Source organism: Vipera ursinii (genome assembly GCF_947247035.1).
Source record: "Vipera ursinii genome assembly, chromosome: 5".
Taxonomy (NCBI): Eukaryota; Metazoa; Chordata; class Lepidosauria; order Squamata; family Viperidae; genus Vipera; species Vipera ursinii.
The window spans coordinates 28,001,019-28,143,344 of NC_139518.1; the positions used below are offsets into that span (position 1 = coordinate 28,001,019).

A 142,326-nucleotide genomic window follows, 5' to 3' on the forward strand; every position below is an offset into this window, starting at 1 on the left:
AACTGCAAATTTACCCAGTATGTTTACATGGACTTTGTACTTCCTGCTCTTTCCCTAGAAGGATCCTAGTAATTCTGAACAGGGCAGATGCAATAAATGCACAGAACTATTCCTGCTTTGAGCTCTTATTACCGTTCTGTAGACTTAAATGTGAACTCCTACAGTGCTTGGTCACTAGTAATTTACAGACATTAACATTCTAAGTGTCTTTTTGCTTCATTTCTCTCAACTATTCAATGAATCAAGGAGCCACTTGGAATTGGTAATTGGGGAAAGACCTTGGAGGAGAAGTTCCATCCACTACATTCGGTTCTAGAGATCATCCAAGTATGAGATGAAACTGCCCAGTCTCAGGATGCCCTCCATCCTAGGGGCTATTTGGAATCCCTGTATATCTAAAAGGTAAAGGTTCCCCCGCACATGCGTGCTAGTCGTTTCCGACTCTAGGGGCCGGTGGTCATCTCCGTTTCAAAGCCGAAGAGCCAGCGCTTGTCCGAGGACGTTTCTGTGGTCATGTGGACAGCATAACTAGACGCCAAAGGCGCACGGAACGCTGTTACCTTCCCACCGTAGTGGTCCCTGTTTTTCTACTTGCATTTTTACGTGCTTTCGAACTGCTAGGTTGGCAGAAGCTGGGACAAGTAACAGGTGCTCACTGTGTTACATGGCACTCGGGATTCGACCTGCCAAACTGCCAACTGTCTGATCAACAAGCTCAGCGTCCTAACCCACTGAGCCACCGAGTCCCTTCCTGTATATCTACTAGAGGCCTATGAAGACCATTCTAAAGATCCCCTTTCACATGAAGGTCCAAAACACCATGATATATCATCTGACCAGGAAGTGATCTGACCATGTTGAAGGACAGATGTCAGTGTTCTCCATTCCAAGGTCATGTCTCATAAGCTATGAATTAAGCTTATGCCTGCCTATCTATGTTATAGCTGCAATTACTTGTGTCAAGAACATGAACCTATAAGATTATGTACCCAAGGAATGATGGTTGGACTAATCCAGGAAAAGAAGCCCTGGGAACTCCAATGCCAGCACTAAGCTAACTTGCAGTTGCTTATCAACTTATCAGCCATCTTCAGGGCAGAGTTACTTGCCACTGTGAGGGTTTTATACAATACCAACAGAAACCCTCCTCCCTGGCTTTGGTGTTGTGGCTGCTGCAAGACCAAAAACTCAGATGACAGGGATATATTTCTGACAGGGCTGATGCCCAGGGCCACCATGAGACCCCCCCCCTCGCTGTATGTCGGGCCCATGGGGCTCGACAATAAGTCTGAGCAATACATGCTTAGTCTTCATGTACATTCATGACAACTTCTTAGATGAATGCAGTCTTGGTGAACAAATACTGAACATGGGGATTATCAGCAGTAGCTGGAAACCAAGGCATCCAACAATTTGAATACCTAGGTCCAGATAGGGGCAACTGACTTAATGCAAGTCCTTTTCCTGCAGTGGCTTATACAATGTTTCTGTGCCATTCCTGATCCTGACCTTGGCCCCATTGCATAATCCCAAACAATAGGTCCTTTTCCTGTAATGAGCCCCACCTACACCCCACCACTGTCTGGCCAAGGCATTCAGCCACACACTCATAGGACCTAAAACTACAGTAATTACCCAATTTATGCTCCAAACCATCCACCTGCTGCATGAGCCTTCCATACTCAATGCTATCTCCGTCTTACACAACAGTAGAGAAGCTCTTTCAGCAATTCTCAACTTTCACACAATTTATTAATTCATAATAATCTATCTGGACTGGAGCTCCCTTACCCACTTAGATCTTCCCAGTTGAGCCCAAAGTCAACTCTGCTGATAGGTCTATCATGAGTATCCACATAGTTTATAACATAGACTTGTAGTATTTCTCTCAGTTCATGCTAGAATCTAGGCAGCTTAGAATCAAGAAAACTAAACTAAAAATTAAAAACTCAGAATAGCCTAATGTCAATTCAACCCAAACAAGTCCCCACTCAGCAACTTCTTACAAACAAGTAGAACCTTTTGCACTCAAAAGTCTGGGAAGAAAATGGTCTCTTTTGAAGAAAAAGAGCTCCTGGCCTCAGAGATTCTGCTATTCCAAAGCAAAGAGGCTATGACTGAAGAGGCTGGCTTTCGTGTTCTCACCCTTTTCATAGTCTGAAAAGGGGGCTTCTGCAACATGTTGTCCCCACCCAAATGTATTGAATGAGTAGATTGTATCTGAGCAGAAAAGCCTGAACATAACAAGGTCTCAAATCACAAATGCAGCTCTCACAGAATAGGTATTATTCAACTAAACCAGTTATTTCTAGTCAGCATGTAGGCCAATGTATTTCATATCGCCTGCTGCTTCAAGGGTACATATATGCATGCTAGGCTATATTAAACAAATAATCTAAGATGATAACAACATGTGTTACTATTGTCAGTGTCCACTACTAAGCCAAGGAAGAATACAACTGGTCCAAGACAAAGGCATTCTTAGTGATGGCTTTCCCCTACTGATCTAGCAGCAACTTTTAGTCTATAAGATTTTTAGATTACATCCTGTGGAGAAAACTCAGGGATAGTTGCATACCATCCAGTCCTTCACAATGTTCAGGCATCAGATCAAGACATCTATCTCCACTAGGGTCCCAGCATGGCAATATAAAGCTGGATATTATTAGGATACATTCTGAACCAACATCTTGACATTCTTAGATACCTGAGTAGTAGACAGGAAATCTATTTGATGTACATTCAATTTCAATTTAGAGTAGAAGAAATTAATTAACATGTATGTACTTTTTCTATGATATAGTAAGTATGAGCGGGGAGTTGAACAAAAGCTAAGCAATATGGAAACATGCTGTAACTTCACAGCACCACCAGAGGGCAGCCTGAGATTATAGTGCAGTTTCCATAAAGACTAAATTAACTGGCAATGAAAATTCAGCCACAATTTGTAAATAAACATCTGAATAAACTTCTTCACAACAACTAAAGAAAACTTGGCTACCCTGAGAATTGTGTGGGACTTTACATCCAAAGTATGTGCAATCTATCAGTACAGGCCTAATATATCTTCAGTACAAGTTATTATAGAAAGGTCAATATAGTAAAATGCAACTTATTGTTCCAATTTCTCCACATTTACATTGGCAGTTGCTTTTGTCTATTAAAAAGGGAGCCAGTTTACAAGAAACCAGGAGACTGATTTCTAGTCTCACGTTAGGCATGAAAATAGCCTGAGTGATCTTGGGCCAGGATATCTCTCTCTCTCACACACACACTCTCTCTCTCTCTCTCCAACTGTGGGGAAAATAGGAAGAGGGTTAAGGTATTAGGTATGCTTGCCGCCTTGAGTTGTATATTTTTAAAAAAGCATAATAAAAAATCCAGATGGAAAACATTGTTTGTAGCCATAAAGCACTTTCTTCACACCTTTTGAAAGGTGAGTTTCCTAAAACAAAGGTAGTCACTGACTTACAATCAGTATGAACAGTAAGCAGGGTGAACTGGAAATTCAGGTAAATGAGGGAAGATATGATATTGTTGGTATGCGGTGGCTCAGTGGGTTAGGATGCTGAGCTTGTCGATCAGAAGGTCGGCAGTTTGGCGGGTCGAATCCCGAGTGCCGTGTAACACAGTGAGTGCCTGTTACTCGTCCCAGCTTCTGCCAACCTAGCAATTCGAAAGCACATAAAAATGCAAGTAGAAAAATAGGGACCACTACGGTGGGAAGGTAACAGCGTTCCGTGCGCCTTTGGCGTCTAGTCATGCTGGCCACATTTATTTATTTATTTATTAATTTAATTTATATACCGCCCTTCTCTCAAGAGACTCAGGGCGGTGAACAGGGCAATACATAAAAATAGGATACAAAAATTAAAATTATTAAAACATAATTAAACAATGCCCATAAATAATACAGATTTAAAATAGAAGTAATGATAAAATCCCACCCCGTCCCATCAGGCCAGGCCCGCTTGTTTAAAAAGATAGGTTTTAAGGTCGCGCCGGAAGGAGCGGAGATCGGGCGCCATCTGGAGCTCTACCGGAAGATGGTTCCATAAATCCGGTGCACCCACAGAGAATGCTCTCCCCCTGGGGGCCACCAGTCGGCATTCTTTGACCGGCGGCACCCTGAGGAGGCCCTCTCTGTGGGATCGTACTGGGCGGAGGGAAGTTGACGCCGGCTGCAGGTGCTCCCCAAGGTATTCTGGACCCATGCCATGGAGAGCTTTGTAGGTCATAACCAACACCTTGAACCTCACCCGGAAGACAACTGGCAACCAATGCAGCTCGCGGAGCAAAGGTATAACACGGGAGTATCGGGAAACCCCCGATACAACTCTCGCGGCTGCATTCTGTACCAGTTGGAGCCTCCGAGTGGTCTTCAAGGGTAGCCCCGTGTAGAGAGCGTTGCAGTAATCAAGACGAGAGGTCACGAGCGCATGAGTGACCGTGCGCAAGGCATCCCGGTCTAGATAGGGCCGCAACTGGCGCACCAGGTGAACCTGGGCGAACGCCCCCCTAGTCACAGCTACAATATGGTCTTCTAAGGAAAGTTGTGCATCCAGGAGGACTCCCAAGTTGCGAGCCCTATCTACAGGAGGTAATGACTCACCCCCCATAATGAGGGGTGGGATATCCTGAATATCACGGGATGCCGGTACGCACAGCCACTCCGTCTTGTCAGGGTTGAGACGAAGCCTGTTCCTCCCCATCCAGACCCGGACCGCCTCCAGGCACCGGGACATCACGTCGAGGGCATCACTGGGGTGGTTTGGGGTCGAAATGAAAAGCTGGGTATCATCAGCATACTGATGATACCCAACTCCAAAACCACGAATGATCTCACCCAGCGGTTTCATGTAGATGTTGAACAGAAGGGGCGAGAGGACCGACCCCTGAGGGACTCCACAAGCGAGAGGCCTCGCGGTCGACCTCTGCCCCCCTGCCAACACCGACTGCGAGCGTCCCAGGAGATAGGAGGAGAACCACTGAAGAACCGTGCCTCCCACTCCCAATCCCCTGAGACGCCGCAGCAAGATACCATGGTCGATGGTATCGAAAGCCGCTGAGAGGTCTAATAGGACTAGAACAGAGGAGTATCCTCTGTCCCGAGCCCTCCAGAGATCATTCACCAGCGCGACCAATGCCGTCTCCGTGCTGTACCCGGGCCTGAAGCCCGATTGGTACGGGTCTAGATAATCCGCTTCATCCAGGACCAGAGGGAGCTGATGCGCCACCACACTCTCAACAACCTTCGCAAGAAAGCGAAGGTTGGAGACCGGACGAAAGTTATTTAAAACAGCCGGGTCCAAGGCAGGCTTCTTGAGGAGGGGTCTCACCACCGCCTCTTTCAGGGCGGCGGGAAAACTACCCTCGCTCAAAGAAGCAGATATAACCGCCTGGAACCAGCCTCGTGTCCCCTCCCGGGCTGCATAAACCAGCCAGGAAGGGCACAGGTCCAATAAACATGTGGTGGAGCTCAGCCTCCCCATGATCCTGTCCACTTCCTCCGGAGTCACAGGATCGAACTCCTCCCAGGTGACATTGACAAGATCGCTCGCGTCCTGATCGTCTGATACTGCCCAGTCGGAGTCCAAACCGGTCCGAATCCGAGCGATTTTGTCCGACAGATGTTGACTAAATTCCTCGGCGCGCCCCTGCAAGGGTTCCCCACTAACCTCCTGATTAAGGAGGGAGCGGGTCACCCTAAACAAGGCGGCCGGGCGATTATCTGCGGACGCGATAAGGGCAGCGAAGTAGTTAGATCTCGCTACCCTCATCGCTGCGAGATAAGACCTAATATGGGTTCTTAGTCGCAATTGGTCGGAATCAGATCGGCTGGACCTCCAAACGCTCTCTAGGCCCCGTCTCCGACGCTTCATCTCCCGGAGCTCCGCGGAGAACCATGGAGCCCATTGGGATCTGCGCCGGGTCAGGGGCCGCAAGGGTACAACTCGGTCAAGTGCCTCCGTGGCCGTCTAGTCATGCTGGCCACATGACCACAGAAACGTCCTCGGACAAGCGCTGGCTCTTCGGCTTTGAAATGGAGATGAGCACAGGCCCCTAGAGTCGGAAACGACTAGCATGCATGTGCGGGGGAACCTTTACCTTTACCTTTTATGATATTGTTGCCATTATGGAAACATGGTGGGATGAAACCCACAAATGGAACACACAGCTAGAGGGATTTAAATTGTTTAAAAGAAACAGACTAAACAAAAGAGGAGGTGGAGTTGCTCTCTATATAAGAAATAACTTTATCTCTACATAAATAGAGCACAACAATGATGGAAACTTTAAACTTGAATGCATTTGGGTCAATATAAAAGGGGGAAAAATGACATTGCCATAGGTGTATACTATAGGCCGGCCAACCAAGCAGAGGAAATAGATGAACTTTTTGCTAGTCAGCTAACTAAGGTATGTAGGAAACACATCACAATAGTAATGGGGGACTTTAATTACCCTGATATCAACTGGGAGACAAACTCTGCACCAAGTGGAAGATCAAACAGATTCATGACAAACCTAGCAGACAACATTCTCTCCCAAAAAGTAGACAAGGGAACTAGGGGATTAGCCATATTGGATTTAATTCTCACTAACAGAGATGAAATGATAGAAAGTGTCGAAGCCACAGGAACCTTGGGGGGACGTGATTATGCAATATTAGAATTCAACATTCTGGAAGCACAAGCAATAGAACACAGCCTAACTAGAATCTTGGATTTTAAAAGAGCTAATTTCAATAAACTTAGAGAGACCTTGGGAAGAATTCCTAAAGGGGAAAACAACTCAAGAAGTTTGGGAAATTTTGAAAAGTGAGATAATAAAGGCCCAGTCTAGCACAATACGAACAAAGAAGAAAAATAACAGCTCTCAAAAGAAACCAGCATGGTTGCATAAAGAACTCTCTGACAAATTGAAAGATAAAAAGGACAAGTATAAGAAGTGGAAAGAGGGGCACATAACTAAGCCCGTGCCTGCAAAGATGAAGTGAGGGAAGCTAAGGCTCAAAATGAACTAAGGCTTGTGACCAAAGTCAAAAATAACAAAAAGCTTCTTTCAACATATAAAAAACAAGAACAAAAATTAAGGAAATGATTGGTCCATTAGTGTGGGAAAGTGGCAAGAAGGTGACAAGCAACAGGGAGAAAGCAGAACTATTTAACTCATTTTTTGCATCTGTCTTTACACAAAGGGAAAAAACAGTCCAACCTACCAGAACCAGTGCTATGAAAAACAGAATAGAAACGCAAGTTAAGATAGGCAAGAAAATGGTAAGTGAGCACCTGTCCAGCCTAGACGAGTTCAAATCACCAGGACCAGATGGATTACACTGCAAGGTTCTCAAGGAACTGGCAGACATGATCTCAGAACCACTGAACTATATTTTTCAAAGATCCTGGAGCACTGGGGAACTACCAGAGGACTGGAAGAGAGCTGATGTAGTTCCCATCTTCAAAAAAGGAAAAAAAATAGACCCAGGAAATGACAGACCTATCAGCCTAACCTCAATACCTGGGAAGATTCTGGGAAAGATAATCAAACAACAAATCAGCGATCACCTTGATGCAAACAAAGTCATCACTAAAAGTCAACATGAGTTTGTCAAAAACAGATCATGCCAGACAAATCTTATTACATTCTTTGACCAAGTGACAAAACTAGTGGACCAGAGGAAACCTGTACGTAGATACAATTTACTTGGACTTCAGTAAGGCATTTGATAAAGTAGATCACAACATACTAATTGATAAGATAGAAAAATGTGGGTTAGATAGCATCACCACCAGATGGATTCATAGGTGGCTGACAGGCTGTACTCAGCCTGTGGTCTTCAATGGAACTGCATCTACATGGAAGGAAGTCTGTAGTGGGGTGCCCCAGAGCTCTGTTCTGGGCCCAGTGTTCTTCAACATCTCCATCAATGATTTGGATGAGGGGATAGATGGGGAATTCATCAAATTGCAGACGACACCAAGCTGGCAGGAATAGCCAATACTCCAGAAGATAGGCTTAAAATACAGGAGGATCTGGACAGACTCGAACACTGGGTGCTATCTAACAAAATGAAATTCAGTGGTGAAAAAAGTAAGGTTCTACATTTAGGCAGAAAAAATCAAATGCACAGGTACAGTATAGGTGATACCTTGCTCAATAGTAGTAACTGTGAGAGGGATCTCGGAGTCCTAGTAGACAATCACTTAAATATGAGCCAGCAGTGTGCTGCAGCTGCCAAAAAAGCCAACACAGTGCTAGGCTGCATTAACAGAGGTATAGAATCAAGATCACGTGAAGTACTAATACCACTTTACAATGCCTTGGTAAGGCCACACCTGGAATACTGCATCCAGTTTTGGTCACCACGATGTAAAAAAGATGTTGAGACTCTAGAAATGGTACAGAGAAGAGCAACAAAGATGATTAGGGGACTAGAGGCTAAAACATATAAAGAACAGTTGCTGGAATTGGGTATGTGTAGTTTAATGAAGAAGAGGACGAGCGGTGACACAATAGCAGTGTTTCAATATCTCAGGGGCTGCCACATAAAAGAGGGAATGAAGCTAACTTTAAAACAATGTAAAACTTAACTTTAAAACAATGTAAAACACAAGCCCTGAGAATAATAATCCTATAGTCAGCTCTGGATTTCACCCTGCCCATCCATTCCATCCATCCCATCCATTCTGATATGCAGCTTGTCTTTAACAAATGAAAAATGAGTCATTGAATCCCAAAGTACATGTTTAAGATTTTGATAGTTATACACTAACTGTAATATCAAAAACAACATTGTCTGTTGATGATTAGGGGACTGGAGGCTAAAACATATAGGGAACGGTTGCTGGAATTGGGTATGTGTAGTTTAACGAAGAGAAGGGTGAGGGGTGACATGATAGCAGTTGTTCCAATATCTCAGGGGCTGCCACAAAGAAGAGGGAGCCAAGCTATTCTCCAAAGCACCTGAAAGCAGGACAAGAAGCAACGGATGGAAACTAGTCAAGGAGAGAAGCAACCTAGAACTAAGGAGAAACTTCCTGACAGTTAGAACAATTAACCAGTGGAACAACCTGCCTCCAGAGGTGGTGAATGCTCCAACACTGGAGCATTTTTAAGAAGAGACTGGACAGCCATTTGCCTGAAATGGTATAGGGTTTCCTGCCTGAGCAGGGGGTTGGACTAGATGACCTCCAAGGTCCCTTCCAACTACTACTTCTTCTTCTTCTTCTTCTTCTTCTTCTTCTTCTTCTTCTTCTTCTTCTTCTTCTTCTTCTTCTTCTTCTTCTTCTTCTTCTTCTTCTTCTTCTTCTTCTTCTTATTATTATTATTATTATTATTATTATTATTATTATTATTATTATTATTATTATTATTTAGCTACCAAGTTGCAAATGCTTTCTCCAAAGCTGGTTTAAAAATCTGACAGATGCTCTACCCCAGCAGTCACATGATCTCATTTTGGGAACTTAGCAACCAGCCTACATTTATGGTCATTTGCAGTTTCTCACAATCGTGTGAGTGCAATTTTTGGCATTTTTTTACTGGAAATTGATGTTTAATTAACAGTTTCTGCCAAAAAGCATCCATTGGCCTAAATGAGTTCATTTAATAATAGCCACATTTGCTGCTACAAAAAACGTCATAAAATTGGGTGCAGCCACATGGTGACTTGCTTAACAATATCCACAACCTGCAAGCTTAATTCCAGGGTCAATTACAATTGTAAACAGAAGACTGCTTATAATTTGCTGGTTCTCAAATTGGATTTTTAACCAAATCTTTTTGTTGGGTTCACTTTATTTTGGTGTTCTACATGTTTGACTCTTTGAAAGAGAATCTTATTTAGCCAGCTCATATCCTAGAGACAGAATACTAGAATAAAGAGTTAGAAATGATGTTGGAGGTCTTGTTCTCCAACCCCCTGCTTAGGCAGGAAACCCTATACCATTTCAGACAAATAGTTGTCCAATCTCTTCTTTAAAGCTTGCTTCTTGTCCTGCCCTCTGGTGCTTTGAAGAATACCGTAGCTTGACTCCCTTTTCTTTGTGGCAACCCCTGAGATTCTTCCCAAAGCCTTATATCAGCAGGGTTTTTTTTTAACAATTTTGATTTTCCATTTTCATAAATGTTTAACTGCCAAAGCTACTGAAGAGGTGGAAAGCCAATAACTAATTGTCTGTTACCAAATTCTCATTTCTATTTTAAGCATCCCGGTCTCTAGTCTAAGTACTGTGTTGGATAGTCAACTAGTCTGCCCATTAAGAGAACAAAGAATAGCCTTGAAAACCGTAGTCTACATAGTCTTGAATTCATTATGCTGAAATCCACTTGTACCCCACAAAAGTTAGGCTATGGTTTTACCTCTAAAGTTTTAAAACTGCTGGGATCAATTCTTCTACTTTAGATAATAATAATAATAATAAAAAACTTTTAAAAGCCCTCAAGGATCTTACTATTTTTTTTTCTTCCTGAAATGCTCAGCATGGTCCTTCCAAATCCCAGATGATGAAAAACCCCAGATGGAGTTATGGATCTGTTTGATTTCATTTCCCTTGATCATCCATCTCTGTGGTTTCATCTTTTGGGCAAATACTATTAATGGCCGGCATGTTCTCCCTGTAGGATGGATTATAGCTTTTAAGGTTCGCTAAAGACCAATTGGAATAGTGAAATGATTCATCAGCATATGGCAAGATGGGAGTTTTGTTGCTTGACAGTTGGGGAAGGTGGAAATCTGGCTTTCATAATGGTTTGGGCTACAAAGTTAATGTAGATTGGGTAACAATATATATCTCCCCTTAATTCCTTTCTGCATAATACCACTTTTAAAGGGATTCCTTGTGGTTTACATCTCAGTATTAGGGAGGTGTTAGCACAGAGTCTTTGGATGAGAAAAAGAAGACCCCTATTGACAGATAAATTTGTGTTATGTTATGCTGTTTATGTAAAAGACTTATATGGCCACTTATCATCTGTGCCACATCTATAGTTCACAAAACAGCACTGAAAATATCAAAATCCTAGAAAACTATAACTAAATATCCCAGCATCCCAAGGGCAAGCTCTCCTCCACACATCGGCATTCAACTGTACTGAAGGATTCCACCCTCATTGTAGTCCAATGACTTAGTGAAAAACCAGTGCTTCAAGGTCACCCAGAAGGTTAGGAGGGTAGGATCTTAGGGGGAGAGATGCTCCACAGGCTAAGGGCCTCTACATAATATTTAATTTAATTTAATTTAATTTATTAATATTTCTATACCGCCCTTCTCCCGAAGGACTCAGGGCAGTGTACAGTGCAAGAATAAAACACAGAATTACAAAAGTTAAAAAGTAATTAAATACATGCCCATTAAAAATACAGTTAATACATAATAAAAACCCCAATAAAATGACAATAAAAACCCCACCAATCCCCCCTCAGGCCAGGCCGGCTTGCTCGAACAAGTATGTTTTTAGATCGCGGCGAAAGGAGCGAAGATCGGGCGCCGTCCAGAGCTCAACCGGTAACTGGTTCCATAGCTCCAGGGCGCCCACAGAGAAGGATCTCCCCCTGGGGGCCACCAGTCGACATTCTCTGACCGGTGGCACCCTGAGGAGGCCCTCTCTGTTGGAACGCACAGGGCGGAGGGAAGTAGAACTTAATATGTTCTTAAGTTCCTAGGTTCCTATGTTTGTTCCATAAAATTGCCTAAAACTGAATGGATTTAAAAGCAAACAAAGTTCAAAAAAGAGCAAGAGGTCATTTAAATTAAAGAGTATATTTTTCTATGAAATGGAATACAACTAAATGGAATACAACTAAAACATCAGATGCTGAATATACCCAGATTCAAAGTTTCTTGTTCATAGCCAAACAATAAGCTTTGCCCATTAATCTAGGTTGATTCCTCAGCAGCCCTGGTGGCTCACTGGTTAGAATGCAGTATTGTAGACAAACTCTGCCTACGGTCTGGAGTTTGATCTTGATGGGGCTGAGATTGATTCAGCCTTCTATCCTTCTGAAGTTGGTAAAATAACAGAACATTCAGAATATATTATTTTATTCAGAATAATATATTATTTCATTCAGAATAAAATGAGGACCCAGATTGTTGGGGGCAATATGATGACATTGTACCCACCCTGAGAGTGCTGTAAAGCACCATGGGGCTTCATATAAGTCTAAGTGCTATTGCTATTTTAATTAAGGTAGTGTTCTGTCCCAGCCTACATGAGTCCTTGTTATGCTCACAAGGAGAAACCCCTCTTCCATGAAACAGGCAGGAGCTGCAAGAAAAAACCAACCAACCCCTTTTATTCTCACAGATGCTGGCGCTCACATATGTGCATGCAGCCTGACTCACACAGTTCACAGAAACTCAGTCCTCAACATGAATGGTTGCCTTCATCAACCAGCACCTCCCACAGCTTCCCTTTTATAATGCAGCCAAGGTGTGGCTTCCTAATGCCTTCTCCTTTACCTTTGGAGCCACCCCATTGCATTCCTCTGTCCTTCTCACTTCTCTTGTCGGCACCTTTGTGCATCCTGGATTTCTCCCAGCTGTGCTTCATCACTGTCCAACTCAGGCTCCCAGCACAGCTGTGTCTTAGCCTGAGCGCAAGTAGAGGGGCCAGGCTCCTCATCCGACTGTGAGTCTTGGAGCTCCTCAGAGCCTTCCTCTGACTCTAATGTCACTCCAGGCCCCTCCTCCTCATCTGATTTCTCAAAATCAGTTGCCAGATCCACTGGCTGGTGAGGAATCACAATAGGTAGGAAGCATTAGCTGAGACTCAATCAGTTTGGTAGTGCTAGCCTTTCAAGGTAGACTAGAAAGGAAATACGACTGATGAGTAATTCTACTTTACAGTAAGTTTACACTAACAGAATCTTGCAAGTCTGAAAGTACATTTATCTCCACAAACTCTTACAGCTCAAGAAACTAGAAAGTCCCTTCTGAACTTCTTGCTCTACCGACATTCCTGCTGTGGGCTCTCTGTCTCTCTCTGTCTCTCTCTCTGTCTCTCTCTCTTTCTCTCTCTGTCTCTCTCTGTCTCTCTCTGTCTCTCTCAGTCTCTCTCTCTCTCTCTCTCTCTCTCTCTCTCTCTGTCTCTGTCTCTCTCTGTCTCTCTGTCTCTCTGTCTCTCTGTCTCTCTGTCTCTCTGTCTCTCTGTCTCTCTGTCTCTCTGTCTCTCTGTCTCTCTGTCTCTCTGTCTCTCTCTCTCTCTCCCACCCCACAGGTCATTCTCACATACCATTGCAGATAGCTTCTGGTATGGTTACTGTGGGACAAAGATCGTTGCCCAATTCTACAGCAGATGGCTTGGGTTACAGAATTTATTCAAGGCTGTGTAGTGTTCCTCCCACCTGTGCACTAGAACATGATTACTTGGGCAGGTTGGCAGTTTACCAAATCTGATATTAATTTGCCAGGAAAAAAAAAGAAGAATCCATCTTCATAATTGCCCAGGATATTTTTATATATTTAATTGCCACCTGTTTTTACCCCTAAGAAGATTCTTATAATGGGTTTTTTTTATAATTCCTGCACAAAAATCAAGTTATGGTAGTTATAAATTTCTTTCTAAACTCCACACAGTCTTTGTCAAAACATGCCTGGCCTTCATTTCTCTGCTAGTGTATATGCCTATTTATTCAATAACAGAAAACGTTTGGAAATAATCAAGACGGCAATTACATGGTCCAATGTATCCAAATGACATCATCTCATTTGTGAAAGTTGATTAGATTTCTCCTATGAGTAACAAATTTAGACATGGTGCAGTGTATTTAGTACATCTGGTGATCCGGAATTAGGAGACAGCATAGGAAGTATAAATTGTGAATATGTGCAGATGGCCCTGCTGTATTTGAGCACTTGTAGAGTCACGGATGCAGGTTCACGAAAGGACAGCAAGGAAAACACCCAATGTCCCAACCCGAGAATGTATGAGATGAAGTGAGGAAAGCTGAGGCTCAGAATGAACTAAGGCTTGCAACAAAAGTCAAAAATAACAAAAAGAGCTTCTTTCAACGTGTAAAAAACAAGAAAAAAGTTAAGGGAATGATTGGTCCATTAGTGGGAGAAAGTGGCAAGAAGGTGACAAGCAACAGGGAGAAAGCAGAATTGCTAAACTCATTTTTTGCATCCATATTTACACAAAGGGGGGGGAAATACTCCAACCTATCAAAAACAGTATAAAAAAACAGATTAGAAACACAGGTTAAGATAGGCAAGAAAATGGCAAGTGAGCACCCTAGATGAGGTCAAATCATCAGGACCAGATGGATTACGCCCCAAGGTTCTGAAGGAACTGGCAGATGTGATCTCAGAACCACTGAACTTTCAAACATCCTGGAGCACTGGGGAACTACCAGAGGACTGGAAAAGAACTGATGTAGTTCCCAACTTCAAAAAAGGAAAAAAAATAGATCAAAGAAACCTCAGACCTATCAGCTTGACCTCAATACCTGGGAAGATCTTGGAAAAGATAATCAAGCAATGAATCAGTGAACACCTAGATGCAAACAAAGTCATTACCAAAAACCAACATGGGTTTGTCAAAAACAGATCATGCCAGACAAATGTTATTGCATTCTTTGACCAGGTGACAAATTAGTGGACCAGAGGAATACTCTGGATATAATTTACTTGGACTTCAGTAAGGTATTTGATAAAGTAGACCACAACCTACTACTTGATAAGATAGAAAATGTGGGTTAGTCAGCATCACCACCAGATGGATTCGTAGCTGGCTAACTGGCCATATTCAGCATGTGGTCCTCAATGGAACTGCATCTACATGGAGGGAAGTGTGTATTGGGGTGCCCCAGGGCTCTGTTCTAGGCCCTGCTCTTCAACATCTTCATCAACGATTTGGATGAGGGGATAGATGGGGAACTCATCAAATTTGCAGATGACACCAAGCTGGCAGGAATAGCCAACACTCCAGAAGAGACGCTTAAGATATAGAAGGATCTGGACAGATTTGAACATTGGGCGCTATCTACCAAAATGAAATTCAATGGTGAAAAAAGTAAGGTTCTATATTTAGGCAAGAAAAACCAAATGCACAGGTATACTATAGGTGGTACCTTGCTCAATAGTAGTTACTGTGACAGGGATTTTGGAGTCCTAGTGGACAATCACTTAAATATGAGCCAGCAGTGTGCTGCAGCTGCCAAAAAAGCCAACACAGTGCTAGGCTGCATTAACAGAGGGATAGAATCAAGATCACGTGAAGTATCAATACCACTTTACAATGCCTTGGTAAGGCCACACCTGGAACACTGCATCCAGTTTTGGTCACCACAATGTAAAAAAGATGTTGAGACTCTAGAAAGGGTACAGAGAAGAGCAACAAAGATGATTGGGGGACTGGAGGCTAAAACATATAAGGAATGGTTGCTGGTATTGGGTATGTCTAGTTTAATGAAGACAAGGATGAGGAGTGACATGATAGCAGTGTTCCAGTATCTCAGGGGCTGTCACAAAGAAGAGGGAGTCAAGCTATTCTCCAAAGCATCTGAAGGCAGGACAAGAAGGAACAGATGGAAACTAACCAAAGAGACAAGAAACATAGAACTAAGGAGAAACTTCCTGACAGTTAGAACAATTAATCAGTGGAACAGCCTGCCTCCAGAAACTGTGAATGCTCCAACACTGTAATTTTTTAAGAAGAGACTGGACAGCCATTTGTCTGAAATGGCATAGGGTTTCCTGACTGAGCAGTGGGTTGGACTAGATGATCTCAAAGGTACCTTCCAACTTTATTATTATTATTATTATTATTATTATTATTATTATTATTATTATTATTATTATTATTATTATTATTATTATTATTATTTGTTGCTCTTCTCTGCACTCTTTCTAGAGTTTCAATACCATTTTTGCATCATGGTGACCAATATTCCAAGTGTGTTGTAGAGTAGAAAGCAGTAATAACACTTCACATGATCTTGATACTCTCCCTCTGTTAATGCAACTTAGGACTTCAACAACAGTCCTACGAATAAATGGATGAATAAAAATGAATGCAAAAAATGTTGGAATAAAAACTGACTAAAATGCGTGGAATTATGCCCCTCTACTCAAGTATTAAAATCCCTTCTGATTATTATCAAAACTACTGTATAAGCTTAATTCCAAAGGGTTATTCTATATTCTTCCAATAAGTATAATATGAAGGTGAATTCTGAAATGAATTCCTCTGCTGTTCTATAGTACTAAACCTGATTTCCCCCTACCATAGTTGAGAAAAAGAATTGCCTGCCTTCATACTGTCATGCCAAAAGAAGAAAGCATATTACTCCTCTTATTCTTTCTCCACACAACAATCCTGTGAGGATTGGGCTAAGTGACAAGGACTGGCCTAAAGCTACCCTAACAATATCCTAAAACATCACCTTAAAATACCTGAAAATCTTGATGCATGTTGTGCATTGCATTTTCTATATGACTCTCAGCCTCTAAAAATATATATTATGGTATTGCTTGGCCTGTGGTAAGCTATGGTTTCTTTAAGTATGCTTGTTGAACAAACCACAGTAGTGTTGTGATTCAGGGTCAGCCTGTGGGTTCGGCAGTTGGGTCGGATGACTCAGAGGAGGAGGAGGAGGGTGTTGAAGAGCTTGCTGATGATGGCCTTGAGGCTCCACAGAGCCCTCAGCCGGGCCCCTCCCACCTGGTCACGACGGAGACCCAGCTGTGTGAGCCTGACAGCGTGGATGAAGATGACCCACAGCTGGCCCTGTTCAAGGATGCCCGATGCAGGAGGCAGTCAATCAGGAGTAAACAGAGGAAGGCAATGGGGCACCTCGGAAGGAGGCAGAGAGAGGCCACGCCCTGAACTGTATTTAAGGGGAATGTGTGGGAGGGCTGGTTTGCTGAAGGCAACCGCTTGGATAGTTCCTGTTTCATAGCTCCTGTTTCATGGTTGGTGTCTTGTCTTGCTCTGTTTTATGTTAATAAATTTGGCAGGCTTTATTCCAGCCTCTTGCCGTTTGTAAAGGGGTTGTCCCTGCTTTTGCTGCAGGGCCGGTAGCAGGCTGGTACAGAACAAGTGGCTAGATTTTGTCAAAATAGTTATGTCAAAATCAAACAAATTATATTGTGGAACACATGTCTTCTTTTAAACTCATGTAAACTGACAAACAGCTGATGGTTCTTGATTCTCAAATCAACAAATTAGAACATTAAAGTGAGAAAAGAGGAAGTTCAGACAATCAACCTTTCAAAATCCTTGGCTGAATGAAAGAGGTCATATTGCAATTCTCTTAACTACAATTTGCAAACTTTCTGAGAACAAAACTGACAGAACTGTTCCAGGAAGAACCTGTAAATATTTCATACCAATTATGCAATACAAGCAAGAAAGAAAAAAATATGACTCAGCCTTCCTAATACATTCTTTTCACATACAGTATTTTTACCTCATGTCTTGACATTTGGCAGGAGAGTTTTAAGAGAAGGAAATTCTCTCCACAGCATTCTCCATGTACAACTGCTAAGCTGCTCCTTATGTTGTTTCACAAAACTGTGTTAAAAGTCTGTCTTTTGAGCTTTGGGGAAATAAAACTGAATTAGAATCATGGAATCACAGGGCTGGTCCAACCTCTTCTAGCCCAACCTCCTGCTCAAGGCAGGAGCCTTACACCCCCCCCCCCAGTCAAATGGTTGTCCAGTTTATTTTTGAAAACCTCCACATTGATGGAGCACCCACAACTTCAGGAGGCAAACTATTCCACTGATTAATGTTCCTTTACACATCTTCTTGCCACTTTACATGGGTTGAGAATTCCTTGGCCAGATGAAACTTAGGAAGGAGATAGGCAGACGTGGAAATGTTAGAAGCATTGATGACAGCCATCATCCTGGGCAGAAAAATTGTAAAGCAGAGGAGTTAGAAGTGAACATCTCCATCCATGCTAATTCACAGAGGCTGCATTCATTCAATACACTGACTTGGTTATTGAATGAATTTATTTTTTTGTTTTCCACAATACAGTGTTAAAAATAAACACAAAGAAATGTGAAGATGCTTAAAACATAACAAAATAATGGTGAAACTCTAATCAAGCTCAGTCACTTGGAGAATGAAGCTACTAGCTTTTAATTGATCTTGTTAAGTCTGTTATGTAAACAAAGCCTTGGTCTTCCATTACTGCTTTGCTAGATCATGGGCTCAGTTTTATTACTGTTGTAACATAGTTATTGCACAATTTAGGAAAAGTGAATAGTTGAAAAACAGGAAGGAAATAGTAGCTATGAACAGAATAAGAATGAAGCAGTTAAGTATGTCACTGTGTCAACATAGTTTTTTTTATTATGCTTAAAATGTTTAGTTGCTTTCAGGCAGCTTCAGTCTGTCTTTTTATCTGAGAGCAAAAATTATCATTCAGACAAAGGCATGCTCATTTCTCATCTTGCCACCTAGAAAGGGGAAGAAAAATGTTTGGGTAATCTCCACTCCACCCAAATCCGATGTTTTCAGAGCATGTTGTATGCATTTGACTGGCCTGTTAAAAAAAAAAGTAGTTTGCATGAAGTGCTGTCAAGATAACATTCTTTCTTTTATAAATTTCACTGAAAGCTGTGATAATGGCATAGCATGCTGTTCTCTCAATAATTACAAGTAGAGTTGTAGACCGCAGTGCAGAACAATTATATCCTGTTGAATGGCTAGAGAAAAAACAGATCATTTGACCTCAAAGTCCTAAGAGAAGAGGTGAATCAGGAACTTGGAACGTTTATATTCACTCTGTTCATCGGTTTCCTGTAAAATTTAGTACACATCAACAGAAGCAGGGTGAAACAAGAGATTATGCAAATACTGCCCAAAGCTATACAAAGTCCCAGCACTACAAATTGCAAAATTTGATATTTGAGTATTGCAGCCAAGCCTTAAGAACAGACTACAAGGAAAGGCTTGGCTTCCTTCACAGTAGGAAGATAATAGGGCAACAGGGCAACATGTAAAAAAACAAGAAAAAAGTAAGGAAACAATTGGTCCATTAGTGGGGGAAAGTGGCATGAAGGTGACAAGCAACAGGGAGAAAGCAGAACTATTTAATTCGTTTTTTGCATCTGTCTTTACACAAAGGGAAAAAACAGTCCAACCTATCAATAACAGTATCATAAAAAACAGATTAGAAACACAAATTAAGATTGGCAAGAAAATGGTAAGTGAGCACCTGTCCAGCCTAGACGAATTCAAATCACCAGGACCAGATGGATTACACCCCAAGGTTCTCAAGGAACTGGCAGATGTGATCTCAGAACCAGTGAACTATATCTTTCAAAGTTTCTGGAGCACTGGGGAACTACCAGAGGACTGGAAAAGAGATGATACAGTTCAAAAAAGGAAAAAAAATAGATCCAGGAAACTACAAACCTATCAGCTTGACCTCAATACCTGGAAAGATTCTGGAAAAGATAATCAAACAACAAATCAGAACACCTGGAGGCAAACAAAGTCATTACTAAAAGCCAACATGGGTTTGTCAAAAACAGATCATGCCAGACAAATCTTATTGCATTCTTGACCAAGTGACAAATAGGTGGACCAGAGGAATGCTGTGGATATAATTTACTTGGACTTCAGTAAGGCATTTGATAAAGTAGATCACAACATACTACTTGATAAGATAAAAAATGTGGGTTAGACAGAATCACCACCAGATGGATTCATAGCTGGCTGACTGGCCATACTCAGCATGAGGTCCTCAATGCAACTGGATCTGGACAGACTCGAACACTGGACACTATCTAACAAAATGAAATTCAATTGTGAAAAAAGTAAGGTTCTACATTTAGGCAGGAAAAATCAAATGCACACGTATAGTATAGGTGGTACCTTGCTCGATAGTAGTAACTGTGAGAGAGATCTCAGAGTCCTAGTGGACAATCACTTAAATATGAGCCAGCAGTGTGCTGCAGCTGCCAAAAAAGCCAACACAGTGCTAGGCTGTATTAACAGAGGGATAGAATCAAGATCACATGAAGTACTAATACCACTTTACAATGCCTTGGTAAGGCCACACCTGGAATACTGCATCCAGTTTTGGCCACCACAATGTAAAAAAGATGTTGAGACTCTAGAAATGGTACAGAGAAGAGCAACAAAGATGATTGGGGGACTGGAGGCTAAAACATATAGGGAACGGTTGCTGGAATTGGGTATGTGTAGTTTAACGAAGAGAAGGGTGAGGGATGACATGATAGCAGTGTTCCAATATCTCAGGGGCTGCCACAAAGAAGAGGGAGCCAAGCTATTCTCCAAAGCACCTGAAAGCAGGACAAGAAGCAACGGATGGAAACTAGTCAAGGAGAGAAGCAACCTAGAACTAAGGAGAAACTTCCTGACAGTTAGAACAACTAACCAGTGGAACAACCTGCCTCCAGAAGTGGTGAATGCTCCAACACTGGACGTTTTTAAGAAGAGACTGGCCAGCCATTTGTCTGAAATGGTATAGGGTTTCCTGCCTTAGCAGGGGGTTGGACTAGATGACCTCCAAGGTCCCTTCCAACTTATTATTATTATTACATGGAAGGAAGTGTGTAGTGGGGTGCTCCAGGGGCCTGTTCTAGGCCCACTGCTCTTCAACATCTTCATCAACGATTTGGCTGAGGGGATAGATGGGGAACTCATCAAATTTGCAGACGACACCAAGCTGGCAGGAATAGCCAACACTCCTGAAGATAGGCTTAAGATACAGGAGGATCTGGACAGACTTGAACACTGGAACTATGAAATTCAATGGTGAAAAAGTACGGTTTTACATTTAGGCAAGAAAAACCAAATGTACAGGTATAGTATAAGTGGTATCTTGCTCAGTAGTAGTAACTGTGAGAGGGATCTTGGAATCCTAGTGGACAATCACTTAAATATGACCCGGTAGTGTGCTGCAGCTGCCAAAAAAGCCAACACAGTGCTAGGCTGCATTAACAGAGGGACAGAATCAAGATCATGTAAACTATTAATACCACTTTACAATGCCTTGGTAAGGCCACACTTGGAATACTGCATCCAGTTTTGGTCACCATGATGTAAAAAAGATGTTGATACTCTAGAAAGAGTACAGAGATGATTAGGGGACTGGAGGCTAAAACATATAAGAAACAGTTGCTGGTATTGGGTATGTCTAATTTAACGAAAAGAAGAACTAGAGGTGACATGATAGCAGTATTTCAATATCTCAGGGGTTGCCACAAAGAAGAGGGAGTCAAGCTATTCTCCAAAGCACCTGAAGGCAGGATAAGAAGCAATGGATAGAAACTAATCATGGAGAGAAGCAACCTAGAACTAAGGAGAAACTTTCTGACAGTTAGAACAATTAATCAGTGGAGCAACCTGCCTCCAGAAGCTGTGAATGCTCCAACACTGGAAGTTTTTAAGAAGAGACTAGGCAGCGATTTGTCTGTAATGATATAGGGCTTGGACTAGATGACCTCCAAGGTACCTTCCAACAACATCATCATCATCATCACCACCACCACCATCATCATCATCATCATCATCATCATCATCATCATCATTATTATTATTATTATTATTATTATTATTATTATTATTATTATTATTATTGCTGGGAATGTCCATATGTCATATGTGCAAGCGGGTTTGATCCATTTTGAGATGTCTAAAAACTGTTCTGCTACTTCAGATTCTTCCAGTCTCAGTTATACTTAAGCCAAATAAAATTTACTAAGTGTATAACTTAGTAGATTCTGTTTATTCAGAGGTATATCATGATTACATGATATGTCAACTATGGTTTATAGCCCAGCATGAATGTGCAAGCTAATATTAATTGTTGGTCTTTCAGTCCAATGAAACTTCTTTCTAGTGTCCATGGGGGGTGGGATTTTATGTCTCCAGCTGGTCCATTCCAGTCTTAGAAAGAATTGTTCATTGGTGAGGGGTAACAGCAGCAGGCAGATGAAAAACTGGATGCAAAATGAACCCAATGGTTGGCATTTAACAAGGATGCTAATTAGGGTGGAGACCTAAATCATGAACGTGAGTTTGTTTACTCTTAAAAATAAATCTTTATTTATTTTAGCATATTTAGTTAGCATATTGTACAGATGCAATGACAGTCTGCTAATATTAGTTAGCATGGAAATTACTCAATTGGATAAGAAGGTACTAGGTATAAAAACCCAGTAAGAAGTATGTATCAAAAGATCTTGAATCAAGAATAAGAGAACAAAATAATTTAATCTTGTGGAAAAGTTTTTAATACATCACTGTAAGCCAGTTTTTCTCAACCATTGCAACTTTAGGAAAGCTGAAACTAAATTTTAAGAGTTAAGGTTTAAAGTTTGTAAACTTATAAACTTGTAAGCCAATATAAACCTGAAGAACAGTTAATTATTTGCAGCCATAGCAATAAATATTAAATCCATCTTTAGGGATAGTTGTTCTGGTTGTCAGAATTATGCAAACAGTTAGGAAGACAGATCAAATCTGTATCTAAGGAGAAATAAGAACAATTTTATCAGTGGAACAGCTTGGTTCCCAAAGTTGTGGGTGCTCCATCACTGGAGGTTTTCAAGAAAAGACTAGACATCAATTTGTCTGGGATAGTGTGTTTCCTCTCTTGGGTATGGGACTGAACCTAAACACCTTCAAGATCCCTTACAGCCCTATGTTTCTATGTCTTCTCAAACTTCCTCTTTCATCATACAAAATATGCTGGCTCCCTGTACTGTTTACTCTTTTTCCAGTTTCTATTTTTTTAAAAAAAACAATAATATAATAATAAAAAACAGGTGATATTATCATCTGGATGGTACTTAGCAGATAATAGCTGCACTGATTGTTGTACAATGTCCGTTGCTCATGCGCTTGTTAAGCAGGAGGAAATTATAGGTATGGTTTTTATTTTTATTGCTTAATTGTAGCAATATCCTTTTCTCTTTTGCATTCTTGATTGCCACTCATGATGATACAAGAAGGATTTTTCTTTATCCTCTTCCTTTTTCAGAGATGTAATAATTTATTTCCCTTTGAAAATATCATTGGAATCAGTTTTACAACACAATCTGATGCATGGGAGGTATAAAGCTCATTGGAAATTATGAGAATTAAAAATGGAGGAAAAACTGGTTGATGATTTTGAACTAGTTCCCAAGTTGTGTTGGTTTAACCCAGTTTATTGAATAAAACCCAATTATCTAGATTTGGGAAATGCTAAGGTGTAAGACAGGATAAAAAATGGGCTACCAGAAACACATTTAAAAGGCAAACACTATGTCCCCAAATTTAATGAGTATACCACATAAAGAGGTTCACCATATACTGCCAGTTGACAGATTTTTGCCTTTGTCAGATTTTGGGAGCAGACCAGATCAGCAAACAAACTTAACAGGATATAATTATAGAACCTCACAAGCCTGATTGTTCTTTATTCCCTCTTACAGTATATTTAATTTAATTTAATAATTTGATTTCTATACCGCCCTTCTCCCGAAGGACTCAGGGCGGTGAACAGGGCAATACACAATAAAAAACGAATACAAAAATTAAAAAACCATTAAACATCATGCCCATAAAATCAATACATATTAAGGTTAAAACTAGTTTTAAAAACCCAACCCCATCCCGTCAGACCAGGCCAGCTTGTTCGAAAAAGAATGTTTTAAGATCGCGCCGGAAGGAGCGAAGGTCGGGGGCCGTCTGGAGCTCAACCGGTAAGCGGTTCCAGAGGTCTGGCGCGCCCACAGAGAACGCTCTCCCCCTGGGGGTCACCAATCGGCATTCTTTGATCAGCGGCACCCTGAGGAGGCCCTCTCTGTGGGAGCGCACTGGATGGAGGGAAGTTGACGCCGGTCGCAGGTGTTGCCGTAGGTAATCTGGACCCATGCCATGAAGGGCTTTGTAAGTCATAACTAACACCTTGAACCTCACCCGGAGAGCAACCGGTAGCCAATGCAGCTCGTGGAGCAAAGGTGTAACATGGGAGTATCGGGAAACTCCCAAGACGACTCGCGCAGCTGCATTCTGCACCAGCTGGAGTCTCCGGGTGGACCTCAAGGGCAGCCCCATGTAGAGAGCATTACAGTAGTCTAGACGAGAGGTCACGAGCTCATGAGTGACTGTGCGCAAGGCATCCCGGTCTAGATAGGGCCGCAACTGATTCCTAATGAATCAGGAAGGAGTCTGAATCTCTTCCAAATATTTCAGTCTTCTTTGCTTATAAAATAGTTCTTGGCTATGGTCTTCAAAGTCGGCTCCCTGTTTCTCTGCACCCCACATGTCAGATGGCATTCAACATGATACTGAGGAAGACCTGAAGATCTTTCAGAGTACTAATGTGGAATTCTTGGTGATTTGCTTCCAGATATTCATTATCCAACTTGGTAAATGAGGATGAGGTTTGTTGCCTTTTGTTTATACAGTAGTTTGCACTGCAAGATTTGGTGAAGGTGTGGTTTCCTCCTTGGTGGTACTATGACTGGACATTGTTTCCTGTTTGATTGTTTACCTGGTGTTTATCCCTGTTTATTTGCATGTTGACCACTGGATGAGGATGTCTTTTTATTTTTATTTTATTTTAGTCTTTTTCTTTCCTCAGGTTTCAATTGTATCTTTTGAATGCTTTGTAAATGTGTTTCATCTCTATCAATGGCTAGATTGGAAGAAAATGGGCACAACTTTAAATTGAAGGAGAAAACACCAATAACCTGCACTACATTGATGATACAACTTAGATGATTGAAAATGCAAATGAACTCTAGAATCAAGGAGCATAGTGGGACTAACTAGGACTAAGATTAAACATCAAGACCACTAAAATGATGGCAACATGTCTTCAGTAATAACCAGCCTCGGAACTGACATTCAATACACTGAAGTAATGAATACATTCTGCTTTTTAGGATTGTCAAACATATGCCACAAACACTTGTTTAAAGTAGCTATGAAGGTTCACATGCCATGCTGTGTCTATACTTACAAAGATCAGAATTATACAGGAAGTGGTTTTCCCTGTGATGCTTTAGGGAAGGACTTTTCAACCAGTGGTAGGGGTACCACCTGTGCTACATTGGCACCTGGCAGGTGGTACCCAACCATCCTAGAAAAGTGGTAGCGGGGGAGGGGAATGAGCTGAACCAGTGGCAGCACCACACAAGCCTGAGCAAGAGATGGCTGGAGCTGCAGGGCTGTCAGGGCTCAGCGGAAGCGCCAGGATCAGTGCTTCTTTGGGGCTGTCAGGGCTCAGCGGAAGCGCCAGGATCAGTGCCTGGCTCCAGCTGGAGCTCGGCACTGATCCTGGCACTTCTGCTGATCCCAGAAGCAGCACCGGTCCACTGGAATGTTGCAGCATCTCCAGGGTCGTATGATTTACATTCAGATTCTTGGCAACTGATTCATATTTATGACGGTGACAGTGTCCCAGGGTCATGTGAAGTGACCAAAACCTGCTGCAACCACCCAGCAGATGGAGGGAATAAAACTCAAACATCCCCCACCCCATCCCCGCTGCCAATCCTCAACAGAAGTGCTCACAACAATGAAAACCTCAACAGGAGAAAGAGCACCACTGGGCAGGTAGGCAGGTCTCTTGCTCGGCTGTGGCTTGGGGGGCACTTTTTTCAGTGCCATTGTAACTTCAAACAGTCACTAAGCAAACTGTTGTAAGTGAAGGACTACCTATACTTCATCACTTTTTTCCTTTTTTTTTTGGTCATCAAGTTTTTGACACCTTGCTAGGCGACTGGTGGTACTTGGATGTTGCCATATACTAAAAGTGGTACAATGGGTGAAAAGGTTGAAAAGCCCTGCTTTAGGGAAGCTAAATTTTGATTTCGAAGAAGCAGATTATGAAGAGTAGTAATGCTTTTGAAGTTTGCTGTTGGAAATGATTCTTGAGCACACTATGGATAGCTAAGAGAACTGATGGATTAGTGAACAAATCAACCTAGAGTTCTCTAAAACTTTTCAATAAAAAAACAAAAAAAAACCTAGAGTTCTCATTCAAGGCACAGTAATTGGGCTCAGATTATTCTACTTTGGACACATTGTGCAACAACATAACTTTCTAGAGCAATCTATAATGTTAAGGAAAGAGAAGAAGATGACCAGCATCAAGATGGATGGAGTTAATTCAGTGACGATCAATACATTGTTGGAAGTTCTAAATGACCCGTAAAATTTTATCCTTGAAAAATTATATCTATCTAGGCCCTAAAAATTGACACTGAGCAGATGGCACTTAGTCAGTCTCTCAAATATAGCTCTCCTTTTCCCCTTTAATTTAAAGAAAATTTGCTGCAGTTCTCAGTAAGAGCCATATCACAAAGTGGATATATGTCTCTTGGTTCTATGTTAACTGAACTGAAATGGCACATTGTAGAAATAAACAGATTTCAACAAAGGAAATAGATTGGTGTGTCCCTATCAATTTTTTCTTGTTGACAGATATAAATAATTACTAAACCAAAGCACACACTATTTGCAGCTAGGTAAACTGAACAGAAGGCATGGCAATCTTTATCAGCAAATTTATATAACTTAATTTCTTCTTTTGCTATGTCATATCCTGCATTCTACCCTCATTTTCTTTCCTTGAATATTGTTTACATTATCTGTGGGACATACACATGAACGGAACAGAACAGAACAGAACAGAACAGAATAGAAGTTAAATAACTTTTAAACATATTTTTAAAATATTTTATCCTGAATATCACACATATTTTAGAGAGGAGTCCCACATTTCAGAAAAATGGTAACTTGGCATCACTTTACCTCAGGTGTTGCACTTAATTTAACTTTTTCAATTTTCTAGGAAAGAGGTAGATAATGCTATGTTCAACTTTATTTAGTCTCTATCAGATTTGCCCCAAACAATCTTTTAATAAAATAAAAATTGTGATGATGAAGCATAGTAAGTTTGCAGGCCCAAATAAAACTAGCAGCTACTACATCATATTTGTTTGCAGCTCTGTCCCATCATTTGGACACTGCAAAGTACAATTTTTAACACATCTTTAGTTTGAGTGTTTTGTAATCCCAGAATGAAAGCTTAACACATGGGAGTCTTAAACCATATGAAACATGGATACAGATCAACCTCAATTTAACAGTTGTCTCGTGTTCTGGGATTTCATCTCCCAGAATACACAAACGCAGAGACCTTCTTACCGAGGGCTCTTTCTTTATCGCAGCTTCACTACTGGATGACACCATATAAATTAGATTTTTGTAGTTCTTTTGCCCCATCCTTTTGCGAAAGTAAATGGACATTATTTTACTTTCAAGAAAGCTACCATAACCAGACAGCAAATACAGATAATCCTTGAGTTACAACCACAATTGAGCCCAAAATTTATGTTGCTAAGCGAAACATTTAAGAGACTTTTGCCTCATTTTTACAACCTTTCTTGCCATAGTTATTAAGGGAATCATTGCAGCTGTTAAGTTAGCCCTACATGGCTTAGGCCCGGGATATTTGCAGGACCGTCTGCTACCGGAGACGACTTCCCATCGCCCAGTGCGCTCACACAGAGAGGGCCTCATCAGGGTGCTGTCGGCCAGACAGTGTCGGCTGGGGACCTCCAGGGGGAGGGCCTTCTCTGTGGGAGCACCAACCCTTTGGAACCAACTCCCCCTTGAGCTTCGGATGGCCCCGGACCTTCGGTCCTTCCGCCGCAACCTCAAAACTTTTTTCTTCCATCAGGCTGACCTGGATTGATGATGGGTTTTTAAATATGTTTTAATTTTTAACTGTGTAGTTAATTTATTTTGGGGCTGTTATTTAATTCTTTTTTAATTTTTGTATTGTTGTTTTTTATTGTTGTTAGCTGCCCTGAGTCCTTCGGGAGATAGGGCGGCATATAAGTCCCAAAAATAAATAAATAAATAAATAGTCACATGGTTAAGTGAATCTGACTTCCCTATTGACTTTTGGCAGGTCAGATTTGGGGTTCCTACGGTCTCCATATTTATTTATTTCAAAATTAATATTGGTTTTAGTGTTTTAAAATGCTCTTAAAAGAATATATATAAATAATATATAACAATACATTAATAGAAGAAACAATACAAATTTTGAAAGAAAAAAGATAAAATAAGGCAATAAGTGAAAATAAGTGAAAAGTTAAAAGAAAGAAAAAGAGAGGGGAAAAAGAAAAGTTACAAAGGAGCAGCTTCTGATCTTATCAGCAGCTACATTTATTTATTTATTTATTTATTTATTTATTTATTTATTTATTTATTTATTTATTTATTTATTATTTATATTTATTTATTTATTTATTTATTTATTTATTTATTTATTTATTTATTTTGTATACCGCCCTTCTCCCGAAGGACTCAGGGTGGTGAACATATTAAAAAACAAGATACAAAAATTAAAAGCGATTAAACAACAATGCCCATGAATAAGTTAGTACACATTAAAAAAGTTAAAACAGATTTATAAAACCCAACCCCATCCCATCAGGCCAGGCCAGCTTGTTCAAAAAGGTAGGTTTTGAGATCGCACCGGAAGGAACGGAGGTCAGGCGCCATCCGGAGCTCGACCGGAAGATGGTTCCATAAATCTGGTGCGCCCACAGAGAAGGCCTTCCCCCTGGGGGCCACCAGTCGACATTCTTTGACCGGTGGCACCCTGAGGAGGCCCTCTCTGTGGGAGCTTACTGGGTGGAGGGAAGTTGACGCCGGCTGCAGGTGCTCCCCAAGGTATTCCAGACCCATGCCATGTAGGGCTTTGTAGGTCATTACCAACACCTTGAATCTCACCCGGAAGACAACTGAAAGCCAATGAAGCTCACGGAGCAGAGGTGTAACATGGGAGTGTCGGGAAACTCCCAACACAACTCTCGCGGCTGCATTCTGTACCAGTTGGAGCCTCCGAGTGGTCTTCAAGGGTAGCCCCATGTAGAGAGCGTTGCTGTAGTCCAGACGAGAAGTCACGAGCGCATGAGTGACCGTACGTAAAGCATCCCGGTCTAGATAGGGCCGCAACTGGCACACCAGGCGGACCTGGGCAAAGGCCCCCTTAGTCACAGCTACTATATGGTATTCTAAGGAAAGCTGTGAATCTAGGAGGACTCCCAAGTTGCGAGCCCTATTAACCCCTTTCTAAGGTTACCACATAATTTGCTTCTTTTCCTTAGTTTTTCTTTTCGAATCAAGTCCCTAAATCACAAGTTCATTTTTTTTCTTGTTTCAGCAAAAAAAGTCCACAAGGAGCTTCTAGTAAGCCCCACTCTTTTGACAATGAACGGAGAGTTTCTTTTGGGAATTTCCACTCCCCAACAGGGAAGTTGAAAATATATTGAGAAAGACGACAATGGTAAATTATTTCCCTTCTGGCGATAAGATAAGAATAGGGCTGAGTCGACCTTGGCGCCGGAAATTCCAAACACTAGAAACAAAGCTGGCCAACTATAGTGAGACTTCTATCTCAATGAAGTTAGACTGCAACCGTCCACCAAGCTGGATAATCCTCGTTTCTGGAGTTAACTATTCCACTTCATAGCGCGTTGGGATTCATTCCCTCTTTTCTTCTCCTCCTCCCAGGATCGTCTTCAGTCTTCAGACCTGTTTCTAAAGGAAGGGCTTCCATTATGTTTTTGCCTAGGATGCAGGGCTAACACGTGATCCTACGTCGTGCATTTATTCGGAAGAAAGTCACACACAGACACACACGCACCCCTGCGGTGCTCTGGGGTGTTTGGTTTCCAGCGTTTTGACCCAAGGAAGTTGATCGAGGAGTCTCCTGTTGACTGTTCTGCCTCTTCCCCTGCTGCGCCGTTCTAGTAAAGGAAGGTTCTGAACGGCGTACCGGTCGAGGTAATGAATTGAGCAGAAGTGGATGCTGGAGGGCGGCTGTCCAAATGATGGGGGAAGATAAACCTAGGGGGGGCGGGGGGGGGGCACGCACAACTGATTGCGAAAAAACTTTAGCCTGGCTATGTTCGGTGTTCTCGTGGTAGAATCGGGCATTTAGTAGATGGATATTCCCTAGAGTCTGGTTATTTTTCCAGCTAAGGTAAGTTGCTTTTCCTCGCCGGGGGGGGGGGGGATTTAGGACGTAAAGACCAGGAAAATGAAAGCTATTCTCGAAATGGTTTCGGTTTCGTTGTTTACGCTCGTTCTTCCTCCCGTTCTGTCGGCTCGATCTTTGAAAGAATAATGATAAAGCTGATTCCTTACGGTACTTTTTTAAAAATTTGTGTAGACCGAACGTCAGGCGTACGATTGAGAGGAGCGAAAGCTTAGATGTGTCTGGGTTTGTCAGGGCAATATGGGATACTATGCTGCGTGCCTCAGGCTCATCATCCCCGTCCTGCATTCAGTGCAGGGCGGCTATAGCGTTTTGCCTAGCCGTGCCTTCTGGAACTGCCTTGGGCCCTTCTCCCAGATAGCTACTGTAGATTGCCTCAGGTTGAAGGAAGTGAAGAAAGAGACAAAATGGTCACCTAATAGGGCTCACCATAGGTCCCTACGATTTTGGCTTCTATGCTTATCCACCTGAACCAAATCACAACTCAGACAGTACCTGGAACTAGATTTTTCTCAGCCATGTTCCCATGGTATTGTGTTCATCTTGTTCCCCATCCCATCCAGGATGAATTATAGCTGTTCTACGGTTAATATAGCATTTTTCCACCTTAGTCCCACACCTCCAGGGTCCCAAGTCACATGACATCTGTTAGCTTTGGGCATTTTTATAGTAATTGAGTGGCATCTGTCATATTCTTTAAGATGTACACAACTCTACAGCTATAAAATTTGCTGTGCCTGTTGCCAGTTTCCAATGTTATTTATTCCACTTCTGCTGAATGGTGCTGTCTGGAATATACAGCACACGATAAGCAAAGCTATCCTTCTGGCTTCACTCTCCTGCTTTTCCTGTAAGCCACCAGCTGGTGAGAAAGTTCTTTACAGTTATTGGACAGCAGCTAGAAGGAGGCGGGTTTAGTGGAAGGACTGTCTTTTCTTTAAAGCTTCTTTCTTTGCAGTTCCTCCTGCACCCCATTCTCTTGTAACCCAGATAGAATAACACTTTGTATGTTGTTTTAAAAAGAACTAAAATGGATCAGAGTCATCAAACTTCAGTAATAGGCAGCACTTTTTTCCCCCCTGGGATTTCCCTTTCCTTTTACTTCTATATATAGGCAATGAATACTGACTTCCAAATTCTTCTGTGTTCCCCTTGGGAGTGATCAAGGGCTTGGTCCCATGTTGACACCATTTTGCTGCTTCAGCACTATTGAAGCCTGTAATAGGACACCATTTCACTGGAATATTTTTTCACTTCCATTTTTCCTTTATCTCATTCCATGTTTTATTAGTCCAGATTTTCCGTAACCAGTTAAAGATTAAAGCTGAACAGTCTAGCCCTACTGCAGTTGTGCTTCTGTTTGCTTCTGTGTCTAGCTTTTTAGGAAGATAATTATAGAACGGCAGTTGAACAGGAACCAGATGGTATGAAGCCCTCCTTGGGATAAATATGAATACAATAGAATAAGTTACATGCATGGCTTCTCTTTTAAAACCACTCTTGCACTACAATGTGATTTTCTTTTCTTGCTCATTTTAGAATTTAGAACTGATTGCGGTTTTCAGTTCCTCCTGTAACATTAATTCATTGGATGCCAACCCTGCAAAGCAAATAGCTTCCTGACATTTTGATTTGCTGCCTTATGGCCTTTGTAAAGCGAAATTCTTCACTGAACTAGGAGGCACCCTTGTTCTAGCTTCCACTTCCTTTCATTTCATTTGAACATTCACTTGACAGTTTCATATTTGGTTTACAAGACAGAAATTAAATCACCCATCATAAAATGGCTTTGGCAGTGGTATGGATTGAACAAACAAAACAATAGGGAAATAGTTTAAAATCTGTTTGGAATTACTATCTGCATTACAAAGTCAACATATAAATGTGTCTATGTACTAGTCATCAGTAACTTGCTGCAACATTAAAAGAAGATGGTGAATTTTATTGTTCATACTGCACAGTCTAAAGCAGGGTACAGATGACCTTTCAGAAATTTCTCTGTAAATATGTTGGAAAAGAAGTAAGGCCTTGCTGTTGTTGTTATTGTTTTTCTTTTTCCTTAAGAAAAAAAGACTTCTAAGGTCAGGTTTATCCCTTTTAATTATATGGATAATCTTGGAATTTTTGGTTTATTACTAATCCGTGGACCAGGTTTCGCCCCTTTATAATCAATCTTTCCTGCCTGCTCAGTTAAAGAATTTCAACTGGTGGGTTTCAGGAAGAAAACCTTCTCTGAGAGCCTTCTCAGCTTCTAGAAGTGTAACCAAGCATGGGTATAAAAATAATTATACAGAACTGCCTTCACACCATTATATTTGCCCATCCTACCCAATCATTGCTCATCTAACATAGGTTCTATGATAGCACGTCACTTACACTTTATCTTGGCTTTGCCCGAGGGTAAATATTTGGTCTCATTTAGATTTACACAGCTGTGCCCTCAGTTGTTTTCTCTTGCAAATCAAATTACAGGAAAACCTGATTAAATGAAAAGGCTATCTTGGTAAGGAGAAATAAAAGAGATTCTAGAACAGCTTATAAAAGTGTAACCAAGCATGGGTGTAGGAATGATTTATTAAAAGTTCTACAATTAAGCTTCTGTGGAAAGTCATCTTCACATGTAAATGACTGTGCAGTTGAAAAGCGTATAGCCACACTGATTGGATCTGGGCCAGGTAGCTTGGTCTGTCAGTCCCCAAGTTCCCTCCCACTTTCAGACTATAACTCAGGGAAGACTCTGTTAGTTAATGTTCTCAACCAATCTTGCATTGCTTGGTAACAACAAAGCTGAAAATGGAAACAGTGGCCCAGGAATTTTTGTAACATCACCTTTTCATTTGGTGGTATAATTGTGCTTTAAAGATTATGCAGTCTGTAGAAAGAGTAGGTAAGACATTTTTTTCAAGCACAAACATGGAGACATTAAGCTTGTGTAATATTTCCTCTTTAGCAACTGATTTGCAGGCATAATTGGAAATATACTATAGTTAAAAGGCTTTTGTTTACTTTTCAGGACCAAGTGTATATAACTATGGAGAATAAAGGTGAGTATTATTCATTTTTCTCTCTCAGTTGGTAATTTAGGGTGTCTCAGTGTTTGTAGAACAATTGCCATTAAAATGTGAAAAGTATGCCATGGGGAATCTAGTAAAATAATTGGTACAGAGCGTAAGAGTTAGGGTTAAGTAGCTGAATATGTAGCTAAGACTCAGGAGCTGTACCCTTTTGGCAGGCTGCAGGAACAGACTCAAGGAAGGTCCAGAGAATATACCTAACTCTGTCCTTCAGCAACTGTTTAAGCATTCTTTGATTTGATGTGGGAAACATACTGCACTAAATGTTGAGGAAATAGTATGTTGATATACAAATGATGCATGGAGATTTAATTAAGCATGATTGAGAATGCTGTAGAGTTTTTTTTACTCCTGCTTTATGCTGATAGTTTAGTTGGAACTATGTGACATAAGTAAGATCTTTTCCTGTTAGAGTTTCTGTATCTAGAGTAGTGCCCAAGGCTACTGTACACATTTAGCAAATAAAACATGTCCATTCCAGCATTAGAATGGCAAGTTGCATCTGATAATTATATAATCAGCCTTGGTAAAAGATAAGCAAAAATATCAATGCAACACATGGAAAATATATATCTATAGTATGAATATAGGAATTGGGTTCATACAACATACTAAACTCATATCAGCAAAGCACATATGCTCTGTTCAAATAAGATAATTTATCTAAGTAATACACTCTATAGCAAATGGACATAGTGACTAAGTTCTTACAACTTGCTGGATTCCCACACTGAAATTCCCAACTCCTTTCAATCTAATTAGCTTGTTGTGAAAACTTGTTGTGAGTTACATAATATCAGGTTAAATACTTCTTCCCATTATGTATTCTTTGCCTGTTAAGCATTGGCTCACTGAAATGTAGACTTTTAACTTTCTCAGTCCAATGTTTTATGTATTTCGGAGTTGAAATTTATTATTATTTCTGCAACTTCCCAATAAGATAGCATTTCTTAAAAGTTAAAAAAGCAGTTATATTTATTTGATTTATACATGTCTAAGAACACCTAAATGAAAAAAGGTTTCTTAATATTTGACCTGCCTTTCCTTTATTTTAGCAAATAATTCTGTACCCGTAGTAGTAGCTCCTGGATATCCTGGACCACAGGCACAGTATGGCTATCCTCAGTATGCTCCTGGAGTGGCTCCCTACCCTGGTCCACAAGCTTTCCCTGGTAAATATTTTGTAGGAATATTTCCAGTTAAACTTAAGAGTCCCTTTATTAGGGCTGCATGTACACTGCATGGCTTCCACACCCTCAGGCACTTTGAAGCATTTCATTGAGATCATGTACAAAGCATTGCACAACATTTTCAGTTATAGTTTCACTTTTTAAAGTGAAGTAGTTCTTCATTGGCAAAAATTAGCCTCTGCTGCTTTCAAAACCTTTCTCACACTGAAGGAAAGTCTCATGGGCTGGGTACTCTTGGTGTTACAGTTCCTAGAAGCTAAAGGTTGGACTAAACTACACTTTGATATTTTATCTAAATCTGAACACTTTATCTAATAGAATAACTAAATTGTAGGCTGTTAAAAGCCATAATTAGCATTATTTTTTACTATGTTAAAAAGTCTATCATTGTGTTTAATAATATGAAAGGGGAAGTTCAGTTAGATCCATTCAACAATCACCATGATATAAAATTGTTTCAAAATAAGTATAAGATTCCTGGTGAAAAAAGGGGAACTGAAATAACATCATATCAAAACAGTTAAAGAGAATTCATTCAGCTTACTAGGAGTCTGCTACAGAGATTTCAGAAGTGACGATAAATACATTAACCAAGACAGGGAGGGGCTATTTTTTTGCTTATTTAAGTGTACCTATGATCTTATTAACAATCTTAATGAGATTATTGCTATGGGCAGCATACTGTATAATAATTAAAAGCAAAACCAACAATAATATCCCAATCCAAGACAGGTATGTTCTGTCAATGAGAGAAATTACTGTCATCTCTGTTAAATAGATGTTAGTTCTATCTTCCTTTTGTCAACCTCTGGAATTTTTGCAGTAAAGAGCTTATAGTCCATCCACTGAGAAACCTGGTTTTCCTTCTGCACGTGGAGGGGACTGTGGCAGATTATCTAAAATCATTTGGGAGTGCAGGAACAAAACTAAAGTTTTCAAGACAGAGCTGAAACATTCAGGATTTCAGCTCTGTACACAGAGGAGAGTTGAACTCTTTTAGCAGGCTGCAGGAGCAGAACAGAAACTCCAAAGGTTTCCTGTTCTTGCAGCTCACCAAAGGATTAGCCAAACTTATTCGGCAAGCTTCAGCCATGGAACTGAAAATGTCATGATTTGAGTTCCATGCATGGAGGAGATAAGAAATCCTTTGGCAGGCAGCTTTTTCAGCCAACCCCAAAGACAGGGAGCCAAAATCCAATCAGGATGTTCTGTCCCAGAGTAGAGAGGTAGTGGGATAAGGTAAGGAGTGTGGGTTGTCATGGGTGGGTGAAGGAGGCCTGGCAGAGGCACAGGGATGAGTGTGTCTCAACTCAGGAGCTGTAACTCCTGCTTGGATTTCAGTAGGGAGAAAGGACAGCACAGTAAAGTAAGTGCCCAGGTAAGCCTGGTATAGACTGCGAGAGTGTCTTTCTACTCTGGTGCTAAAAATCCTGCTTGCAGGGACGATTTTTCAGGACCAGAGTGGAGAAGCAACAGTTAGATAAGGAGTGTGGAGTGGCTCAGAGGTGTGGGTGATGACCTTTTAGTCTTGGCACAGGCAGTTGATTGTCTCTCCATTCTGGTGCTGAAAATCCTGCTTGGATTTTGGCAGGAATGATTTTCAGCTCTTGAATATAAATACACTCATACAAGGCCTGCATTAGGAATCCCACATTCTTCCCCACCTTGCTGAGGCACCCCACACTCCTTTCCTGGTACTCCATCTAGTTAATGACCCATGAGATCACTTAACAACTGCAACTGGGAGTTCCATTATTACATTCTTCGAGTGAAGCAGTCATGATGTCCTGCTTAATGACTGTTGTAGCAATGGCAATAGCACGTAGACATATGTACTGCTCCACAGTGCTTTACTGAGAGGTTTGCAATGCCAGCTTATTTTCCCCAACAATATGGGTCCTCATTTTACTAACGTTGGAAGGATGGAACACTGATTGCAGTTCATTTATGATCATAAGTTGAGGTTTGGTATATGGTTATAGGAAATAAAGTCATTTATGTAAAAGACTGGTTTTGTATATGTGTATACATGGAGGATCAATCAATTTCACAAATGAGTTTTTCTTATTTTGCAGCCCATTAATTTTAATCAGTATCATTAATTCAATTCATGTTTAATTTTCTGTCTTTAACCTTCTGTTTATTGGCATGTGTGTAAATGCATTTCTACCCATCAATCAACCCACTGCTGTACTCTTCATTGTTATGGATTGTAACGTAGCATGTTGTATAAAGTATATTTGTGGATAATGTTTTCCAGGGTCTCAATCTAGGACTGAGAAGTCATGCCTTAGCTTCTGAGCATAATCCAGGACTAGAACTTGAATCTCCCCACTCCTAGTCCAACATTTTAACCACTACATTGGCACTCTCCAACACATACAGACACAAAAACAATGTACACATAAAAGAATATGCTTGTTAAGGGAAATAAATGCCAGTAAGATAGCGTGCAAGATTTTGATATGAATTTATATCTGTTTTAGTGAATATTGATTGCCTACTGACTTAAATTCAGTTATTTTCTTTTGAGATAAAGATAGTAGTTTTGCCATGAAAAAGAATGCAAATCACTTGTGAAAATATCTTTTCTCAAATATTACTCAAAATGTTGAGTATCTAACCTTGACTACCTCCAAGCAGTATAAGGTAGGAATTAAAAAGTCAGAGGAAGAAAATATAAAGAATATATGGATCTGATACCTTAATATGAATCCCTTACTGCACTGATTATACTGTGCTGCAGGCATGTTTCTCCCAATTTATCAGGAACTTCCTGGAAGGGTGTACTCTTTGCTATCCATTATGTAAAACTAAGTTGCACAGGATAATGATGCTGTGTAAATAAAGAGAGCAATAAGAATAGTAGAAGGTGTAGTTTTGTTAGCCTGTTGAAACAAATTGATTCTCCTGGTCTGGCAAGTAATTCAAAATGACATATGAATGATGGCAACCATGGAATGGTTTTTTATATTCAAATAATAAAAGAGATACCCTTATCCCTTGGAAAAGGCATGCATCCAGCTATTGCGGTCAGTAAATCATTTGAATTTAAAAAGCCCTTGGGGAGAAGCATACAGCTTTTAGATTGTGGAAACATGGCCTTGTCTACATTAAAAAATGGTGACGATTTATTGGGCTTTGAAAATGGTGTGGGGAAAAAATTGCAAAGTGTACAGGACCATAGCTTAGTGTACTTGGCTTGCATAAGATTTCAGCTTGAATCTTGGAAAGGATCTTTATCTGAAACCTTGGGTAGAGGTTAATACTGAGCTAAGTAAATTAATAATAACATAATACACTGTTGCTTCGTGGATTGAATATTGCATAATTGTCCAAGTGATTCATTTGTTGAACATAGCCTGGACAGATGTAGGCACAAATCTAACCTTAATAAAAACACAAATTAAACTACCAATTCTTGGTGACTTCATGGACACAACCATGTCATTTTCAAGGGTATGAAACCAGTTTGCTGCTACTTCCTTCCAGAATGCTATAAATCCCATGTTTAGCCTATAGCCCTGGAATCCCCTAGGATTTATCTATGTCCTAACCAGATTTGCCCCTTCATGGATTACTGCCTTGTCATGGCGAAGGGGCTTGCATAATTCAATGAAGCTATGAGCTATGCCATGCAGGGCCACCCAAAACGGACAGGTCACAGCAGAGAGTTCTGACAAAATGTGATCCACTGGAGAAGAAATGGCAACCCACTCCAGTATATTTGCCATGAAAATCCCATGGACAGTACCAAAAGGCAAAAAGATATGATGCTGGAAGATGAGCCCCTCAGGTCGGAAGGCATCCAATAAGCTACTGGGGAAGAGCAGAGGGCTAGTACTAGTAGCGCCAGAAAGAATGAAGCGACTGGGCAAAAGCCAAAAGGACGCTCAGCTGTGGATGTATCTGGTAGTGAAAGTAAAGTCCAATGCTTTAAAGATTTTTTCATTATAGGAACTTGGAATGTAAGATCCATGAATCAAGGAAAGCTAGATATGGTCAAACAAGAGATGACAAGACTGAACATTGACATCTTAGGAATCAGCGAACTAAAATGGACAGGAATGGGTGAATTTAATTCAGATGACAATCAGGTATACTACTGCGGGCAAGAATCCCTCAGAAGAAATGGAGTAGCCTTCATAGTCAATAAAAAGTAGGAAAAACAATAGTGGGATACAGTATCCACAAAATGACAGAATGATCTCAGTTCAAATCCAAGGCAAACCATTCAATATAACAGTAGTCCAAGTCTATGCCCCAACCACCAGTGCTGAAGAGGATGAAATTGACTGGTTCTATGAAGCCCTACAGCACCTTATAGAACTAACACCAAAAAATGATGTACTTATCATCATGCAGGATTGGAATGCTAAAGTGGAAGATAACCAGAATAACAGGCAAGTTTGGCCTTGGAGTACAAAATGAAGCAGGGCACAGGCTGATAGAATTTTGTCAAGTGAATGCAGTGGTCATAGCAAACACTCTCAGACCATGAGCTTCTTGTTGCGAAGTTTAGGCTTAAACTGAAGAAAGTAGGGAAAAGCACTAGGCCACTCAGGTATGAATTAAATCATATCCCTGTTGAATATACAGTAGAGGTGACAAATAGATATAAGGGAGTGCCTGAAGAACTATGGACGGAAGTTTGCAACAAGAGGTAGCAACTAAAACCATCCTGAAGAAAAAGAAATGGAAGAAAGCAAAATGGCTGTCTGAGGAAGCTTTGCAAATAGCTGAGGAAAGGAGGGAAGTGAAAGGCAAGGGAGAAAAAGGAAGACACACCCAATTGAATGCAGAATTCCAGAGAATAGCTAGAAGAGCTAAGAAAGCCTTCTTAAATGAACAGTGCAAAGAAATAGAAGAAAACAATAAAATAGGCAGGACTAGAGATCTCTCCAAGAAAATTGGAGAGATGAAGGGAATGTTTCATGATAAAGGACCAAAATGGCAGGGCCATAACAGAGGCAGAAGAGATTAAGAAGAGGTGGCAAAATTACACAGAAGAACTATACAAGAATGAGCTTAACGTCCCTGATAACCAGGATGAGTTGGTCACTGACCTCGAGCCAGACATCCTAGAATGTGAAGTGAAGTTGGCCTTAGGAAGGCTAAACAACAACAAAGCTAGTGGAGGTGAAAGTATTCCAGCTGAGCTATTCAAAATCTTAAAATACGATGCAGTAAAAGTGCTACATTCAATTTTCCAGCAAATTTGGAAAACTCAACAGTGGCCTCAGGATTGGAAAAGATCGGTTTACATTCCAATTCCAAAGAAAGGCAGTGCCAAAGAATGTTCAAACTATCGCACCATTGCACTCATTTCTCATGCTAGTAAAGTTATACTTAAAATCCTATAAGCTAGACTCCAGCAGTATGTGGAGCGAGAACTACCAGAAGTACAGGAAGAATTTCGAAGAGGCAGAGGAACTAGAGATCAAATTGCCAACATATGCTGGATCATGCAGAAAGCTAGGGAGTTCCAGAAATACATCTACTTCTGCTTCATTGACTATGCTAAAGCCTTTGATCATAACAAACTGTGGCAAGTTCTTAAAGAGATGGGAGTACCAGACCATCTTATTTGTCTCTTGAGAAACCTATATGTGGGCCAAGAAACAACAGTAAGAACTGGACACGGAACCACTGATTGGTTCAAAATTGGGAATTGGAGTCCGGCAAGGCTGTATACTGTCACCCTGCCTATTTAGCTTATATGCTGAGCACATCATGAGAAAGGCAGGGCTAGACGAATCAAAAGTTGGAATTAAGATTGCCGGGAGAAATATTAACAACCTAAGATATGCAGATGATACCACTCTAATGGCAGAAAGTGAAGAGGAACTAAAGAGCCTCTTGTTGTGGGTGAAGAAGGAGAGTGCAAAAGTTAGCTTGAAACTTAACATTAAGAAAACCAAGATCATGGCATCCGGCCCTCTCAATTCCTGGCAAATAGATGGGGAAGAAATGCAAGTAGTGACAGATTTTATTTTCCTGGGTTCCAAGATCACCGCAGATGGGGACTGTAGCCAAGAAATTAAAAGATGTTTGCTCCTGTGGAGGAAACCTATGACAAATCTAGACAGCACACTAAAAAGCAGAGACATCACCCTGCCAACAAAAGTGTGTATAGTCAAGGTTATGGTCTTCCCAGTTGCAATGTATGGCTGTGAAAGCTGGGCCATGAGAAAGGCTGAGCGCCAAAGCCTTTGAACTGTGGTGCTGGAGAAGAGTCCTACGAGTCCCTTGGACTGCAAGGTGATCAAACCGGTCAGTCCTAGAGAGATCAACCTTGACTGCTCTTTAGAAGGCCTGATCCTTAATTTGAAACTCAAATACTTTGGCCACCTAATGAGAAGGAAGGACTCACTGGAGAAGAGCCTAATGCTGGGAAAGGTTGAGGGCAATAGAAGTAGGGGACGACAGAGAATGAGGTGGCTGGATGGAGTCACTGAAGCAGTAGGCGTGAGCTTAAATGGACTCCAGAAGATGGTAGAGGACAGGAAGTCCTGGAGGAACGTTGTCCATGGGGTCACGATGGGTCAGACTCAACTATGCAACTAACAACAACAACAAAACCAGATTTGATCCTGTTTAGCTTCAAAATCAGACATTGTATGCCAACAACTGAAGTATGTGACTTTGGATCAGTCAGTCTTTCTTGAACTAGCTCACTTCATAAATAATTGTAGAGATTAGAAAAGTAAATTGAAGAAGGAAGACAAAAGATGATGTAATTTGGCTTTATATTTTTGAAGATCGTTGAGTGAAAAAAATTAATTGAACCTTCAAATGTCAATAAAAAATATACTCTCAAAAGCAGTAAAATTAAAGATTAGTGCAAATCACAATTGAGTGGACTCAATTTCAGTCAACTCAGTTTCCAGTTGGATGGTCTATTTTACATGTTTTTGGCCTACATGAAGAAAACACATGATTGGAAAATAATTGTCAGAACAATTTTAGCAAATGATTGTAGCAAACTTTCATACTTCCGTAATTTGATCTGGTTGCTGATGGAAAAGGAGAAGACATAGATTTTCTTTTTGTTTGAGTAAAATGAAACAAAGAACTGGAATAGGTGCCAAGAAGAAGCACACCATGACTGAGTCTACATATGAGGCCCAGTCATGCTTTGTTTTAATGTAGGTTTTTTCAATAAATTAGAATTGATTAGGTTCACACAAAATAATAGAAACCCAGTTTGACAAAGTGCAGTATATAAACATCAATGGGAAACCTGTCTTAATTTATGAAGGACTACAAGTTAGTCCCTAGTTGGATGTAGAGAAAGCAATTGGGTTCAAGAAAATAGTGTCAGTAGTCCAATTTTTGCATGAAGTGTCACATAGCTTTTATGTGAAACATAGTCCTGTTTCTTGATGATTGTTTCCCCCTTATTACTTCAAGTCAGTGACTGCCAGGTGAATGCCTGGACTAGTCCCTGCAATTTCTTGAAAAGATTTCAGAATTGGTTTGCCATTGCCTCCTTCTTAGACCTGATAGAAAGTGACTGGCCCAAAGTCACCATCTGTTTTGTGCTTAAGATGGGTCTAGAACTCATGCCTTAACTACATACGAAACTCACTTTTCCAGTAGATTAGCACAGGAGAAACCAATCAGTCTCTGGATCTCAAATACTATGATTTGAGGGAACCCCTCCCCATGGTCATGTGACTGCACTTCCCATGCTTGGCAAATGGGGCCATTTTTATGGCTGTTTGCAATGTCCTATAGTGATGTGATCACATTTTATAGTGGTTTTGCTGGAAATTAGCATTTACTTCCAGTTTTTGACAAAGCTGTGCCCACTTGCTTAACAGCTACAAGAGAAAAGGTCATAAAATGAGATAGGTCATGTGACCAACCCACTTTACAACTGTCACAAGTTATGACCATGATAGGCAGGCACCACTACTACTCAATGTGATGAAAAAAAATGCTTAAAAATGATATAGATCATGATTATATCCTGCCTTTATAGAAATAACTTAAGACAGTGCCTAATATTCCTACCTCCTATTTTCCCCACCACAACAACCCTCTGACCTGGTTTAGCTGAGAGAATGTGATTGGCCCAAAGTCACCTAACTGGCTTTCATGGCTTTCATGCCTAAGAATTTACAATCTCTAGGTCAACACTACTAGATGAATAAGTGGTAATAATAACAAAATGCTGTATGATCTTTCTTTGGAACAGAACTTCATAATCAAGGTGCATTGTCACCACAGAAAAATTTCTCTTTTTTACCTGCTGCCATGTTAATTTTTAAAAGCAGGAGCAACCAAAATTAAAAAAAAAACCACTTTAATTTATGCTGGAAAGAAATTAATAAGCAGTGAAAGTCTTCTAAAACCTGCCTGCATACAATATAGACATAGTAGTCTTCTTTTCTCTAGGTATCAGTACAAACATATAAACACTACAGACATTTAAAAGGACATACATCATATATGGTATAATGTTCATCCTGTTCTTTCCTCGCTTGTAATTGAGAAGATGGTGCCATATTAGTGTAATTTATCATTATAAGATATCAAACAGATACCCATTGTATGCCTCATTGTAGGGTGAGGGAGAAGAACTACATTGCATTTCAAATTCTACGTAGGCATATACTGTATGCTTTTTTTCTTTCCTTTTTGATACATCCTGAACATTGATAAACCTAAATGTCTATGTAGATTCTGTCATCCAGAGCATGGCTGCCCAAAGGTGCTTTTTCAGGAGGCAACTGGTCTGTCTTGTTTTTCTTTGAAAACATTTCACTTCTCATCCAAGAAGCTTCATCAGCTTTACTGGATGGTAGAAATGGAAGGATTTATATTCCTTGCAGACAGCTCATCCCCAACAGCCTGCACCTGTCTTCAACAGTGAAGGGACACAGGGCAGCCAAGAAAACTCCACGCCCATTTGTACTACTCAGGTGACCCTGAGGACACAGCTAAACCTCCACATAGCCTCAATGACTCTCTAAAAGAATGCAAACGACTAGCTGTCTGCAAGGAGTATAAATCCTTCCATTCCCCAACATCCAGTCAGAGTGGAAGAAGCTTCTTGGTTGAGAAGCAAAACATCTTCAAAGAAAAACAAGAAAGTTCAGTTGCCTCCTGAAAAAGCACCTTTGATAAACCCAATTGCACAAACATAAAACAAAAAATTCTGCATGCACTGCATATTTTCTCAAAAAAATTGTTTGTTTGTTACATCTTTTCCTAAAAGGTGCTCCTGCACAGCCCCAGTATGCATTTCCTACTGCTTATGGAGCTCCATCACCCTATGGCCAACCTGCTCCCCACGCTGTTTGGATGCCAGAACCACCATCTCTTCCAAATTGCCCTCCTGGATTGGAATATTTAAGTCAGGTATCTCCCTCTCCTTCTACCTGATAAAGTATAACTGAGAATTTCTTCAAAATATGTGAAAACAGTTATTCTTATCTTGATAAATAGTTTTAAATACAGGGACCATAGGTCCTTTATTATAAAGGACAGTACTGTATTTTAGAAGACTGCACTTTTGAGTTATTTATTTTTCAAAAAGTCTTATTTTGCCTTTTTTTGGTCCCTTAACTTTTACCACTTAATTCATGGTTTTCCACATTTATGAGGAAAATAGGGAAACTGAACTGTATGTTTAAGATAAATTTACATATACTTTTCTATTTTAGATATTTTTATGAGAATATTAATTTTGGTAATTTTTTTCTTGGCTTTGCTCTTTATTTTCCTTTGTAAAGCAAAGGATAAGCATAAATATTTTTTTTAATCCTTAGAAACTTCCTTTTTCAGATTTATCTTTTATTCTTCCAAGGAAGAATGGTCACTGAAAGTATAGACCATTCATTCATTTATGGAGATGATGATGATGATGATGATTTATTAGATTTATATGCTGCCCAATTCCTAGCAACTCTGGGAAGTCCATAAATGATTAAATATTAAAACAAAAAAATGACACAACCCAAAAAAGAATAAAGATATCAGAGATAATGAACCTGGATGGGAACAGAGAAAAGAAAGAAGGGGGAACTTCAATCATGCTCATCAAAATTTTGGGCAAAGATCCAAGTCTTCAGGGCCTTTTGAAACATCAGTAGTGGGGGGGGGATGTTTGACTCTCAAGGGGAATGTCCTTCTAGAGGGCACTGGAATAATGCAGCCCCTATTCTAAGTTTTTGGATATGAGTTTTTCCACCTATGCATAAAGATGCTTAAATTTGAACCTGAATAGTCCTCAATGCAAGGCATGCACTCATTATATTAAATATAAGCCTAGTTATATTTAGAATAAATCCTAGGACAAAAACATGTGCTGAAGCCTGAGAAGTCAAAGCTAGAACAGGAGTGTTTCTGCACTTCATGACACTGCTTAAAGTGTGTCCCATTCATTTAGAAAGATGACAAGACTGGTGTATAGGCTTCGAAGAATCGCTATGAGAAGACAATGGAATGAAAGGACAACTTTATTTGATAGTGTATCAGAAGCTGCCAGAAGATTGGAATGGTATAGAGGACTTCTATACGAACTAGTCCTGATTCTGTTTTTATAGTTTGATTTGTGAAAGTTGTTGCTTCTATTTGTCAGGGGAGGATTATTACTCCCCTATCAGAGGGCAACGAACCGTGGTCCATTTGATGCATGGTGAACATCAAAGAAAGAAATCCGAGGCATATTCTACTGTATATAAAAATTTACTTGGAAAGCAAAAGAAAAGCTCCTAGCTGACTACATCTCTCATCAGACAGAATACAAAGTAAAAGAGAGAAAACTTTTGTAGACATGCACACTTAGGAGAACAAAACAGAATAAAACCATAACATGGCTGAAACATGTGACATTCACTATGGTTACATGATAAGACAGTAACACAGGTGCAGAGAGCAGGGGAAAATGTACAGACAGAAATGAACAAAGCTGGCAAAACTAAAAAAAAATGCAGTGACATCCCCTTCTTTTGTCAGCCACGCAGATCTCAGATAAGGCACATCTTGTTATGCAGATACTCGTGCTGAGCTGTAGGAAGTGGTTTGTTCAGCATATCAGCAATCTGGTCATGTGTAGGCACGTACTGCAATTTAACAAAACCTTGTTTAACTACTTGTCTTTTATTTTGGTAATGGATGTCAATGTGTCTAGACCTGGAACCTGTAAAGCGATTCTCAGATATGTAAACCACAGATTCGTTGTCTTCCATCACAGTGAGCGGTCGAATCGGAGGTGCCCAGATAACTGTGACTAAAGCATCAAACCATGTTAGAGAGTTACATGCATCTGAAACACAAGCATATTCAGCTTCAGTAGATGAACAAGAAACAAAATTCTCTTTACGCACATGCCAGTAAACAGGACATCCATTTAAAAACATCATGTAACCTGAAGTACTTTTACGTGATTGCATGTCACTCGCCCAATCAGAATCTGCATAACAACATAACTCTGCATAGTCAGATAGTAACACAGGTGCAGAAAAAACGCAGTGACACTATTAACATTGACAATTAGAAACCAGACAAAACTGGTGTGCTTTAAATGTGTTGGACCTGCAACATCTTGGATTTCCAGTTGACAAATTCTTTGTACTGGTTGGATATTTTAGAGTGATGGTCCAGCATATCTGGAGGGGATCAGAGTTGGCAGATGCTGAAATAAGATTCCTCTTTAATTCTGAAAATTTTATCAAGATGAAAATAACTTCATTTTGTTTCCATGTAAGGCACTTCTCTTAAATCATGAGGTTGATAACTTACAGACTAGTTTCAGAATGAATTGGTTGATTATACCTCAGTTCTAATATTTATTTGTTAACACATTCTTTTAACAGATTGATCAGATATTAATCCACCAGCAAATTGAACTTCTGGAAAGTAGGTATTTTATGTTATTTGGTATTCATGGCTTAGAAAAAATTCAGATGAATGTACTATTTCTTTAGTAGTCTTCATATGTAAGAACTATTAATATAACTATATATATTTTCTACATATATTTTCTATTTAGTAATAAAAATAGCTGCTTAAGCACAATATAATTCTTAACTTTGATTTGGTTTGTATTATTTGTTAGAAGTGTTGCACTGTTGTGCTAGTTATTTAGCTTGAGTAGTTAATGGCAAAAAGTCTCTAATGATGACAAAAATACTATTTCTTGTGTTGTAAGGTATAGTTACACTTAAGCACTAGGAGGTAGAATTTGATTGGTTTCATCCTACAGATAGTCCTCAACTTACAAACACAAAGGGAACAGAATTTTCATTGCTAAGCAAAGCAATTGTTAAATAATTCATACCTGATTTTGCAACCTTTTGCCACAATTGTTAAGTGTATTGTGTAGTTTTTAAGTGGCTTTTCCCATTGACTTTGATTGTTTGAAGCCAGCTGGGAAGGTTGCAAGTGATGATCACCTGAACCATCCTAATACATGCTGATTGCCAATTGCCCAAATTTTGATCACATGACCATAGGGATGCTATGACGGTTGTAAACATGAAGACCAGTTGTAACTTTAGGCAGTTGCTAAACAAATGATTGTAAGTTGAGGACTACCCATATTTGCCTTTTCCCCCCCAGATGTGTTTAGCCAGATGATATTCTGTGGGCTTCATACCTACCACCAAAAATTGAATTCATGGACATCTGCATATAGTTCAATAGCTATAGAAGCTCTCCAAATCCTGATGTTTAGTCATGTTGCAAAAAGATATATTAGAATGCTATATACCGTTACCTTCTTCTTAAGTTCTCAGATATATACATTGATTGTACATTATGTCATGTCCCCTTGTATGGAATTATATATAACCAAAGAGTTCCAATCCAGTCAAATTGGTGGTCAGTGTAAATGAAAAGACTATCCACATCCATGGGGGGAAAATCAAGAATTTCCAATCTCCAAAAGATGAACTCAAAAAGGAATAATTTTATATTATTTGTATATTACATGCTGTATGGTCACTGGAAATTGTTTTACTTTTTTTGGTCCTGGGACATACTGTTGTAAATGAAAACAACCTTATTTCTATATTGTCACTTGGGACTTTAAAAAAAAAGGTGAAGTTCCCTTTGAAGGAAGAAAAAGTGATTATTTCCCCACAGTACCGTAGATTGGAAATAAGTTATTTTAGTTGCCTCAGCATTGACTTGGGGAAGGGAAACTCTAATCTTGTTCTCTGAGTCCTGGAAAAAGCTGAGAGTATTTGTTCCATTAATTCCCTCTGGTTCCAGAAAGGTGAGCTAGAAATTGACTTTCTAATCTGGCCTGCCAGACATACAATCATGGCTAATGGACATGTATATAAGTGTGTGTGTTTATTCAGTCCCAAACATCCTCCTCGGGACCATCCTTATTCTCTCCATGAGCTGCTTTCTCCTTGACCTGTTTCTTGAATGCCAGTGGAAACCTTTGTGCAGTGAGACTTTACAGTTCTGCAAATATTCCTAACCAAAGTTTAGTGAAAGGAAATAAGAATTTTCTTCAAATCTTCCTTTTCAGCACAGGGAAGCTAGACTAAATTTTTGCCTGTCCCACAAAGCACTCCATGAACTAAATGTGATTGTTATTAAAGATAAATGGAATGAAATTATCTATAGTTGATATGATTTTTCCTCTGATCACATATTTCATATATTTTGTCACATGAAAAATTAGAAATTAAAAGTCCAATTGTTTTTGGGAAAGTTGGCAGGTGGAGGTTTTAGGAACACATGCAAGTCTGTTGCTTTAAATTGTGACTTTCTAATGAAGGGATTGGAGGTGCTTTGGGACATTGTATTAGGAGCTAAAGCATCCTAGTATCATGCATAATACCATATGAAATATGATTGCAGGGTATCATTTCTCTTTTTATGTTTGTCCTTCTCACTGTCCCATATCTTTAAGTAGAACTTTGCAGATTATTTACTTGACATACATTAGTATAATTGGAAAAAGGAATAGCTTAACAGTGAAATATAATTGACCAAACAGCTTTATGTATGTATGTTTCTTTGTTTCAGTTATTACTGGCTTTGAGACTGCCAACAAATATGAAATTAAAAATGCTTTGGGACAAAGGGTGTATTTTGCAGCTGAAGAAAATGACTGTTGCACTTTGAACTGCTGTGGACCATCACGACCATTTACGATGAAAATTATGGACAATATGGGCCGGGAAGTCATAAACCTCATACGACCTCTGCGGTGTTCTAGTTGCTGCTTTCCTTGCTGTTTACAGGAGGTGACTCCCTTGATGAAATATGCCTCTTTTGGCAAACCCAATTTAAGACACTCACAATAATGGATATTAATTTGAGACACAGCCAATAAAATAATGTTTTTTAAGTTCTTACACAGAACTTAAAAAACATTATCTTAAGTTTACTTCAAAAGCCACCATTTCCTTCATGATTCTTCATTCTTTTTTATGTTGTCACATTGCCTTTGACTTTTCAATGTCAAATTCTATATTTGCTGGGCCCTTTTTCTATGAAAGAACTTCGTTTCAGCACCTTTTGATGCCATATGAAAGTTGCCCTTTAATGGAGCAATCATGGACTTCAATATTCCTCCACGGTGGTAATTTGGAGAAAGGAAAATTTATGTGGAGTATCATAAGTATGAAGGTATAATCTTGTGCTGTCTCTAAGATAAAGATCTTATTTAAGCAACAATGACATATTTTTGTAGTCTTCTGGTTTCTAGGTCAGCACCTTAAACACTAGACCACAGGTCTGCAACCCGCGGCTCCAGAGCCGCATGCGGCTCTTTCAGCCGTCTCCTCCGGCTCCCGGTCCTCTGCCATGTGCAGTCCCCCCCAAAAAAAGTGGGACTAAAAAAGTTCAACCAATCAATTCAAATATGCAGGGTAGGTGCATATCTCGCCTTGGCTCCACTTCAGTCAAACCCTGTTCTGCGCATGTGCGCATGTACGTGCATGTGCACATATTTTTTGCGGCTCCCAGATTTTCCTTTTGTGAGGGAACCAGTTCCGAGTGGCTCTTTCACTGTTTCAGGTTGCTGACCCCTGCACTAGACCAAATTGGTTCTACAAGTAATTGTAGACAATACTACTTTGAAGTTAAAAAAAACCTCAAAAGAAACCCAATATAGGAAGGCAACTTTACACTGTCTTATCCAATCTACATGGCTGCAACTTCAGACATTCCATATAAGACTTTAATCTAACAGGCATGCCTTAAATACCATTGATGATGAAACTTAATTGCCTGCTGTTCTTCTGTCTGGATACTCCCATCAGTGCAGTTATTTCTGCTTCTTATTTGAATATCTGGATTGTTTAAAAATGCCTTTTGATTTTCATAAATCAGGTTCCTGGATTGGTTGGAGACCTGTATGTGACAAGAATTGATTGTCACTTGGTGCATTGAATTCAGGGTGAACAGAAATAAAAATACAGGAGAATTTATGGCATGGTCAGTGGATGCAGCCTCATTTTTTAGGTGCTTAAAAGTTTCATGGAGTCCAGCCTGTTCAGTGCTTTGGAGTTGTCTGACTTTCTGTACCTTGTAAAGCAGTGTGTTAAAATTGCTTGTTTTGTTTTCCATACTGGCCTTTGAATTGGTTACTAGGTGTGTACTCTAAAGACTAAACCATAGGTTCAGGACAAAAACTAAATTTAAACATAGTATTAAACTGAACTAATTAAAAAATAAGGTAGTCCTTACATATTTAATAATTTTGGTATTCTCATGTTTTAAAAACGTGGTAGCACCTTCTGAAGGAGTCTGCATCCAAGACCGTATGTCACTTAAGATTTCAAGAAAGAATTATGAGCAAGTGTATTGAACAAGAACAAACTTTTTGTTATAAATGTATTGTCTTTTTAATGAATTTTATGCAGACCTAACTGTTTTATATCTTTTTTTCTATTTTATAAAGATTGAAGTTCATGCTCCCTTGGGCACACCAGTTGGGTATGTTAAACAGACCTGGGATCCTTGTTTGCCCAAATTTGTAATCCAGAATGAAGCCCAAGAAGATGTACTCAAAATTGTTGGGCCCTGTGTAGTTTGCAGCTGTTGTTCAGATATTGATTTTGAGGTGAATTAATTAACACTAGAAGTTCATATTCTACTTTTTAAGACATTAATCAATAAAACCCTGCCAGTTTTATTGCTTGGAACAATGGCTTGATGGCATAGTATAAATCTTATAGTTCTTCTATATGGAATATTTACTAGTTGACAAATTTCCTGCATCAGGGGGGAAAAATCATACATAGAATGGCTTATATTCAGAAAGTATCTTCTTTTTGATAAAATGGAATGAGGAGCAAGGAATATTTTAAACTTTCTGAATTTTAGACTAACTTGTTTTAAAATATCTTAAAACTAGTATTGTTTTAATAATATTGTAAACATTTCCTAGGACTATTGAATATTGATTTGATTTCTGAAGATATTTCTTTACATTTATTTCATTATTGCACTATTTTTCTTACTGACTTGAAATAGTGATATCTGCTTCAAGATATTTGAATTTTCCATATTATAAAACATTTTCTCTATTTCTCCCCAAACTAGGTGTTATCTTTAGATGAAAACAATGTTGGAAAAATTTCCAAGCAGTGGACTGGTTTTGTCAGGGAGGCTTTTACAGATGCTGACAACTTTGGAATCCAGTTCCCAATGGATCTTGATGTAAAAATGAAAGCTGTTATGCTTGGAGCTTGCTTCCTTATAGTAAGTATAATATTCTCAGATGCTGTATTGTTCACTAATTGTGTAATACAGTATAGGTTTTTAGTGTAATATACCAGTGGAATTCCTAACGGAATCTACTATAAGAGCCTGAACAGAGCTTGTTTTTGAACCATCAGGAGAATTGCTAAATTCTTTTGACTGCCAGAGGAGGCAATCTAATTAGCTCAAGTGTTAAGTTTGCTAGCCAGTTCTGGAAAGAAACTTCCAAATTACCAAAGCACACTGGATTAGATAAAATTCTTAAGGCTATGAAATGGGCTGCCAACAAAGTTGCAGTTTTAAGGATGGAAACAGCACATGTTGTAGTCTTCTCTACACTTTCCAACTTCAACACTCATTAGATTAGAGATATTGGCATCCATAGCCCCAATAATTCCTCAGAACATGAGGTTTGAGGAAGTTATCCTGTGGTATGTTGATTTCAATGAATCCTACCATAAGGATTTTTTCATTTTTTCAAGAAAACTGCTAAGTAAAATAGAAGAATGTCTGAATTTTAGCAAGCAATTTACTTAATCTGTTTGTTTGTTTTTCTTCTCAATAGGATTTCATGTTTTTTGAACATACAGGACAAAATCGGCAACAACGTGCTGGGGTCTGGTAACAGAGTATAATCTTCATTGTAGGAGCTACCAGGGAAGCAGTTTCATCATTTTTATTTTCAATGGACGTCTCTTATAAGAGATTTTCATTAAACATTATTTTTCTTTTGCCTTCAACATCATAAGGTTTCAAATTACTTCCAAATTATGAAGTCTATTTTAGAATTAATAGTTTCATTGATTATATTTTTATATTAAAAGTGAGATCTTACTCCTGTATTCTCAACATTCGTTCAAATAGTGCTAATGTTAAATTTTGTATTGTAACTTGAAGTAGTAATAAAATTTATATTTTGTACATAGTGAATATATAAAGTGGACTTTTAAAATAAGGTTTTTGTGTTTTGAGTATCTTTTAAGATAGATCACACTTCCATTACAATACACATTGAATCTGAGAATGTCCAAGACTGAATAGGTGTATATGCACAGGATTCACTTGATTAAATAACCTTCAGTTGGTAAATTTCTGGTTTCAAGAACAATTTTAGCAAAAGATGAATTGCTCCTTAATAAGGTTTTAAAGACCATCAATATAAATAATGCCTACCATGTGAGATATGGAGTATTGACGTTCTAATAATTTCTAGTAAATGAAAGTAGTCTACAAATGACTGATATATTTTTTTAAGAAAGAAGGCCATATTGTTGCTCTGTGTGCTCAAATCCAATCTAGATTATTTTATGGACTTTGCACCCTCCCTCTAAATTGTATCTGCTTTTTGACTGGGTCATGATAAAACATTTTAAGGAAAAGGTAGCTACCTAACCTAATGTTATCAGAGTTGTGTCCATTTTCTGGAGAATTCTATTATTAATCAAAGTAATGTGCATTATGCTTCTTAATAACTCATCTTCTAAATGACCTTTTTGGTAATCTAAGGGAATCTGGAAAATAATTAACCCTTTGGCAACTCTTGTTCAGATTAGGAGGAAAGCTCCAACTCAGTTGCTTAATCAAAATTTTTCTTCCTTTCATTGTCCCTTTCTCACTCTCTTTTGTTACTGTTTATCACCTTTTGATCCCACAAATTTTATTTATTATTATTTCTTTATTTTACTGGATTTATGGGCTGTTCCAATTTTGAGTGAGTCAGTGCAGACTACCTGTCAATGTTTGCAGCATTGACATAACTGTCTCATTAATCAGAACCATGACACTACCTCTACTAGCACAACTTTTGCTTCAGGATAGAAATTCCTGGAAAAGGAGAAGGAAAGTTCCATATTTTGTAAATACTGTCCTCTCTCAATGGCTGAAATCACTCAGAAAAAAATACAGATAGGGACAGATAAACCTACCTTTTTCTCATCAGTTGGTACATTTTTGGCATACTCTAAAACAGGGATGTCAAACTGCCGGCCAGTTTCATCATACCAAAGCCACGCCCACCCCATTGCTGGCAATGCAAAAAAAAAATCTCGATATGTCGCAACACGTCACATGACGTGGCAAGTTTGACACCCATGCTCTAAAAGAAAACTTGCAGTTAGATCATCTCCCACTGGAGTTGAAACAACCAATATGACTAACAAGTGTCCTTCAGGATTAAATATTGTTTATAAAACCATTAAATATTATTTGTGGTACATTCCACATACCTTCTCAATTGTTTATTATTAGATTGCCCTTATAAATTGTCAATAAGTTGAATATGAATAAATTTATTATTCATAGTTTTACTTTTAGATATTTAAAAAGCATAGGCCTATTTAATAATTTATACTGTACAGGGACCAGCACAATTAATGCTATAAAGTTTATAACAATTTATTTAAAATGGATTTTTAAATAAAATTATGAGTTCTAGTCACTGTTTGCACCAAGTACAAAACAAAGCAAGAAAATTCTGGTTACTGTGGCTTTTTTCATACTTTTAATTGTACCTGACAAGAAATGACATTTTAGCCCCACAAGACTGGGTCTTGTTGAAGCCTGGACTGCAATAGTTACATATTTGAAGATTATTCTATTCCTCTCTAAATAGGATATTGTATATTTTGCTCATGAAATGCAACATGTTGCAATATTACAGATAAGTTGCCACAAGGATTATTCTCTCCTGTCACATCATAGTAACTATAAATAATTAAGGCTTCCTTTGGAAGCTATCAAAAGTGTAATTACTTCAACCTGCAGAAGGCTATCACAAAGAATTCTCCTAAGAATTGCTTTAATTCTTGTTTCCCACCACACTTCATGGGTCATACCTGACAATCTACAGAGCAACAATAAATGCTATTTTCTGTTGAGTTACCAGTCAGTTTACACAAAGTATTACACAGTAATGATGATGTTTAGAAACTAGCAGCCTTTATCAATAAAATCATGAAAACAAGATGATTTGCTTATTTAAAAGTTGTACATACACTTTCCTTTAAAAATCTCTCTTTGGAGAAGCTTACTTCCAAAGGTGATGTGGAACCCCACTCTTCTGGCTTTCTTAAAGAGTGTTATGAACTGGTCCTGTCAATTGGCATGGGGACCAAAGGGTGTTATGTAACCCTGGGGATGGTTGGTGATGTGAGGGTGTTCTCTTCACCTTTTTAACTTTTAATGTTGTAATCCGATGTTTTAACTTTGTTTTTAACTTGGTTCTTATTTATGTTTTTCTTGTAAGTAGCTCAGAGTCACTTGAGTGAGATGGGCAGTACAGAAATGTGAGGAATAAATGAATGAATGAATGAATACAATATTCAAATATGGAAGAAATCATATTTTTCTGATTATGTAATTGAAGTTCAATTCACTGCTTAGAGAAAATACAGGTAGTCCATGACATATGGAATCTGGCCATTACCGTTGTTAAGTTGTAATGGTCATAAGGCAGGTCACCACATTTTTAAAACTGGACACACAAATATTAATAAGTAAAACAAACAAATACATAAAAGAAGTGAAAAAAATCTTCCTTTTTATAGCATCTGTGCCATAGTTGCACAGTAAATGTCAGGTCTGAAAAATGTCAGGTCTGCTTTATGGTGTATCATGACATGTAGACAATGTATGTTGTGATTTGATGTTGACTGGATAATGGACGTCTACAAAAATGAAGATATTTGTGTCTTGAATCCCTTTTTTGGCAAAGTCAAAATTGTAAGATCTGTGATTGCTAGAGCATACTCAGCACTGACAGACATGATCTGTTGTTTATAATTTCATATAGATAACATATAAAAATCATGTGAAGTCAGGATGGTACATATTTAATCTCAAGAATCTAATTTTCCCCCTTTTTCATTGAAAAATGAAATATCTTGACTTGAAGAGATGGTTGTTATAACTTAAATGCATCTCATTTTTTCTGAAATAGACTGTCTCAAAATAAATTGGTTTGTATGCTTACTGATATCTTAAGGGCAAATCTAAAATTATGTAACAAAGAATGAGAATATGACTAATGTTTGAATGAGCAAAACTCAATCCTGGAAGCTATATGCAAATATGTATCGCAATGAATTAAGAAATAAGGGCATGACAGGGGCTTCGAATAACTTTCCAAAAATAACAAATTCCCTGTCTTCAAAATGTCCAAGAGTACTGGTAGTAGAAGACAACGAGGGGCTTTTCCAGGTCACGAAGGTAACCATCCACAGGTGGACAACATACCCGGAAGTCCTATTCTTGTCTCAGCCAGAGTCCAGCCTTTTGTCCCTATAGCTTTCCCTCCCTTTCATATCTGGTTTCTTGGTCCTCGCCCTTCCTCTGCCCCTCCTTTTCCTTCATCCGTGAAAAGCAAAGGCGGTTGCAGTCGCTCATATTGTGTAGCATTTTAAGCTGTAAAGAAACGAAGCCGAAGTCAAGCCGGAATCTCCCAAGGTAGGCATCCCTTTCCCGTAAATACCTGCGGCCGAAATTATCTCATGTAAACTGGATTTTCACTTGCTCTCGAAACATGATAAGTTTCCTCTTCCTTTCTGACTTCCCTGGCACTTAGTCATTATCATATGGAAAAGAAAACGGGGAAGTAGCTTAGCTTAGCTCGCAGGACTAATTAAGCCGGTTTCTTCCTCTAAGATGCGGACTTCCAGGCGCAACCGCTTCTTCCTCTCCAGAATGAGAAAGAGTAGTAGTACGCTAGTCCTAGAACGCGTTTACTAGTGTCCTGTTTGCTGTTTATAGTTCTGTGTAGTAAATCTTTATTTTCGCTTCCGGAGGCAGGGCACTTGAAATCAGCGCACTGAAGGGGGCTCACGCAGCCACCTTTTTTTGCAGGATCCAATCGGTCACCGGGATCAGAGGTTCAGCCTTTCGAACTTTCGGACTGGTGCTGTAGCCCAGGGGTAGGCAACCTCGGCTCTTTTATGACTCATGGACTTCAACTCCCAGAATTCCTGAATCAGCTGACTCAGGAATTCTGGGAGTTGAAGTCCATGAGTCATAAAAGAGCCGAGGTTGCCTACCCCTGCTGTAGCCCATCCTTAGGGAACTTCTCCCATTCTGCTAGAGAATTCTGCTTCCCTCAATTCCTGCCGATGGGCTCCAGCACCAGCTCGAAAGCCAAACCTCTGGTCCCGGTATCCTGGCATACTTTCTCGGGACGCGTGTATTTGCCTTCATTCGTGAGCCACTTTTTTCCTCCACCCCAGGCCACGAAAACGTGGAGTTTTATTTCCAGAGATGAAGGGTAGCCTGTGTAACTCCAGAGATGGGGGTGGGGGGGGGGTGAAGGGGCAGCATCCGTCAGCCTCAGCACGTGTATCATTGGATGAGGATGATGTGTATTTGAACGCAACAGCGCGACTAGAATCTTTGGCTCTTTAACCCTAAGGCTGTGTGTGGAGGATGGAGGGTGTGTGTGTGTGTGTGTGTGTGTGTGTGTGTGCTGTTTTAAGAAGAGAAAAAGTGAACGTTGCCTGGTGAGGAACTTCATGAAGGAAAAAATAATTGGTCTGTATTTGATCTAGTGAGTCTCAGTTCCACCTTTTGCAATTATTGTCAATGGATTGGAGGAGAAGTTGCTGTTTCTTGGTGTGTGTGTGGGATGTCCTTTGATACATCTCAGGTTTCTGCAGTTCAGGTCCTTAATTAATCACAATTTCCCCCCTTGTATTTTTGTAATGGGATGTGCAGACTAATAAACTATGACCTAATGTTTTGCTTGCCTAATAAATGGCACAGAATTATTAGCTTTTGTACTGATTTTCCTTATGGTTAGAACTCTTGACTAGGATACTAAACTGATAAAACTGAGTGAAGGAGAGGCAGCTAGTGCCTCTAGATTTACAGTTCCTAGAAAACCACAAAGGACAATGCTCAACTTTCTGTAGTTGTGTTGTAAAATATTCAGAAGGTCTTTCTTCTCCCCCTCCCCCACAAAAAGTGTGGCACATGATCACCAAAAGTTTACTCAACCTTACATTAGTAGACTAGCTCTTTGTAGATTGAAAAGCTTTTCACTGTTGTTTTGTTAACTCATAACTGAAGTTGATGATTCTTTCCTGGTGTTTGGAATAGGATCTATCTGCTGGATAGCATATTCTTTTAATTTTCTCCATGCCTTTTGTATGGTTAGCTACACCTTGGTTGAACAATGTATTGAACCTGAAAGGGATTATATGATACCACAGCTACAAAACTAGCTGTTGTTGTTGTTGTTAGCTGCGAAGTCGTGTCCGACCCATCATGACCCTATGGACAACATTCCTCCAGGCCTTCCTGTCCTCTACCATCTTCTGGAATCCATTTAAGCTCACGCCTTCTGCTTCAGTGACTCCATCCAGCCACCTCATTCTCTGTCATCCCCCAGTTCTATTGCCCTCAATCTTTCCCAGCATTAGGCTCTTCTCCAGTGAGTCCTTCCTTCTCATTAGGTGGCCAAAGTGTTTAAGTTTTAGCTTCAGGATCTGGCCTTCTAAAGAGCAGTCAGGATTGATCTCCTCTAGGATTGACTGGTTTGATCGCCTTGCAGTCCAAGGGACTCGCAGGAGTCTTCTCCAGCACCATAGTTCAAAGGCCTCAATTCTTTGGCACTCAGCCTTTTTTATGGTCCAACTTTCACTGCCATACATTGCAACTGGGAAGACCATAGCCTTGACTATACACACTTTTGTTGACAGGGTGATGTCTCTGTTTTTTAGTGCGCTGTCTAGATTTGCCATGGCTTTCCTCCTGAGGAGCAGGCGTCTTTTAATTTCTTGGCTACAGTCCCCATCTGCAGTGATCTTGGAGCCCAGGAAAATAAAATCTGTCACTACCTCCATTTCTTCCCCATTTATTTGCCAGGAATTGAGAGGGCCAGATGCCATGATCTTGGTTTTCTAAGATTTTCTAATGTTAAGTTTCAAGCCAACTTTTGCACTCTCCTTCTTCACCCACAACAAGAGACTCTTTAGTTCCTCTTCACTTTCTGCCATTAGAGTAGTATCATCTGCATATCTTAGCTTGTTGATATTTCTTCCGGCAATCTTAATTCCAACTTTTGAATCATCTAGCCCTGCCTTTCTCATGATGTGCTCTGCATATAAGTTAAATAGGCAGGGCGACAGTATACAGCCTTGCCGGACTCCAATTCCCAATTTTGAACCAATCAGTGGTTCCGTGTCCAGTTCTTACTGTTGTTTCTTGGCCCACATATAGGTTTCTCAAGAGACAAATATGATGGTCTGGTACGCCCATCTCTTTAAGAACTTGCCACAGTTTGTTATGATCCACACAATCAAAGGCTTTAGCATAGTCAATGAAGCAGAAGTAGATGTTTTTCTGGAACTCTCTAGCTTTCTCCATGATCCAGCGTATGTTGGCAATTTGATCTCTAGTTCCTCTGCCTCTTCGGAATCCTGCCTGCACTTCTGGTAGTTCTTGATCCACATACTGCTGGAGTCTAGCTTGTATGATTTCAAGTATAACTTTACTAGCATGAGAAATGAGTGCAATGGTGTGATAGTTTGAACATTCTTTCGCACTGCCTTTCTTTGTAATTGGAATGTAAACCGATCTTTTCCAATCCTGTGGCCACTGTTGAGTTTTCCAAATTTGCTGGCAAATTGAATGTAGCACTTTTACTGCATCGTCTTTTAAGATTTTGAATAGCTCAGCTGGAATACTGTCACCTCCACTAGCTTTTTTTGTTGCTCAGCTTTTCTAAGGCCCACTTCACATTCTAGGATGTCTGGCTTGAGGTCAGTGACCAACTCATTTTGATTATCAGGGACATTAAGCTCATTCTTGTATAGTTCTTCTGTGTAATTTTGCCACCTCTTCTTAATCTCTTCTTCCTCTGTTAGGTCCCTGCCATTTTGGTCCTTTATCATGCCCATTTCTGCATTAAACTTTCCCTTCATCTCTCCAATTTTCTTGAAAAGATCTCTGGTCCTCCCTATTCTATTGTTTTCTTCTATTTCTTTGCACTGTTCATTTAAGAAGGCATTCTTATCTCTTCTAGCTATTCTCTGGAATTCTGCATTCAATTGGGCATATCTTTCTTTTTCTCCCTTGCCTTTCACTTCCCTCCTTTCCTCAGCTATTTGCAAAGCTTCCTCAGACAGCCATTTTGCTTTCTTGCATTTCTTTTTCTTTGGGATGTTTTTGGTTGCTAAAACCAAAACCCATTCCTGTCCATTTTAGTTCGCTGATACCTAAGATGTTGATGTTCAGTGTTGTCATCTCTTGTTTGACCACGTCCAGCTTTCCTTTATTCATGGATCTTACATTCCAGGTTCCTATGGAGAAAAAATCTTTACAGCATCGGACTTTCCTTTCACCACCAGACACATCCAGATACATCCACAGCTGAGCGTCCTTTTGGCTTTGGCCCAGTCACTTCATTCTTTCTGGCGCTACTAGTACTAGCCCTCTGTTCTTCCCCAGTAGCATATTGGACACCTTACGACCTGAGGGGCTCATCTTCCAGTGTCATATTGTTTTGCCTTTTGGTACTGTCCATAGGGTTTTCATGGCAAAGATACTGGAGTGGGTTGCCATTTTCTTCTCCAATGGATCACATTTTGTCAGAACTCTCTGCTGTGACCTTTCCATCTTGGGTGGCCCTGCACGGCATAGCTCATAGCTTCATTGAATTACGCAAGCCCCTTCACCACGACAAGGCAGTAATCCATGAACGGGACAAAACTAGCTAGCAACATTTAAGCCTTGTGTATCCTGCTGTACAAGTTCTTATGAACAAGCTGGTTTATTTCTAACTTGGCTCGGGGTGATAGTTCTAATGCTTCTGGAATCCCCCAGCTTGGGAAAGGAATCTCTGAAAACATCTAATAGCAGCTGCCTCCCACCTTTTAGAGAATGAATGCCTATCATTCTTGCCCCATGACCCATTTGGGGCCCACTGACAATTGCCCTTTAATGCTAGACTTAACTCTTATTGCCCTGATGCAATGGTTAAATAGCAAAACTGAGGAGAGGTGTTAAAAAGAAAGCTGGTGAAGAGAAATTCAGACTGAAATAGAATAGTATTGAAGGCACGGGAGTTTCTTATTCTCTCAATTTGCTCCTAAAGAAGCATGGAGGAGTCTGAAACTGAGCATGATTTGAAGAAAAGAATGGAAATTTCTAAATATATGTGACTTACAACACTTCATTTAGTGACCATTCAAAGTTACAATAGCACTGAAAATGTGACATGACCATTTTTCACACTTATGATCATTGCAGCATCCCCATAGACATGTGATTTACATACAGATGCTTGACAACTGGTTCATATTTATAATGGTTGCAGTGTTCCAGGGTCATGTAATCACCTTCTGTCAAGCAAAGTCAGTGGGGAAGCTAGATTCACTAACTAAACAACCACATTACTAACTTAACAGCTGCAGTAATTTACTTAAGAACTGTGGCAAACCCTAACCTTGGCAGAAAACAGCTGGGACTTATGCAGGCAAACTCCAAGACTCAGACATAATTGAATGGAAAAAAATAAAACTACCTCAAGGATTAAGCTTAGCTGTGAATGATAATTAAAATTAAATTTTAGTGGCTATAACATCTGATGTTTAGAAATATTTAATTCACAATAAAACCTTCAGCTCTTCTCAAATTTATATAAAGAAATTAGGAAAACAGTGCCTTCTACCTAGGCAAAAACATGCCAGTGGAAAATGATCATTCCCACAGATGCAAAAACCCAGTGACACCTTCAGTTCAGATCCCTTAGTGAAACTCTCATGATTAAATCCCCCGCTAATTTCACTTGGGAAAGATTTGCAAAATTCTAGGAAAAGTGCATGACACTTCTTCATACAAATTAATGCTGGACTATCAACTCCATCCCCTCTCACCAAGGAATGCTACTAAATATTTTTTTTTCTCAAAAATAAGGTTAGGTAAAAAGTTACCAAATTAAAAAAGGGCCACTTAAAATCCAAATTAGATACATTGGTTTGGCTTCAAAAACTTGGAGAGCAATTTACAGTAATCCAATGAGTAATGATCTGAGCATGAATTACTACTGGCAAAGCATGCTACTAAATTATGATTTTGATTCTTTCTTGGCTGTTTTTTTTGTCTCTAGTTGTAAGAATTTAGCCACTGAGGTTTGAAAATCAATATGCAAATCCAGACAATGTGTGTGGATTTCTAAAACTGGAAAATCATGATATAGCATGATCTACTATTCTGATGGATAGAAATTAGTGGAATATACACACAGGGAAAATGTAGTGCTCCTTATAATGTAGAAAAATGACAGGTTTATACTTCATGGTGTAAGAAGAAAAACTGAAGAATAGGTCTGTGCATCCTTGAAAATAATCTTGTGGAAGTAAGTTGGAAGTTACACAAACACAGAATTAAAGCAGCTGCATAGTCTTTTAAGAAGTTTTAAAAAGTGTTTGCTTTAAGGAATGGCAGAGCAATGCTGTATTTGTGTAAGTTCAGAAATATTTATTTAAAGAGAGCTCAGTACTGCTAAATAAGGTAAAAGAAATCTGAGTAATATCAGCCTTCATTACAAAATGTCTTGCCAAATAAAACACTTGATTTTGCTACTGGTTCTTGGAAGCATCTTGTATTTTATTTTTTCCAGAATGAATTGAAGACATAATCAAGAAAAATGGCGTGTGAATAAAATTTAACTACTTTTAAAATTGGAAATATTTTCTTTGTAAATCATCAATGTATCTATCCTCTTTTATAAGTAGTCTTTGACTTATGAGAACAATTGAGGGCAAAATTTCTGTTGCTAAGCAGGACAGTTCTTAAGTGAGTTTGTCTCAGTTCATGACCTTTTTTGTCAAAAGTGAATCCGTGCAGTTGTTAAGTGAATCATACAGTCATTTAATGAAGCTGGCTTCCTCCATTGATCTGCTTGTTGGAAGCCAGCTGGGAAGATTACGATAGTGATCACATGACCCTGGGACAATACATGCCAGTTGTCAAGCATCTTAATTTTAATCATGTGACCATGAGGATGCTGCCATGCTCATAGGTGTGAAAATTGGTCATAAGTCACTTTTTTCAGTGCTGATGTAATTTCCATCACTAAACAAATGGTTGTAAATCAAGGATTACCTGTACTGTCCTTATCATATGCTTCAATAGAGTCCTATAAAGTCTATGCAGTCTGCACTGCTTTGAATATCATTAAAATCAATAAAATCACCTTAGTTAAACTATGAAGTTTAACCTTTTTTATGACAGTGTCATAGTATGCAAAATCATGCAGTATCCATCATGTGCACGAATAGATTACATATAGCCATCTGCTTCATTTTTAACTAATCAATAAAGCCCAGTAAATGCAATTTCATTTACAGTTTGAAAATACAATATAATAATTTCTGAAATGGTAAGAAGACTAGAAAAACATTGTAGTACTGATCTGTATGTTAAAGTCTACTGAAATATATTGCAATACAGATTGATATGTACATAAAATAAATTCTAATATGAAGTAAAGAAGATTTCTATGCTAAGATACTAATAACTTTTTATGTGGAGTATTTCATTTAATTGTTTTCTATATAATTTATCCATCTTTATATGTAGGATGTTTTCTCAGTATCTTATCCCAGGAATGTAGTATATAGAATTGTACTTTGATTTCCATCAAGGAGTTTTGATGTTATAACCAAAAATAACTTGAGGAACACAAATTGTTTTGTCCTATCACATGTTAGTTAGCATCGAATTATCAATGTACCTTTAGAGTGCTGTTATAAGTTAAATAAAATAGCAGGTGATGTGCAATTAATTCTGCAATTAATTACTAAAACTTCAAAAAATATAAGAAGAATTTTAGCCTTGTTATGGCTTAACAAACTTCAGCAATAATAATAATAATACTGCATTGGGCTTTAATTAGAGAAAAGAGATTGTTTGTGCTACAGCTGAATGCAACATAGCAGCTGGCTAAATACCTCTGGGCAGCCCTTATGAAAAGCGAATTACTGTTGAAATTAAAAATGATAATCAAGCAAAACATATATAAGAAAAATATAGGAAAAATCTTTTTTTATAATTTGTTATAATTTAATTGGGGCACTAGAAATAGCAAAAATTTAAATACACATTTAGATTATCTTAGCTAAGTGTGTCTGGAAAATAAAACACTATATGTGATTTAAATTGTGTTGGAAAATATTACATTATACCAGAGGGTTCTATAGAGAAATATTGGTTAGATATGATTTTACAGTAGGTTTTTTTTCTTATTAGTTTATTAGCTATCAGTTTTTTTCCCCATATAGAAAATGGAAAATACATATATCTGTTAAGAATAGCTTTGCTGGAATTAAACTCACTTGCTTTATCACATAAATAACAAATAAAAAATAAGGTTATAATTACTATGGCAGTATACTGACATTAAGCATTTCATCCATCCGTTAGCTTAAATGTTTCTTGTTCTTCTAGCTAAACAACCTCCACCTACAGATTATCAAGGCACAGGTTATCCAGGCCAGGGATATGCTGTCCCAGGTTATCCAGGTGCCGAGGTCCAAGTTGAAATTCCTCAGCAGGCATCTGGATTGCTTCAATATAGATCTCCACCAACTTTGCCAGGTAAGTTACTGAAGTATCTCCAGTTTTCTTGGTTCAAAAAAAAAACTTTTCCATTAAGTGTTCTGCTGGTTTTCAGGTGTGACTTGGTGCAATAAGGACAGAGTCCTGATGTTTGCCTTGAAAAGCTATGCGCTTTTATTCAGCTGAATAAAAACAGGCCCTTTAAAGCAAGAGAGAACCACGAATGGAGAGTGAGACACATATTTATACTTTTATAACTGGCTATAACTTTTCCCCATAAGAGGAGCTGGCACCCAGTAGATAAGATAAAGAAGTACAGACATAGCCAAGCATGCCCTTTGTGGCTTTGGGTGATTCCCTGGTGCTTTCCAGGAACAGAGGTGTTCCTGAGATAACTGTGTTATCTGAACATATGTTCCTTCCAGGGAATCATCAGAATTATTCTTTCCCAAATTTGACAGGAGGGTTGGGGATTTGAGAGTGGAAATGCCAGTGGTATGCCAGTACGAAACTTCCTGCTTTCATTGTGGCTTTTCTTTTTTAATTAAAAAAACCTTCAAAATTTCACAGCTAAAAATTGGTCATATTGTTGCCTTAATAGTCAATAGTTCTTAATAGGACACAAAATCTCAGCATTAAAGCCAAATCTAGACTTTTTCTTCCAGTAGCTCAAGGTTTTTGGCATTTTAGGAAATACTAAGGCTGTAGGTTACAGTAGGAAGTTGAAAACACTTCCTGGAAGAAGGCAAAGGGAAACTGCTTACCATTATTATCAAGAAAACTAATGTAGGTATGAATAATATCATCCAGAATCAAGACTGACTAGAAGGGTAAATCTTTACCTCTCTCTTCCCCTCTTCCCCTCACCAATAACTCCATGTTAAAAGGCAGGGTTTCTGCTTCTTTCTAAGAATAAAACCCACACAGCCTCAGAGGGCTTCTGCCTTTTCTCATATTGTTGAAATTATGTTTTGTGACATTCTATCTAGTTGTTCTTTTGATAGGATCTTTTTAATGGCATTACTACATCATCTGCAACATTAGATAGACTGAAAATTGATGGCTTACTGAAGTTTACCAGTCAGAGTCCACTGTATATGGGTGGAAGTAGTAGAGTTAAACTTTGAAATTAAACATCTCAGATTAAAATAAATTACCAATTCTTCCCTCCCACCAAAATGAATAATTGTACTGCCCTTCTCACTGTGGTTTATTCAGGGATCCCCAACCTGTGGGCCATGGCTCACTATTGGGCTGTGGCCTCTTGGTCACTAGGTCACATGAAGGGATGGCCAATGCATGTGCATGTGTGCTTGAACTCTCCCCCCACACTCATGTTAGCGCCACTGCGGGTGTCCCTTAGCACTAGGACCACTGGGCCCTGAGAGTCCTGCTGGCACTAGTGCCACTTCGAGCATCCCCCCAGCATTAGCGCTGCTCCAGCTCGAGCGTCCCACTGGCATTAGCACTGCCCCACACGAAGTACCCTGCCAGCACTAGTGCCGCCCTGAGCATCCCACCAGTGCTAGAGCCACCCCAAGCCTCCCACTGGCGCTAGCCACCCCAAGTGTCCTGCTGGCCCTAGTGCCACCCTGCATGGAGCATCCCGCCGGCACTAGCACTGCTCCATACCAAGCATTCCATTGGTGTTAGTGCTGCCCCATTTTTGGCACTCCCACTCCCATGGCCCCACTTGCCCATGTACATGTGCTCGCATGTGGCCCATTTGCAAATGTGCATGCACTTGTGCACAGCCCATTAGTGCATGCGCACTCACGCATAACAGTGCCTACTTCCCTTTCCGGACCACCAAATCATAAAGGTTGGGGACCTCTGGTTTAGTGAATTTATTAATATTCCCCAACAATTCCCTTCATCAAAAATCCAGTACCGTCCCAATCAAGTCAAGCCACAAGTACACCAAGGTTAATCCACAGAGCAATGGCCTAATAGTCCACAAAGCACTTGAGAGTTGCTCAAACAAAATAACTCCACCAGAGAAACTTAAATCCACCAGGCACAACAGGGCAAGAAAAGTTCAGTCTCCAAGGCACAATTCCAAACACAGTGTCAATCCAGAGTGAAGCAGGAATTATGATAAAAAACACAGCTAGAAAACAAACACATTGTTCCCAGCAATGCCTCTTTCTGTCTGCTGTGATAAACAGCCAGCTTCCTATGCAGTCCATCAAGATGGGTGGGCCATTCCCCTCTTGAATAGTCTGGCTGACCTTCCCTGTTCCTGTCTTTTCTCTGCCTTACATGTCCTCAGATGAGGTGCAGAAGACACCTTTGCTGGCCGTCTGCCATGGCAAACTTTCCCCAGCTGTACCTCTGCCAAATCCCTTCCAGACGGTTCAGAGCTATCAATCAACTCAGTTCCTGATGTGCCAGGAATTGGCTCATCCTCCCCTGAGCTCACACCTGAGGAGATGTGGAATCGTTCAAGGGTGACATGAAAATAATGTGTAAAACCACTGATTTCCTAAAACATTCCAGAAAAGAATGTGGGGCAGACCAGGAGCAAGCAAAGTAATGTGACTAAAATCCAAAAGTTTGTTTAGTTTTATATATATATATATATATATATTTATAACCTCCAATCATATATTTACATAATGCCATACTATATAACATAGAAGGTTATGTTTCTTATTTGATAGACCAATGCAGATATTTTAACTGAAATTTTAACACAAACCTTTTGAAATTCTTGTTAATGTTTGGTTATTCTTTGCATTTTGGAAAAGAATTTGCTAAACAATGTACTCATTGTTCTTTTGAAACTTGGCAGTTCAACCTAATACACTGTCTTATGGAGCTCTCCAAGTTGCCAGTGTGCCTGCTACAGCTGTACCTGTGATTTGGATGCCAGCCCCACCAGTTCCTCCCAAATGCCCACCAGGATGAGAATATTTAAGCCAGGTATTTTTCCCCATGCACCTTTTACATGATCAGTATAGAAAATTATAAGATTCTAATTCTTTCCCCTATTTAATAGCCCCTAATTATATTGGACTATGCTTTCTCTAGTCCCTGGCCAGCATAGCTGGAGAGTCTTATCTGGAAAAATCTCTTTTAGCTATCCAAGATCCTATTGATCCTAATCCTAGCTTTTCAGTCATTGCTATATATAAAGAATTAATTGACATTTCAGTTTAAAAGATTTTTTTTACAAGGTTCATGACTAGTCTGAGACATTTATTATCATCAGTTTTTATTATAGTCATTAACCAGGACAAAATTTGAAATTTTCAACAAGCCCACATAATGAAGTATTTATTTCTCTTGGATTCTTATAGTCTTACTGAATCATCGGCCCTATGAAACCAAGTTTTGGTGGAGCGTGCTATATCTTGAGCATCATGGATCATTATTCAACATTATGGTTTCTGTTACTTAATGAAAACCAAAGCAGAAACATTCCAGTATTTTGCAAACTGGCTGAAGTTTGCTGAAAGGAAAGTGAAATGTAAAGTTCTTTGCCTTATAATGGATAATGGTACTGAGTTATCAATAAGCGTTTTGTAGCTCTGTTACAGAAGGCTGGCATTGAACATAAGCGTTCAGCCCCTTACAGACCACAACACAACACGTTTATTGAGGGATGAGGGCAAACGCTGCAGGCTATGGCTAGAACAATGTTGTCTGATTCTGGGTTACCCGAAAAACTTTGGGGAGAGGTGACAATGTGTGCTAACCACATCTTAAACATTGTGGTTAATTCCATAACTGGTGAATTACCATATACATGCTGGCATGGTAGGAAACCTGATTTGGGTTACTTACACACATTTGGAGTCCCAGCATGGGTTCATACTCCATCGCCACTGAGGCGAAAGGGACAACATAGAGCAAAGAAAATGTTTTTTGTTGGCTATGAGTCCAACCATAGGTCATTTAGGTTTTGGGAGCTAGGTACCACTAGCATGTACTGTAGTGCTAGTGCTAGGTTTCTAGAACACCTTGGTTGGAGCAAACTGGAGCAGGAAAGTGTTGGTGATCCTATCGTTTTTAGTGATAACCCTGATACTGAAAACAGAAGTGAGGATAAACCTTCTGTAATGGTAAAAGAGGAGGACTCGATAGGGGAGGTAGAGAAGGTAGAAGAGGAGAGTCCAACACCAAGTCCTGTACTGCCTAGACGCTCGACTCATGATAGACGTCCACCTGATAGATACGAGGCTAGTATTGTGTGTCAGGTGAATATAGAGCCTTCTAACTTTGATGAGATTAAACTGTATCCTGCAAAGGATCAGAGTGCATGGAAGGTAGCAATGGATAAAGAGTTGAAATCCTTGCAGGATCTACAGTAGATGTATATGAAAACGTTAGACTTCCACCAGGAGAGTGTGCAATTGGTTGCAAATGGATCTACAAACTGAAGAGGGGTATAGATGGGACTGTCAACGCAGTGACAGGGACTGTTACCCATAAGGCACGTTTAGTTGCTCAAGGATTTGCTCAGTCAGACAAGGACTATGATGAAGTGTTTGCACCTAGTCTGAGACCTACTACGTTGAGAGCAGCATTAGTTTGGGCAGCTAAGAATCGGTACAAAATAAACCATGTAGATGTAGAAACAGCATATCTGCATGCGCCTTTACAACACACTATATAACAAAACCACTAGGTGTAAAAACAGACCGGAAAACTGATTGTGGGAAATAAAGAAGAGTATTTATGGCTTGAAACAATCAGGATATGAATGGAACAAGTGTATTGTAAACGAATTAGCTGCAATGGGCTTTGTTGCCAGCATCGCAGATCCATGTTTGTTTAAGAAGGAAGATAATGGTGAAATTTCTTTGTTGTTGCTGTTTACTGATGACATAGCAATTACTACTAAGACTGAATAGGATGCAACTAACATCATTTCTCAACTGCAAAAGAAGTTCAGGATTAGAAATCTAGGTGAAATCAATCACTATTTGGGTCTAGATATTGTGAAGACCGATAAAGGTTACAAGATATCACAAGCTGGAAAGATAAGCCAACTGCTGAAGCGATGCAACATGGAACTCTGTAAACCTGCATAGACTCCAATGGCACAGGATTTTTTAAAATGCTAATATAAAAAAATCCTGCATTTGACAAAACAGTGTATCAGTCTTTGATTGGTAGTCTTTCATATCTAGGTAATTGGTCCAGGCCAGATATTTCGTATATTGTTAACCAATTAGCTATATATAATGCCGAACCTACTGTTAGGCACTGGCAGGCAGCGAAGCAGGTATTAAGATATCTAAAACAAACAATACATTACTCGTTATATTTAGAACCTAATTGTGATCTGGTTTTAACTGCTTATGCGGATGCAAGTTTTGTTACTGATGTAACTACTCGGAAATCTACATCAGGTTTGGTGATAATGTTAGGTAATTCGCTAATAGGATGGAAATTCATTAGGCAGAAACATATCAGTCTGTCCACAATGGAAGCTGAATTTTCCTGTTTGTCTCTTTTGTGTACCAAACTACTATGTTATAAATAAGTATTAATGGATATGGGACTAACTATAGAAAATCCATTTCTCATTTATGAAGATAATCAATCTGCAATTAAGATGGCAACGAATGCAGCCATCAGAACATGGTCTAAGCATACTGACCTATGATACTTAAATGTCAGACAGTGTATAAAAGATAAACTAATACAGTTGGAATACTGTGCAACCAACAATAACATTGCAGATCATTTTACTAAAGCTCAGGGTGCAGTTAAGCACAAAGCTTGTTGTGAAAATTATGGCCTAAGGTTGTAAAAAAGTAATATATTGTCCTACCCAAAGGGGAGAATGTTAGGTATATGTCTGTGGCCAAACTGGTTGAGTTAGCAATATATATAAATGACAATTGTATCATTGTTATAGTACTGTAATGTATCACTTTAACTGTGTAATCCATTGCATCATACCTTCTAATGATTGGCCAGCGCTGTTTTCTACGGCCATAAGAGGGAGCTAGAGACATAGCTTCTCTCTCTCCGTTACGTTCACTCTCACTTGCTGTTACTTGCTGTTTATCATGGTTTGTGGGTTTGCTACTGTTTTGCTAAACCTGTAGAACTGTGTTTTGACTTACGGACTGGTAAGAAGACTCTGTATCGGATAATCCTTGGACTGTTGTTATCTGCTATCTTTTCATTACTCGTGTATGACCTGGACTGTTTTTTTCCTGGACTGTGCTATTGTCTTATCCCACAAGTAAAACTTTTGTACACACCTCAGTATATCTGTGTGGTTGCTGTGTAAACTTAACTACTCTCAGTATCCTCTTTTTTGTGCAAGCTCTCTTTCGCTCAAGAGTTGCTCTGCTCATCCTTGTCAGTATTAATAATTCTATTAATAATCAATTATAATTTATATTTATTTATATTAATAACTTATTATTGATTCCAGTCAATGTTTTACATTTTTTTAAAAAATTCCATTTATATCCCGCCCTTCTCCGAAGACTCAGGGCAGCTTACAAGCTTAGCAGTAGCCTTCATTCTATGTATATGCCTGCTTATTAGGGCTTTCATAAACCCCCCAAGCAGCATTATTACAAAGTCAGCTTAATTGCCCCCAACAATCTGGGTCCTCATTTTACATTTTAATGACAATGTATTCTATACAGAAAAAATAGAAAGGTATCTTTTCATATATGCTATGATAAAACAGTGACTGTTGAAAATAAAATAATTACACTCATTTCATTTTAATATTGTATTTTTTTAACCATTGTAACAGATGGATCAGGTGATAGTTGACCAGCAGCTTGAGCTCATGGAAAGTATGTATTTTTTTAGCTTTCAAGAAATATTACTGGGTGTTTGGAGATTTTTAAATCTTGCATTTCCACTTTATAAATTTTAGATGCTGTGTAATTTAAAATACTAAATATGTGTTTAGTACTGACAAATTTACAGCAAGAAAATTCCACAATACTTTATTCATTTTCCGCCCTATACATGAGCTATAAGATTTGTTGTTTACATCTGATATTAAGGTACCATACATACTTCTTACACATAATTTTTCCTACTGGAACATGATTAATGTGAATTACATGCAACCCACTGCTTCACCAGTATTCATGATGGGTTTTATTGTAAAGGTTAAAAAAGTAATAAACTACATTTTCACAACTCTTAAAAAATGAAATTTGTAGCTTGTAAAAAGTAGCTGTATGATTAAAATTTAAAAGTCATCAGAATTAAATTTCAAGTCCAGTTCTGTTCAACCATTACAAAAAGCCCTTTGGGAGAGAGTCAAGTAGCCATGTATAAAGCTGCATTCAGTTAAATAGATAAATTTGGTTCAAATGTAAGCGTATTCTAGAGTGACAACATCATCACCAAAATGATGGTATTGTACTTCAACAATATCTGGAAATTCAGCTTCCTGTTATAAAGGAAACAAAGCTTCCAGGTATTGTTAAACTAGAACCCCACAACTTTGATGTTGGCTTAAAACCAACCTCTTATGCAGACATAAGAGAATACAGAACATTATTTAGATTTTTTAGATTTAGATTATTTACAAAGAAAAGGTCTGCAGAAGGTGCTCCAGATATATAATTTAATCAAGAGTAATCATGAGTTGACTTACCTCTTATATTATTTCCGTCGGTTGTTGAGGAACTCTAAAGCAGGGGTCCCCAACCCATGGTCCGTGGACTGGTACTGGGCTGCGGCATGCCAGAAACTGGTCCATGCCAAACAAGCAAATCCACATCTGCAGGATGCAGGCAGGACACAAAACCACTCCCCCTTCATGCGCAGAAAAACCTCTCTCCACGGAACCAGTCCCTCATGTCCAAAATGTTGGGGACCTCTGCTTTAAAGGGAAAGAAATGAAAATAATATTTTCTTCACAGAAATCTCTGATTTATCTGACTGTCTTTTATGAACAAAAATAGCTCCCCTTTTTGATATCTAGACTGAAAATGACAGCCGCTAGTTTATTTTGTGGTAAATGAAAGTTTTGAGAGCGGCTGGCATTTTCAGTCTAGATATTGTTTTCACTGTTCAAGATGTATTTATCACCCAATTTTATCTTCACCTTTTTTCTTCCTAGGACACAAGTATGGACTGCTATCACATAGCATTTTTATTTTGTGTTCTGAAAGGTCTTCTTGTAATGAAAGTTGATACTAGGAGCTGAAGAATGTCAACTTCCTATTTTGTTGTTGTTGTTGTTGTTAGCTGCAAAGTCGTGTCCGACCCATCGTGACCCCATGGACAATGTTCCTCCAGGCCTTCCTGTCCTCTACCATCTTCTGGAGTCCATTTAAGCTCACGCCTATTGCTTCAGTGACTCCATCCAGCCACCTCATTCTCTGTCGTCTCCTTCTATTGCCCTCAATCTTTCCCAGCATTAGGCTCTTCTCCAGTGAGTCCTTCCTTGTCATTAGGTGGCCAAAGTATTTGAGTTTCAACTTCAGGATCTGGCCTTCTAAAGAGCAGTCAGGGTTGATCTCCTCTAGGACTGACCAGTTTGATCGCCTTGCAGTCCAAGGGACTCGCAGGAGTTTTTTCCAGCATCATAGTTCAAATGCGTCAATTCTTTGCGCTCAGCCTTTCTTATGGTCCAACTTTCACTGCCATGCATTGCAATTGACTATACACACTTTTGTTGACAGGGTGATGTCTGTGCTTTTTAGTATGCTGTCTAGATTTCCCATTGCTTTCCTCCCCAGGAACAAGCATCTTTCAATTTCTTGGCTACAGTCCCCATCTGCACTGATCTTGGAGGCCAGGAAAATAAAATCTGTCACTACCTCCATTTCTTCCCCATCTATTTGCCAGGAATTGAGAGGGCCGGATGCCATGATCTTGGTTTTCTTAATGTTAAGTTTCAACCCAACTTTTGCACTTTCCTTCTTCACTCGCAACAAGAGGCTTTTTAGTTCTTCTTCACTTTCTGCTATTAGAGTGGTATCATCTGCATATCTTAGGTTTTTATTTATCTTTTGCATGTTGTATAAATGTTATTTATCTCTATGATCCTGTTGCTAGTTGATTTGTCTGAGTGCCAAGCTTCCAGGAATTCCCCAGCATTTTTTGGATTTAGGTTGATTTAGGATGCTTACAATTTCCCAATTGAAACTAGGTTAAGTCTGTTCATTTGTTGTGAAATTAATGATTTTTCATTAGTCTTCTGACTACTAGGTGTGTTCATGGATGTGATCTGATAGTCTTCGTCCTGTTTGTCATACCTTGTGGTTGTTACACTCTTTACGCTGTATGTTATAGATGACTTCTGTTTTTTCTTCTTGGGCTACTGCATGCATACATTAACACCAAAATGAATTTTTTCAAGTTTGGACGCATTCCATAAGATAGGCCATTTGAAGTATCTTGGTTCAAAACTGTTGCCTATGTGCACTGTTATGCAAGTTTTAGTAATATGTGGATGAATTTGACACAGTTGTTTAACTTATCAGTGTTTGGGTTTTTTTCAGTGATAAGTGGCTATGAAACTTGTAATAAGTATGAAATAAAAAATGCCACAGGGCAGTGGGTATACTTTGCAGCTGAAGAAAATGATGACTATAATCTGCACCGTTATGGGCCTTTCAGATAATTTACCATAAAACTTTTTGATAATACAAATCAACCAGTCATTCAATTGTCAAGGGAGTTCCATTGTGTCTGTTGCTGCTGTCCTTGTATTTGCTGCCTACAAAAGGTAAACTCAACTCCCCCCTGTCCATTTTAATGTACAATAGCTTTCCCCAAGTCATCGTCTCCTTCTAGAACGTCACTATAAGGGCTACTATGGTATAGCTGTTAAATGCTGGATTGATTAAGGAGACTCAGGTTCATATTGTTTTTGACAGGTACCAAATATAAGCTACAAAATCCTTATGACCATTAGGGGAAAGCAAAGAGATTGAGAAAATGCAAACTCTTTGCTGTCATATAGTGGTCATTCAGATTTTTACAACTCAAATATGCTAGTGTACATATGGATATTCATTTAGTGATTTTGAGCAAGTCAATCTCCTGTTGCTCCTGATTTAATACTAACACAAAAAGAAAGCAAAAAGCAGGGCATAAAATCCAAAAACAACATATTAAAAATCTTCTGTTCCCCATCAGCAGTTAACTCCCTTTTGATTACTTATTGCCTTGATTTTCCATGTGTTTTCAACTCTAACTGTAAAAGATCCTGTTAACAAATCTCAGGGCGAGACAAAATGCTGTTCTTAATTCTAATTAATGTTTTTTTCCCCTTAAGGCTTGAGGTTCAAGCACCACTAGGCACAGTCATTGGATATGTTAAGCAGAAGTACCACATCTGCCTGCCCAGATTTGTTATCCAGAATGAGGCCAGAGAAACCATTTTGAAATTGCACTGACCTTGTTTATCATGCGATAGTAATAGGGATTTTCATTTTGAGGTAAAATGACACTCTAAACTCAGTCTTCATCTATCCTTCAGTATTGGAATATATTAAGTATTGATAAGCTTATTATTTTTCCAGTTCATAAGAGCAGAAGTAGGATTGCTGCCTACAGTTCTGTCTGTTGTATCCCTTTTTCTTCTTTGCAACCAAGGAACTTTATATGCCCAATGTGAAGTCTTGGAGAAAAACATGATAATAATTTGGAAGACATATTGGGGGATTGTACTCATAGCTTTATTGTTATGGTTTATTAAGCTGATGTGTATTTTCCATTTTTGACCAGGATGCTCTTAAAAGTATTTTTTAGAATGATGTCATAACTATTACAAAAGTATCTCACATTCCAGTACTGATCCAAAGAGACGAAAATAATAATATGTATTGTAAGTGGAAATATTGTATTTAAGTCAGTGAGTGAGTTAAGTCAATCAGAGCAGCTGTACATACTTTTCTGATAAGGCAAAATTTGCAATTCTTATTTATGACAAATGATGCTGATCTGTAGGCAAAATAGGAAGGAACACCAAAATGGCTTCACCTAACATCTTTGCACCAAAGCATATTGTCATGAACCTGGCTGATAGTTTTACTTGCATCCTTCTGGTAAAATTAATTTTCATTTATTTGTCATGTCTGTGGGAAAGATGAGCTTCTTTGTTTGTTTGTTTGCTTTATCTTTTATTTTTATTTATTTATTTGTTCAATTTCCATAGCCACCCTGGGCAGCTTACAATTCAAAAAATATATTAGTTTTTAAACTTATTAAAATATAAAACAGTAAAATATTTAAAAAACAGTATATTAAAATACATTACAGTTAAACATATTAAAAGCATCTTAAAACAATGGAAAGAATTAAAATATACTAAATATATAGCTTTGATATTTTTTTTGAGGGGGAAGGAATGGAGTTTCATTTGTTGTTGAAGTGAAACTTTTTGGTATCCTTTTCTCAGAACATCAATTTACTTTTTAAAAAATCAATTAACTGCTAAACATGTGAATTAAAATTTATTTTTTATTTTTTATTTTAATTCCATTTATATCCTGCCCTTCTCCGAAGACTCAGGGCGGCTTACAAGCTTAGCAGTAGCCTTCATCCTATGTATATGCCTGCTTATTAGGGCTTTCACACACACCCCAAGCGGCATTATTACAAAGTCAGCTTAATTGCCCCCAACAATCTGGGTCCTCATTTTACCTACCTCGGAAGGATGGAAGGCTGAGTCAACCTTGAGCCTGCTGGGTTGCGAACCTGCACTAATTACAGGCAGCTGGTGTTACATAGCCAAAAGGACGATTAAGGTGGAATAATGTAAGATATATTTTTAGAAATTTCTTCGTTCTTTTAAGAAAGAGGAAAGGAACAAAAGAATTTCTCGGGATGATAATTTAGGAAACAAAACAGCTTCTGCATAAACACTGTGAAGCAACAAGAACACAGAATAGAAATGACCTTACCAAAAAAAAAAGAGAAACAAATAGTAAAACCTTTTTCATTAATGTTATTTAGAGAAGAATATTTATTGTTCTGGAACTGAATATGAATCTCCATACAGTTGCCAGGAGAAGCAACAACATACAACAAGATCCTGTGGATAATATAATATTAATTAAAAGCAGAATCTGAATCCTATATACTTCCATAGTTTTCTTTGCAAATAATCCCAATTCAGGAAAAACGAAGAAAAAAAAACACTTCCGTTTTCCAGGAGTAGCATATAATTAAATTTTCCTCATTTTCATAGTGGTTTTGACTATAGAATCCAGCCCACAAGATATCTAAAATATAGAAATATGTGTTTCTCTTACTTTTTCCTCACAGATTCTCTTTTCTTTTTATGGTGTTGCACAGTTGGTGGAGCTGTTTATTTATTTATACAGAAATGCAATTGATAAGGTGCTAGCCTGCCAATCGCTTTGGGTGGCTCGCGGTTACGGGTAGCCCTTGACTTACAAGAGTTCATTTAGTGACATTTTATTCCCTTGCTTTGAACACCGGAAGACCCATGTTTCTGTAGGCATCACATTCCGGTGTTGTACTTGGTGGAGCAGCGGGCTAATGCCTCCTTAAGTAACACCAGCTGCCTGCAATCAGTGCAGGTTCGCATCCCACCAGGCTCAAGGTTGACTCAGCCTTCCATCCTTCCGAGGTAGGTAAAATGAGGACCCAGATTGTTGGGGGCAATTAAGCTGACTTTGTAATAATGCCGCTTGGGGGGGGCGAAAGCCCTAATAAGCAGGCATATACATAGAATTGAAGGCTACTGCTAAGCTTGTAAGCCGCCCTGAGTCTTCGGAGAAGGGCGGGATATAAATGGAATTAAAATAAAATAAATAAATAAATAAATAAACATTATTACCTTACTGATAAAATGAGGGTCATTTTAGCAGTGGTGCCGTGTTTTTAAATAGAAATTTTTTATTGAATTTTTTTTATTAAATGTACATTTAAAAACACGAGTGGACATGATTCAATTTCCCTGGCTACAACACTGCTATTAGTATTACTTTACGTAACAAAAAGAAAAACAGAAAAGTAAAATACATTCTATGACGGAACAGAATATGACAAAAGGTTAAGAGATTTTTGATGTGAATTGAATTCTCCAGAATTGTCTTCCCATCTACTCCTGTGATATTCAGTTTTCGGAATGGTAATTATCTGAGTCGAAACAAAAAGAGATTTCTTTTGCTACATACTAGGGGCAAATTAATTTTGAAAAATAGTGTGAATAGGTGTTTGGTAAACAGGTATTGCTTAAAATTCAAGGTGGGTGGTGGGACAGGTTACTTTCATTTTATTCTGTTGTCTGAAGCAGCTAATTGCCGCAATGCCAGATCTAGACTTGATGAGGCCCTAAGCTTCATAAGTTTAGAGACACCCCCCCTATTAAAAAGTTACACCAGATGGTCTGTACAAAATAGGAACTTGGGTTGCCACAAAAAAACCTGAAAACATATGTATTTAATAGCAAATTATTTGAGGTGAAAAATAGAAATAATTTTCAAATGAATGCTTTTATTGATTATGTATTTATAATTTAGATGGTTCTTTTTTCTCTTGACTTATGATCACAATTAAGACCAAAATTTCTGTTGCTAAATGAGACATTTTCTAAGTGATTTTGCCCCATTTTAGACCTTTCTTGCCATAGTTGTTAATTGAATCATTCCAGCTGTTAAATTAGTAACATGGTTGTTAAATAAATCTAGTTTCTCCATTAATATTGCTTGTCAGAAGGTTGCAGGTGATCATATGACCCAGGGATGCTGCCATGGTCATAAATATGAGTCAGTTGCCAGGTATCTGAATTTTGATCATATGATCATGAGAATGCTGCAAAGATCATAAGTATGAAAAACAGTCATAAGTTACTTTTTTCAGTGTCATTGTAATGAAAGTCACTAAATGACTTGTTACAATGTCAAAGGAGGACTACCTGTACTTTGCAGCACACCTAGAAAGCCACATGGAATTGTAAAAGCAAGAAAACAAAGGGAAATTTTGTGAGTTTCTGTGCATTGTGAGGCCCTAAGCTGTGGTTTGCTTATGTCTAATTCTGGCACTGTTGTTGGTATTCCTCTTTTTCTCCGTGAATTTATTTCTAACCTCTGATTAGTTTAATAGGAAAAATAAGTTTAAATAAATACAATTGTACTTTGACAATTCAGGAAACTAAAACTACAGTCTTTTAAACTTTATGTTCCTCTAGAATAGGTGGTTATATTTCAATAGCATGCTTCTGTGTTTATAATCTTAAATTCATTTTAAAAGTAGACTGTTTTGCATCCAGATTTAAATTTGGAATATTAATATTCAGGAATAAAATTATCTATCTTGACCCATCCAGTTTGTATTGTCCAGATCTTCTGAGATAACAAACCCAGATGTGCCAGGAAAAGTAAAAAAGAAAACATCTACAAATGTCTTTCTGACAGCTGAAAAAAGCCATCTATCTATTTCTAAACATTCTACTCTACGTTATCATTCTCTGACACTGTTACAACTTCAGTAATGATGTTTCTATTTCATAGCTAATAAACAAGCATAAAAATTAGCTGCCCGACACTTTCAACAACCACTGATCATTTTAATTGTTTCATTAGATTACTTTGCTCTTTCTACATTAAACAATTCGGTGCTGCCAAGAAAAGTTCTTATTCCATTTCCCCATTTCCTGTCACAACAACCATGACGCGAATTAGACTGGCGCCATGCCCATGGCTTATTAGGAGCGTCAGTCAATACCTTTTTGAGTACCCAACAAGTTTCCCAGGCACACCTGACGTCTTAAGTCAAAATAAATTGAATAAACTAAACAAATTCATTTATAATGGAAGGGAAAAAATGGGAAGAGCTTGTGCTACCAGAATGCACCTGCCTCGGACTGAATTTCAGGCAATTCTTCATTTCTTATTCCAAGATTCACCATCGACCAAAAAAACCGAAACACTTGGGGTGGTGGAGCAAGCAGGATGGAGGAAACGCACAATGCATGCTTTGTTATTACTTAATCCGTGGCAAAGACCTATGGACCAAGCCTACGGATTTCGGTTGTTGATCTCACAGCGATGAACACAACGCGCTCGGTCCTGTGACGTAGGCATGAGACTTAAGTCATTTCCAAACCACCGCAGCCCGCAACTCTCTCTGCCTTATCTCTCCGTCATTTGAATGCTGGCAATTAAGCAGCGAGTTCCTCAGATGTGCCATTAACTACCACAGTCTCAGGCGTATGCGACTCCCATATCTAGCTCCATTTGCTCTTTGCCGCCTTCCCCGCCCTATCCTGTTCCCTAGCAGGGCCCCCGGAGCAGGGCGGGAAGAGGCAGAGACAGTCGCAAAGCTCCCGTTTTTCTCACAAGCAAAACACACATACCGATCAGCGAACGGTAACGGGGCTGGAAGTACCTTTTTGCAAAGGCGATTCCGACGCGTTTACTCTAGACTAACTCCCTGGCAAGGACGTAAAATGTAAGTTTTCCTTTCCTCTCGAAACTCAGGGATAGAGGGGTTTGCCAGGCGCAGGGTTTGCTCCACTATTTGCTTTGATTGGCAACACTCTTGCAAAAAATAGTAAACAGGAAACGGCCACGGATTCGTTGCGGTCTTCCAAGCTATAAACGGAGTTCTTCAGGTCTATTAAGCGGGACGAGGGACGATTTGACTCCGCTCCCTCCTTGCGAGGGAGTTGTCCTATTCTTGAATTTCCACCCCTGGAAAAGTTGATCTTGTCACCTGCCGATTTCTTTTCCTCCACCCAGTTTGTCCAGCACCGCCCTGTTTCTTTTTCAAAAACCAGAGGGAAGCCCTGAAGCCAGAATTCTATCTCTTGTAGAATCAAAATGATAAGGCACTGTTCTGGTTGGGCGGCCTTATTAGAGATATTTTGTTCTTATTGTCACCGTTATTATTTTATGCTCCATTTCTATGATGAAATTTATTCCTGTGAAAATGTGCCTTGAAGCTCCCTCTGTGCTGTTTGGAGAATAGGAGAGGTTTTCTGATTGAAAGGAATCCAAATTCCAATTAGTAAACAGCCTAACCAAAGAATCCCAGATTGTCCCCACCCACCCAGACAGGCAAGACACCAGACTATAAACAGACAGCAAACAGCACTCCTTACTAGCATTGATGATGTTACCTAGTTTAGGGTAATGAAATGTCTGCAAGAAAACAAGGAAGCTCAGAGAGCACCAAGGACCCCCCCCCTTAAAATTCCAAATTAAACATGCTGAAAGCTTTTGTTTCCCAGACCTAGGAAACTATGGTTGCTTTTGTATAGTGCAACAGGTGAAGCATGTGGACACAATTTTAAAACAAAGAACAGTGTAGAAGATAAATGCTAAGCTGTTTCCAGATTTATTATTATACACGACTACAGCTATTTTTAACAGGGATCCTATTTCAGTAAATTTAAAGTGTAAACTTGCTGACATATATTCCACTGGCTTGAAAAAAGAAAGCCTTTTCAGAGCTAAACTATTGGGAGATCTCTTCTATACAATCTGAATTCACATACCTGGGAAAAATTGTAGCTGTGGTTTGTCCTGCAGTCTCAGACTAGGAGGGAGAGAGCAGGACGTCCTGAGCTAGCCAAGGCCTAAAGAAGGTAAGCTGTACAGTACATTGTGCACTTTATGAATTGTGGGTCTGCTATTTATTATAATGTGTATTGTATGTTCTAATTTTACCAAATTTGGAATATATGCTGCTCTGAGCCCAGTTACGACATAAGCTAAATAAGGCAATTCCACAAAAATGCTTAGACAAACGAATATTTAATCAGTACAGATAACCCTTGAATTGCTACCATTCATTAGTTGATTCAAAATTACAATGGCTGAACAAAGGGACTTATGATCTATACATGAAGTTATGGCTCCTGCAGCACCCCTGGGTTCACATGAATAAAATTTGACCACTTGGCAATGTGCCTGCCCTTATGACAAACATCAAGGATATTGTAGTTGGGTGTATTTCCCATCCAGCTGGGTCCGCTCAGGCCTTGGACCTGCTTCCTGCTCCCACACCTTTGGACCTCCCATGCCCCATCATGTCTCACTCCATGTATCTCTTCTGAAATTTGCTTTTCCAGGACAGGCAGCTGATGTGCCATACAGCCTTCCTATACAATGATCCCAGAAACAATCACAATTCTTGCAACTCAAGAATTGTGGTCACTTCCACAATGGCGCCTACTTCTGAAATAGTAGCACACAGTTTCTGTATAGGAAGGCCGTGCAGTGCATTGACAGCTTCTCTTTCTGAAAGGTGATATTTGGAAACTATCTTTCACACAGAGGCCACTTCCTACCATCCTGGAGCAGGTGCCATTTTTGGGGTGACCACAATTGTCATGGGTTGAGAATTATGGCTCCTCCCATAATGGTGCTCGTTTCTGGGATGGTGCCATCTGGCTTCTGTGTAGGGAGGGAGGAAGCCATGGGAGGCCTCGTGCAAGCCATGTGTGAGCTGGTAAGTGCTGCAGTGCAGCCTTCTGGGGCTTCCCCCATCCCCTGAGGCACCATCCTTCACTTGATCACAATGGAGAGAGCTGGAATGGGTGCCTTGCTTAATAACTGCCACAACCACTTATGTGATCATAAGTCAAGGACTGCTGTAAATCAGATATAAAAATACCATGCCACAGCAAAAGCAAATCATGCAAAACATGCTTGTAGTGTATCCCTGTGCCACGAAGGACTTTGAAGGTAATAACCGTAGCTGAAAGTAGTTTATTACAACTTCATTTGTTACATAGTTGCGGTTATTTTTTGTCACTTAGTCTTATATTCCATCCATTTCTATAATATTCATTCTAACTGTATTTTTTTCTTTTTTGCAACATAGATTTCTTATATACTGTATTCCAACTGATCAACTTAATATTGTTTTTGCCCTGATATACCCAACTCTAATTTCCATGTAACAAAATGGGCAGAGATTCTTTCAACAAATATTCAGACTTCATATTCACATAGTTTTTTGAAAGCTACTCTATCCTCTGTTTTGCATTGGTTTTGATTCTTCTGGTGTGAAATGTGATTGTTTGTCTTGTGTTTTCTTGGATCTCTGTGATAAATCCTTTGGTTTTAAATGCTGCTTCTAAGGCTGAAAATAATTCTAAATGATTATACAATGCTATATTCCCATTCTTTTCTGAGCATATTCTACAGCTTAATGTGATTGACATAAATCAAAGGACTTTCTATAATCAATGAAGTATGCAGTGATTTATTCTTGATATTCTTTCACTTTCTCAATTATCCAGCATGCATCACCAATAATGTCTAATTTTCCTTAGTTTTTTTTTTTCAAAACCCAACTTGAATATGTGGCATCTCATTTTCTAAATAGGCCTGTATTTTGCATTGGATGATCCTAAGCATTATTTTGATAGCACGTGAAAGTAAAGATATTGCATGATAGTTTGCGCAGTCTGTTAAGTCTGCTTTTTTGGCTTTCAGAATATAGAGTGACGTCTTCCAAACTGTTGGCTACTGTGTTGTTCTCCAGATTTTCTGGTATAGCTTGGTTAGAATTTCTAATGTTTCTTATGTAATTGGTTACCATAAGTCAATAAGTATTTTACAATTTTTTGAGGTAGACCAGACTGGGAACCAAAGTTATAAATGCTAATAACTTTGTGTCTTCTCACTTCCTGCCTTATCTGAATAGAACAAAACAAACAAAAAAGACCCCTAACAAACTAGGGAGGGTCAAGTCTGACCCATTTTCTCAAATTACATTTCTGCTTTGGATTCAAATTTCTTTTGTCTGACTATCTCAGATGAAACTGTTCTTCCTATTCCTCAAGATTATTCTTATAGCCTATTACAGTATTCACCTAGCTCTGTAGTGATCAGAGTGCTGATCTAAGTTCATCTTCTAGTACTAGAAGAGGTTCTTGTAAGTGGGTAATATCTTCTAAGGTATCTTGGATATTGACACATCTATTGTATGATATTTCACTATATTCCTTCTATTTTTGCTTGATCTCCTTTGAACCAGTTATTTGTCTACAGAAGTTCTTTGAGTTTTATGAAAGACTTTCCTTGTCTGATAGAATACTCCCTCCCCCAGCATTGCATTCATCCAGAATGTTGCATAGTTTTTCTTGAATTCATATCTGCTCCTTCCCATTATCACAATTCACTGAAATGTATTGTGCACTGCTACTTTCATACCATGCAAATCAACTTATATGAGACTGGTCCATTTTTTTCTAATATATATTTAGCTCTTTCACGCATAATTAAGCCTGCAGTTCCTTTTCCATGCAATTTGTATCAACAAATTCTACTCCACAACTTTAGGCCATCTTCATTCTGGTGCATTACATCCATTACATCTGGTGCAAAGAGCATACCTGCTTTCTAACACTAATTCATTTTATTCATTACCCTTTTCTTGAAAACACTTAACTTTTCTTATGTTTCTAGTTGCAGACTTCCAAATAACTATTACAGCTTTGATCAAATCTGATTTCTTATAAAGCTTTTTAATATGATGGCAATTAGATTACATTAACCATATTAGAAGTATTTGTGGCATATACGGTGTTCCCTATTAATGTTAAGCTCAGAACTAATAATTTTTTGCACATGTTATCCAGTATTCCTCATGTACAAGTGAAGCTCGGTTTTACATCAGGCATGTTAATGTTGTCTATGCAATCAATTATTTCTCATCTAGACATATCTTACAACCCAACATATGGGACACATATGGGGCATAGGGCATAGCTCTTTACATTGGCCCCTATCCAGTTCAATAAATTAATAATTTAAGTTCAATGACAAAAAAATAAATCTCAATCCCCAGTGATTTCAGCAGTGTTTGAAATGCAGATTGCAATTATTCAGTGATTCAGAATTGAAGGGTAAAATGTGACTTGAAGCATGAATAAGCACCCATATAGCATTGTTTGGAATACAGGTAGTCCTTCATTTACACTTCAACTGGGACCAGAATTTCCATTGCTAAGCAAAGTCATTGTTAAGTGAGCCACATCTGCTTTTATGATTTCTTTTGCTATAGTTTTTAAGTGAATTACTGCAGCTGTTAAATAAATAATGCAGTCATTAAGTGAATTTGATTTCCCATTGACTTGATTGTCAGACGTTGGCTAAGAAAGTCACAAATGGCACTCATATGACCTCAGGATAATACAATCATTGTAAATACATGCGGGTTGCCACATGTCCAAATTTTGATCATGTGACCATGGGGATTCTGCAGTGATCATAAGTGAAAGGACCGGTGGTAAGTCACTTTTTTCAATATCATTGTAGCTTTAGATGGTTGCTAAATGTTTGTATGTTTTGAACAGTCTTATCTTTGTGACTGACATAGCATCTTAGCTGAAAGTGAAAATGTATAACCATCAAAAGTGAAAATGCATACCCATCAAGACTTCAAATTAAATTTAGTTGTTCAAATCTAGATCTGTGCAAAGCTATAGTATCCACTGTCAACTACCAGGCAGGTATGTCCCATACAGTACATTATCTGATCATATTAACTAGAGACATAAGAGATTCAGTCTGAAAGTCCCTGAACAGGAAAATAACTTGTTCTCTCATTTAATCACAATGTCTTTTCACAAAGTAGCCTAATAAGAAGATTAAAAAGGAGAGAGAAAATGTATCTAATATAATAATAGATAAGAATGAAATTACCCACCAGTGTCCTCTCAAAACAAAACATATGTTAACTGTTAACAACCTCATGATCCCTGCATTGTAGCCTGTGACCACAAGGGGAAGTGGGCTGGAACACTAAACTGATTATTACTGTGGAACCAACTTACAGAAGTTATTCATATTTTTTTTAAAAAAACAATAAGTGCTCTACATCAGGGATCCCCAATCCCTGGTCCATGGACTGGTACCAGGCTGCGGCATGCCAGCAACTGGTCCACACAAACAAGCAAAGCCCCATCTGCAGAATCCACACAAAACCACTCTCTCTCCGGTCCGTGGAAAATCCTTTCTCCACGGAACCGGTCCCTGGTGCCCAAAAAGTTGGGAACCTCTGTTCTGCATAGTTACTAAATACTTAATCAGTTATTTAAAAATTGTTATCAGAAAAAAATCCTCTAAATTCTCATAGAGACAGCAGAAGATTTTCCCCCTACTTTTACAAATATTGGATATGTAGCCAACATCTTGAATTACTTGGTTGAGTTGGACGTCTATAGAAATTAATAATTAATTAATTAATAGGACAAAGGGAGAAAGCTAATCTCTCTCACCAACATGTTGAAACCCTTACATTAGTGGTTCTTAACCTGTGGTCTGCGGACCTCTGGGGTACTGTGATGTAATCACAGGGGGTCCACAAAGGCTTGAATAATGTTATGATTTAAATGTTGAGTTATGTTTTGGGGGTCATGCCCATGGTTCATGGCCCCAAAAGGTGGACCGTGGTGAAGAAAAGGTTGAGAACCATCGCACTACATCAAGGTGGAAACTATACTTCTAGAAGCTTCCAGAACAATCCAGATACATTCTTTTCAATCAGCACTCTGAAACTGAGTATAAGCACTATTAGGTGAACGGCTCCAGAGATAGACCTATGGGTGAACAGCCCAGCCTTCCAACTGCAGCCTTCCTGTTCTGCTTTTGTAATCAGGGCCTCTTTCTACCGGAGAGAATTCTCATTTGTAACAATACTATTCTTCATTCTTAGGCCAGACATATTAACATTCAGAATGTTTGCTCATTTCCTAAGGGCACCTGTTGGTACCTGATTCCAGCATGAAGCTAGGCTACTGAGCCTTTGCTGTCTTCAGAATATGCTGTGGCTTTTCCAGAAGTTTAATCAATTAATAAAATACCTATCTAACCATCCATCCATCCATCCATCCATCCAGGAAGAATATGGCAAGAAACAGAATCTCAAACAACAACAACAACAACACCTCAACAACAAACCATGTAGTTAGTTTGGCTAATCTTATTTATTGCTAATATTTATTTACTGTAAAACTGAACAATTTAGAAACAGAATTTTTTAGAGCAATCCATCTGGATTCAGGTATCTTTCCCAAATCAATGGTTCAGAGTATTCCAGATGTGTGGCTGCAAAACACCTCTTGAATGTTTTGCACAAACCTTATAGCTAATTCTTTGGAACTGAAGCATACACATCTAGAAGTCATCCAAATTTAGGAGACTTTAATACATAAATGTTAAGTGACTCTTCATAACTCTTTTAAGTTAAATTATACTTTTAAGCATACACAGGAAATAGTACCTTTTTCATGCTTATGTTCTTAAATATGTATTTTGCTTTCTTTTTTTTGAAAGAGAATGTGACTCTGCAGATAGTAATGTTTCTCTGCATCATATTATACTACGTGAAAGATATGCCCTTTTTAAAATTATGAGCCAAATCTTGTCTTGGAAATGTATCATTCGGAGCAAAATAAAATAAAACTACTTCCATGCAATTTAGAAAAAATTATTGAAACACAGAGCATCTCAAACATATTTTGAAATTAACAGAGCTTAATGGTCTTTTACGTGGAAGAACCAATAGTACATTATTGGGGTTTATTGTTATGCTATAAAAACTAGAAAAAAATACAGTTTTAGTATGAAATAAGGATATGTGATTTTGTTAGAAAAATCAGTATTGTAATGGAATTAGAGCTGGAACATGCATACACAAAAATATCACTTTTTCGAGAAATATAATTCTGATACACTAGCAGTGTGTGAAATTCAAGGAAACATGGAATAGACTGTTGAATTCTCCATGGAAGTATAAAATTTGGAACCTGGAAGATTGTACTGGAAATGGAATGTGCCTTCAAACAATGTCCATATTTACTAAAATATATCAAATTAGAAATGTTTTTCAAAGATCATATTTAATTTTATTTACAGCTTATTGGGGTCTTTTGAAAGCCTATATTGATTTCTTCATTAAGTTTGGCCAACCAGGTTTCTTTAGTTTTATCTATGAACTTAAAAAGCAAATTGAAGAATCTGAAGAAATCTATTTACATTATAAAAGGAATGTCTTGTTTTTCAGATAAGACTAAATAGAAGATGATGGAAATGTGTAAGTAACATACGTGTGTCTGTATATGTGTGAGAGAATGGGGTGCTCGTTTACAAATGAATATAAATAACAATTTTGTTTCTTTAGTAAAGAAAGGGATGTCTGCAGAGACAGTTTCCAGACTGGAAAAATAAGTTTGTTACGTGATCAGAACAAACAGATTTTGAATCATTTTTCTTAAGAAAAGGTCCATAAAAGGAAAAATGAACCAGATCCTACTATTGACTTATATGTAACTGCTCCAGTGGTAGGATTCAGCCGGTTTGCACCAGTTCAGCAGAACTGGTGCCCAGGCCCAGAATGGACCTCTGGAAGTGGCATCCACACAGAGAACCGTTTGTTCACATATTTTATTTATTTTATTTTATTTTATTAGATTTATATACCGCCCCTCTCCAAGGACTCGGGGTGGTGTACAGGGCAATTAAAACGCTAACAACACGCAAGATATAAAAATTAAAATAAGATTAAATCAAAAGCCCTAAGTAATAAATACAATCTAAAATTTATTTTTTTAAAAAATTTAAAGACTAAAATCCAATCCCTCAGTCCAGGCCGGCCTGTTCAAACAACCAAGTCTTCAGGTCGTGGCGATATGAGCGAAGGTCGGGAGCCATCCGGAGCTCAACCGGAAGCTGATTCCAGAGGGCAGGCACGCCTACAGAGAATGCTGTCCCCCTGGGAGAATCCCATACATACAAACATTCCCTGAGATAGTTTTAGCATGAGTGTCATATGATCACAATTTACATGCTTGGCAGCCATCTCATAATTACAATGTCACAGCATCCCCCAGTCATAGGATCACGATTTTTAACCATCAGTGACAGCTTCCAAGAAGCAAAGTCAATGGAAAAGGCAGCAGATGGGTTGCAAACGGCAATCTTATGACTGCAGGGTGCTGTGACCATGCAGGATTCATCCAACACCAACTGGAACTGCCATTGTAAGTTGGCACAGTCATGTGACATTGCACTTTATGTGTGTAACACTTAAGAATGGAGTTGCCAATCCAAACTGCCATAGTTGAACAAGGACTAGCTGTAGTATGAATATTGCAATGGATTAGCATGTTTAAAAGAACTATTTTTATATAAGATATTTCAGTGATAAACATTTGCATTTTATTTTACATGTTTGGTCATGTAATATATATGTTTTAATTTCATATATATAAACATGAATGGATTCATTCAAAATAATCCTTAAAACACTGGCAAAATTCAGTCTACTGTATATACACTTTCCTATACTTGTAGGAAAATAGGGCATAAAATGCAATTTATTTATGTAATTTATGCAAGGCATACATGTAATACTACATATCTGCATTCCTTTCTCTTCCAGCAAATGAAACTAAGCCCACATCACCTCCAGAATATTCAGGCCCAGCTTATTCAGTTCCACAAGCCCACTATCCTCAGTATGGGCCTGCCTTTCCAGGTAATAGAAATCTTTATTATAGTTACCCATCAGAATTTTGTGAGTTAACAAACATAAAGTAACAGAACAGTTTCTATTTCAAATATTTTAAAAAAACCCTTAAAATTGTAAATAATTGAAGGAATTGGGGTGTTGTATGTTATTTGTCCTGTACTTTATAATTTGTTGACTCAGATTTCATCCTTTCTTGGTTGGTAAAATGAGGACCCAGATTGTTGGGGGCAATATGCTGACATTGTAAATTGCTCAGAGAGTGCTGTAAAACACTATGGAGCAGTATACAGTTGCAAGAAAAAGTATGTGAAGCCTTTGGGATTACGTGGAGTTTTGCATGAATTGGCCATAAAATGCACTCTAAATGTCATGTAAGTCACAACAATAGAAAAACACAGTCTGCTTAAAATAATACTACACAAACAATAGCTGTTGTCATGTTTTAATTGAACATAAGATGGAAACATTTGCAGTGCAGGGTGGAAAAAGTATGTGAACCTTTGGACTTAATAACTGGTTGACCCTCCTTTGGCAGCAATAACCTCAACCAAACATTTCCTGTAGTTGCAGATCAGACCTGCACAACAATCTGGAGTAATTTTGGACCACTCCTCTGCACAAAACTGTTTCAGTGTAGCAATATTCTTGGGATGTCTGAGAGATAATTCTTGCTCTAAAGAGACTTTTGTTACTTAGCTATGATTCCAAGTATAATTGCAGCATTGGAGATTTTATTTATTTGATTCAATTTTATATGTCTGATAATGGGCACCATATAGGAACAGTATAATAAGAAGTAACAAACAACAAAACCAAATTACCCCAAATTAAAAAGAACAACAAGTTAGTAAACCTATCACATATTCCAAAATATTCCACCAACCTCTAACATCCTGAAGCCCTAGCCAGACCCGTGATCTGTTCAGAAATGTAAAGATATTTTTTTGCCTGTAGATCCATGTTAGGCTACAGCTTTAAACATAAAGAGTGACTGATCTCCACCCCAGGAAGTAATAAACCTTCTTGCTGAAAATTTATAACAAATAATAAAGGTGGATTGTGTTTCAGATCTTTGGTGCAGGGGTAGGCACAGATGTTATAGCTGTAGGGCCCCATTTAAGAAGTCAAGTCTTTTCCTGGATTAATGCAATAGCCATATGATCCTAGGAAAATGAAAGTTTGAGATAAGGAGACACCAACAGGGAATGAGAATATGCTTCAAAACAGGTATCTCAGGTGCATTTTTCCTGGAAATGGGAGCTACTGTGTGAGCCCAGAAAAAATATAGCTACTTTAGGGAAGTGATAAAAAGAGTGCATGTTTATCAATCTTCACTTCAAAGAATCCTTTCTCTACTAAATCTATTTTAGGAAAAAAAATCATTTATTGGAAGCTATCCAAAGTATTAATTTGACAAAGTACCTCCTTTTGAAGCATTCGAGCAATTGCTTGTTTGCTGTTCTATGTGCATGAGAAGATAGTATTTATGCAGAGGCTACCAGATCAGTTGTGCACAGGAATAGTTTTTAATGCAATTATATAACAAGGCACAGCTGTTTTAGAGGTGCTTCTGGAAGACAGCATTTTGAATGTGGTACACAGTAGGACTATGCAATGCTTTGAACTGGATCATAGAATGGTGTGTTGAAAGGCTCCCGGGCACGATGACTACACTTGTCTGCATCTCTATAAAATAGCTGAATTGTGATCCCAGGAAAAGACGTAATTGCTTTAAGGCATTGCAGACAGGTGCTATGTTCACACTCCAAAACATCTTTTGGGAATTGAAGCCAAAGCACTGCACGTCTCTATTAATTAAACTCTGAGTGATTTTCAAATGTTCCAGCTGGTGCCATTACCTGGCTGATTTCATCTGCACTTGAAGCTAAGCAGAGTCATGCCTAGTTAGTATGTGAATGGGACACTACTGTACATTGGAATATTAGAGTTGTCTTATAGACAAGGAAGGAAAATCAGAAAAAGAAAAATCAACATGGAAGAAAGCAATGGGAAACCACTTTGATATTGCTGCAAAGTAAATGTCACAGTTATGTCTGTGAAGTCCCTTGAAATCAAACTGAACTTAATGGCCTATATATTTAATTTAAACCCTAAAGAGTTCAATCTTTTGGAGATCTCCAATACACATGACAACAATAAGGTATCACTCATTTGTCAAAATATTTGTTGCAGTTCCTTTCAAATTTCATCAACCAAGTCCTTTGCACCCTCTAGTGGATATTTTGCCCTTTGTTGAAATAAAAGTGTTAGCACTTCATTCTAGGCACATGTTTTCCCAGAAGTGCGGCTACTTTAATTTTATTGTTAACTTGGAATCAACAGTATGTAATGTAGAATTACACTGTGCTTCATTGATACTTATGAAGTGCCCCTGCCAAAGTACATCCAGGTACTACAGGTTTTTAGAATAGGGCTTTCAGCAATCTGAAATTCAAAAGAATTGTCTGAAGTTTATTTTTTTTAAAATCCTCTTTAACCAACCATATTGTGAAGTTCACAGATGATACAACAGTAGTGGGCCTTATTCATGATGACAGTGTGGAAGCTTACCGCAAGGAGATTGAGGGGTTGGTGAACTGGTATAAGGAAAACAGCTTAGTTTTAAATACCGGGAAAACGAAAGAGATCATTGTCGATTTCAGAAAAGGCAGGCACAGCCACACTTCTCCGTGCATTAATGATTCACCTGTGGAGATGGTTACCAGCATCAAATTCCTGGGTGTGCAGCTAACGAGTAGGCTGGCTTGGTCGCTCAACAGTGAGAAACTGGTGAAGCGGGCACAGCAGCGCCTGCACTTTCTGTGTCGCATGAGAAAAGCTCATCTTCCTTCCCCTGCTCTGACCACTTTCTACAGGGGGACGATTGAGAACATCCTGTCATACAGCATCACAGTCTGGTTTGGAAGCATCACTGCTTCAGACAGGAAGGTGGTGCAGAGAGTGGTGAGGATGGCAAAAAGATCATTGGCAGTTCCCTCCCTCCCATCCAGGACATAGCACAGAAGCATTGCTTGAGCAGGGTCCGTAAGATTATCTGGGACACCACTCATCCTCTTCACAACCTGTTTTCCTTGTTACCTTCTGGGAGGAGGCTTCGTGGTATCCATAGCAGAACATCCAGATTCAGCCATAGTTTCATTCCATGCAGCATTAACCTTGTGAACTCTCAAGCTTCCTCCTTCCATTATATATTCAAGATGGACAGTATTTAATATTTTATTGTTATGTATATGTAGGGGTGTGGGTCTATACATATGTTGTATATAGTATGTTTTAGGTGTGTGTCATGTATGTGTTTCACTTTGAGAGCTGGCAACTAAATTTCATTTTTGATGTGTTCCGTTGTGCCCACAGTAAAAAATGACAATAAAGATTATCTTATCTTATCATCTTATCTTATCTTATCTTATCTTATCTTATCTTATCTTATCTTATCTTATCTTATCAATTTTCTTAGTTCAAGCAAATGCACCGCCACCCATCATCTGGATGCCACCACCACCTCAAATCCCCAAGTGCCCTCGTGGATTGGAATATTTTGGCCAGGTATATCACTCTTATTTTCAGTTTATTTTCTTGTTCCTTTACAGAGAAGCATGGGATCACATAAATACCTTAGTCACCAGTGAAATGTTAAATTAATTTTTGAACTAGGGAGCATATAGCATGGGTCCGGATTACCTACGGGAGCACCTACTGCCAGCGTCAACACCCCTCCGTCCTGTGCGCTCCCACAGAGAGGGCCTCCTCAGGGTGCCACCGGTCAGAGAATGCCGGCTGGTGGCCCCCAGGGGGAGAGCATTCTCAGTGGGTGTGCCAACACTCTGGAACTGCTTGCCTGCCGAAATCCGGATGGCCCCTGACCTTCACACCTTCCGGCGTGACTTAAAAACCTACCTATTCCAGCAGGCCGGCCTGGCCTGATAGATTTTGGGGTTTCATTTGTTTTTACTATTGTTTTACTGTATAGCTATCTTGCTCTGTACACTGCCCCGAGTCCCTCGGGAGAAGGGCGGTATATAAAAACAAACAAATAAATAAATAAATAAATAAATATAGGCAGTCCCTAATTTACTATAGTTTTTTTACTGACTGTTTGAAGTTACAACGGCACTGAAAAAGTGACTTATGACCATTATTCACACTTACGACCATCGCAGCATCCCCATGATCACATGGTCAAAATTCAGACGCTGAACTGACTCACATTTATGACAGTTGCAGTGTCCACGGATCATGTGATCACCTTTTGAGAAATTCTGACAAACAAAGCAAAGGGGAAGCTAGGTTCATGTCACTAACTTAATAAGTGGAAGAATTCACTTAACGGTGGCCAGAGAAGTTGTAAAATGGAGCAAAACTCACTTAACTAATGTTTCACTTAACAACAGAAAATTTAAGCTCAATTTTGTTCATAAGTCAAAGAATATCTATATTCATTCTGAAAGAATTCTCTCCAAGTATTTTTGCTGTGCTATTTTCAGTTTTTCAGAATATTTTTTTTTATTAAATTGCCAACTACTTCCTTTAAAACATTAAGTCAATCCCAATCCTCTAAGGTTCAAAAATATGTTATAGATGCTGAAATATTTTGTGAGTAACATGTCTCTCCAGACTACAGCACATTTGAGCTTGGCAGTTCATGGCACTTCACTTTAAAAGAAATCAGTGATGGATTGCTTTTATATTGCCATTTGTTGGTTTTGCACCCCTGAGCAATAAAAATAATATTTATTTATTCATTCATATTCATTTATTCATTCATTAACATTTCTAAGTATGTACACATGGGCAATGTAGGATTTGCCTACTCAGTTGTACAGGCAGTTGCAACATAAACAACTACCATGTTTCCCTGAAAATAAGCCCCTCCCCTAAACTAAGACCTACCCTGATTTTTTTGGGGGGGCTAATATAAGCCCTACCCAAAAATGAGCCTTAGTTAGGACCCTGCCCACTCCGTCCCACCTCACTGCCGCAATGGGGAAGGAGGCCATGTGGCATATCACGCCATTGCCATCACGGTGAGGCAGGTGAGGGAGGGGTGGAGCTGTCCCGGGTAGAGCTGCCCCACGTGACCCACACCCACTTATTGGTACTTCAGCCCCCCCCCACCAGGCCATTCCTTGATCGGCAAACTTTTATTTTCCCCCTGAGCCAGACTGCCATACTATGGTGAATGGGATTGGCAGGTAGACCCAGTCCTCCTCTATCGTTTTGGAGCCAGAGGGGAGTGACAGTGAACGGCTCCGCTGCTTCTATGCGCTGCAACGGGGCTTTCTCTAAGCTTCGTTCTGCAGATCATCTGCCCTGGTGCAGCCATCACCTCTTTGTCATCCATCAATTCTGCCGGCCGCCTTCACTGGCCCTTTGTTGCCTGTCTCTCAGAGAATGGAAAATGGAGAACACAGTGGCTCTGCATAGGGATGCAGAGCAGAGAACAGCAATTGCTTGCTGCCTGCATTGCCCTGCGTCTCCCTTCTCCCTTCTGGAAATGGCAGCCCCGTTTCCTGCCACTTCTCCTCCCAGCACAGCTCCTCCCTCTTCCTAAAAGCATTTCTTTGCTAGCCTGCTTTCCAGCTCTGGCACGTTTCTCTTCTGCTCCAGGGAAATGGAGTTTGTGGGACTAAAAAAAAGTTCAGTCAGACCTTCCAACTTCTCGTGAAATCTTCTGCTGTAGCAAGGCAGTCCAGCTCAGGAGGGAAGTGAAAGGTCGCCAATCAAGCAACGGTATGGTGGAAGGGCTGAAGTACCAGTAAGCGGGTGCGGAGGTCGTGGGGCAGTGGCCCATGATGTGCCACAAGGCCTCCTGCCACAAGCGGCCATAGCAGAAGTGGGCCAGCAGTCACACGAGTTGCTGGAAGGGGGTGTTGGTGCTGCTGCCACGATGCGAGGCAAGTGTCATGAAAAATATAAGACATCCCCAAAATTAAGACCTAATGCCTTTTTTGGAGGCAAAAATAATATAAAACAGTGTCTTACTTTCTGGGAAACACAGTAGCAATTTAAATCTTTGTCCAAGTGGAATTGCTGTTCCAATTGACAGCAGACCTGGAAAAACAATGTCTTTTAGCAAAGATTATCTCTTGGCACAATAGTTATTCTTGAAATCACTCAGAGTGCACAGAATTCTTTTGATGATGCATTGTAGAAAATTCAGAGGATAAGTTAAATTATGTTCAGGGCAAGCACTGGAAGTAGGTCCAGTCAGGATACTGAAATCCTATCGTTTCTCAGAGATAACAGGTTCTGACACCAAATGCTAACTTTTCTTCCATGAATGCATGCAGTTTTGAATATTTTTGATATGTATCTTCAAGAATTTATTTAAATATAATGAATGTGGAACAGCAATTAGGGACTGAATAGATAATACAGAAATATGTTTTGACATGTGCTGCCATTCTGTCCTTTGGGGGAAAGAAAAAAAACACCAACAAAATAGTTAATATTTCTTCCTGGCTATAGCATGTATTACGTAATCTGAATAAATAACACTAATAAAATGGCAGAGTTATTAATGCTTTTGAAAATATTTATAGTCATAGGATAGTTGGTCATTTAATGTTTGTAAATATTTCTTTGTGTTTTATTTATTTTTTTATTATTTCAACAGCTTGATCAGATAATAATTGAACAGCAGATTGAGCTCATGGAAAGTATGTACGTTGCTTTATTATTTCAATAATTACTGGAGATTAGGAAAAGATATAGTTTTGTAAATCTGAAATATTTATTCATTGATATTTATTGACTGTGCATTCTCTACACGATCCACATTAATACTTAGTCTTTAAATTATTTGAGGTCTTATAATTATTTGGAGATAAAATTCGGGAAGGGTGTATGGCAAAATTGTTTTTGTTTGGTCATGTCTGGCTTTGTTCTTTTTAAGATTATATTGGAGACAGAGTTTATTTATAAATAGCCCAGAGTAATGCAAGTATGATGGATGGTATAAAATGTGTTAAATAAATAAATAAATGTGTGAATGTAAACTTGTTAGGTATTAGGGGAGAACAGTAAGGATGGCAATTTAATTTATTTATTTTTCTTTATCAAATTTTAAAACCACCCATCTCCCTCACCAAGGGATTCTGAACGGTGTACAAATAAAAACATTAAAACATAAAAATGGTATATAAAATTTAAGGAAAGGCAAGGATGATTAAAATTCAATATTAACATTAATTAAAAGACGGGGAAGACTTTCAGGGCACAAACCAGCCCAATGGCTGCATGCTCCTCTTTCCGCACCTTTCTGAAAGGCCAGGAGAGTGGGACCCTGCCTCACCTCGATGCGGGGAAATGTCCCAGGGGACAGGGCAATGGCAGAGAAGGTGCTCTTCCAGGACCCTGCCAGTCAGATGGGATCCACAATATACCTTTCCTGCCTGACCAGATAGAAGAACCGGCTGACGTAATTGGATGAAGCAATACTGTATCATGTGTTATAGAATTGCATTTTAGAGGCTGAAGCTGATTTCTCTTTTTTCCCTCAGGTCAAATTAATGATAAACATTTAGATTCACTTAATTCTTATGCTTTCACTTCTTTTTCAGTGATAAGTGGCTTGGAAACTTGTAATAAGTATGAAATAAAAAATGCCATGGGGCATTGGGTATACTTTGCAGCTGAAGAAAATGATGACTTCAACCTGAACTGTTATGGCCCTTTGAGATCATTTACCATAAAACTCTTTGACAGTACAAACCAACCAGTCATGCAATTGTCCAGGGAGTGCCATTGCTCCATTTGCTGTTGTCCTTGTATTTGTTGCCTGCAAGAGGTAAATAGCTTTTTCTTTCCTGTGCCCAACTTTTGATTCTTTCTGTTAAATCAGTTTCCTTATCATCAAGAGAACAGTTGTTGTGAATTCCTTCTAGTGCAACTTCCAACAACTTGGCAAGTCGTGTCTTTTGTTATATGTTTTGAGTATTTCAAAGGATTGATTTTACAGCTTTGTTTCAATTGGGAAGCTTTCTAACAATTAGATAGACCAAATAAATATTTACAAAAGCATTTGTAAGCTTTTCAATTACCAGAAACCTATCATCAGGGAAGATAGTTAAAATTTCAGGAAGAAAGACATTGCAGAATGGGGATGTAGCTAATGTCATACTTTTTCATCAAATGTGAGAATAATTGTGAGGCAAGGACATTGCAGAATATCAGGAAAACAAATAGTATTCTGTTACCAGGCAATAATTAGTGCCCTCCTTCATTTGTGGAAAAATTAAATTCAGCTACTAATGATTGAATCTGTAATAAAAAGATCCTTCCATTGTGTAAGGGCAGGACTGTTCTTTGTTCTGGAGCTACATTATCCTTTTCAAGTGATAGTTACAACACTCTTCAGTTTATTTCCACATGAACACAGATTTATCTTGCTCCAAGCAACCCTTTTGCCTTAAAGCAGGGATCTGCAACCTATAGGCTGCGGCCCAGGACTGGGCTGTGGGCTCTTGGTCAGCGGGCTGCAGAAATGGCTGGCCAGTGCACACATGTATGGGTGTGTATTCCCGCTTGTGCTAGCACCCATGGCCTTGTCTGTGCGTGCTCACAGTCGCAAACGGGTCTGCTAGCTGCTGTGTGGAGCATGGCCATTTGCGCATGTGCATGGCACCAGCACATGCCGCATGCACGAATGGGGCCACTAGTGCTCCACCAGTGCGTGTGGACCCATTTGCATGCATGCATGTGCACCAATTTGGGAGCTTCTCTTCTTCCCTCTGGGCTGCAAGCCCGGAAAGGTTGGAAAACTCTGCCTTAAAGCATGACCTTCCTATCAACTGATAGGTAAAAGGGTACCTGTTATACCAGACTACGTATGACACATACAAATATTAACATAACATAGAAAGAATAAAACTATTTTTAAAATAAAACTTGTGAGATAATCAAATTCCTTCAGTCAGTCAGCCAGCAATATGCTTCTACTCCCCAAAGAGCCAACAGAGTCCTAGGCTACCTCAACAGAGAAATAGCATCAAGATCACAAGAAATGATATCTACTTTATATTGCACTAATGAGACCACACTTGGAATACTCATCCAGTTCTGTTCACTATGATACAAAAAAGATGCTAAGGCTTTAGAAAGAGTGCAAAGAAGAGCAACAAAGATGATGATAGGGTCAGGAAGCTAAATTATACGATAAATGGCTAGGCAAACTATATATGTTTAAGCTAATCTTGAAGGGCTATCACAAGGAAAAGAGCATTGATTTATTCTCCATAGCACCCAAGGGCAGGGCAAGATGCAATGGATGGAGGGAGGAGAAACAGAGGGATTTCTTGATAGCGAACATGATTAATCGGTGGAACAACTTGCTTTCCATAGTTGTGGGTGCTCCATCACTGGAGGTTTTCAAGAAAATATTTGACAACTATTTGTCCTGTCCTTAACTTTAAGACCATAATTGAGCCCAAAATTTATCTTGATAAGTGAGAAATGTGTAAAGTGAGCTTTGTCCCATTTTACAACTTTTTTGCCACATTTGTTAAGTGAATCACTACAGTTGTTAAATTAATAACACAGTTGTTAAGTGATTCTGACTTCGCCACTGACTTCGCTTATCAGAAGGTTGCAAAAGGGGACTGCATGACCATGGGACTCAGCAGCCATCATAAATATGAAACAGTTGTCAAGTATCCAAATGTATATCACATCATCCAAATGGATACATTCATCCTTATGGAAAAACATATTAAAATAGCCTTCCACCATGGCAGTTGCAATACATGAATGAGGATTTGAGAGTAGACAGTTCTAAAGTAGCCATATGGCTCCATATTATCATCCAAGCCCAATTTCTAAGTACTTTGAAAACTAAGTTTAGATCATTTGGTATGTGTATATTGAGAATTTGTTTCAGCATCTCTCTTCTTTATATTGCACTGGAAGACATATCCCTACTACAAGAAGACAAGACCTCAAGAACCTTTTGTGGGGTTAGAAGGGAAGGATGGGGAGACACATAAGGCTAAGAAAGGGATTTACTATCTCAGGTATACTTCTGTTTTGTCTCTATCATCTATTAATTTTGTCAAATAAGACCCTCAAGTCTTTCTTATTTTAACCTTCAGTATTAGGGTGCACTGCTTTTGACTGACTGAATGAAATCTTGTTTGTTTACTTTTGTGCTAGGTAAAATTATAAGTCTACTTTTTGTATTAACTGAGATTTTCCCCTCTGTCTCTTTTAGCTTGAAGTACAGGCACCTCTTGGTAACGTCATTGGATATGTGAAACAAAAGTGGCATCCATGCCATCCAAGATTTACTATACAGAATGAGGCCAGAGAAAATGTTCTTAAAATTACTGCGTCTTGTGTGCCCTGCCAATTCTATCAGGATGTTAATTTTGAGGTAAACACATCCTCCATTTACTATTTATTAATAAGGCCGTGGACTTGAACTATATACACTAATTTATTAATTTTATATGCCATCATTTTACTTTGTAAAGCAATTCTGGATAGCTGTATAAATTCATTTTTTTTTATTTTTTATCATTGTAATTGTGGCTTTTTCTTATAATAATTATTCCAGAATATTTTTATTGTGGAGACAATTAACAATTCTGAAGGTTACAGATGAGATTACTGAGTTTTGTTTTTGATGGAATTCCATGTTCTTATCAAGCTCTGTTTTTTCTAAGGTTTTATCTTCTTTTATAATCCTTATAAATGAACCAGCAGTGTGCAGCGGCAACCAAAAAAGCTAATACAATCCTGGGTTGTATAAACAGAGGCATAGAATCAAGATCATGCAAAGTATTATTATCGCTTTATAAAACCCTAGTAAGACCACACCTGGAATACTGCAGCCAATTTTGGTCACCATATCACAAAAAAGATGTTGAGAGTTTGGGAAAAATTCAGAGAAGAACTACTAAGAGGATCAAAGGCCTGGAGACTAAAACATATGAAGAACGGCTACGGGATTTGTGTGTTATATATGTAAACAGTTCCGTAATAGATATGTATATATGTTAACAGTTCAAATAATACTGCAGCAGCAAAGTGTATAAACTAAAAGCCTCCTGACAGAAAAACACGCGGGAACTTTGACAGCTGTCAAAGTTCCCCGCACAGCGCAGGCGCCACCACTGACAGCTCGCGGCTGTCAAACTCCGGACTACGAGGAAGCCTGAGCTGTCAAAGCATCCACCGCACAGCGCAGGCGCGACCACTGACAGCTCGCGGCTGTCAAAACACCAAGCCACGCGGAAGCCGGAGCTGTCAACGGAAGACGACGCGGATTGGTCCCTGCCTGACACGGCGCCAAAATAAACACCTCTGATTGGTTCTCGCTACCAGCTGCCGGCTATAAAAGCCGGACAAGTTATTCTATGTTTGCCTTGCTCTTAATAAACCTGTTGTTACTAGCCTGTCGTCCCGAGTGGTCCTTCGGCTACTTCACTGGCGACGAGGATGGGATCGCTCCGGAGCTGAAGTCACGGCCGAGGAAGGAAGTTCCCGGCAAGAGCTGTCACGGAAGTTTTAACTTCCATCGGAGCAACCCAGGACCGGACGACATGGCAAACTTCGGCCGTGTGAGGGAGTTTGATACCCGCCATCCCGAGAGATGGCAATCACATCTCGGCCAAGTCGAGGGATTCCTCCTCGTCAGTAAAATCACTGACGACCGAGCAAAGGCCGCCGCTCTGCTGTACATCAGCGGGCCCCCGGTGTACGATGCAGCCGTCGGGTTGTTCAGCCCAGTGCCCATCACTGAAGTCTCCTACGCGGACTTGGTGGACCAGCTGAGCAAATACTACATGCCGGCTCGATCAGAACTGTACTGGCGGGTGCAATTCACACAAAAGAAACAACGGCAGGATGAGCCCGCCAACGAATTCATCGCCGGGGTCAGACACGCCGCAAGGAACTGCTGCTTCCCCGACCTGGAAGACCGCATCAGAGACCAGGTGGTGATCGGTCTGAGGGACGAGAAGCTACAGAAAAAACTGACGTCCAAACCCGACATGAACCTGGCCGAGCTGACCAGGGAGATCATGGCATACGAACACAGCCACAAGAAGAAGCCGACCAACACGACCCCAGAGACCCCCGCGACCGTCTACCAGGAAAGCGCAGCCTTCAGCGACAGTGGAGAGTCGGTAGATTTCACCGACGGAGAAGCCCTACAGCGCCGAATGGAGCACCGACAGCCGAGAAGGGGCAAAACGTCGGACCGCCGGGGGTCCAGGAACCCTCCACCGCCACCACCGCGTTACGAGCAACGAGCCGCCTGTGCCAGCTGCGGGGGCAATCATGCCCGAGGAAGTTGCCGCTTTAGGAACGCGAAATGCCACAATTGTGGGAAGACTGGCCACATCAAGCCGGTGTGCCGCAGCAAGGGCCGGGACAACATCAATGAGGTGGAGGCAAACCCCCCAGGTAGGCCGGCTGCCCAAGCCAGCAGAGAACCCCACCCAGGCCCCCTGGTAGAGACAGTGGACAGGGTAAACAGCATAAGCTCCAAGGTTAAGATCTGGGTCAGAATTCAGGGGGTGCCCTGCCACATGGAAGTAGATTCTGGGTCGGCAGTTTCCTTAATTTCGCTGACAACCTATCAGGAGATCTGTCAGAAAGGCCGAGGACAAATTCCCCTGAAACAAACTCAGGTACACCTAGCTGACTTCCAGAAAACCCCCATTCCGTTGGAAGGGAAAGCCAAGGTCGAAGTGCAGTACAAGGGGTTCAAGGGTCCCCTGGAGGTTTTAGTTACACCAGGGAACCGCACCAATTTGATAGGACTAAACTGGTTCGGTCCACTAGGCATCGCTTTAACAGGGGTTAACACCATTCTAACACCCAGCCTAGAAGCCGTTTGCGATAAGTTCGCCGACGTTTTCGATGGCACTTTAGGGAAATACACGGGTCCCCCCATCTCCTTACAGCTAAACCCTGCAATCCAACCAATTAAGATAAGAGCCAGGAGGGTACCTTTTGCCCTTAAAGAAAAAATCGAAAACGAACTTGATCGCCTCGTAGGACTAGGGGTGCTTGAGCCAACAGAAGGGGGAACCTGGGAGACCCCTATTGTCACCCCAATCAAACCTAATGGTGAAGTGAGACTGTGCGCTGATTATAAGGCGACAGTCAACCTAGCCCTCAGCCCCCATGCCTACCCGGTGCCAGCGGTAAGGGACGTATTTGCTTCCATCCGCTCTGGCGCCCTTTTCGCCAAGCTTGATCTCACACAGGCGTATTTGCAGCTGCCTGTCACTGAGGACACTGCGGAGGCCCAGACAATTGTCACCCACCGCGGTGCCTTTAAGGTAAGGAGGCTCCAATTTGGCATATCGGCGGCCCCGGGTATATTTCAGGGTATCATGGAGAAGACCCTGAAGGGAATACCCGGGGTCTGCCCCTATTTCGACGATGTTCTCATCGCCGGAGAAAACGAAGCGAACTTAGCTGACAGGCTGTCAGCTGTGCTGAGCCGGCTCAGAGAAGCCGGCCTCAAACTTAAGTGGGAAAAGTGCTCTATTGGAGTCACATCCACTGAATTCCTAGGGTACAAAATAGATAGCCAGGGCATTCACCCCACCTCAGAAAAACTTCAGGCTATTCAGACCGCACCCAGCCCTAGGAATAAACAAGAGCTTCAATCCTTTTTAGGATTGTTAAACTTTTACCACGCCTTCATCCCCCATAAAGCCACTATTGCGGAGCCTTTGCATAGACTCCTAGACAAGGGTACAACTTGGTCCTGGACCAAAGAACATGAGAGCAGCTTCCAATCGTTAAAAAAGATTATCTGTCACAGTTCAACTATCACCCTTTTCAGGGAGGACACCCCAATATGCATCGCTTGCGATGCCTCTCCCTATGGAATCGGGGCTGTCTTAAGTCACATATTCAAGGACGGTACACAAAGACCCATAGCCTTCTATTCACGCACTCTAACCAAAGCTGAAAGGAACTATGCACAAATTGACAGGGAAGCCCTAGCAATAGTAGCAGGGGTCAAAAAATTTCATGATTACCTATATGGAAGACCATTTACTATAATTACAGATCACAAACCTCTGCTAGGCATATTCACGTGGAACAAAACTACTCCACAAATTCTCTCCCCGAGAATGCTAAGATGGTCAACCTTCTTAGCAGCCTATTCCTATCAACTAATACATAAACCAGGTAAAGAATTGGGACACGCTGACTGCCTCAGTAGACTACCCATACAAACCAGGGACTCAGACCCAGCCCCAGCCAGCCAGATTTTAGCAATCTCCCAACTTCCAGAATGCCCCCTGACTGCAAACATTATAGCTAATAATTCAGCTAAAGATAAAATACTTGCCAGAATCCTCAAATGGGCCACAACAGGATGGCCAGCTCAAAATCCACAACCTCAATTCCAACCTTACTATAACAGGAAAAATGAGATCTCAACACATAGAGGATGCCTACTGTGGGGAAATAGGGTCATCATACCCGAGAAAAACATTGACCAAACATTACAAATATTACACGAAGGTCACCCTGGAATTGTAAAAATGAAGGCGATGGCTAGAAGTTATGTGTGGTGGCCAGGCATAGATAAACAAATAGAAAAGTATGTGGGGGGGTGTTATACCTGTCAAGAGACCAGGAATGAACCACCCCAGGCACCAATCCATAAATGGGAGACTACAAGGAACCCTTGGTCACGTATACATATAGATTTTGCCGGACCCATCCAGGGCCAAAGTTTCTTAATTGTAGTAGACAGCCACTCTAAATGGCTGGAAGTCACACCCCTTAGAAAAACAACATCCCAAGCCACTATTCAAGCTTTACGAAAAATATTCGCGACGCACGGCCTACCTGATACCATAGTTTCTGACAACGGACCTCAATTCACCTCTCGTGAATTTCAGATCTTCGCTATGAAGAATTGTATTAGGCTGGTCACGTTGGCGCCGTTCCACCCATCGTCGAACGGAATGGCTGAAATTATGGTACGATCCACAAAAGAAGCGTTAAAAAAATTCGTTAAAGGGAACTGGCAGAGGTGCCTCAGCCAGTTCCTCTTAGCACAACACACAACTCCATGCTCTACAACCGGCAAATCACCGGCGGAATTGAGATGGGGGAGAAGGCTAATAACACGTCTGGACAGACTACACCCCGATACATATCCAGAAGAAAAACAGCACCCCCACCCCGCCCGCACACTCAACCCAGGTCAATTGATTTGGGCACGATCATACACAGATAAAAACAAGTGGGTCCAAGGGACAGTAATAAAACAAACAGGGCCCATCTCATACCTTATAGCTACGCAAACACAGGGCATCATACGCCGCCATATTGATCAGCTCAGACCCAGACAACCACCACACAATTCTGAGCAACCAGCCAATCCCGACATACAACCCCCACCGGAAATGCTGCCTATCCCAAACCAGGAAGAAGAACACCAAAACGAGGATCCAGAACCAGACCACCCTCCACCCCTTCGCCGCTCAACCAGGAATCGGAGACCACCCACCTACCTAAAAGACTATCAGTGGGCAGGTTCAAACATCCAAGAGGAAAGAAACGCACCAGGGGAGGGGTAAGGGGTGTGTTATATATGTAAACAGTTCCGTAATAGATATGTATATATGTTAACAGTTCAAATAATACTGCAGCAGCAAAGTGTATAAACTAAAAGCCTCCTGACAGAAAAACACGCGGGAACTTTGACAGCTGTCAAAGTTCCCCGCACAGCGCAGGCGCCACCACTGACAGCTCGCGGCTGTCAAACTCCAGACTACGAGGAAGCCTGAGCTGTCAAAGCATCCACCGCACAGCGCAGGCGCGACCACTGACAGCTCGCGGCTGTCAAAACACCAAGCCACGCGGAAGCCGGAGCTGTCAACGGAAGACGACGCGGATTGGTCCCTGCCTGACACGGCGCCAAAATAAACACCTCTGATTGGTTCTCGCTACCAGCTGCCGGCTATAAAAGCCGGACAAGTTATTCTATGTTTGCCTTGCTCTTAATAAACCTGTTGTTACTAGCCTGTCGTCCCGAGTGGTCCTTCGGCTACTTCAATTTGGGTCTGGCTAATCTAAAGAAAAGAAGAAATAGGGAAGACATGATAGCAGTGTTCCAGTGTTTGAGGGGCTGCCACAAGGCAGAGGGGGGCCAGGTTGTTCACCAAAGCACCAGATGAAGGTTGAGAAACAATGGTTGGAAATTGATCAAAGAAAGAAGCAAACTGGAAAGAAGGAGAAACTTCCTGACAGTGAGGACAATCAACCAGTGGAACAGCTTACCCCTAGAGATCATGGGCACTCCATCTCTTGAGATTTTCAAGAGGAGACTGGATATTCATCTGTCTGAGATAGTATAGGTTCTCCTGCTTGAGCAGGGGACTGGACTATGAAATATGTTGGCTAAACCTGCACCCTCTAATATTAACATTCTCACACTTAAAGCTAATTTGTGAGCTATTCTTTGTCAGTTGTGCAACTGTTATTCTGGAACCACTTGAAACAAATACTATTTTAAGTAATATATTCATGTTAACAGTCATAGTTTATGTGATAAGATGAGTTTAAATTTCTCCAGCTTTCTCAATCTTTTATCATTTCTTTCCTTAATTGGGTGAGTTATTTTGAAAGATAATTTTGTTATCACTTGTCAATTGTAGTCCCAAATAGGAAAGAATAAAGTAATATATTTCAATTGAAACATATTCCAGGCCAAAAGAAAAAAAACCCCACTGCCGTTAGTTCTGATTAGGATTGGGATTTATAAAACTACAAAAACACTATAACATTTTAAAAAAATTAAAGGGGAATGGAAGAGAAATTAATAACCGTAATATCTACAATAACAGTAATGATTCTGTTTCTGTGGATAGACTATATTTTAAGGATGTTGATGAAGAAATGACAGATGTGAAACAAATTTTGCTTGATTCAGAGTGGACTCATAGTAATCCAATAGTGGAAGTAGATATATTGAAAAAGACAAAGAAGTTGTTTTTAAAGTGGAATACAAATGACCATGCCAAGAGAATGATCCTTATAAGAATTTTTTATTTGTTATACAAAAGAAGTTGTAAAAGAAGTTTTAAAAATTAAAGGGGAAATGCAATTGATAAATCAAAACAATAACCTGGATAATAATAATAATAATAATAATAATAATAATAATAATAATAATAATAATAATAATAATAATAATAATTTTATTTATATACCGCCCTTCTCCCGAAGGACTCAGGGCGGTGAACAGGGCAGATATAATGTCTTTCCACTGGATTTACAAAAGAGACTTGTTAAAGCCTTGAAGAAGCTTATATGATAAGATGAAGAAGAATTCAAGAGAAATAAATCCTATATCAGTAATTGAGTGAATTAATGATTAAGATTTTTGAGAAATAAAAGGAAAAAAATATATAAAATAGGTTTATTTGATCAAAGGTAAAATAGAGCATTTTTATGAAATTCTGGCAACACATTTTGGATTTTTATGCTGATACCAGTGTTGAAAAATTGATATTTTATGGATTTGCTTCTAGATAAGAAATGGGTTATAGGAAGAAGATATATCTGTTTATAATCTTATAGAAGATGAAGAGCTACCAAATTTGTTTATTCTTGTGATGAAAATTAGAAGTCACTTCTTTATGTTTTTTTCTGTTTCTTTATTTCACTCTTTTCCTTTTCTTTCTTTTTTCTTTTTTTTCTTTTTCTTTTTTCTTTTACTGTCCTTTCTCTGAGTTTAGTTTGTATTTGTTTTTATTAGTGTAATTAAAATCTTCCATAAAAATGTATGTATAGTATACTTATAAATCTAAAGGAGTTGTGCTGATTATCTTAAAGTAACATGATGCTTTTCAATGAATGTAGGATTTATTTATATTGAAATTTCTTATTTAATTGATGATATTATACAAATATTAATTCAGCTACTTTGAGATATTGTCATGCAATCTGGGACATCAGTATGATGTAACAATGTAATAATTTGTTAAATGTAATCTTTATATTAAAATGTTTAATACAGTTTAGGAAGGATAAAATATGTTCTTTTTTCTTTTGTTCTTTTTAAAATCAGGTGAAAACTGTAGATGGGAAATCTACAATTGGAAACATAGTAAAAAAATGGACTGGTTTGGCAAGAGAAGTTGCTACTGATGCAAGCATTTTTCAGATCCGCTTTCCAATGGATCTTGATATTAATATGAAAGCAGTCATAACGGGGGCTTGCTTTCTTATGGTAAGTCCTAGGCCTAAAACATTACAATTCTGAAAACAGTGGGTTCACAAAGCTAGTAAAAAAGAATTTTGGACAAATTAGCTCTTAGCATGGCCCATAAACAACATATCCACTTTCTTTACTGGCAGTACACAGGAGATATAGGATTGAAACTTGGTATGTGTAGGATTATAATTTAGACAGAAATCTTCCCTCTGCAACCTTAGCTCTAGCAGCTCAGATCATCCATTTAATTTGAGATTTTGCTGTGCAGTTAGTTGCCTTAATATGCACTGAATGTAGAGAAGAGTGTGATTTAATCTCTTGTGAGGCAATAAGAGCCTGTTAGTCTTAAGAAATATGTTTTTATGACATCAGCTCCACCATCTATTAGGTGGGTATACAGTATGTAGATTAGATCCATATACTTTTAGGTTGATTAAGTTTCCAGGAAGATGAAAGTGGGGTGAAGATGGAGACTGCAAGAGGTAGTAGTTCACCTGTCCTCAAAAAAACATCATTTGATTCAACTCTTAGAGAATTACCAACTAACCCTCACTTTTTGCTCTTGTGAATAACCTGTGGTGACATTGTGATAAGAAGTGAGGCATTTCTACTTCTACTTTGACAGTAACCTTCTACACTACCAATCATCTTCAGAGGTTGGTAATAAGAGGAGACACTATTTGCACTGCTTCCTTGGAGAGGTTATTAGATATTCCAAAAGTCTTCTCATACATTCAGGAGTTTTTGGTTACTTCAGGTAACCTACATTCAGGAGTAGCAGATGTAAAATATGAATAAACAAGGATTTTAGTCTGAGGTTTTTGACTAATTTTTTCCTATTCTTTTACATTTTAGGATTTCATGTATTTTGAACGTGGAAACAGAAGGAACAATCGTCAACGTAGGCGTTAGTTCAAGTCAGGACATTAAGAATCTTATCACACTGAATTAAGCTTGCAGGAGGAATTTTATTAAAGTTACTTATTTCAATATTTACAATCTTACCTTTAACTATTATACCATTTTATTAAAATACTCCATATAACTCACATTTTTGTCAAATATTGATATACAGTATGTTGATATCTATATCTATATATATATTAATAAAGATATGTAGTATATAAATTTGGCTAATTTTCACTCCGCAAACAGATATATTCCATTTGCCATTTTTTTACTGCTCTTATATATTAAGAATTGCCTTCTGTAATGTTTTCCTTTTTTATTTTATGTAATTACACTGTGTATAGCAGTATTAAAATGTACCAGAGTGGGTATCTCAATATTCAGACAATTAACAGACAAATTCAATAAAGTTGATATTTTCCGCTTTGAGTCATTTATTAAAGGAATCATTAATACACTTGCTTCCTGAAGCTCTAACTTTAGTCTGCCCTCCAACTGGCAATCCTATCCAATATCATAGAATAATATTATTTTCCTGAACTCACAACTATATTTATGATTTAAGCGGCAAAGAGTAGTAAGTGTGCAAGTTCTTTTGAGAGCAAGAATAATTAGATTACCTTAATTGCTTGAGTCAGATTTATGTCCAATAAGTGTTTTAAAGCAAAACCAAAAGACCTACTAGTTCTAGGAGAAAAAAAAACTAGGAGTCATTTACGGCATACAGAATAAGGACTGTAACAGCTACTAAGTAGGACAGACAAAAGACTAGCAGAGCACATTAGCACCAACTATCAATCAGAAGAAATGATGAAAACTCCTTAATCTCTAAACAGACTCGCTAGCACTAATAATGCTACCTACCTGGATAATGAAACATTTCAGGCATGTTCAGGGAGCAGCAAGGATTCCATAACTGTTTTAAAACAGTTCTTTTAACTAAAAATATCATTTGATCATTTAAAAACTTTAAAGCAGCAATATCTTGTCCTGGGACATTTCAGTCTGCCTTTGCTTGATATGGAATTTGAAATAAATCTGAAATCCTCGGTACTCCATGACAACCATGAACCTAATCTGAGTTACTGAGGTCCTTTGTCCCAGAACACTTGCAAAATGATTAGAAGTTGGGGAAATATCTATCCCTGCTCAGATTACTCTCTGGTTTCTTGAAATTGTAAAAATTCTTGAGGCTATAATGAGCAGATTGACTTAGTCACCATCTGGAATGAGCAGGTGAAGATGGCCCTATCAGATTGTTGTGGGGTGTTTTGGAATCACAGTGCATCAGATTAACCCAGATGGACACAAAAGCCCTGGAATCTGGGAGTGCAGGAAAATTTATTTTATAAAAGGGGATTATAAACTTGTAAATTCCTTGAGTTATTATCTAAATATATCACCCCTAGCATATTACTTAACTTCTATGCCTTATTCCATGTGAGCACCCCCCTCTCAAACTAGGAAAAACACAGTTACTTCTGAATAGTATTCTTTATTATTCCTTATCCATAGAAAGAAATCTTGCCAAATCAGAGCAAAAATTTGCATCACTATAGATGGACTCCGGGAATCACTAGAGAGGATTTTTATCCTCCTTTTCCCTCCTCCTGACCAAACATTTTATCTTCACTGTCTCTGCGCCTTCTGGAATGGAGGGAATACAGGCTACATTTTACTACTTACAGTACTTCTATCAATGCTTTTAGTACTAAACTTGCCTTATCTACTTTCTTTAGCCTCTGTATCATCACTATAGGTTTAAAAACCACTTCCATCTATCATTAATCTACTCTATTTCTCTACAAAATTTTTCTAACCACTGATGGCCTTTTCCCCCCACTAAACTCAATAGATCCCTAATTCAAATCTCTTAATCCTTTTTTCCTATCGAATTTAGCCTTTTATCTAATTTCCTTTGTCCTTACCTTTTCTTGAAAGGCCAACGTTTTCAGTGTTTCGCTATGGCAGAAGGAATGCTTTCTCTCTTCTTCCATAGAAGAGTGTTTGTTTCACTCCCAATCTAATGAAAGAAGGATAATTCTCAACTACCCACCCAGTTTTCTAAGCTATTTCATCCTTTCCTGTTGTGTCCTTTGCAGCAAACTCTGGCTTTTCCCACTAGGTTTCTTCAACTTTAGTGCTGGGCATTTTGCTTCGGTTTGCTCATCACCATGTGGCTCCAGAGTTCCAATAAATTCACCTTTTTTCCCCCCTTCCAGATACAGAAGTGCAACTATTGGTGCTTTTTTGGTAGCTAAGCCGTCTTGAAGGGCTGAAAAAGGAAGGAAGAAATGAGCACAGGGACGTGCAGTGGACCAGCAGGAAGCCAACACTAGATTAAATGGTGTTAGACAATTTCTGGCTGGGCTTTCAACCTTTCCATTTTTGGTTGGGCGAGGGTGACTCAGATTAGCTGAATTTCAGGCCTGGATATAATAGTAAGGCAGCATTGATTTTTCTAGTGGAGAACCTCTGGTGAGATAAGGAGCATGTAGTTCTTCTTAATTTCTTGGCAATTTTTTATACCATTGACCATAGTATTCCTCTGAACCTATCTGAGAATTTGAAAGTATGATTTTGATAATTTGGCAGATGCTGTCCCATATCCTGGAGTCTGAGAGCTTATTATGCACTTACCCTGTATTGTCTATTAAGGATAATTTTAAATGTTATTGTATGTCTTCTTGAGTCATTGCTAATTACAACTTGAATAATTAAAGTTATTCATACAAAATAAACATGATTTTGAAGTTTTCTCTGAAAGAAGCCTCCAATTAATGTGTAAACAAAGGGAGTTATGCAATTTGGATTCTTGTAAATTCTTGTAAATATACAATAGATTACACAGAAGAAACTCCACATAATATTGTTATCTTACCTATTACTACTGAGATACATTCAAATATTGCTTAGACTTTCTATTCATCAAGTGGTCCGCAGGGGGCAGTGCTGTTATAGTTTTATGAATATTTCTGATTTTTTTCTTGGAGTTCCATTTCCTCACTTCCAGAAATACATATGCTATTTAATGTTCTAATTATAGTTCTGTATAAATACAATAAAAATTATTCTACAGCTTCTAGAAAGGTATACATATGTCCAAACAAATAAAATACCAGATACGGTACTTTGTCAAAATCTGTTTCTAATTTCTCATTTTTTCCACTTCTCAAAAAAGTCTCATTTTCAGATTATTTTAGCATTTCATATTTTAAACTAGTTGTTTTTACAAAGTGAAGAGTGTTAATGTCATTTCTCTGCAACTTTTTATCATTTGGTAACTTCTTCATGGCTAATATAATCATAATTAGAAGCAGCAATTTATCCCCTGCGGTTAAATCTCCTGATCCTTGCAGAATCTCTAATTTAAGTGTTAAATGGCTGTCTAATCTTTGCTTTCTATCTAAAAAGATTCCTAGGAATTCCTTGAAATAACTTCTTTGAGGATTTAACAAGAACTAAGGAATGAATTTGCTTTATTGGAGACCCATTTCTTCACAGACATTAAATATTATAATGTATGCGTTATATCAGACTGCAGGTCCATACAAACTATTTTTGAAGAAATTCCATACTAAGTTAAAACACTGAGCTTTAGATTTACAATAACAATATGGATATTCTTTTCTTGTTTCCCCCCCCTCATAAGTGTTATTTTGTTTTGTTGACTACTAAGTATCTTCTTATTGTACTATTATTGTTGTATCAGTTTTTCTTCTGCAGATTTCTCCCAGGAAAAAATTAAGAAAATTAAAAAGAAGAAATTATTTGCAACTCCTGAATGAACATCAATATAAAAAAGAGAGAAAAATTGTCTTGCCTCAGTGGGATTGGCCCACCCCACTTATTCTGGAAGAAAGGGCCATTTATGGACCCTGTCAGCCAAGGAATTTCAGCTGCTGGGATCTAGGAAAAAATGTGCTCCCTCCCTTTTGTAACATCTTGCCTCAGGAGGTGAGATTCCCCTCACCCATCTGGCTTTCCAAAAGGGCCTTAAAACTTGGCTCTGCCAGCTGGCCTGGGATCCTGATAGGGGCACTCTGGGCTGGACATTGGTGCGGTGACATAGAAGGCACCATCTCTGCTCTGCTCAAGTCATGAGTTTTTAGTCCATATTTAATTCTTGTAATTTTTAAATTATTTTTATAATTGTTCTTACATTTATGTTTTTATTGCATTGTAAGCCACCCAGAGACACTTTGGGTAGTGAGATAAGCGGCATATAAATTCAATTAATAGGCACACACAGTGTTGCTTGGAGGTAATTTTTTTTGAACTGACCATATCATAATTCTTTCAGCATAAAGCCCTAGTATACGTAGTTTTATAAATGTCATTTTATTTCCCTTCTGCTTCTGGCCAAGGTGAAGAAAGAAATAGTAACTAGCTCTTCAGGGTGGACAAGGAGTTACTGTGCTCTGTGTATCTTTTCTACTAACCAAACCGTAGGGAAACAAGGATAGCTGTGAGCTAATATGTACGGAAAGAAATGAAAGAAAAAAAAGAAACTAGGACTTTTAAACAGTAATTGAACAGCAGTTGAAATAAATGTGATCCCATTAATGTTTCAGATAAGTTTGAAAGTAGTTAAAAAAAGATTTTTGAACATAAATATACCAGAATTCTGAATGTTCCTTTTGAATACTCTCCCACAGGATACTTAGATGAAAAAAACAATATGTGCTCAATTGGTAAAAACATGATTTTCCATTTAATCAGGCTTCTTCTGAATAAGAAAGGATTGTAATAAATGTATTCTTTTTTAAATAGATCTATTTTGTAAATCTATCCTTACTACAAAACAAACTAGGTAGAATCAATTATTTTTCATAGAGCTGCAAGGGGTTACTTAGGTGCCTGACTTCAACCCCTTGCTTAATACAGGAATGCAAATTAAAACATACCAGACCTCAGCTAGGACCATGCTTGAACAAATTCAGTGAAGGGAAGTCTATCACAGTTTTGACTAATTGATTCCACTGTTGCAGTGCTTTTTGTGTTACGAAGTTATTTCTAACATTCAATCAGTATATATTTTTCTGTAATTTAAATTGAATATTTCATGTCCTGCATGTTGTGATGAGAAAGAAGAGGTCACGATCTTCTTCTGAATGGCATGCATTCAGATATTTGAAGAATGCTATCACATCATCTTCAGCTGTGTTTTCTTAGGACTAAATATACCCATGTCCTTCACCCTCTTTTCACAGCTATTAATTTTTAGTCTCCTGATCGTATTTACTATCCTTTGCTGAATCTCATGCAATTTTTTGGAATTCTTTAAAAATATGATGCTCAGAACTGCAGCAGAATAGAATAAAGTGGACCCTTTCCTCCTTTCTTCCATAAATTGTCCTTGTTATATATTACATGGATTTAATCTTTCTCTTTCTTTCTTTCTTTCTTTCTTTCTTTCTTTCTTTCTTTCTTTCTTTCTTTCTTTCTTTTTCTTTCTTTCTTTCTTCCTTCCAAAAATTGTCCTTGTTATATATTACATGGATTTAATCTTTCTTTCTTTCTTTCTTTCTTTCTTTCTTTCTTTCTTTCTTTCTTTCTTTCTTTCTTTCTTTCTTTCTCTTTCTTTCTTTCTTTCTTTCTTTCTTTCTTTCTTCTTTCTTTCTTTCTTTCTTTCTTTCTTTCTTTCTTTCTTTCTTTCTTTCTTTCTTTCTTTCTTTCTTTCTTAAATTGTCCCTGTAATATATTAAAAGATTATATTTATATTTCATTGCTTATTGATCAACTTATATTGCTCACTGTTTTGCATTAATGGAACAAACATGGATGAAGTTATGAACTGTAACAATGGAAATCAAAAGAAAGTCTTAGACTCCTCCATCAGATTTGACCTAACAGTAAAGGTAGAGCTAAAGTTTTATCTGGATGGACCAGATAGTGGGACTAACAAAACTGACTAATCACAAACCAGGATCAGTATAAAAGACAGTGTACTTTGAGTGTCTTGACAAATCAGGAGTGACATAGGCAGGCACTCTGAAAAGAAAAGGAAAAAGAGCTATTAGAGGAAGTTTAGGTCTTTGTCTGGACCAACACTATTAAATTTAGGTTTTGCTCCTCTTAGCTTCTTATCTGTAAAATCTTCATCGTTTGTTGAACAACAGCTAGATAAAGAATATTGTGCTTTTGGAGAAAAGTACCATTCTCAAAGACTCTCCTGATGCTTTGAATGTGATTGATATTTGGGTATATGATATTTGGAATCTAGTATGTTGATATTTCACATCTGGGTACATGATGTGAAATAACACTAATAAAATTATCACACAAAGTATTACCAGTATTAGTAATTGTGGCTGAAACACAATATAGATAAGCAAAGTATTCTGGTTTTCAAAAACAGTCAACAAAATTAAGCTGAGAGAATTTCCATTCAGTATAAAATAGTAATCTGATCATACACCAACAGTTGGAATTCACTCTTATTCCTATGCAATTGCCTTTATCTCATTTTCATTCAATGAAAAAGAGGTAAGATGCCATTAGTTCTGTTTGTGTATGTCTGTGTGCTTGTGTGTGTGTGTGTGTGTGTATGTGTGCACTTCTGAATCAACACTGATTCCTGGTGATTGCCTGGACAAGTTCTCTTGGCAATATTTTGGAAGTGGTTTGCCACTTTCTCCTTCTTAGGACTGAGAGAAAGTTACTGGTCAAAGGTCACCAAGCTAGCTTTGTGCATAAGGCAGGACTAGAACTCATGGTCTCTCAGTTCTAGCCCAGTGCTATACCAAACTGGCTTTCATCATTAGTTGTACCTGTATAAAAATAAATGGATCATTACTTTTTCCAAAACCATCCAATTCAATGTATATAAAATCTGCTATAATTCGTCATCCTGGAAACTATATCAGCTGATTCTTCATGGGTGTGATTGGTTGTTGGGAGTTGCAGGTGTTCCAGTACAGTTTTTTTTTCCTTCCAGACTTTGCCTTCTGTATCACCACTTCATTCCCCAAGTTCATCTCATAGCTTTCCAACTACTTGTTTATAATCTTCTGACAAGGTGAAGCAGATAAAAAGCAGAGTTCCATTGTTTCATTTTCAAAGACAAGGAAATGTTCTTCCCAAGTTTGTAAGTCTACTTCATCTCAAAATGCAACAGTCCCATACACCCTGATTGCATTATTCAAAGAGTAAGGAGGAATGCTGTCTAGATCTTTTTCTGCTTGTTTCCCTCTTTATACAGTTAGTCCTTTGGGTTCATTGAAGACTTACAACTAAGATCTTCAATGAAGGTCATCTATAGACATGGGGGTGTTCCATAGTACAGTTTGGAAGCACAAAATCTAGCACAATGGTTATATTCATCAGTATTAGTCACTTCTCCTTTCTCAATATAGTTAGAGAATGTTTGGTAACAATTAATCAATTTCAGTTATCCTACTTCACATGATCTAGCTACTTGCTCACGTATTGCAGGATCTAGACAGGATCTAAGCCAGTGTTTTTCAACCTTTTTTGGGCAAAGGCACACTTGTTTCATGAAAAAAATCACGAGGCACTCCACCAATAGAAAATGTTAAAAAATTTAACTCTGTGCCTATATTGACTATATATAAAGTAATTCTCTTGCTCTTCGTCAACAGCTCTCAGTCTCTCTCTGTATTTAGTTTTTATAGCAATCATGCTTGAAAAGCTCATCTCACACAGATATGTAGTGGAAAATGGGAGCAATGTCAAAATAGCTTTGTTTGCCAGAAGGGGGAACTCCTTGGCAGTATACAACCAAAAACTGTCCAAAGGTAGATCAGCAAATCTTAGCTTGAAACCACGATTTTGTCTCAGTTCAGTTAGTTCCTCCTGCTCCTGCACCATCAAAAACCACACTTTCGATGTCTGCAGACATGTCATTAATACGTCTGGAAATTGTGTTGTCTGAGAGAGGGACTTTGGCTATTTCCTTAGCTGCTTCAGGTCCGAGCATCTCCTCTACAATAGCTTTGCAGGCGGGAAGTATTAATGTCTCTGCCACAGTGTGCAACTTTTTTGACTTGGCTATAAGTTCAGCAACTTGATAGCTAGCTTTAAGAGCTCTTTCATTTACCTTTGTGGTTTTTCTCATGAAAGTTGCCTGTTTCTCCGTGTTTTCACGCAGGCGAACAAAATAGTCTGCATTCTTGTTTTGAAGCGAAGGGTGTTTCGTTTGGAGATGGCGTTTAAGTTTGCTTGGGACTATAGCACTGTTAGCTAGCTTTTCACCACACACCATGCACAGTGGAGTTGGTTTGTTTGCATCTCCGGTGAAAGTAAATCCAAATGAAATATAGCTTTCGCTATATTGTCTTGAGCTAACCAGTCTGGCGCCCGCCTAGTGGGTGAAAATTTGACATTTTTAAAAAAAAATCTTTCAAATTTTTCAATTTTTCCCACGGCACACCAGGCAACATCTTGCGGCACACTAGTGTGCCGTGGAACAGTGGTTGAAAAACACTGATCTAAGCTATGGAGTGAAGCTGTGTCATGAGGATACGTATGTACTTCAAGATCATTTAGTGAGTTATCTTCAAGCTAATGTGCGTACATAGCGTCTTTCTGGCCTGCAATTATATCTCATCTTTCTAGGTAAAACAGGTGGAAGATTGCAATCCCAAAGATTGGAAAATGTACAAGAACAAAGTATAAAATTCATGTCTTAGTCATCATATTTGATTTGTGCTTAGATTGTAAGCCGCCCTGAGTCTTCGGAGAAGGGTGGGATATAAATGGGATTAAAATAAAATAAATAAATAAATATACTGTACATTAATAAAACATATCATGCGAATTCCAGAGAGACATGGGAATAAGATACAAGTTATAATGGAAAGATCTTATAAAAGGCACTTCTTACTGAAAGGTGAAACAGAGAATGGTATTGCTATATTAAATCCAGACATTCCCAACCAGTGGAGAGACAGAGGTGATTGTCTCGGGAGACAGAATCAACAGTTCCATAGACTACACTTTGACTAAACTAAACTGGCCTTCTCTATTTCCTGATTATCATTATATAACTGTTGGCTTGGACAGTGCTATTTTTTTTTCTTTTTCTTTTTCTTTTTTTCAAGCAGCAAAATCCCTGCCTACTATTTTCTGATTTAATTTGTCATTTTCAGTCAAAAAACAGAGTCTGGAAAGTTTACTATAGTTTGTTACTAAAATAATTGTCATGATAAATTTTCATTTTATGACAGCTGCTAGATTGCTATTCTTATATATCAAGTGAGAGTGAAATTAGCAATCCCATTATATCAACTAAGGTATGTCATGGTGAATACAAATGTTACCTATTATTTTTACCAAATGCTGTCCAACCTAGAAGATGTTAGGAAGCCAAGCAAAAGTAGGACAGCTTTACAATAGAGAATACAAAACAAACCCCCATGTAAGAGATACTGCGAAACTGAAAAACTGTTGAACCATCTTTTTTTTATAAATAATTGGGGCAGTGTCTTTTGTTGTACATCTCACTTCAAAACTAAGGCAAGTATTTTATGCTATTTTAGTCATGTCTGACTAAACTAATAATGGTGCATTGAATAATTTATAATAAGCTGTTTTTCTGGATGTATCATTATTATTTATAAAAAGGAGGAATCTAACTGATTTATAACTAAAATTCACATCTGTCCTTGGCTGCCAGTAGCAGAAGCTTTCAAATAAAATATTAATTTGGTGGTATGAAAGAAGCTATTCTAGTTCAGATGCCATATACTGGGTAGAAGAAAAGTAATACAGGAGCCCCATCTGAGGCCTCGGGAAGCCAGGCTGAAAAATCACAAATCTGTAAAACACCATTTTTCCCTCTGAACCATAAAGCAATTTCAGTCCAAGTCTGCTCCAAACAAATAAGGCAAATTGGTTGAAAGAAAGGTAGCCAATGTGTTTAAAATGTTGGATAGTGTACGTGACAGTGACAGCACACAATGTCTGTTTACAAATAATTGTTCAAGTTCCTAAGACTGGCATTTTGATTGTAAATTGGCTGCAAATTATTAAAACATTAATTTTAATAGTCTAAAGCCTTCTCAAACTGTCTCAATCTTCCCTTAAAAACTTGATCTCATAAAGTATCCACAATAATTATTCATTTATCCATTTATTTTTGTTCTGAATCTTTCTAGAATCTTTATATGATATGATAGAATATTTCCCATTTTGATGCACTTTTATGAACTAGATGTTCCAGAAGCTTTGTAACACTGACCTTGTTTACATATCATGCTTACATCATAACTATATTATGACATAGTGCAATGTGTAAACTAGGTCAGAAAGGTAGAACCCACATAAAATAAAAAAAACATGTTAGTTTATTGAAAAGAAAGGGAGAAATAGAACAAATATTTTGCTGAATTCATTCGATAGCCTTTGCTAAATTGTAATCGAGGAATACAAACTGGATTCATATAACTTCCTAAACTAAATCCATCTAATCTTTTAGGGTTTAGTGCATCATGAATTGCATATTTTTCTTGAACTATTCAGGCAGTCTATTTTGAATACAGAGTAAGTACCATAATTAGTTTTGCTATAGTAAACAACTATCTATACCAAATTTAATAGGCAATGCTAATGGCTACTATAAGTCCTTGAACATTTAAGCAAACTGTAATTTGCCAAGGGATGCTAGAATTTTTTTTCAGCAAAGTAAAATCCCATTTAGAAAAATGAATGTTAAAAAAAAGAATTTAAATTATATACAGTATATCCTTAGAAAGGGTAATTATAAACATTTTCAGTACTGTAGGACAGAAAAAGGTTATAACTTTCCTGGAATATTCAAGACAGGGAGTCCAATTTGGATTAACTACTCGTGTTTTGCAATGGCTTTTACTTTCATTATTAGTAAAGGAAAAAAGAATAAAGATATATGTAACTCAGCATAAATCTACAACACTAAGATCTACAACACTAAACTGTCAGCCAAGTTAAAGCATACACTGTGGAGTATCCAACTTGGCATTTTGGTTAACCCCCAGCATTCCTGTCAGGAACAATGAAATGGTCCCAGTACAGTTTTCCAAAACAGCAGAAATATATATATAACATGCAAGCAGCCCAGGTTCGAATCTCAGAAGGATATGACTGACTGATGAGGACTAATGAGTCCGAAATGCATTTCAGCCTCCCTAAATTCTTTGTTAGTAATTTACACAAATATATGAACTGTCCGGTGTGACTACAGCCTGTTCGATGGCCTTTGAGATAAGGCTGAAAACAGGAAATAAAGATTTGCCCCATGTTTGGGGCCTAGCAAGGTAATCTAAGAGTTAACATATATATATATATATATATATATATATATATATATATATATATATATATATATATATATATATATACAATATATATATATATACACTATATATATATATATATATATATATATATATATATATATATATATATATATATATATATATATATACATACAATATATATATAGGTAAAGGTAAAGGTTCCCCTGCACATGCGTGCTAGTCGTTTCCGACTCTAGGGGCCGGTGCTCAACTCCGTTTCAAAGCCGAAGAGCCAGCGCTTGTCCGAGGACGTCTCCGTGGTCATGTGGCCGGCATGACTGGACACCAAAGGTGCACGGAACGCTGTTGCCTTCCCGCCGGAGTGGTCCCTATTTTTCTACTTGCATTTTTACATGCTTTCGAACTGCTAGGTTGGCAGAAGCTGGGACGGGTAACAGGCACTCATTCTGCTACGCGGCACTCAGGATTCGACCCGCCAAACTGCCGACCTTCTGATCGACAAGCTCAGCGTCCTAAACCACTGAGCCACACCGCGTCCCTTATAATATATATATATATATATATATATATATATATATATATATATATATATATATATATATATATATATACATACATACATACATATATATGTGTGTGTGTATGTGTCTGCGTGTCTGTGTGTGTCTGTGTCTGTGTGTCTGTGTGTTAAGTATTTGTCAAGTCTTTTTGAATACCTTGCTAGTTAAATCTTTCCTGTTTCAGCCTAGCCCAAGGCTATCCGCAGGCTATAGTCATAACTTACGACAGTTCATTATTTGTGTAAATTATTCAAATTGCTAATAAATATCAGCCTCTCAAATTCTTTATTAGCAATTTGAATAATTTACACACACACACACACACACACAAACGTGTGTGTGTGTGTGTGTGTGTGTGTGTGTTTTAAAATGTCACTTCAGACTGAAGGGTTTCTTTTTTTCTTCACAGGATAATAAACACCCCCAAACTGATTTAATAAGGAAAATAAATAATCTATTGCTTTTGGGCAGTGGTTTGGCAAATTTGTAATTTTTTACCATTTAGTTCTCGAACATTTCATTACCAGGCAAGGCTATGAAATGTTTGGGAGCTAAATGGCAAGCTTGGAGAGCAAACCACTGCCAAAATCTAAAACTCAAGCTACAAATATTTTCTATAATTTTAAACCTATTGCTTTCTTGTCATGGCTATAATTCCTAACCGTGCTTTCCATACAGTTGCTTCCAACAATTTTGAAACTTTATAAATCCACATGGATGTTGTTTCCCCCCAAAATATTCAACAATATAATAAGAGCAAAGTTGCTACAACACATACCTATAACAATAACAAGACGTATGCCTATCCCCATCATAAATTTAGATGCTGTTTCTCTCTCATTACAACGTAGATCAAATCCACAGGAATTTAGAGACTGTATGGGTGTGGTGTGTTTTAGTCAAGAGAAGAGTCTTAACTGTTTAAGATGCATTTTTAAAATTAGGGGGGGAAATCATGCTGTCTTCTTGCAGTCTCAGAATTGTATGATGTTAGTTCTAGAAAATAGTGAAGAAACAAAATCTCCGCATGAAATTGAATAATTATGACATAATCAGCATTTCAGTTGCATTCTTGATATAATTGCTAATCAATACCATCCACCTTTTGATTCCCAAGTATCAATTACAGTTGGAATTCAAATAGTTAAAGTTCTTTTTTAAAGAAGCCTTGAATTGAAGCAGTTTGGACTTAATTTGGCTACTAATCAGATTGCAAGTCAACTGTTTCTAAAAGTGTTTGGGGAGAAGCTCTGTACTGCCAAAGTACACAATCAAATATTAAATGGAAAAAACCAAATAATCATCCTTCAGCTTCAGTTCACAGTTAAATAGTGAAATCTAACTTAACTCTAAATTGTATCATGGGTTGAGGATTAAATCTCTGCAGGAAATATAAACATACGGTATATAATGTCACCAGTGGGCACTCTGTATATTATTTTAGACACTTTCCCAATAAATTATAATTTATAACACTATCCCTCAGCATCAGTGAAAAAGTTAATTGAAGTTTAGAATCAAAAGAACATAACAAACATGAATCTATTTCTCAAAAATAAGGTTACAATTAGGTTAGTAGCTTATAATTGAATTTTAAAACGAATAGTCTAGCACTTCATTTTTATGGAGGTTGTAATCTCAGTACTTAAACTACAGGTTTATCAAAGGTGTAATATTGTAGCTTCCAACTTAGATTGGCATGATTGAGGCTAGATATTTCAAAAGCAGAACAATTTATTAAGATTTCAGGATCCTCTACAAAGCTCCTATTTTTACTAAACTATAATTCCTGACTTAAATCTGTTTCTTTATGATATGCCTTTGGATTTTTAGTCCTGAGTTTTGGATGGGTGAAGAGAATATCATACAGACCAGACACTTAATATTTGTTACCAGGCCATTTAAGAGAAAAGTTTAAACTACCATACTTACATATTTTTGAACAATGTTCAAGAAGAATCTCCCCATGTTCCAATGAATCTAAGAGAAAGAAAAAATTCTCTATTTTAATTCTTTTTTTAGTTGTCTGATGAAGAATTAAACATTTTTATTAAAAAAGATTGCAGTACACATCCCTATGATATCTAGTTTAGAATTTCAGCTGATACTGCTCAATGTCAATTCTGGTATGTAAGAAATTAATTTATGCATGTATTAATATTTATTTAAAATATTTCTACATTATTTTTTATTTCCCCAGAACAAAGTCTTGTTAACTGTGCTAACAAGCATATGTTAAACTGAATTCAAATAAATGTCCAGCCTGTCACCTCCTCTGCTATTTTTCTTTCCTTTTCTAATGCCTCCCTGCCAACCTATATTAAAACCAGTTTTTCCTTAATGGTGGATCTTTGATGTGACTAAGTACAACATTAAAGTTTATTAAATCAAATATAGAACATTAAGGCCACATATTGCTACATATCCTTGCTGAAGATAAGCTCCATTGGACTCATGCATAGTATTGTAAAAAAGGATGAGTAAATGCAGAAAGGTTGGGATGGGTTAAAGAAGTAAAAGAAAGATCTCATTCATTTTATAAATGCCATTGGTAGAGATGAATAAAGAATGATTCACTGCAGACACCACAGACCTGTTGACTTCTCCCAGATATGTCAGATTCTCCATCTGTGCAAATAATTTTCATAGCACTAAAATGAGGTAGTGTAACTTCGTAAGACATGCTTTCCTGTAGTTCTATGTTTTTCCTCTTTATAATCCTACTAATTTAACATCAGTATTCACCCAGATGCTGTTTGAACTATTTCAGTGTTGTGATTTTTGCTTATTGTCTTTAAACTATTCATTATGACAGTGATTAGGTATTATTTCTGAATTACTGCACTAATGGTTAAAGGTATAGATAGAGCTACAGAGTTAGGACCAACTGTAGAAGAATATCCTTAATTTTCTGGCCATATTTAAGTGGAAGCAATTGTTGGTTAGTAAAACACACTTAGTCCACATTTAATCATCGAGCTTAGTGTATTTTGTTAATCCAACCATTGATTTGAAACCATGATTTATATACTAATGTTCTATGAATACAAATTATGGCTTAGTTAACAAAACAACAATACCTTGATCATAATCCCTGGATAGTCAAAACTTTCCCAGTTTTGCTGTATTATCTTTTTCTTTATGAAGCATCACTAAAATTACTAATCTTATTGGTCAATCTTTGATTTATTGCTTGGTAACCATACGCATGTATTGAAAATTGTTGATCCAGTTCATAATTTGATAAATAAAGTTGTAAAGATCATTTTATTTTCTGTATTAAGGAAAGCTTTTGTTTATGAGAAAGTTTGTTGTTGTTAGCTGCAAAGTTGTGTCCAACCCATCGCGATCCTATAGACAATGTTCCTCCAGGCCTTCCTATCCGCTACCATCTTCTGGAGTCCATTTAAGTTCACGCCTATTGCTTCAGTGACTCCATCCAGCCACCTCATTCTCTGTCGTCCCCTTCTTCTATTGCCCTCAATCTTTCCCAGAATTAGGCTCTTCTCCAGTGAGTCCTTCCTTCTCATTAGGTGGCTAAAGTATTTGAGTTTTAGCTTCAGGATCTGGCCTTCTAAAGAGCAGTAGGGTTGATCTCCTCTAGGACTGACCGGTTTGATCACCTTGCAGTCCAAGGGACTCACAGGAGTCTTCTCCAGCACCATAGTTCAAAGGCCTCAATTCTTTGGCACTCAGCCTTTCTTATGGTCCAACTTTCACAGCCATACATTGCAACTGGAAAGACCATAGCCTTGACTATACGCACTTTTGTTGACAGGGTGATGTCTCTGCTTTTTAGTGTGCTGTCTAGATTTGCCATGGCTTTCCTCCACAGGAGCAAGCGTCTTTTAATTTCTTGGCTACAGTCCCCATCTGCAGTGATCTTGGAGCCCAGGAAAATAAAATCTGTCACTACCTCCATTTCTTCCCCATCTATTTGCCAGGAATTGAGAGGGCCGGATGCCATGATCTTGGTTTTCTTAATGTTAAGTTTCAACCCAACTTTTGCACTCTCCTTCTTCACTCGCAACAAGAGGCTCTTTAGTTCTTCTTCACTTTCTGCCATTAGAGTGGTATCATCTGCATATCTCAGGTTGTTGATATTTCTCCCGGCAAACTTAATTCCAACTTTTGATTCATCTAGACCTGCCTTTCTCATGATGTGCTCTGCATATAAGTTAAATAGGCAGGGTGACAGTATACAGCCTTGCCAGACTCCTTTCCCAATTTTGAACCAATCAGTGGTTCCGTGTCCAGTTCTCACTGTTGCTTGTTGGCCCACATATAGGTTTCTCAAGAGACTAATAAGATGGTCTGGTACTTCCATCTCTTTAAGAACTTGCCACAGTTTGTTGTGATCCACACAATCAAAAGCTTTAGCATAGTCAATGAAGCAGAAGTAGATGTTTTTTCTGGAACTCTCTAGCTTTCTCCATGATCCAGTGTATGTTGGCAATTTGATCTCTAGTTCCTCTGCCTCTTCGAAACATACTGCTGGAATCTAGCTTGTAGGATTTTAAGCATAACTTTACTAGCATGAGAAATTAGTGCAATGGTGCAATAGTTTGAACATTCTTTGGCACTGTCTTTCTTTGGAATTGGAATGTAAACTGATCTTTTCCAATCCTGTGGCCACTGTTGAGTTTTCCAAATTTGCTGGCAAATTGAGTGTAGCACTTTTACTGCATCGTCTTTCAAGATTTTGAATAGCTCAGCTGGAATACTGTCACCTCCACTAGCTTTGTTGTTGCTCAGCTTTTCTAAGGCCCACTTCACTTCACATTCTAGGATGTCTGGCTCGAGGTCAGTGACCACCTCATTGTGATTATCAGGGACGTTAAGCTCATTCTTGTATAGTTCTTCTGTGTAATTTTGCCACCTCTTCTTAATCTCTTCTGCCTCTATTAGGTCCCTGCCATTTTGGTCCTTTATCATGCCCATTTTTGCATTAAACATTCCCTTCATCTCTCCAATTTTCTTGAAAAGATCTCTGGTCCTCCCTATTCTATTCTTTTCTTCTATTTCTTTGCACTGTTCATTTAAGAAAGCATTCTTATCTCTTCTAGCTATTCTCTGGAATTCTGCATTCAATTGGGTGTATCTTTCGTTTTCTCCCTTGCCTTTCGCTTCCCTCCTTTCCTCAGCTATTTGCAAAGCTTCCTCAGACAGCCATTTTGCTTTCTTGCATTTCTTTTTCTTTGGGATGATTTTGGTTGCTACCTGTTCTACCATGTTGCGAACCTCTGTCTATAGTTCTTCAGGCACTCTGTCTATCAGATCTAATTCCTTAAATCTATTTGTCACCTCTACTGTATATTCAACCGGGATATGATTTAATTCATACCTGAGTGGCCTAGTGCTTTTCCCTACTTTCTTCAGTTTAAGCCTAAACTTTGCAATGAGAAGCTCATGGTCTCATCCACAGTCAGCTCCTGGTCTTGTTTTTACTGACTGTATAGAGCTTCTCTGGAATATGCTTCTTGATTCATTTCTCATCCAGTCAGCCTGGATCTGAGTCACTATCCTGAGTCTGCTTGCCTTTAACTTTTCAACTTTTTGCATTATATTAATGTGTTGAAGTATTAAAAGATATTTTAACTATTTAATCTCTGGATTTCTTTTTGTATATCTTACTTTACTGCTTTGGTAAATTATAATAATTTTTGAACTGATAGGACCCCAGTTGAGCCCAAAATTTCTGTTGCTAAGCAAGACAGTTGTAAAGTGAATTTTGCCTCAGTTTGCCCCAGTTTGTCAGAAGGTTGCAAAAGGGCATTATATGACTCTGGGAAACTGCAACTGTCAATTGCCAAGCATCTGAATCTTGATCATGTGAGAATGGGATATTGCAACAATTGTAAGTATGAAAAATGGTCATATCTCTTTTTTCAGTGCCATTGTAACTTCAAATGGCCTACCTACTGTTGTAAGTAGAGGACTACCTATAAATTCAGAAGAAATAGAAAGAAAGGAGCCTTTCTAATTCTAGTGAGGGGAAATGAATATGCTTCTGCAATCATTTAACTGAGACCTATTCGTTTTATATGTTTATTTATTTATTATATTCGCAGATGTAGAAATTACATAGGAGTAATCTCTCTCTGCTATTTCAGAACCTACAGAAATTGTGGAAGCCAATTTGGATGTGCACATATCAAATTATTAGTAATTAGAATCATGTAAAGTGAGAAAAAGCTGTTTCAGATATGAAGTTGTATGGTTCACTCATTTTAGATGTGTTTCAGGCTTCTTTACATTTGGAATCCCAAAACACTTCAGAAAGCAGGCCATTTTGCATTGAAGCAGATGTTTTCTAGTCAGAATGAGTCATTTGTTACTTAAAATAGTATTTTAAATTATTTTTCTATGACTCCAGAAGCAAAAAAACTTATTTTGCTTCCAGTATACTGTATTTTCTTATTTAATCAAATGGGGATTTCCCTGCCTTTTTTCTCTTTTATTTCCACTAACTAAAATTATAGTATGAGATAAAATTCTAGATGGTATACATAGTGGCATTGCCAGAGTTAAGGAGGTTCCAGATAATATGTTCTTTGAATTTCCTCTAGATTTTTTATCTCACAGTGCTTACTCTCCGAAACAAGTCTCTCGATTCAAGTCATTGGTCATGCTGCAGGTCAGCCACAGAATCTTAACTGGTGAGAACTAGAAGATGGTTTTTTTCTGGTGTAGCCCCAGAAATATTCTGGAATATTCTCACTTCAGAAATTATAATGGCTCCAACCCTGTTGGCCTATCCCAAGGCTTTAAAAACCCGGCTGTGTAGCCAGGCTTGAAGCTCGGAATGTATTAATGGCCCCATTACTTTGGTTTACTGTTAATTGATTAACTATCACACCTGCTGTGGATGTTTTTGACTGTTTTAATATTTTTAATTGTTTTATAATTTTAGAATTGTAAGCCACCCAGAATCACTGGTTGAGTTGAGTGGCTATAAAAATTCAATAAAATAAATAAAATATTATTTATGTCTACACTTCCAGCTCACTCCTCTTAAAAGTCAGTAGCAAAGATAGAGTATATTTCTCACCTTATCTTTTCATTTCGCACAGTGAAACTAGGCAGTGCAAAAAAGCTATTTTCTAAAAGGAAACAATATACTGCTTTTTTCTGATGCCTTGTATTAAAATCAAGTTTTACTGGGAGAGAGAAACAGAAGAAAATTGAATGAACTGAAACTTGATTTAGGGTAATACTTCCCAAGTGGCCCCTGCATGCATCCTTTTCCCATCATTCAAAATCATTCATCAATCTTCCTACAAGGATTGGCTACAAGGGATAAGATGCAATGAAAGTCTTTTCTTTGTAAACTTCCTTAAGCGAACATACTTTAAGAAGAAAGCCTTTGCTCCATGTGTCATTTTTTAACTTCATTGCAAGAAGAGGAATTTCTTGAAATTCGCAAGCAATGAAATCTATATAGAAATGAGTTTTTCACTAGGACTTTCCCTCTAATGAATGTGCATACAGAATGTGCTTGGAATTGTTACTGTATATTTGAAATATACAGTTCACAGTTGTAGAACACTTAATCATCCAGATTAATCTAAACGGCTAGTTTCCTGTGGACTACTTCGGTGGTCTAAGTCTCTATTATAGAATCTCCACATTTCTTCAGAATCATAGGTTCAGATAACAGAAGAGCTGACTTTGCCATTCCTTATTCTGGTGCTTCAAAACTAAGCATACTTCTCAGGAAGTTAGGCACATTCAATTTTGTAGGAGTTATGTTTGAATGAGTATGTTTAAGATAAAAATATTGAGATGCCTAACCAAAACTAGCTTCATAACAACTTACTCAAATAAAGCATAGTGAAGGAAGGTGTTTGCACTTTAACTGCTTGAGTTCACTCTAAAATGCTCTTAATTTTAATCAATGTATATTTGTGGAAAGGAAGGAAGGAAGGAAGGAAGGAAGGAAGGAAGGAAGGAAGGAAAGAAAGAAAGAAAGAAAGAAAGAAAGAAAGAAAGAAAGAAAGAAAGAAAGAAAGAAAGAAAGAAAGAAAGAAAGTTTCATGGCCTTCTATAAACTTGTATATGAGACAGTTGGATAGCCTATGCATTATTCCTGTTCTTAAATAATCCATACTCTAATTTCTTTGGCAACTTGTCAGCTTTTTAATACATTTTGAAAGTGATATTAATATTTTCTAATCTGTTTCATAATGGCTATACAAAATTGCGCCTACCTTTTGTGCTTAGATAAATGGTATACAAGGACATATATTTCAATTTAAAGAGTTTTGTTGAAGGGTTTTAATTCAAGGTGGAAACAAGACATAATGCTTTGTTCTGATCTAGGGTGGGAGAACTTGGCTCCTTTGGATATTGGATTTTGTTAGAATAAAATACTTAGGTCATTTTAAATTTTCTTCCAGCAGAGCAAAACTGATTAACTAGTCTCTTATACTTTATGTGTATCCCAGTATACACATTCCTCAAAATGAAAATTGACAGCAATGCAGTATTTAAACTTACTGTAATTGGCGCCATGTGTAGAAACTAGAATTGCCCCAAAGAACAGTCATTAGTAGATCCTCACCTATCAATTTTTACTTGCACTTCAACATTAAGGATTTATATGTGTAATAGAAAAACAAAAGTGTATTATGTATATGTATGTATGCACAGGATCTTGAACATGTATCACAGCTAGTATTGTGCAATTTTCCTGGGAAAAAAAGTTTATGATTTTGATTTCTCCAGTACCTCTCTGAAGGTATTTTCATATAATTTTCTATAATTGTTATAATTGCTACTTCTAGTTCAGCTGTTCTCCATATTTTTGTCTAGAAACTGCTATCTAAATCAAGGGCATTTTGCATGCAAATTATTTGAGTACTCACTAATCAATGGTTACCATGAGAAAGAATATAAAGTGATGATATTTTCTTCCTGATTTTTTTGCTCACTGATCCAATTTATTGATATAATATAGGGGGAAAATTCCCACTCAAGGTTCAAGCAAGTTTCTCTGACATTGTACATGAGGAAAAATATGTGTCTGTAATTCAGGGATAGTTCAAAAGGCATTATTTTTATATGTCAGTGAATTTTAATGTTCCTGGCTAGGGGATCCTCAAGCAGCAAAGCACGTAACAGGAAGTTGATTCAACCAATCAATATGCAGGGCAGATACCTCTGCAAAACCTGCAATTGGGATTTGGGAGATGTTTGCATCACCCCGCTGCAACCTACCCTTATCCATCAACCCCTTCAGTGTAGGGATACAGCAAAGGCTATGGGTAGTTGCAAGCAACTCTAAATCAGCCTTCAAAATGGTGGTCATAGCCAAGCAATTGAAGCACTTACCTTTTTTACGTGCATTACATAAAAAAGATGGGATATCAGTCACATGACTGAGGCTCTTATTTTTATTTCTTCAACACCCACAGTAAATAGAGTGGGTGTAAGGTCAGCAAAATATTTAATAGTGCTTCAAGGTACCTAAAGATGTTATGCAATAAAAAAGCAAGGAAGGATTATTTTTTAAAAAAAAATGAAGAAAGGAAATAATAACACTGAACACTGAAGCCTGAACATCCTTCCCTAAAAATTAAAGGGATAAAAGTCCAGCCAACCAAGCAAAGCCAAGCAAATGTCAGGCACAGTCTATACAGAAAAGAACCTCCAGGAAATGAAAATTGTGCACCTTATAACATCAACACTTGTTTTGGAGTAGAAAATTTCAGTATGAAATTTTTAAAATATGGTATTGTATAAGAATAACCTCCATAAGAAATGCAAATAGAAACTAATTTAAAGCCTATAATATAAGGGAAAAGCTTTCATATAGTTTGGATATGCAAGATACTTTACTTAGTATTACAAAATGATTTTACACCTGATTAACATCTGTGAAATAAGCTGCTTATGGTAGCATTTCTGCATTAGGAATGATTATATTAACATTTGATACAATGAAAGCTTATGACCTATCACTGCAATTATACCAAGGTAGAGAGGGACCTCTCTCTTTGGAACCAAACTATTAGTTTAGAGGAGAGAAATTTTACATATTAGCATTATTTGAGTGAATTTCACTAAATCTGGGGCAGATGAGAGTATTTAAAAAGATTTTCACAACTCCTATAATAGAGGAGTGTTGACATTACTGCATATACTGTATTTGTATTTTTAAATTGCTTTTATGATTGTTTGCCACCCAGAGTTACTTATCTGAGATTGGTGGCCATAAAAAACAAATAATGAAATAAATATTGTAGTATTCATTTCCACAATGACAGTACAATGTTGGATTCCTTTTCTGCATCCTGATTTAATTAGCAACATTTATTCTAGTACATGCACTGTTATTTTATTTCAGTTGTGACAGAATGGAGTCACACATGGCTCTCTGCTATTCTATAATACGGACAGAGAAGCAAACATGTTGTTCTGTGTAGTTAGTAGTTAGTCTCTGAGAGTAGAACAGAAAATATATTTTCATGTAGGAAAGAGGAATTGCTGATAAAAAGGGAAGAAGGATAAGCCTTAAAAGAAACAAGGAAGAAGAGGTGGTAGTGGAGATGACGATGTTATCCATTCAGTCATGTCTAACTCTTGGAGATTCTTCTCCACTTCTGATCTTCTATCTATTTTTTGTTTTTGTTTTTCTATGCTCTGGCTGATGTCAGCTGTGATGGTGTCCAGCCACCTAATTCTTTGATGGCCTGGTTTCCTTTTACAGCTAAGAGACGGTGATGGTAGTGGTGGTGGTGGTTAAAACTGATCAAAATGTATTATAGATAGTGTTAGTTATCAAAGGCTTGTACTCTTTCCACGAAAGCTTGGACAAGACTCCTGTGGGGCTTTAGAAAAGACCCTGTGAAGACCACTAAGAGGAACAGCTCTAACCATTGCAGATGGCTAGCATGGGAAGCTGAAGGCAGAGTATAGAGATCATATTGGTTCAGGAAATTTCTTCTTCTTCTCGATAATATCCATTATCAGACATAGGCGATAATGTTGGCGATCCTGTTTTTATCAGCAGCCACACGAAAAAGTGCTGGTGAGTTTTGTCCAAACCAGTCACTTAGATTTTGAAGCCATGATGTTCTTCTTCTGCCTGGACCTCGTTTGCCTTCAATCTTTCCCTGGAGGATTAAATGGAGTATGCCGTATTTTTCTAGGTGTTGCGTCACATGTCTGAAATATTCTAACTTTTGTTTTTTTATCGTTTTGATAATTTCCCTTGGCTTTTCCAGGCAGCTTATCACCCCCTCATTTCTGATCTTGTCAACCCAACATAACAGCCGCCTGTAAATCCACATTTCAAATGCTTCTAGTCTCTTCAGGTGGCCTTCTGTCAGAGACCACCTCTCTACTCCATAGAACAGGACAGAAAAAAATATAACATCTGACAAGCCTGCTTTTTAATCTTAGGCTTATGTCGTGACTGCAGAAGACCTTTTTCATTTTGAAGAATGCTGTTTGAGCTTTCTCTATCCTTGTCTTTACTACTGTGGTCATGTCCCAGCTTTCATGTAGATTAGAACCGAGGTGCATGATCCTTTCAACTTTTTCTAATGGTATTCCTTCCAAATTTATTGGTGGTAAATTAACAGGGTTTTTGCTGATGACCATGATCTTGATTTTTGAGGTGTTAAGCTTCAAGCCGTATTTTTCAGATATTTCTGTGACTCTGTAGATGAGGAGCTGAAGGTCTTCACACTTACTGGCAAGCAGAACTGTATCATCAGTATATCTTAAATTGTTGATCCAAACACCGTTTACTTTGATGCCAGCATCGATGTTCTCCGGTGCCTCGTTGAAGATTGACTCAGAGTAAATATTGAACAGTGGAGACAGAATACATTCCTATCTGACCCCTCTTCGTGTTTTTACATCAGCTGAGTATTTTTGGACTAGTCTCACATTTGCTACCTGATGCCAATATATATTCTTTATGATTTGGATGTTTTTGTCATCAGGATTTCTAATACTTTTCTGTGTCTTATTTTATCAAATGCTTTTTCAAAATCAATGCAGCTCATGTAAACACTGTGACTGACATCTCTACAATGCTGTACAAGAACTTGAATTCTGAATAGCGCATCTCGTGTCTCAAGATTGTTTCTGAAACCAAATTGTGTGTTACCTAGACGCTCCTCAATTTTGTTGTATATTCTTGTGTGAATTATTCTCAGGAATATTTTCAGGGCATGACTCATTAAGCTTATTGTTCTGTATTTGGTATACTTCTTTCCATTTATTTTTTTGGGGATTGTCACAAAGGTTGATTTTAGCTAATCATTTGGTATCTGTCAGAATCCATTTATATCATATTCATAAATGGAATGTTTCAAACATATCCCATGGATTCTGCCATCTCCCGAAGAGAAGAGGATAGATGTGTATTGAACCGGCAATAGGCATTTCAAAGGAAAGGAGAAGCCTTTTGAACTGGGGAAACAAAAGAGGGGGCTAGCATCTGGTTTTTGTCACGGAAGACAGCAATAAACAAAAGGGTCCTAACTTCCTTTTCCCACGAGATGGATGATACGAGAGGAAGGATGGGGGACTGACCAAATGGGGATTAAGGGGGGTTAAACTGGGAACTCTTTATAAGGGTTTACTTCATGGAAATATTAAGTCCTGTCTCGCCTCCTACAACCAAGCATGTCATAGTAAAGATTCCTTTTGGACTAAGATTTGGCTCCAAGAGTTTTGTCTTCCTAAGACGTGGTTTGGGGTGGGTCCTGACAGTATCTTTCCTGTTTCGTATATTCAATTGAAGAGCTGCAGTAAAAAAATTCTTCCCATTGTCTTTCAGCAATTTTAAAATTTCTACTGGGATGTCATCAGGTCCTGTGGCTTTTCTTGTTTTTGCTATTTTTATTGCATGTTCAACCTCCTCCATAGCGATGTTTGGTCTACTAGTTATACTTCCAATATCTATATCATCCCTAGTGTCCTCAAAAAGTTCTTAAGATATATTCCTTCCATCTTTTTAGTTTTTCGTCCTCATCTAAGATAATTTCCCCTTCTTTGTCAGCTAAGTTATTGGTTTTCATTTTTGTAGAGGCCTGCTGCTTCTTTCACTTTTTTGTGTAAATTGAAATTATCATGCATATGTTCTGTCTCTTCTATTTTCTTGAATCTCTTTGCAAACCACTTTCCTTTTGCCAGTCAAATTTTTCTTCTAATTGTTTTCTGCAATTCATCGTATTTTTCATTTTTATTTTTATAAGATCTTCTTTCATCCATGAGATGAAGAATTTCATCCGTCATCCACTGTTGTTTCTTGTGGTACCCTTCTCTGTTTTGAATTTGTTACCTCTACTATTGCATTTTTAAATTTATTCCAGTTCACTTCTACACCTTCATCATTCAGGTTGTTGGTTTCTCTTAAATGATTTTCTAGTTCTTCTTTTATCTTAACTCCATGTTTAATAATGAAGTCTGTCAATTCTTGGATTAGCAGGATTCGGATTTTTGATCCTTTTTAGTTTCAGCTAGACTTCGGCAAGTAGTAGATTATGATCGGATGGTACATCTGCACCTGGGTATGTCTTTACTGATTTTACTGAGTTTCTAAATCTTTTGTTTATTGTAAAATAGTCCATTTGGTTCGTTAGTATATTATTTCATGTAACTGCTGGTGATCTCCAAGTGTAGCGGCATCTTTTTGGCAACTTGAAAAAAGTATTCATCACACATTGCTTATATTCCTTGTAGAAGTCTACAAATTTGTCACCTCTACCATTTCTGGTTCCTAAGCCAAACTTTCCAACTACAAGAGCATCACTTCCTTCTCCCACTTTTGTACTGAAGTCCCCCATGAGTATTGTTACTTTTTAGGGTTTTCTGTACACTGCTTATATCTTTGTAGAACTTCTCTAAATCCTCCTCATCACTGTCAGCTGTGGGAGCGTAAACTTGCATAACATTCATATTATTATCCCTTACTTGACTCTTCTGTAAGAAATACAGAGTGTAGAAATAGCAATATATATGGCTATTTATATCTATATCTACAGATTAAGGAGCCAGATTAGTGTAGTGATTAAGGCATCAGGATAGAAACTGAGAGACTATGAGTTCTTTCTTTTTAATGTTGAAATAAAATCTTTATTACAATAAACAGACCAACATAAGAAGGTGGGATGCAGTAAACTAAAAAGCATTAAAGGTACATAAAAATGTAAGATATTGATAATTTGTTTTTAAAAATATAAAACAAAAAGTATATATCAAAAGGCTTTAAAAAATATAAAAGAGTTGTAGGAATATTAAATGGATATAGGGAGCATAAAGTTTAGTGTAGTGACAGCTATATCTATTAAATTACAGAGAACTCTAGGTACACAGATCAAAGAAAATCTTAAAAAATGAGGCTTCCCTATAGAAGATACTCTGGGTGCCCAACTCTACCCTGAATTAAAGGATTACAGGGTTCTAAAAAGGGAGTTTAATGTGGAGAGGAACATTCCACCTCACATATGCTACAGCAGATATGCCCAGCCTTTTGGGCACCAGGGAACGGTTCTGTGGAGAGTTTTTCCACGGACCTGAGGGGGCATGGTTTTGTGTGCTGCCTGCATCCCATGGCCCGGTACTGACCCATGGATTGGGTGTTGGGGATCCCTGTGCTACAGTGCATACAATGTCCTTCAACATGTATAGAGTAAGACCTCAGGCTGGTGAGAGAACATGCTGTCAATGTGATCCAACATTGGTCAAATGTCATTTAGTTTTAATCCTATTTATTTTATATACTTTTTACGCATGCCCTTTGATCAATTTTATACCTATTTTACTTTCTCAGTGTGGAATGTTATATGTTTGAAGGCACTTCTTACATGAATGGATTTTCTAGCAATAAAGTTTTAGGATATGACTAGATAACTGGAATTCTGTGTCTGCTACAAGTTGTTTAATGAATGCAATCATGAGTTCTAATGCTGCCTTAGGCACAAATCTAACTGGGTGACCTTGGGTCAGTCACTTTCTCTTAGGCCCTAGGAAGGAAGCAATGGTACTTCTAAAAAACCTTGACAAGAAAACTTCAGGTACTTGTTCCAGGCAGTCTCTGAGAACTGGACATGACTGAATAAACATATATATATACTCAGACCCATAGTCAGCTCCATAGGCTCACCTCTACAAAATCTAGCCAAATTTCTTGCCAAACAACTACAGCCTTATGCAAATTCCATCACCTCACACGTACAAAACTCATTCCAATTCATAGAGATCATAAGTAAACTAAACTTACAGCCCTGTGACCTACTTGTGAGCTTCGATGTTGTATCCCTCTTCACCCAAGTGCCAATCAAAGAAGCCTTGACAGCTATCCTAAATAAATACAACCCCCCAAAACACATCCTAGATCTGACCAACCACTGCCTATCTAACACATACTTCATCTACAATGGACAAAGATACAAACAAATGGAAGGAGCACCCATGGGATCACCCCTCTCACCTGTCATCGCAAACCTCTACATGGAACACTTTGAAACCCTCGCTCTAGAAAAATCCAACCACAAACCCAAACTCTGGCTCAGATACGTAGATGACACCTTCGTAATCTGGCCACATGGCAAAGAAAAACTGGATGACTTCCTCATACACCTCAATAGCCTACACCCCAAAATACAATTCACCATGGAAACAGAAGCTAACAATCAACTTCCCTTCCTTGATGTCTTAGTCTACAAGAAATCCAACGGCTCCCTAGGACACACTATCTACCATAAAAAAACACACACAAACCGCTATCTGAACGCACTCTCACACCACCACTCAGCACAGATCAACTCTGTAGCCAAGACACTCATCTCCAGAACAAAACACCTAGCTGACGAACAACACCTAAAAACCGAACTACACACTCTCACTAATGTACTAACAGCCAATGGATTCCAAAGAAACACGATTACCAACTTAATCCGAAGAGAGACACCCACAAAAACCCAAGACAGAGAACAAGAAAATGGCAAAGCCCTCCTCCCATACTTAAAAGGGACCACAGACAGAATCAGCAAGGTCCTCCAAAAACACAACATCAAAACAGCATTCTACACAGACAGAAAAATATCCACCATCCTAAGAAACCCCAAGGACATAATTGGCTTAGAAAACCAAGGAGTATACGAAATCCCATGCACCACCTGCCCCACCACATACATCGGACAGACCAACAGAAGAATAAGTGCACGCATTGAAGAGCACAAAAACTCACTCAGAAAGGGAGAACAAACTTCATCCCTGGTCCAACACTTTGAAGCCACGGGACATGAAATTGATTTTAAAAAAACCAAAACTATCTCCAAAATTGAACATTTTAACAACAGAATAATCAGAGAAGCCATTGAGATAGAAAAACGCCCCCACAGCATGAATAAACGAGATGATATCTCTCGTCTACCAGCCATTTGGAAACCCGCCTTGATTGACAGACGAGGCCCAACCACCAAGAATGATACCAGACCCAAACTCATGATAACATCACATGACATCACCACCACACAACCATTCAAAAAGCAAATCCGAACCCACAACGATAAAGACGCACAACCACAAAACAGAAACCTAACTACAGCTGCAACATCAGCCACTTTAAACCCCTCCAAACCACACAATAAGCAAACTGACACCCACTATAAAAACATGGCACCACCACAAACACGAAGCCGAACAAAAGCAGCACAACTCACCAGCTCAGGTCTGGAGCTGGCAGCTGAGACCAGCCCATCCACTCAGAACACCCCCCCACCCAATCAGAACACACCCACCATTCAAAACACACTCGCACCCAATCAGAACACACTTGGTCCCCTACCCAATCAGAGCACACCTCCACAGAACACACCCCCTCTGGCAGTTTAAAAAAGAGGAACAAACAGCCACATGCTTCTCCCAGAAGAAGGAAGCTAAAGCCTGATGATGACGGATGGGATTCCGTCGAAACGTTGCGCCTACACCTTTAGTTCTACGTGGGGAAAAACCCGAAAAACCAAGGATCTGTATATATATATATATATATATATATATTCCTTCCTTCCTTCTTTTCCTATTCCAGTAGAGAGAGAGAGTTAACTTTCAAACATTTGGCTTAATTCACATAAATCAGACCTGTTTATTGCTTTTCCCTGTAGCTTATCAGGAAGCTCGGGAGAAGAATGTCAGTGCCTGAGTTATTTTCCAAGCCTGGAAATCAACTGAAGTGCTTAAACTTGCTTGCTGGGTTAATAAAGGAAGAAAACAAACAAGGAAGCAACAAGAAGTGTTTTGTGTTTGTTAGTTGGACTATGTCCTGTGAATCCACAAAGTTCTCATGACACCATCCATTTCGATGCTAATCTTTTGGGAGTAACTGTCAGGAAGAAAGACAAGAGGCTATTCTGCAGACTCCTATGCATAAACTGAAGGCAGCCATTTCCTTAAGTAATCTTTTACAGACTGCAATTCCTTCTTCCACTTTGGCAGCAGTGATGGTCTGGGGTTCTGTCCAAAAGAAGTCCCCTGTTTCTTTATTCTTCTCACCCATGCCAAAAATGAAACACTACCCACTTTCCTTGCCATGGATGGGCCTTTCCAGATATGTGGTTCGGATTTTTTTTTAAAAAATGTCTTTTGTTGATCTCCCTCTACCCCTCCATACAATACATTCCACCTGACGGGACCAGTGGAGAATGAGTAAAAATAGAGAATACTATTTTTTTTTACTATTCTTCCTAATATTCATGCTGAAAGGGGAATTGGCACAACACTTACCAATTTTACCATGTTTAAAGGGAAAAAAAGTAAATACCTACTATTTCACCATTTCTAAAAAAATATTGGGGCCAAATTCATATTTTAATGCAGAAGATTCTTAAAATGAATATAAAATTGAAACCAGAGACTTTTCTTTTAGGACTATTGGGCAAGGAATTTGAAAATAATCTGGAACTTTAGTATTGCATATGCTGACTGCAGCAAGAATTCTTTATGCACAAAAATGGAAAGATACACCAATCCCTACAATGGAAGACTGGATGGAAAAATTGGTGGAGCTTGTAGAGATGGCCAATTTATCCAGCTTTGTTTCTACTTGGAAATCACTTCTATACTTTGTTCTTAAGACAGAAAAAAAAATGAAGTCTGACTTTCAGATTTGCTGATAAGTCTGTTGCCATAGAAATGGTATTGCTAAGCACATTGATTTGTGCTTCTTAGATTGTAAGCCGCCCTGAGTCTTCGGAGAAGGGTGGGATATAAATGGGATTAAAAAAAAGTTGAGGCTGTACCTTACTATTGTTATTCTACTATGCTGAAAAAGGTTGGAAGTTAATGATTTTTTTTCTCCCCACTCTGCTTCACACTTATCTTCCCCCTGCCCCATTTCTTCCCATTTCCCTACAACAGTGGCCCCCCACCTTTTGGGCACCAAGGACCGGTTCCATGGAAAAAGTTTTTTCTTTGGACCGGAGGTGGTGTGGTTTTGCACGCTGCCTGCATCCCGCAGATGGAGCTTTGCTTGTTTGCTTAGCCGGTTGCCAACAGGCTGCGAACCGGTGCCAGTTCACAGACTGGGGGTTGGGGACCCTTGCCCTACATCTTTATTTTCATTTGTACTATAGGATTCAATTAAAAAAATGAAAAAAATCCTCAGGGAGTTGGAGGGAAGGAAATTCTAACCAGCCTTTCACTTCTACTAGCAATTTATTTCAAAAATGTCCAGCCTGTTACCATTCTGGGAGCTCAGGGTAAAAGACCCTGGATCACCACGGTGGGAAAAGGATGGAGGGTTCCTGCCACAGTGCAGTAAAGTAGAAGTGCTGGTGTGAAATGTAATGAGGGCACCTGTCAAACAGCTTCCATTTGTGCTTCGGAAAGTATTACTTTTGTGACATAACAAGTCCTCTGGCAGACACCACATTTGGAATATTGTGTCTAGTTCTGATCACCACATTACTAAAAAGAGTACAGAGAAAAGGAAAAAGATGATAAAAGGTGTGGAGGCTAAGAATGATGGAGAGAACTTTGTTGTTAGTTGCAAAGTCGTGTCCGACCCATCGCGACCCTATAGACAATGTTCCTCCAGGCCTTCCTGTCCTCTACCATCTTCTGGAGTCCATTTAAGCTCACGCCTACTGCTTCAGTGACTCCATCCAGCCACCTCATTCTCTGTCGTCCCCTTCTTCTCTTGCCCTCAGCCTTTCCCAGCATTAGGCTCTTCTCCAATGAGTCCTTCCTTCTCATTAGGTGGCCAAAGTATTTGAGTTTTAGCTTCAGGATCTGGCCTTCTAAAGAGCAGTCAGGGTTGATCTCCTCTAGGACTGACCGGTTTGATCGCCTTGCAGTCCAAGGGACTCGCAGGAGTCTTCTCCAGCACCATAGTTCAAAGGCATCAATTCTTTGGCGCTCAGCCTTTCGTATGGTCCAGCTTTCACTGCCATACATTGCAACTGGGAAGACCATAGCCTTGACTATACGCACTTTTGTCGACAGGGTGATATCTCTGCTTTTTAGTGTGCTGTCTAGATTTGCCATGGCTTTCCTCCCCAGGAGCAAGCGTCTTTTAATTTCTTGGCTACAGTCCCCATCTGCAGTGATCTTGGAGCCCAGGAAAATAAAATCTGTCACTACCTCCATTTCTTCCCCATCTATTTGCCAGGAATTGAGAGGGCCGGATGCCATGGTCTTGGTTTTCGTAATGTTTAGTTTCAACCCAAGTTTTGCACTCTCCTTCTTCACTCGCAACAAGAGGCTCTTTAGTTCCTCTTCACTTTCTGCCATTAGAGTGGTATCATCTGCATATCTTAGGTTGTTGATGTTTCTTCCGGCAATCTTAATTCCAACTTTTGATTCATCTAGCCCTGCCTTTCTCATGATGTGCTCTGCATATAAGTTAAATAGGCAAGGCGACAGTATACAGCCTTGCCGGACTCCTTTCCCAATTTTGAACCAATCAGTGGTTCCGTGTCCAGTTCTCACTGTTGCTTCTTGGCCCGCATATAGGTTTCTCAAGAGACAAATAAGATGGTCTGGTATGCCCATCTCTTTAAGGACTTGCCACAGTTTGTTATGATCCACACAATCAAAGGCTTTAGCATAGTCAATGAAGCAGAAGTAGATGTTTTTTCTGGAACTCTCTAGCTTACAAATCCAATCGAGATTTAGGAAGGATAAAAATGCATGGGGGATATACACCTCTGAAACAGCATTGGACAAAATATTATTGGGACCGGACTCTAAACAAATAAGGAATTTTTATAAATTACTTTTGGGATATAAGCTGTTTGAAGAGCAAGTGAAAGACCCCATGTTGATCTGGGCTAACAATTTAGGACATAACATCGACCTAGATACTTGGCAAACAATTTGGGATAGGAATAAAAGGATAACACTGGCCTCATCGTATAAAGAAAATTTATTTAAAATGTTTTACCGATGGCATCTTCCCCCAGCCCGCTTAGCAAAAATGTACACAACAGTATCTCCCAAATGTTGGAAGTGTTCTGAAGAGATAGGCACATACTTCCACACGTGGTGGTCTTGCAGTAAAACACAAAAATTTTGGAGAATGATTTGGATTTGGCTGAAAGAAATATTGAAACAAGATCTGGAGTTTAGTCCAGAACTTTTCTTGTTGGGAATCACGAAAGAGAAATATCCTAAAGATGTGCTATACTTAACGATCCATATTATCACAGCAGCTAGAATATCATTTGCGCAAAAATGGAAAAAGAATGAGATCCCAGGACAAAAAGAGGTTATTAGGAAAATTTGGGATTGCGCTGAAATGGACAGATTAACTTTGGAATTAAAGAATAAAGATCAATCAGACTATTATAGAATTTGGAACAAATTGTATCTTTGGATGGATAAAAAGAAAGGTCTCTATTAGGTTTTACAGACTAGCTCACTGTTTTAAATATTGTGGTATTTCACCGATTTGTAATCTAAGTGTATTTAAGTGTATTTTTGATGTACATATATACATGTATATATATATATATTTAAACATTGTAGACAAAAAGGTTTGTCAGCTCGCTGGTACTGTGTCCAATGTTTTTAAATAATAAATTTAATAAAAAAAAAAAAAAAGCAGAAGTAGATGTTTTTCTGGAACTCTGTAGCTTTCTCCATGATCCAGCGTATGTTAGCAATTTGATCTCTAGTTCCTCTGCCTCTTCGAAATCCTGCCTGTACTTCTGGTAGTTCTCGATCCACATACTGCTGGAGTCTAGCTTGTAGAATTTTAAGCATAACTTTACTAGCATGAGAAATGAGTGCAATGGTGCGATAGTTTGAACATTCTTTGGCACTGCCTTTCTTTAACCTCATTGTGATTATCAGGGACGTTAAGCTCATTCTTGTATAGTTCTTCTGTGTAATTTTGCCACCTCTTCTTAATCTCTTCTGCCTCTGTTAGGTCCCTGCCATTTTGGTCCTTTATCATGCCCATTTTTGCATGAAACGTTCCCTTTATCTCTCCAATTTTCTTGAAAAGATCTCTGGTCCTCCCTATTCTATTGTTTTCTTCTATTTCTTTCAATTGTTCATTTAAGAAGGCATTCTTATCTCTTCTAGCTATTCTTTGGAATTCTGCATTTAATTGGGCATATCTTTCTTTTTCTCCCTTGCCTTTCGCTTCCCTCCTTTCCTCAGCTATTTGCAAAGCTTCCTCAGACAGCCATTTTGCTTTCTTGCATTTCTTTTTCTTTGGGATGGTTTTGGTTGCTACCTGTTGTACAATGTTGCGAACCTCTGTCCATAGTTCTTCAGGGACTCTGTCTATCAGATCTAATTCTTTAAATCTATTTGTCACCTCTACTGTATATTCAACAGGGATATGATTTAATTCATACCTGACTGGCCTAGCACTTTTCCCTACTTTCTTTAATTTAAGCCTAAACTTTGCAACAAGAAGCTCATGGTCTGAGCCACAGTCAGCTCCTGGTCTTGTTTTTACTGACTGTATAGAGCTTCTCCATCTTTGGCTGCAGAGCATATAGTCAATCTGATTTCTGTGTTGACCATCTGGTGATGTCCATGTGTAAAGCTGTCTCTTGGGTTGTTGGAAAAGAGTGTTTGCTATGACTATCGTATTCTCTTGACAAAATTCTATCAGCCTGTGCCCTGCTTCATTTTGTACTCCAAGGCCAAACTTGTCTGTTATTCCAGTTATCTTTTGGCTTCCTACTTTAGCATTCCAATCTCCCATGATGATAAGGACATCATTTTTGGGTGTTAGTTCTATAAGGTGCTGTAGGGCTTCATAGAACCAATCAATTTCATCCTCTTCAGCACTGGTGGTTGGGGCATAGACTTGGACTACTGTGATATTGAATGGTTTGCCTTGGATTCGAACTGAGATCATTCTGTCATTTTGAGGGTTGTATCCCAGTATTGCTTTTCCTACTTTTTTATTGACTATGAAGGCTACTCCATTTCTTCTGAGGGATTCTTGCCCGCAGTAGTATATCTGATGGTCATCTGAATTAAATTCACCCATTCCTGTCCATTTTAGTTCGCTGATACCTAAGATGTCGATGTCTAGTCTTGTCATCTGTTGTTTGACCACGTCCAGCTTTCCTTGATTCATGGATCTTACATTCCAGGTTCCTATGGAGAAAGAATCTTTACAGCATCGGACTTTCCTTTCACCACCAGACATATCCACAGCTGAGCGTCCTTTCGGCTTTGGCCCAGTCGCTTCATTCTTTCTGGCGCTACTAGTACTAGCCCTCTGCTCTTCCCCAGTAGCATATTGGACGCCTTCCAACCTGAGGGGCTCATCTTCCAGCGTCATATTGTTTTGCCTTTTGGTACTGTCCATAGGGTTTTCATGGCAAAGATGCTGGAGTGGTTTGCCATTTCCTTCTCCAGTGGATCACGTTTTGTCAGAACTCTCTGCTATGACCTGTCCGTCTTGGGTGGCCCTGCATGGCATAGCTCATAGCTTCATTGAATTACACAAGCCCCTTCGCCACGACAAGGCAGTAATCCATGAAGGGGTGGAGAGAACTAGGCAAGTGTAATCTAAGGAAGACAAGGAAGCAAATTCTGGGAGTTGAAATCCATTCATCTTAAAATTGTTAAGGTTGGGAAACGCTATCGGTAACCAAGTTGCCAAAAAGTAACATAAACAGAAAAATAGGCTACATCACCCCACGGTTGCCAAGTCAAGAGTCCCAACAATCCCTTCTTCTTTTTCCAATTGCACGGAATTGGAAAAAAAGAAGAAAAAAAAAAGCTCTGGCATAAGCAAGCGGCTCGACGTCTATTGAACCAGCATTTAGAGTTTGGGCAACGGCTTCACGTCTCTACTGAGCATGTGCGCATATTTCACGCATGCTCATTTGGGCCCACTAGATGTTCTCTTCGTCCCGGCTCTGTGAAGTGCAAAAATAAAATAAATAAAATAAATGGGGCGTTGGGGGAGGGGGAGAAAAGGCTGGATGCAAGAGGAAAGATACGCTCCCCGCCCGCCCGCC

At 38.7% G+C, this 142,326-nt stretch overlaps 2 protein-coding genes across 11 annotated transcripts; both read left to right on the forward strand.

Annotated features, from left to right (window-relative positions):
• The first annotated feature begins 29,288 nt into the window (after positions 1 to 29,288).
• PLSCR1 (phospholipid scramblase 1) lies at positions 29,289 to 51,912 on the forward strand. Of its 3 annotated transcripts, none has more exons than XM_083364702.1 (9): positions 29,289 to 29,796; positions 33,024 to 33,054; positions 34,140 to 34,256; positions 43,501 to 43,643; positions 46,103 to 46,145; positions 48,273 to 48,493; positions 50,155 to 50,316; positions 50,799 to 50,957; positions 51,523 to 51,912. In XM_083364702.1, the coding sequence occupies exons 2-9, from the start codon at positions 33,042 to 33,044 to the stop codon at positions 51,580 to 51,582; spliced, it is 918 nt and encodes a 305-aa protein (XP_083220828.1). In that variant the 5' UTR covers positions 29,289 to 29,796; positions 33,024 to 33,041; the 3' UTR covers positions 51,583 to 51,912. The 3 variants fall into 3 exon arrangements, with proteins under 3 accessions (XP_083220828.1, XP_083220829.1, XP_083220830.1); XM_083364703.1 differs by lacking the exon at positions 29,289 to 29,796 and adding an exon at positions 32,882 to 32,897; XM_083364704.1 differs by lacking the exons at positions 29,289 to 29,796; positions 33,024 to 33,054; positions 34,140 to 34,256; positions 43,501 to 43,643 and adding an exon at positions 45,872 to 45,989.
• Positions 51,913 to 55,341: 3,429 nt separating this feature from the next.
• Positions 55,342 to 107,471, forward strand: LOC310641546 (phospholipid scramblase 1-like). 8 transcript variants are annotated; one of them, XM_083364705.1, is made up of 10 exons: positions 55,342 to 55,400; positions 63,393 to 63,542; positions 66,298 to 66,428; positions 87,828 to 87,923; positions 91,396 to 91,484; positions 94,555 to 94,597; positions 95,501 to 95,727; positions 98,146 to 98,307; positions 105,994 to 106,155; positions 106,996 to 107,471. In XM_083364705.1, exons 3-10 carry the CDS (start codon positions 66,398 to 66,400, stop codon positions 107,050 to 107,052), a joined length of 867 nt encoding a protein of 288 aa, XP_083220831.1. In that variant the 5' UTR covers positions 55,342 to 55,400; positions 63,393 to 63,542; positions 66,298 to 66,397; the 3' UTR covers positions 107,053 to 107,471. The 8 variants fall into 8 exon arrangements, with proteins under 8 accessions (XP_083220831.1, XP_083220835.1, XP_083220833.1 ...); XM_083364707.1 differs by lacking the exons at positions 55,342 to 55,400; positions 63,393 to 63,542; positions 66,298 to 66,428 and adding exons at positions 78,746 to 78,878; positions 79,943 to 80,016; positions 86,451 to 86,480; XM_083364708.1 differs by lacking the exons at positions 55,342 to 55,400; positions 63,393 to 63,542; positions 66,298 to 66,428 and adding exons at positions 78,746 to 78,878; positions 79,961 to 80,016; positions 86,433 to 86,480.
• The last annotated feature ends 34,855 nt before the right edge of the window (positions 107,472 to 142,326 follow it).

What these genes read in the sequence shown, in the direction of transcription:
- PLSCR1 (XM_083364702.1), top strand. An exon ending in TGGTCCACAAGCTTTCCCTG is followed by an intron (nt 34,257 to 43,500) that starts GTAAATATTTTG and finishes TTTTCCTAAAAG; the next exon opens with GTGCTCCTGCACAGCCCCAG. An exon ending in TTCCTTGCTGTTTACAGGAG is followed by an intron (nt 48,494 to 50,154) that starts GTGACTCCCTTG and finishes TATTTTATAAAG; the next exon opens with ATTGAAGTTCATGCTCCCTT.
- LOC310641546 (XM_083364705.1), top strand. Translation starts at nt 66,398, where the DNA reads ATGCCCACCAGGATGAGAATATTTAAGCCAG. An exon ending in ATCAGGATGTTAATTTTGAG is followed by an intron (nt 98,308 to 105,993) that starts GTAAACACATCC and finishes TTTTAAAATCAG; the next exon opens with GTGAAAACTGTAGATGGGAA. An exon ending in CGGGGGCTTGCTTTCTTATG is followed by an intron (nt 106,156 to 106,995) that starts GTAAGTCCTAGG and finishes TTTACATTTTAG; the next exon opens with GATTTCATGTATTTTGAACG.